The sequence below is a fragment of the Hemicordylus capensis genome, chromosome 4 (genome assembly GCF_027244095.1).
Source record: "Hemicordylus capensis ecotype Gifberg chromosome 4, rHemCap1.1.pri, whole genome shotgun sequence".
NCBI classification, from domain to species: domain Eukaryota; kingdom Metazoa; phylum Chordata; class Lepidosauria; order Squamata; family Cordylidae; genus Hemicordylus; species Hemicordylus capensis.
In genome coordinates, this window is record NC_069660.1 from 305602078 (window position 1) to 305746256 (window position 144179).

Consider the following 144179-nt stretch of genomic DNA (forward strand, 5'->3'; position numbering starts at 1 on the left):
AGGCCTCATCACAGTTTTTAGGAAACAAGTAGAAGTGTGGCTCTCCAACCAGGCTTTTATATGAGAGAATGTATTTTATACAAGAGAACTGTTTTTGCTGTTGCTGCTCTGTGTTTTGTGCTTTTCTGTTTTATATGGGTTTTTAAACTTTTAAAATAGATATGTAATATATTTAAATAAATGTAATATTTGTACTTTTAATTGTGTATTGTTTTAATTGTGCATTTAAATTATACTGTAAACTGCCTTGGGATTATTTTAATGAAAAGCAGTATATAAATTAAACAATAAATGAACAAACATCTCATGTCAGTGGGTAGGGTGTTTCTGCATCACAGTACTACCATATTTTCAAACCATACTTCTTTGGTTTGATTGGCGTGTATTGCAAGAAGAGATAGCACCTCAGCACCTCAGGTGTGCTAGGGACAGCTGCTTATTAACTGCTGGTCAGACCAAGGAATGTAGCTGTGCTGTAGCTCCTGCAGAAACAAGGTCCAGATTCCTCTAATAGTTGCCAGCTTGGCAATCAGTCTTCTCTCCTGTCGTGTGGCTTTGTCATCAAACCTTAAAGTAGTTGTGATGTTCTTAAATAATCTCAGCTGCATCATGGCACAGAAATAGGGGCCCCCCAAATGTACTGCCCACAGTCCCTGCAGTGCTTTATGATTGGCATGAAACACATCCAGGACTAGCAGGCTAAGATGTGCTTTCAGTTCTGTTAGGTCAAGGTGCTTCCTTCAGAACATAGGAAGCTGCTGCCTACTAGTGATGTGCAAACAGGTTCAACATCGAATGAGTTTGATGTTGAACCAATTCGGTTCAATGGTTCGGGGTCGAACCAAACTACCCCTGTTCGGTCCGACTCCACTAGCAGTTCGGGGCGGGGGGGGGGGTTGGTTCTGTCTTGCCCAGTTTGGTTTGAGTCTGGACCAGACTCGAACCAGACCAGGCATGTTCGGTTTTGTGCAGCCCCGAACCCTCTCCCCTGATCCGGCTCAATTTCAGTGTTTTAAAAAATATTATTTTATAACTCACCGCCGGGCCCAGGGACCTTTTGCCACTGCATGCTGCCATGGCTGCGGAGTGGGGTCTCTGAAGCTCCCCCCTCCCTCCACTGGCCTCCCTCTGATTTTTTCCTGGCTGGTTCAGCCCATTTTTGGGTCTTTCTGGCCCTCTTCCAGCTCACAACCTGGGCACACAAATAGCCCATCCGCATGCACGGCAGCCTTCAAAATGGCCACTGCCAGCTGGGAGCCATTATCTCTGTACCTTCACTGGCAGGTGAGTGGGATTCAGCAGACTGTACAGTGCCTCTACTACTGCTTGCTCTCTTCACCTGGAACAAAGCTCCAACCCCCATCCCCCACTTTTGGGGCTGTATCCCACTAGGAGAAATGGGGAAAGACCACAGATGTATTGTGGATGGTTGATCCACTGACGGCAGACTTACTGAAGCTAATGTGGTTGCTGCTGTTGTGAAAATTTTGGCTTTGTTCTGATGGCTAAAATCCCTACTTCTGCAAGATCAGATGCTTTGAAATGCTTTATTTATTCCAAACATGAGGTCTGACATTGTGGGAGGGATAGGTTTCATCTGCCGTAACTCGAGAGCACAGAACTATGCAGTGCCTCAGACTAGTTTCAAGACATCATCATCTTCTCATCATCAAGAGAATCAAAATTGAAGTTTCCAAAGAGAAACGGGGTGTCCTCCCCATCCCAAAGGGCTTAATATGGGCATGGGACAGATACCACCCCACCATAGAAAGCCTGTTCATTCCTAGTGTGGTTTTTCTCCCAATTAACTCATAAAGGGAATGGGATAGGAACCACACTAGGAATGTGCAAACCAGCTTGAGGTCAATCAATCAATCAGTTTATTACAGTCATAGGCCATACAGAGAGCATACAAAGATTAAAACAAGATTAAAAACACAATATGGAAACAACAGTTGGTCCAGAATATGGCAGCCAGGCTGGTCTCTGGGTCATCTAGGAGAGACCATATTACTCCTGTATTGACGGAGTTACACTGGCTGTTGATATGTTTCCGGGCAAAATACAAGGTGTTGATCATAACCTATAAAGCCCTAAACAGCTTGGGCCCTTGGTATTTAAGAGAACGTCTTCTTTGTTATGAACCCCACTGCCCATTGAGATCATCAGGAGAGGCCTGTCTGCATTTGCCACCACCTCGTCTGGTGGCTACTCAGGGACGGGCCTTCTCCATTGCTGCCCAAAGGCTTCGGAATATGCTCCCTAGTGAAATAAGAGCCTCCCCATCTCTGACATCTTTTTTAAAGTCCTTAAAGATGCATTTCTTCACCCAGACTTTTAACTGATATTGTTTTGATTGTTTTAATGTTGTTTTTTAGAATATTGTTTTAAAATGTTAAATTGTGTTTTAAATTTCTTGCTTTTAAATTTTTTTTGTTTTTGTTTTTGTTTTTTAATTAATGTTTTACTTTTTAATCTTGTAAATCGCCCAGAGACGTAAGTTTTGGGCAGTGTAAAAATATGATAAATAAATAAATAAATAATATGCCAACAGTAATATAATACATAATATTCATGACAAAACAATAGCTCCTATGAATCAGACCTTAAACAAGATCTTAGTCTAATAGCGATATAAAAGAATTCCGCCACCAGCTTAGTAAGCTCATTATTTTGATCTTCAAGACAGAAATTCAAATAAAAGGAGTCAGCTCTTCCTGGAAATTGCTCTAACAGAGGGAATATGAGTTCTTTCCTAGTATCATAGTAAAGGGAGCAATATAACAGTACATGTGAAACTGTTTCAGGGAGGCCTGCACCACAAGGGCATAGGCCAAAATCTGACAATCCCTTATCAAATCTTTTTTCCAAAAGGGCTGAGGGCAACACATTCATACGGACCCTAGTGAATGCTATCCTAAACTTTAAAAAGTGCAGGGAAGCTAAATATTTAGCACCTCTATTCCCCAAAGGGGGCATATACCAAAAAATAGAGGAGAGCAGGTCCTATTTCCCCAAGCAACAAGATTCTGGTGCCCAATGTCATGAAGGCGTTGTATAAGTATAACCTTTGCCTTCTCATTTCCCATGAGTAGAATTTCAGAAGGAGAGAGACCCATTTGCAATATTTGGCTTGAGGTCAAGCCAGTTCACCATTGAAACGGGCCTGTACAATGGCTCACCCTCGAGCCAAACAGGGCTCGGTTTGGTTTGGTTCAACTTCGAAGTGAACCACTGTTGTAAATCTGTTGGCACAGCTGACCTGACAGGATTTATGATCCCTTCAGCTCTATTTGTGTGAGTCAAAATAAAGTTCAGTAGCTAAGAGAAGCAGCTTAGCTGCACGAAGAATGACTCTTAAGATAAAGTATTATAAACAAAAGAGAGTCCCTTGAAACTAAACTAGGTACCCCACTCTACAATAACTGAGTAATAACTAAAATAATGGAGCAAGGAAGAACAGAACAAGGACAGGCTGAAACAGGGAAGATTGAGAAAGTACAAATACGAGCACACTGTCTGCGGAAAAAGGCAAAGTTGCTGACAGTGCTGACTTAGAAACTGAGTTGGCTTGATATAGGGCTCGAGATAACCGGCAGCCAATCAGGCTTTCCTGACTCAGCATTTCTATTGCCTCTCCTGTGAGATCTTGCACCTGCGTGTCTCCCACTGAGCCTTTCTCTTGAGACGTCTTCTAAACACAGGTAAAATTCCAGCTTCCTCCTGATCAGACTCCTCAGCCCTCATCTCTGTCAGCTGTCCAGATTCCCCTGTCTGTTGCTGATCCCGCTCAGCTTCAACATTTATTCTCACAGCCAAATCCTCCTGCTATGCTTCTGAGCCTGTTCTCCCAACCAAGTCCTCCCATTCCTCCTTTGACACTTCTGACTCAGAGGTCTGAGCCATGACAACCACCCAGGCTAGCTCAGGGGTTCTATAATTTACTCATTTTTTAAATTTAAAACTTATGGCCGGATCCAGCGGCCTCCGGGTGGTGCTGCTGCATTCCCCTCCCCCTGCTAGCTTCTACCCGGGTCTTCTTCAAGTTGGTTTTGCCCATTTTCAGGCCTTATTGGCCCTCTCCCAGCTTGTGGCAGCCATTTTGATGGTTGCCATGCATGTGCACTGGCTATTTGTGTGTCAATGGTCCAAACTGGCCTGAAGAAGACCAGGAAGAGGCTGGTAGGGTGAGGGGAAACCTTCAGAGACTCCCCACAGCTGCAGCACACCCCTGGAGGCAGCCGGACCCATCCGTCAGTTTAAAATAAATGTTTTTACTTATCGACCCTCTCCCACTTTGAACCAGGCCTGAATCAGTTCAGCCTCGAGCTGAACTTGGTCGTGGTTCAAGATGCACGGAATCAAACTTCCCAGTTCCATGTACACCCCTAATCACACCACCATAGGGATTCTATTCATTTTGTGGGTAGTTTTCCATGTCATATTTTTATTCAACTGTGTCATATTTTTAATTAATAACATAGATAGCATAACTGGTGAGGAGCTATTCTTGTGGATATATTGTATACTAGAGTGCAGGTAAGAATTTGACAACAGAAGCATAGCTGGGAATGCTGTGATTTGTTTGTTTACACACCTTTAAGCAGCTGGGGGTGGAAATCCACCCCAAAATCCAGATGAGGGTTAACAGGAAAGAACTAGGGGAAAATATCATATAGGATTCAGATAAATACAGTATCCTGGAGAGTTCCTTTTATTACAGGCAGGGGATGGTTCATATGAATCACTTTTCTAACCATGGCCCAAATACTAGTTTAAACCAGGAGGTTGGGACACTGGGATGATACGTGGACTTCCATCAAAGATGCCAAGATCTCCGTATGTCCCCTTTTACCACATAGATTGGAAAATATCGTCAAAACTGGCCCAATGTAAGTGAGAAGTTACCACTCATTCTGAAAAACAAATGCCATTGACTTAGATATTGCCCTGCCAATGAAAGAACAGGGCAAGTGTGCTGGTTTGGTAACTATGGAAAGCTTGGTGACGTTTCTTACAAGCTTGCAGAGTGCCGTGGCTTCTAAGAATCACGTTCAACGAGTTCTTTCACACAATCAAAGGAAGAAAACCTGGGTAGAAGTGATTGAAGCTATTCCCACGATCAATAGAAAGAGGGCTAAGGGAGCCTAGTCCGCTTTCTACTGATCGTGGAAACCACCAGGCTCGTGGGCAAGCCCAGTGGTTCCAAGGCAGCTAGCCCGCCTAAATCCCCCTCCCTTTAAATGAGGTTAACAGAGTGGGTGGCAAGGGTGAGCAATTTCTGATTCTCCACCACCAACCTCTCTGTTGCACGTCTGCACATCTCTGACACCTTGGTGCAGAATTTTTATCTTATTTAGCATGGAGTAAGAAACTGAATAGCAATAACATATTTCACTAAACTGGGTGTTAAAGACACCAAATATTTTATTTTCAATGGGATTTCCACCCAAGGGGAGGGGGTGGGGGTCAGATGAATTGCAGCCATAGCAAAAGTACCTGATGATTTAAAATTCTGGTCTAAATGCCTGCTATTACATTGCAACTGGATTCTATCTTTAACAGCCATCAGGGAATGAGATGTAACAAATTTGATTTGCAATTTGGGCTGAAGTCCGGTAATTGTCCATATAAACTCTCTATAGTGCTACTGCTGTCTCTTTTTTATATAACCATTTATAAAGACTTGGTAATGTACAGTGAGTCTACAGGGAGTTGCAAATCCTTATGGCCCCCCTTCAATTATTCATAAGCTTTTCATTCTTTGAAGAAATCAGTGGGTGTATATCCTTGTTCTTGCCTATGCCATTTGTTTTCGTCTGAGACAGTTAGCGCAATGAAAATAACAGCCCAGAACACAGAGGAGATTTCCTGTTATCATTAGGGGTAGTGTCGAAACAAGAATATCCTTTTAAAAGGAGCAAATCAAGCCAATACTAGTTAGAATTCCATATGCATTCGGAAAGGACTGTTGGCAAAATGAGGTAATATGTAATAGGCGTGTGCAGTTGGAATTTCCCATTCTGATGATACCCTCCGTGGAGATGGGTGCACCTAGTGCAGCCAGTGCCAGAAGCAATTCTTTTTCTGGCATGAAGTGGGGGCACATTTTCCTAGAACCAAAAGCTGCACATGAGAGGCCAGAAGGTTGTGAGGACATTGGGAGGGTGCACACAGGAGGCTGAGAAGGTGCACACAAGATGCTACAAAAATGCACAGGGAAATCAGGTACTCTAGTTCCTCCCAGTGCTCCCCTGTGGGGGCAAATACAGTCTAGGGCTGGCCATGTCAGGAGGATCTGCCTATGCGCAGCATAGGCAATGTACTGCATTTGTATCAGACTACACAGGCCTCATTCCAACTGCATGAGCCTAATATATAATGCTTCAATAGAAATTTAGCAAGAGGATATTCAAGGTGTGGGCTGGAAGGCAAAAAGAAGAAGCAATAAGATTGTGGCTGCTGCACTGAGGAAGGGGCATTAACCCTTACAAGCCTATTGTTTTACTGACTCAACTCCACCCACGCCTTCCAACAGGTAACAAAGCTGTAATTTGCCTTATGGCAAAAAACAATATCAAACACAAACCACACAGCTATCAATATGGGGAGACAAAGGAAAACTAACATCCCATGCTCCCCAGTTATCTATATTCCCAGCTATCCATATGGGGAGACAGAGGAAAATGTTCATCCCGTGCTCCCCAGATATCATTTCCTGCAGAGGGGCATGGGATTGCGATTTCCCCTTCCTCCTCGCTGAGGAAAAGGCATCCACTGGCAGCACTGGGTTTCTTGGCTGTGTCAGGCTGCTTTAGCCTGGGACAGGGGCAGCTGCAAGCACCTCATTCCCAGAACCAGACTGAAGCTGTGGATGCATATATCTGAATTAAGAACTGGAGCAGGGTGAAGCTATAATTGAACAAGGTGGGACAAATGTCCCTGGGGCCACGCGGGGGGGGGAGGTCACTGGCTGGGCAGCGGCTCATCCTTTGCTGTCCCCCCCACTTAACCTCCCTGACTCACTGGCACACTATTGGCTCCTGATCAGAGGACTCATCTCAGCTTCAAGTGAGACAAGTCCTCTAAGGAGGGTGCAAGTGTGTGGAAGGGTCTGCATGCACGGGGCGTGTGTAATATTATTTCCACTGGAGTGAGAGAAAGGGTGTGCCGAGAATGTTTTGTTTTTCACCATATCCTCACAGTTCTTCTGCATGAGGGGAGGAGAAGAAGACAGGAGGCTCAGAGGGGCAGGGGACCATCTTCTCTCCTTGTCTCTGGGCCCTCTCCAACTTTGCTGTGTTCCAGAGCTGGAGGTCTTGAACGGAGAGCTGAAGAAGCTGGAGAATGAAAAAAGCTGGGTCGACTGCTCTGTACTGGGCAAATGCAGAAGGCCTGGCTCCTGATATCTCTATCTCAGGCCTCGCTAGTTCAGAAGCTTCATCCTGCCTGCCAATCATCCTTCAGAATTAAAGAAGCCCAACTGGTTTGTAACCCCTATCAGTGGAGTGAGAATCCTTGCAGGGACAAACATGTTCTTCTTTGATGTAATTGCTCAGATTGATGTTTTCTCACTTCCTCATTCAAATGAGCACATTGCTCTCCGGTCCCCAAGGAAGTCTGCCAACTGCTCGGCTTCTCATAACTTTCTGCAGATATGAAACTGTAAACGCCCTCTTGGAAAGCCTTGCAGGGAAACCCTGCCTTCTTCTAGGGTTCAGTTGCTACCCTGGATGTATAAGTTAATGGCATTTTGGCTTCTTCTACTGTCTAAGCCAGCTGTCTAAACATCTCATTAGTGACAGCCATCTTACAGATGTGTGTTTCAGCTTTCTCTAGCTTTCAACACCATCAGATTCTAGAAGCTCATTTAACACCCTTTAGTTAGGGTAGAGGGAGACCTTTGAACTCTGTCTCCACCTCCATTATCAACACGCTGAAATTTCCCACTGTTAAATAAACTCAGTTATCACTGTGACCCCACTGGAGTTTACGGAGTGAGTTCCTTTTTAAACTAGGGGCCCATTTGCCTCCTCACAACCTGCAAGTCCTAAATGGGTCCAGTGCTTCTTTTCCAGGCTGACGAGAAACCTGAACAGGAAGAGTGGAAGAGCATCTGCTTTGCATGTGGAAGGCCCCAGGTTCAATTCCTAGTATTTCCAGGTAGGGCTGGAAAATACCCATCTGAAACTCTGGACAACAGACTCCTGGCAAGCGTGACATCTGAACTGCCCAAGTTGGGTTCCTGGGTCAGGTTCCCAAGATTCCCCCAACATTCTCCCAAGATCCTGACTCAGTATATGGCTGCCTCCTATGTTCCTATCCTTCACTCAACTTCAAATCTAGGAAACAAGTGGGTGGAGGCTCTTGGAAGGATGTTGGAGAATCTCAGGTCTCTGGTGTAGGGAGCCAGGCATGGGTAGGTTCAGACATCACACCCACCGGGAGAGAGAGTTGTCAGTTCCTGACAATTCCCCAATGTTTCCCCCTTCCTAACTTTGGATACTTCATGTGAAGCTGCTGCCCACTGACTGGCAGCAGCTGCCCAGGGTTTCAGATGGATATTCTGCCCAGATTGTGTGAAGAAGCCACCTGCATTTATTTGAATCCAAGTCTAGGTTTTTTCCAAGTTCTTTGATGTTAGGAATCAGGAGGTCATCTTAAATCCAGATTCCTCTTCCTTTTGGGTAAATTAAGGAAATTCAGAGTCATCTTGTATTCGAGTAAATCCAATAATACTAAGATACATGGACCAATGGTCTGACTGAATAAGACAATCCTGTTAGGGGATGGGGTATATATATACACAGCAATATTTTGTTGCAGGTCCCTGCTTGTCTTATTGTAGCTTAGTGCAAGCCCCAGACTCCAGCATGGCTGCTGTTTTTATTATTATTCTGTTCTATTGCTTTGCCTTTTTAAAAAAAAGGATCCAATTTTCTTTAGTTGTCCTTCAAAACTTCATTGGTGGCAGGCTTCATCTTAATGTCCTTGGGGCACAAGAAATCGGCACATGCTTTTATTTTACTCCTTTCTTTCTTCACAAAGCCATATGACCCAGAACAGGAAACACGTCTAATGAAGGAATGTCTTCCGCTTTCACAGGAAATTATTTTAATTTTGTGCCATTTTCTGTTACTTTTTATGGAGATGGAGCTGACCTCCTGTGCTCTTGGCTAATCTTTCAGCAGCAAGGACAGCAAAGTGGAAGGGTTCTCTCGGTCAGGGAGATGCCAGTACATTAGGCACATAACGAGGAACAGATCATTTTGACCACAAGCAGCCTTGTTTCACAATGGTGGACAATGTCACTGGTAGGCATGAGAAATAACATATTTCTAGTGGCTGGCAATAATAATAATAATAATAATAATAATAATAATAATAATAATAATACCACCAGGGGATAGCAGAATAGAAGAAAAAGAAATAGAAAAAATCACCAAATACAAAGATCTACAAATTGAAATTGAAAGGCTGTGGCAGAAAAAGACCAAAATAATCCCAGTGGTAATTGGCGCCCTGGGTGCAGTTCCAAAAGACCTTGAAGAGCACCTCAGTACCATAGGGGCCACAGAAATCACCATCAGCCAATTACAAAAAGCAGCTTTACTAGGAACAGCCTATATTCTGTGACGATATCTATAACAACAACAACATTGACAATAAAATTCTGGCATCCCAGGTCCTTGGGAAGGACTCGATGTCTGGATAAAACAAAGCAGTCAATAACACCTGTCTGACTGTGTAAACAAGAAATAATAATAGCTATTGTTGTTGTTGTTGTTATTGTTATTATTATTAACAACTTTATTTGTTAGCTGCCTCATAATAAATTGTTCTCTGGGTGGCTCACAACACAGCATTAAAACATCAAGTACACACACATAACACATAAAATCACAACACACACACAAAACAAAAACAAAATACAATACAAAATAATTTAAAAACTTTTGAAAAGTCAGCTTTAAAAATCTGTACTTGTGTTCAACATAATATGTGAATAACTGCATGCATGTACAAATCTGAACCAGTGTACACTGTGCACAGATTAGGGTTGTCCAAAAAACCACCTGGCCTGGTTTGGTTCAAGTTCAAACAGAACCCGAACTGCACCAGGCCAGTTTGGTTTTGGCCCCCTTCGACTTCCCACCCCCATTTGGTTCAGTTTTGGGTGGGGGGTTGTTGAACATTTTTTAAAAAAAATTCTTTTTCTTTTAACTTACCCCTCTGGGGGGGCTTCTCCAAGATGTTGGTGGGGTCTGCAGAGGTTACCTCTCCCCCACTGGCCTTCCTTTTTCCAAAACTTGCCTGGTTCAACTGTTTCCAGGTCTATTCCTTGACACAGTGGCCATTTTGGAGGACCCGGCCATACAAGGTCTCATTGCGCAGGCGCAGCAGCCTCCAAAATGGCCACCACACCAGGGACTAGGCCTGGAAAGGGCCGAAGACGCCCGAACCGGACAATTTTTGGGAAAAGGAAGGCCAGCAGTGGGAGGGGGGACCTCCATGGAAACCTCACCACCACCTTGGAGATGCCTCCCAAAGGGGGTAAGTTGAAAAAAAAAGATTTTATTATTTTTTTTAAAAAAAAGTTCAATCAACCCCAGAACTGGATGTGTGTGTTTGGTCGGGTTTGAGCCGAACTGGGGGTGGTTTGGCTTGACCCCAAACCTTCAAACTGAACCAGTTCAATATAAAATCAGTTTGGATTCAAACCTGTTTGCACACCCCTAGCACAGGTTGTGCATGCACGGATTGAACACACATGACGAAAAGAGCTTAGATGTACTTTAATTGCACCAGTACTTGTGTGCTCTTGGATGTCTTCGTAAACATTTGTCTGTCGTGGCATTAAATTGAATTATTAAATTCTCGACCCATGCATAATCGGTTCCCTTCATCTTCTTCCTGACCGTTGAACTGCAGATTTGGGTGAGTCAAGTTTTGTCCCTCCCTTGCCACTGAGAATGTAGGCCAGTGCGTCCCTTCTGCCATATTTCCTACTCTATGGTTCTGTTTTGTCCCTCCTACCACATCACCTGATTCACATCTGCTTTATTCCGTGCAGTGCTGAAGGGCATTCCCTTCCCTCCCATCCATGTACCTGACCGTAGGCACAGAGAATGAACACAACCCTCTGGAACATTGTTCCTCAGGCACAGTCAGGGGCAGCCCTTCAATGAAGCAAGGAGAGGCAGTCACCTCAGGCACCAGATTATTTGGGTGCTAGTGAGGCAGCTAGATGCCCTCCTGCCTCCCACTTCACAAAGCAGGGAGGAGAGTGCACACAAGGGGAGAAGTATTTGGCACCCTGCTTCAGGTACACAGAAGTCTTGAGCTACCACTGGCTGTCGTAATGTAAAGTGGCATCTTGTTTGGGACTAAAATTAACAGCAGTGTTGGGCATTGGGTGAGGCATCCAGTTAATCAAATGGGCACTGTAAAAAGACCATCTGTTGTCAGAAGGACCCTCCAGCCCATTTGTCTAATCCTTTGCCTCACCCATCATCCAGAGCAGAGCTGATCTTGTGGCAGCAAGTATGCATTGTCCCCTTTGCTTATCAGGGCCTGCTTTGGTTTGCATTTGGGTGGGTGACTACATGTGAGGGTTGTAAAATATTCTCCTTAGGGGAAGGATCCATGGCTCTTTGACAGAGCATCTGCCTGTATGCAGAAGGGTCCAAGTTCTGTCCCTGGAAGCATCTCTAGGAGAGACTCCTGTCTGAAATCTTGGAGAGCTGCTGCCAATCAGGGAAGACAATCTTGTCTTCCAATGGTGTGACTCAGAATAAGGCAGCTTCCTTTGTTCCTAACCAGTAGCACAGATTTTCTTGTTGCAACAATAGGGCATAGGGGGTTCACAGCAAACATTTGGGAACCCCTGTAAGGAGAGTATAACGAGATCAGATTTCCAAAAAGGAAATGGCTTGACCTCCAGAAGCAAATCTGATCTGGAGTCATGGAAAAATTACACATATGCCATTGTTAGTTTATTATGGAACTTGACTGTGATCGGGAGAAGGCTATCGAATGTCCTGGGCTGAGCGAGATCAAAGAGGCAACTACAGCCTAATAAAAACAGTGATCATGATTGACCTCAACCAACCTGCAAATAAACTGCTCTGTCAACTCCCCAGGTAAAGGTTTCAGTTTACTAACACTCTTCACCCTCCATGCCACACACCCAAAAAGTTATTGCTTCTAGGAACAACGATTAATCTACTGCATCCATTCTGGCTACTGGTAAATGGTTCGTTCCAGCAATTAATACATTATTTCTAACAGCTGCACATCCTAGACAGCTATATTGAGATGGTTTTTGGCCTGGAGAGCTAAGACTCGCACATGATGAAATGATTAAAACACAGCTTTTGCGAGCTAGAAAGACCGGCTGACCCCACCCCCCAGTTCTTTCCAAAATTCATTATGTGACTTTATGTGAATGATACGTGACCTTTTGCCCTTTGTGAAACATGGATAATACCCAAGCCGTGGGATCATTGCAGAGTTCCCTTGGAATGTGAATATAACAAGCTTTGAGGTGTTTCACGGGAAATGGCCACGGAGGTCTAAAAGATGGCCATGGTTCCTGTTTCACCATGCTCAGTGGACCTGCAGGAGGACACTATCCTTCAGCAGATGTTCTTTTCAGTTGGTACCTTTGTCTCCCGTTTGGCTGAGGAAATATATCATTTGATATAAATACACACCCCATGACTGAGACTGAAGAGAATGGAGCCCACGGTTATTGTCTTCATGGATGATTTAATTTGCTCTAGCAGGAAGAGAATGTCTTCTGAGTGCCCGTGGCAGAGGGGAGCTAAAGTGACTTCTCATGGCAGTATCAGGAGCCTCAGGGAGAGCTGCTTAAGCTTACCATCATGATGGCATGTGGAAGGGAAGGACTGCGAATTCCATTCAGCATCCTAACCCCCTGTGGGAAGAATACTAGAAATGATGGTGAGAACTGAGCTCCCCATTATGAATGGCTTCAGATGTCTGCTAGTTTTTTATTCCCATAGACAAAGGGGCCATTTGTTGCTAAACAGTACTATTTCCTACATGACTTCTTGTCAAGCCATGATGTCAGCCCCACAGGCTATTGCCTTCTTTTTTCAAACTGAAATCTAGCATCTTAACTGAGATCTTTCCCTAATGTGCTCCAAATAGGCCAGGCCTCCTGCACAACTTCTGGCCCCCCAACCTAAGTACTCACCTTCCCTCCATTGCTGAATTCTTGCATTCCCATTAGGAGTAGGATAGACCAGCCTGGGAAGTACCAAGATCTTATTAATTACTGAAATATTCCTATTAAAATAGCTGAGTTGGCTTTCAATTATCCCTGGAAGTTTGATTCCAATTCTGAGGTACTCTCGGTGAATCTGGAGGTGTTGGCAACCCTACTGGGAGTCTACATTCTTGAGCAAAGGGAGCTGGATGGGGAGAAGATGCTGAACCCTTTCCCCCTTGGACTGTTTTCCCACTGAGAATCTAAGCTGACAGCTCATTTTCCCTCTCCGGGTGGAAGAGTTGCTAGGGGAAGTTATTTTGAACAGAAAAAAAGCCAACATGGAAAGGGTTATGCACCTCCTTCCTACCCACCCGTTCTCTGCTCCAGACTGTGGCCTCCCATGACCCCAAAAAGATGGAGGAAAGTTTCACAGAATTCTGCATGGTAGCCCTAAGGTGGTGACCATCACTGCATTCTGTGGCAATGGATTCCATAACTTAATTAGACATCGTGCATTCTGAATGTATTGCCTATCCATTTCACTGAATGAATGGTATGGATGAGGATATAAATCTCAGTGCTTTGTTTCCTCTTAGGGGCAGATTAAGTCAAATTGAGGTCCTAAGCTATGTCAAACCTAAAAGGTCCCATAGCATTACCAAATCGAGATAGATAGATAGATAGATAGATAGAGTGTGTACACTAACAAAATGGACAAATAAAATAGATATAATATTTATATTTAAATATATACCTGGCAAAGTTTCAACAAAAAAAACTAGCAATCTAACAAAAACCAGTTATCTTGCAATAAGATAATATCTTGCAATTTCTATTTGCACTAGAAATAACAGAAAAAATGAAAAAAAAGTTATGGTTTCTTACTTTTCATTTATGAAAACCTTTAATGTACAGAAACACAACAGCAGTTACACAGTTCAGCATTACTGAGCTGAAGAAGCAATGCAACCTGTGTTATGCCTCTTTGAATATCACATAACATTTAAAACATTTTCATTCTCAATTATTTTTTAATCAATTATGTAAACATGACGAACTGAAATTTAGGCATCTCAGAACCATCTTGAGGTATGTCAGGCTGGGTTGCTAATAATGGCCCAGGACATTCATAATGCAGAACCACAGGACCAATAGACCCACATTTCCATGCCCCCCTCTCCCATATACATTCATATGTTCAGGAGAGGAGCCTCTCTGCAGTCAGCAATACTGCAGCTGTGTGGGCTTCCTTCTTTCCTGGAGGACAGCCTGCACAGCCAAAAGGAGCCAGAGGGAGGGAGCCTTCTTCAACTCTGGTTTTGGAGAAGTGCCAGCATTCCAACATTCAGCTGGCACAGGCAAACCAGAGACCAAGAGGGTGAAACTTAGAGAGAACTGAAGGTGACAACGCATAGTTATGGGGAGGGAAACCATGGGTCCATTTCCCCCCCTTTTTTTTTGGTAACTCCCCGGTTCAGGTTCAGGAACTGGAGGTGAAGGAACTTCCAGTTTCCCTTACATATGAACCTGGCCAATGTATGATGCCGTCCATTCTCCCAAAAATCACTCTTTCATGAACATGGCAGGCCATAGAGACATGCATGCAGGCTGGAGGGTTTTCGCTGCCCAGCCTGGTTGTTAGATATATGCAAGCCCAGGGGAAAGGTACCACACCCACACCTTTCAGGTCACAGCAACTGTTGGACAGCAGGAGTGAAAATGCTCACTCTGGCAGTCTGGTCATCCCTTGGCACATATGCATGGTAATTTTTGCCCAGTATGGCAACCCGGATTGCCAGGGTCCACTGAAAATAGGGGCTCCCCTCACCTGCGGATCTTCATAGCAGCTGATCTGTATATACCACGATGCTAGTCCCAGCCTGGATGTGTGCTAGGAGCCATCCCCAATCTTCCCAGACTGGATGGCAGACTGTGTGGCCTGAGATATGGAGCAGCCCAGACACCTTGGGAATCTGTAATGTAATAATAATAATAATAATCTGCAGGGATTGAGTATTGAAGGCAAGGCAAGGAGCATGAGTTCAATTTTAAAACCGATATAATTTGATGGCCTCACTCATGAGGGCTCAGTCCTATAGAGACCCAAAGCTCACGGAGCCTCTGGTCCTCCCCTATGGACTGGCGATCTCATGAGAGGGCTAATCCCCAGCCAGCAAGCCAACACTGGGGCAGGAGCATGTTGGGGGGTTCCTGGACTGGTTTGACTGGCTCTGCCATCTCAAGAGCATCCTTTGTCACCATGGACCAGACCCCAGGATCCTTTGTCTGCCCTCATAAACATATCCCCTCCCAGGAAGGCTGCATGATCCCTTCCTGAAGTAACAGGAAATTAGTGCCCCTCTCCATCCCCCCATCACCAGTAATCATGTTTGTGCAAGACTGCTTGTCCGCAGAGTTCTTGCGAGGACAGCAGCATAAGTGTTGTGAGGAGAAGCGTTTAAATGTCCTTTCCCTGCCGAGGACTGGCGGCTGATGCCCAAAAGCCACAATCGCTCTGGGCACACCCCCTTGAAGATCATGGCCAGTGGCTGCGACCCTGCTGACATGCTGACTCCTTGTTCACTGTCTGGCCACATGAGCGCTACGGAGCTAGCTGGGAAGCGGCCTCAGCAGACCCTAGGGAGGAAGGGGCTGCTCTGCCCCAAAACTGGAGGATGCCTGACCTGGGTTGGAAGATCATCTGTGAGATGATTCCCGGGTTTAAGGATTAACAACAAGTTTGTCAACCCACAGTTTGGCATTGTGTGCGAAGGCAGCCACAGTGTATTATGTGGAGTAGGGGGTGTGCATTTTGGAATTTCCTTGTTTTGATTTGTATCCAAATCGAAACATCCCCTTTTTGTTTTGTAGCCAAATTTTCTGAATCCGAATCAGCCCTGTTTTGTTTTGTAGCCAAATTTTCCGAATCCGAATCTGAATCGATTTGGATTTTTAAAAAGTGTCCCAGGGCAAAAAGAGTGGGTGGTGGTGGTAGTGTCCAATGGGTGGAAGCTACCACCGAAATTTCAAAGGAATTAGGCAAAGGGCTGATTTTTGTGTGTGAATTTTTTTTAAAGTTTACACATCTTAAAGAATTTTCCCATAGGGAATAATGGGGATTCCAACAAATGTATCGCTTCAAATCAAGGGGAAAGGGATGACCCAGAGCAGAGTGTGGTGGGTGGTAGTGCCCAATGGGGGCAAGGAAACTTCCAGAATTATTTCAAAGGAATTGGGCAAAGGGCTGATCTTTTGTGATTTGTTGAAGTTTACGTGTCTTTAAGATTTCTCCCATGGGGAATAATGGAGGTTTCAGCAGCTCCATAATTCCACTTGGGGAGCACTGGGGTTGCCAGAGCGAGGGGTTGTGTAGTGCACATAGGGTGCCAACCAGCCCCACACCCACAAGCCTGTGGGGTACTGGGTTTTGTTGTTTCTGAGGTGTTCATTGTAGATTCTCTGGTAGCATATCAAATTTTCAGTGAAAAACAAGAATCCACTCTCATATGCTACCAGAGAATCTACACTCAGAACACCACAGAAACAGCAGAACCCAGCACCCCATGGGTTAGCAACCCTTCCCCTGGCCCATGTGGGGTCAGTAAAGAGTGGGAAGAAGCAAAAGAGCCAATGGGGAACAAGGAGGGAATTGTCAGCAGGTCAGCCCATGATTTAGGTCACTGATCAGAAGGCTGGAAGGGTGGGAAATTCAAAGAGATGTCAAACACAAAATGGAGACTGACTCAGAGATCACCACAAAATGGAGGTCCGAAACAACAAAACATTTTGTAGCCAAAACAGGGACATTTTGTTTTGTATACAAAACTTTTGGATCTGGAAAATGGGTGTTTTGTTTTGTCTACAAAACACCCGAAACAGGCTGTTTTGGGTACAAAACGTTTTGTATTCTAAACGTTTCGCACATCCCTAATGTGGAGAGTGGGGAGAACCTCTCTGTTTGGATTCAAGGCAACAAGTGAAGAGCAAACAAGCCAACACTGTGCCTCCACCGGCAAGTCAGTACACAGATTTATTTATTTATTTAGATTTATATGTCACCCTAATCCCATAGGACTCAGGGCGGCTTACAAGCAATAACATACAAAACAACACAGTTCTATAAAATACAAGGTACATAACATCATAACCACAACCCCATACAGTACTCATTATAATAACTATGGATTATCAGATCACTCTACGACCAGCTATCTCAGCGACCGAACACCTGACGGAACATTTCCGCATGCCTTACGGAAAGCCAACTAATCATGGAGAACTCTGATATTATCCGGGAGACCGTTCCATAGAGCCGGGGCCTGGCTCTCGTTGATTGCACTTCAACATCCCTAGGGCCCAGGATCACCAAGGCATTACTTGTGGCCGATCTCAGGACCCGGCGAGCGACATATCGAAAAAGGCATGCATTCAAATGGAGAAGCATGCCCCGTTCAAATAACAGAGACATTGGGGCTATTCCCCCGATCAGGCAAAATCAGGCTAGGGGAGCCTAACCTGATTTTTCATGATTGTGGGAGCCACCGGGCTTGCAGGTTTTGTGGAGCGAGCACTCTGCAAGCCCGGTTTTCCAGATTGTGAGTAGCCGTGGCGTGGCTCTGAGCCACAGCTACTCATGAGTAGACCCCTGAAGGGAAGGCAAAAAGCGCCTCCCGGCTCCGGGGGTCCCCGCAGTATGCCCTGTGCGCTCGCGCAGGGCATACTGGAGCTTCCAGGGACCACATGGCCCCCCACCCCCCCACCTCCCACCGGCTCCATCACGGAGCCAGCAATCATGTGGGCAGTCAATCTGGCCACCCAGGGCTCCAGCCCTGATCGTCTGCAGGGAGAGCAGGCTTAGTCCGCTCTCCGCTCTTCCCTTCCAAAACCGGGTCTCACTGATCGTGAGACCCGGCTCATTGTCTATGGAAAAATCCTAATGTTTCTAACCCAGTTGGGTTTTTTATTTCTGGTTTTTCTGAAACCAGTGTATCTGTGGGTTACCTGTCCCTGAGTCTGTTGGTACTTCCGCCTCTGGTTATATAGCCATAAGGATCATAACATTTCCAGCTCTTTCAGAAATAGGTATGATTCCAGCTTTATGATCTCCTTTTTGAAACTTGCACACAACATTCCAAATGCAACCACATTATAGATGCTTATTATTGCAGTATGATACTGGCCATTTTGTTTTCAATCCCTTTCCTAATCATCCCTAATATGGATTTTGCCCTTTTCACTGTTGCTTCACACTGTCACACTATTTTTTGCCATGACCCCAAGAGCTCATTCCCCTTGTCTTCACCTGCAACTATGCTCATGGAAATTATGAAGCAATCCTGTGCACATTTAAAATGCTTAAAGGCGTTTAAGCAGTCTAAATGTGCACAGGATCGCACCATAATGGGATTTAACAATGGGATTTAAAGGTGGCTCTTAAACACGGGAGAACTGGAGCCATAAGGTTTTCTTTAAAATGTATTTTATAATTTAATGTGCTTATGATATAAACCATGGAGAGAAACGAATTGTTCACTGTACAACATCTTTCTCTGTGAAGTCATTTTCCTAGTGCATTTGCTCTGTGAAACACTTTGAGTTGTTCTCTAAATATTTAATTACCTCTTCTGGTTTACGAGCAAGCTCTGAACAACCCCCAGGGGTACCCCTTGACATTTTCCTGCCAATCTCTCCAGCTTCAGGTGTTCCAGACATTGTGTTTCAAAAATAAATCTGGAATCAATTTATTTAAACCATTAGGAGACCTCACGTAACATCACTGCCTTCTCCTCCTTTAGATCCTGACTTTGAAATTTTTTCTTTTATGTGATGCCTATCAAAAAGTAGACTTGTGTGGTAGGGATTATCCTGTTACCACTTATGCAACTGTGTGACATTTCTATCTTCCCAGGATCAAGAAATCCAAGTGGGTTTGCACTAGCTTGTTTCCCAGAAAATATGTGAGATTAGTGGGGTGCATCATGCACTGAATCCTGGTGGAGTCATGATTTAGAGCTTCACTTCAGAGTTGCTTGTGTGGAAACTCAGTTTCTTGTTAAAACAGAACTGAGCACCTCTTTGGATGTAGCCACTTCTCTGCGGAAGCAGAATCCACCCTGGTTTCATATGAATGGGAGACTTGATGTGTGAGCACTGTAAGATGTTCCCCACTGGTGATAGAGATGCTCTGGGAAGAGCAGAAGGTTTCAAATTCCCTCCCTAGCTTCTACAAGATAGGGCTGAGAGAGATTCTTGCCTGAAACCTTGGAGAAACCACTGCCAGTCTGTGAAGACAATACTGGGCTACATAGACCAATGGTCTGACTCAGTATATGGGAGTTTCCTGCATTCTATGTTCCTATAACCTGTCCCCTTAGCTAAGCAGGGTCCTTCCTGGTTGCATATGAATGAGAGACAACGTGTGTGAACACAGTAAGATATTCCCCTCAGGGGATGGAGCCGCTCTGGGGAGAGCATCTAGCTTCCAAGTTCCCACCCTGGCATCTCCAAGATAGGGGTGAGATGAATACCTGCCTACAGTCCCTGTAGACAATACTGAGCTAGATAAACCAACGGTCTGACTCAGTATATGGCAGCTTCCTATGGCCCTATGTAACTTAGGAAGCTGCCCTTAGCGGAATTCACCATTTGCCTGCAACTGATCTAAATTAAAGCTTGAACCAAAATTACACAGAAAAAAATAGTTAGTGATTTATAGAGCTTTGAAACTCTCTCACTCTCATTCACACTCGCTCCCCCCTCCCTCCCTCCCTCCCCCCCAGGTATTCTGGATGGGTGTTTTCAACATTTACCTTGCATGACCTCACTTCTCTTGGGTCATTCAAGGTGTACTTAATTAAGCAGCACATCAGGATTGATTGTGCATGTTGTGGGATGTTTTTTTTTTTAGTGCTTTCAGAGGAGCGCCAAACATCCGCCACAAGGAATGCTGTGCGGTGTAATGACTTGACCTGATTATGAAGGAATGCCTTTGATGTACCAGAATTGCTTCAAGAAAGGCAAGCTTTGATAACATCCCTCTCAGTAACAATGGTGTCCACAGTCAAAACCAGCACTGACAAAGCATCACCCAAATGCTTGCAGCGGGTGGGATGGCATTGTCTAACTGCTGTGACTAGTTCTTACATTATTTCCTAACATGCAAAGCTGGCTCAGAATGTAGCGCATCACTGGAGGAAAAGAGCAATAGAGCTGGAGATAAAACATCAGGCATGTCTTTTTCTTTCTCTTTTTGTATATGTATTTTTACTCCCCAAAATTATCCACAGAGTTCTTCTCTCCAAATTTGATCCCAGTTATTTACTGGATCATCTCTGAACATTCACTAGGGTCATGGCAAAAAACTGCTGTGTGATGAACTTGCATGCTCGTTTACTCATCTTCCGAGTCCCGCAGGCTTGCGCCTTTTCCCCCAGCGGGATCTCACCTACTGCTCAAATGGTCAGCAGGGACCTCACACGATTTCTGCAGTGCCACCTGCTGGCCAGCTCTTACTTTCCAAGAATATATCACCCCTTTTCCATTCACCAGAAAAGTACTAATGAAAAGGCTTTCCTGTTAAAACTCTCATGGCGGCTTGAAATATATGAACCTGTACTGCATTGTGCCAGTTGGTCCATCTGGCTTTGTATTGCCTACACTGACTGGCAGTGGCTTTCTGCAGTTGCAGGCAAGAGTTTTCCCCAGCACTTTCTGGAGATGCTTGGGACTGAACTTCAGGCCTTAAAAGCATGACTTCAACCATTGGGCTATGGCCTCTCCCCAACAGTTTAGAACGTAATGAAACAATTAAAACTGGTCACAAAAATAAAACAGATACAACAGCAGGTGAAACAACTATCAGGGAGATAAAAACTTTTGCAAGTCAGGAACCAAATATCTACATAAATATTTAAATATCAAAATAAATATTCAAATATCTAAATAAACATAAATATTCAAATATCTAAATTAAAAAAGTCACTTTCTGATCAATGATCAAAATAAACCATTTGTTTTTTCATACCAAAAAAGGAAAAGTCTTAGTATAATGATGGAAAGTTTGGACAACAAGGCTTCCTTCCCTAGGAAGGAAGTTCCACAGTCTTGTGCCATCAAAAAGAAGACTTTCTCCCCTTTCCTGCCAAATATAACACCAATGTTGGCAGGATGCATCCGAGAGCCAGAAATGGGCAGCCCAAACACAACTCCATTGGTGCCTGAGCAACAAGGTTTCAGAAGCAGGAGACCAGGAAGGATCAGCCACCTCATATGACCAAATGGAACATATGAAGCTGCTTTATATAGAACCAGACCAGTGGTCCATCTAGCCCAGGACTGTCTTCTCTGAGTGGCATCAGCTCTTCATGGTTCCCAGCACCTGGTTCCTGAACCCTTTTAAAACTGGAGATTCAACCTGGAGTTTTCCATATGCAAGGCCCATGCCCTGCTACTGACCTATGGCCCCTCCTCAAACTCTCTTGGCTTTTTGTGTCACCTGACCCTGCTGAGCTGGTAGCTACAATTCCAGCCTCTGGCCATGTGCAAATGTGGTGCTTCAGCACAGCAGCTCCGCCCATTGGCAAGCTACTACGGGAGTGCAGAAAGTTAGGCATCCTGTTGCTAGACTCTGTGGCTGACATATAGAGCAAGAATGCACCCATGCAGCAAGAAAACAGCTTAACAGCACCAGCACAGAAGGGAAATGGCAATTTTTGAAACTCTCCTTCCCCTGAAAGCCCTCTGTGCCTCCTAAAAATATGTCCCCAAGGACTCAGCAACGATCAGGGACATATTTTCGGGAGGCACAGAGGGCTTCCTGGGGAAGGAGAGGGTGTCAAAAAGCTCCACTTTCCTGCTGCACTGGGACAGTTAGTAAGGAAATTCTGTTAGGCTGCTCTCTCATTCAGTGGTGCATCCTTGCTCCGTATGTTGGCCTGTGGTTCAAGATTACTGGTGCCTTACACGTATTTAAACCTGATTGATTTCAATGGGAGAGATTTAAGGTCATGTTGAGCACTCCCATTAAAGGCCTTAGTTTGGGCCTTTTAAAAATCTCTTCCTCTAAACATTTGGTGCAACAAAATCATGCTTTCCTCCTTGTCTTAAATGTAAATGTTACCTAGAGTGAACTTGTTAGCCTAACGTTATCTGTAAACAATTATAAACAAGTCTGCTCTACTTCAGACAAGATGGAATTCAGAATGTTGTGGCTATTTTTCTATGTGCTTCAGGCAGGTTGGTTATATCTGGCTTGATGAATGTGTTGCCTTTGCACAGCCTGTTTGAGCTATCAAAGGAATTATTAATATGGGGCAGCACTACTTAATACAAAACTCTTGCTTATTCCGAGCAATCTCTGGAAACACTAAGGCCTTGTTCAGAAGTCATGTGAAGCCATCAAGATGTCCCCTAGCCTCAGGGGCACATAGTCCCCTTCACCTTTGAAAGAATTTTACATTTGATTCTGGCTTAGAAGAAACTGGGATCTCTCTTTATGTCTGAAATGGGCAATTCTGGCACATTCCCACCAGGGTTCAAAAATAAACCAGGATCTGAAGCTGACTGTATCCCAGAATAAGACAGGATTGCCCAGTTTGGACATAACAAAAGATCCTATCTTTTTCTAAGCCAATATAGTTGAATTTGAATTGAATTTTCAGACTAGATTCAAATTCGATTCAAATTCAAAGTAATTTCCTATATGTTCTTATGGGTTTAGACAATTTCATGAAGGACAGGTCTATCAGTTGCTACAAATCTGGTGGCTATAGGCCACCTCCAGCCTCAGAGGCACAATACTGCTCAATACCAGTTGCAGGGGAGCAACAGCAAATATTTGAATTTGAATCAAATTTTCAGACTAGATTCAAATTCATTTCAAATTCAAAATGAATTTTTGGAATTGGATTTGAATTCAAAACAAATTTAAAATTTTGTTTTGTGCACATCTCTAGAGTTTGGTAAGCAATCAAGTTACAACCAAACATCAAAATTCAAACCAAGCAGCAACAGAAATGAAACAATCAATAGAACAAGAATCAAATTATGATGAGAATTCAATTCACTGATATCTAATAACTTTATAATGACATTAAATACAACATTTAATATTAACATTTAATATCAACATTAAATAACAATAAAATTCACCACCCCAAATACATAACAATAAATTACACAGATAGCATCACAGGAGGAACCAATACTATTTCAGATCAATTAAAATGTCTGTTTACTAGGTCTTATCAGTCTACCCATAGTGAGGGTTTTCAGACTACAGTGTATCATTTTAGCAAACTGCCCTTAACCCAGGTTGCCTTGCTCTCTGCTAGGGAAAACTAATGCTACCCATTCCCTGCTCACTGGGGCATCCTAAGATTTTACCCACGGTCCATCCCTTCCCAGGCAAAATGGTTTTGTACCTTTTTCTTGTAACCCTGAAAGTGCAACACCCAAAGGAATGGGCCATCTGCCCAGGACAGGGGGAGAGGAAAAGTATATAGCTGGCTAGAAGAACAGCTAAACAAAATCCAGGGAATAAAGTGATGGTCACCCAAGGCCAACTTGCACATGATGGAAGCAGCCATGTTTATTGTCCACATGCTTGTCCCATTCATATAGAATGAGATAGTATTTTAGCTCTCAGAATACTGACCCCAAAGTTCTTTTATAAGAACTTTTGCTGAACTTTATTATACTATTTCCACTCTTCTAATACATTTTCTCTTGATGTGTTATTTCATTTCATTTTCCCACTGCTTATTAGTGCTTCTTGGCAGCCCTGGAAGTAGTATACTGAAAGGTGGGGTAGACATTTCTGAAAGATTTCTATTTCTGAAAGAAATAGAAGAAAACAACCAGGTAACTGGCAGAGGACACTTCAGGAGGAACTCTGAAAATGTCCTTTTCTGGGATAGTCAGATCCTCCAGGTCACAGGACAGAGCTCATAATCAGATGATAAAATACAGCTATTCACATGATACAAGTTGCCTGGCAGACAGCTCGTGTGGTCTGGAGCACCTCCGGTCTCGGCTGCTCCAGACCTGGGTAGCCCAGCTCCTGCACCCAGGTCTTTACCAAGATAGAACAAACCTACCATTCATTCTACCTTGGTAGGCGATCATGTGTACAATCATCCCAGGTAGCTGGGCTCCCAACCCACCCACCACCATTTTAAGCAGCGTCAGGGGTGGGGGGGGAGGGGATGTGCAGAGCAAAGTGGCTGCAGTACTGAAAACAGCCGCTTCGCTGCTTGCGCAGTGCACCTTGGGCTTCCGGAGGAGACAGTGTGAGTCCCCCACCCTTCACTGTGGACGCACAAGCAGCACAATTTTTGTGGAACATCCTGCTCGTCTGCAGCAAGGCAGGGAGGAGCCTGCCTCCCCACCAGCCCTCCCCAGCACAAGGGTAAGTGGGGCCTCCCTCCAGCCCTCCCCAGTGTGAGGGTAAGTGGGTAGTGTGAATTGCCTTAGTGTGTGTCCAACATGTGTCCCGGCATACCACTGAAGGTGTGATGGGATCCTGGAAGCACACTTGGGTCTCCTTTTGCAACCGTTATGCCTCCTTAGGAAAACCGATCTCACTTTCTGAGAATCATCACTCCAAGTATATTCAGAATAGGGGCAGTTTTCCAAAACCAGCAATGAGGATGCCAAGAGTGGTAAGAGTGGTTAGTATGATGTGGCCTTCTCTCCCTGCTTCTCTGAAAGGACCTGCTCTTTCTGGATTCCTAGGATTCTTGGAAACACCACCATTTTTCAAAACGGTTGTGGCAATGCAAACCCCAAGGAATTCTATACATCAGTAACGTACCTTCAGAAATTCAGGCTGTTATTTGCTTGCATGGCAGAAAAGCGAAGAGGTGACTATATTTTGAGGTTACATTGCTCAGAGCTCTGAAAAGCTATGCCATGCCTTGATTTGAAGCGGGAAGGGGAGCCATCATGGAAAGATCAAGAATGGGATGGAGAGGAGATCAGGCGCTGCACTGAAGCTTACAGTCATTTTTGCCCTCTTCTCCTGCAAAACCCTGGTACGGATAGGCTGCTTGAAATTTACTTAAGTCTATAAGGATTGCATTTCTGGATCAGAGCAAGAACAAGAAGCCATGTATTCCAGCATTCTGTTTTTGCAACAACAGCCAGCCTGATGCCCCAAAGCAGGGCATAAGTATGATGGCCTTCCCTTGTTGGTTGTTTACAGCATCCAGAGGTACATTGCTCTTGTATGTGGATGCTCCATTTAGGTATTAGGCTGATGGCTTTTGACAGACCAATCCTCCAGGAATATGCCCAGCCCTTTTCAAAACCATCTGAGCAAATGGCCATAACTATATCTTGTGGCAGTTAGTTCCACAGGTTGACTTGCTTGTGGAAAACGTCTTTGCTTTTGTTGCTTCTGAAACCATTGCCAGTGTCAGCCACATGCTCTAGTATTGTATTTGACAGAGAGAAAATTCATTTTGGCACTGTATCCCACTCAATCCAAGTAGTGTATGCAGGAACCGCCAACACCACTTGGACAGGAGTCCAGTCAATGCAGAGAGAGACCCAGAGGAGGTGGAAACAGGTGCCAGAGAACCCTCTCCTTTCTATGACCAAGGCTCTTGAAGAAAAGGGGGCAGTTGGGAACAGCCTGCTCAGTAGGCAGGGCACAGCAGGATTCTTTTTCCTCCCTAAGAGGGTGGGGCCAGATAACAGCATACCAGCTCCTTGAAGTCTCTTCTACCCTGATCAACTGTTCTAAGTGCCTGTGGAAGAGAACTCCGTCCCTTATTGAAGATCTGAAGGAGCCCTAGGTTGCATCCAAACTAGCATTGTCTGCAGGGGGTTCTCTACATGGGGTTCTCCCCATTCTCTACATGGGGTTCCAAACTAGCATTGTCTACATGGGGTTCTCAAACCTGGGTCCCCAGATGTTGCTGGGCTACAATTTCCATTGTCCCCAGCCACAATGGCCAAAGACCAACTCCCATCCCTATGATGGGGGCTGTAGTCCAACATTTGGGGAACCATGTTTGAGAACGTGCCTGCTCTAGGAGTTTATAATATGTCTCTGTGTTGTATTGTGGCACCGCTGCTTTTTGTATGCTGTCTTCTGCAGCCTTTGAGTCTGAAAAGCAGGATAGAAGTCTCTGAAATAAATAAATCACACGCCTGCTGGTCGGGGGCAATCTGGAGCAGGAAATCCCAGCCTCGGGTCCACAAATAATGTTGGACTACAACTCCCATCACACAGAGCCAAAGAACATTATGGCTGAGGATAATGGGAGTAGTAGTCCAATAACATCTGGGGACTAAATTTTGAGAGCCCCTGGTCTGTACTGACCAGCAGTGGTTCTCCAGGGTTTCAAACAGAGGCTTTCCTCAGCCTTACCTGGAGATGCCAGGGATTGAACCTAGGACCTTCTGCATGGAAAGCAGGTGCTCTAACAAAGAGTGGCAGCCCTCTCTGTGTGTGTGTGTACCTCCGGGATCGGGCCGAATCCCAGCGGCACCTTGGCAGCAAACCTGCCTCTGCAGCCACCCTGCAAAACAAGGTTAGGAGAACGAGTGCTCTCCTAACCCCATTTCTCTGATCAACTGTGGGGATCCCGGTCAGCTCCAGGGAGGAGAGGGGGATCCCCATAATGCACAGTGCACTCGCACAGTGCATTATGGATGCTCCGGGGGTGGGGCGATGTGGGGCGATGCATCTAGGCAACCCAACCCACCCACCCCAAGCTACCGGCCACAGTCGGTAACTATCTGGACGGGTGCTCCGCCCGCCAAAGATCAAGCCCTTGATCTTCTGTGGGGAGGTAAACCTTTTAAGGCTTCGTCCTCACTAACCCTCTTGCCCTTTCTTACTGCTTGTAAAAAAGGGCTCAACATGTCCTTCAGCGGATGTGCTACTGAGCCTTAGTAGCTGCAGGCTGAGGAATACAACACACTCTGGTTCTACCTTTGCCAACTACACTCGCCAGAAGAGGTATTTCTTGTACTGGCACAAGAGAGAAAATGTCTCCTGAGAATGGCATTTGAAAATGTTCCTTTGAATTGCCGTTGTGCCATAAAGATGACAGGCTTAAACCAAGGCAGCTGAAAAATTATAGATATGAAAAATTACAGAGATATGATCTTTCCGCGCTGGTGCATAAAGATTTAATCTCCTGGGTTAAGTGCCCAGAACACAGCAATTGTGTCAGGATAATAGATAGAAGGATTCTCTGAACAGTGAGGGGAAAAGGCCTCGCAGTTATTTCTCACAGCTTGCTTGCCATGGTCTCTGAAGGAAATGCTGTATGGAGAATACAGGTGCAACCTTTTGGGTAACATCTGTCATGACAAGTGCGGGGAAAGGGACCTTCTTGTGGGAAGGTGTTTTGTGAGGAAGGAAGAATGACGGAAATCAACAGGCCACAGAAGGGTTTGACCACAAGTAATCTCTTCTATGCTGCATCTCCCTCTGTACTGGGAAATTGTTGCCTGCAACCAAAAAAGCTGTTGAGAAACTGGCATGTTCTTCACAAATAGCATTGAATCAAGTGGGAGTCACTCCATAGTACAATTGCATGGGGACAGGGTTTTAGCTCAGTGCTAAAGCATCTGCTTCACATGCTGAAGGCCCCAGGTTCAATCCTCGAGATCTCCAGATAAGGCTGAGAGAGACTCCTGCCTGAAACCTTGGAGAGTCAATGCCAGTCAGTGTAGACAATACTGAGCTAGGTGAACCAAGGGTCTGACTCAGTAGAAGGCGGCTTCCTAGGTTCTCTCCCATTCTCTCAGGTTCTCTAGGTTCTCTCCCATTCATTTCAATGGAGCATCCACAGGAGGCCTTCCTAGTGCACTTGTGCACCTAGGTTTATGAGGGAAGATTTTGTTTGATGGATCAAATGTGCACAGTAAACAAGACTTCACTTCCCCATCCTAGGTTGTGATGGGAACATTGGAATATTCTCCCTACTGAGGGGGACCATCTAGCTCAATCCTGTCTACTCTGACTAGAATCAGCTCCCCAGGGCGCTTTCCCAGCCCTACCTGAAGATGCTGCCAGGGACCGAAACTGGGGCTTTCTGCAAGCTAAGCGGATGCTTTACCACTGAGCTACTGACCCATCCCAGACACCTCCCACTAAAGCTCAGAACTGGACAAGGAAAAAAAGATATATTCTCCCCAGCTGCACATCAGAAAATAGTTAGTGAAGATTTTCTCCCGTCGTGAGAACCACCGGGCTCAGCTGTGAGCCCGGTGGTCCTTCAGCGGGTCACCCGCTTAAATAACCCTCCCCTAAGCCCAGGTTAGCAGAGCAAGCACTCCGCTAACCCAGGCTTTACGATCGAGAGTTGCCACGGCGCGGCTCAGCACTGTGGCAACTCACAAGTAGACCCCTGACTGGAAGGCTTAAAAGCAGCCTTCCGGCTCAGGGGTCTCTCCAGCATGCCCTGCGCACTCACGCAGGGCATGCTGGAGCTTCCAAGGGCCACGCGGCCCCTGATCCCCCACCAGCCCCTGCCGGCTCCATAACGGAGCTGGCCGTCATGTGCATGGCCGGTTTGGCTGCCTGGAGCAGACTGCTGGGACGTCTGTGGGGAGAGCAGGCTAAGCCCTAACCCTCACCTTGCCAAGGTGGTTCCCACTGATCGTGGGAACTGCCTCAGTGTTTTTCTGAACCCAGTTCTGAGTTGCCATGCTACATCATGGAATTGGTAGTGTGAGAGAATCCAATCCTTCTTGCACCTCAAGGAAATGTCCAGTGCCCTTCAGGCTCCCAGCTTTCTCTCCCCAAGCCCCTCTCCCACTCTCTTTAGCAGCAGGAGCATGGAGGAATGCTCCCCCAGTGCTCAGCAATTGCAGAGCTGCATGGCAGCTCAAATTAAAGTCAAAGCCAGAGAAGAACTTTGGGTCATAATATATTACACAGATTGGAAATGGGCATATCACACTTCCCGGGGCCAGGGTGGGCTCCCAGCCCTTCTTGAACTCCAGAATGACATACAAAAAGTGGGGGTCTGCCTCAGCCAAGGGAGGAAGTTAGCTTGTCAGCTGAGTCCTCCTCCTGGCTTGCTGCACTCAGCCAGTTCCCTCTCCTGGAGAACTCCAGGCTCCCATACTCAGAAGCAGCCCCTCATCATCATCTGCCTTGTCTTTAAATACCCCAGTGCAGAGCGGACAGGGCTTAAAGCCCATTTCCAGGCCCGCCCCCTTCCTGACCTTGCTTCCTGTTTCCTGCCACACCCAACCAACCTTCTCCCTGGAGCCATTTCCTGGAGTTCTCGCTGACTTGCCCTCTCAAACCCAATGGACCTGACCAGCCTGAACCCTTCTCATCCCTACAGCCCCCTGAAGGGAACGAAAGCCCCACAGGAGGGATGCCATGCCCTTCTCCAGACTCCACAGGGCAACCCAAGCGCAACCAGGTAACATGGCATCCCAACAGGGCATGATAAACCACATACCTGATTCTACTTACGAATTGTGCGCATCTACTGTTTATCACCATCACTTGTAATAAGAACATAAGAATTTACATAATAACATACCTAAAAACATAAGAACAGCCCTGCTGGATCAGGCCCAAGGCCCATCTAGTTCCGCATCCTGCTTCACACAGTGGCCCATCAGATACCCCCGGGAAGCCCACAGGCAAGATCTGAGGGCATGCCCTCTCTCCTACTGCTACTCCCCTGCAACTGGCATCTTTGCCTCTGAGACTGGAGGTAGCTTATAGCCCTCAGACTAGTAGACAATGATAGACCTTTCCTCTATGAATGTATCTAAACCCCTCTTAAAGCCATCCAGGCTGTTGGCTGTCACCACATCTTGTGGCAGAGAATTCCATAGGTTGATTATATATTGTATTAAAAAATACTTCCTTTTGTTGGCCGTGAATGTCTTGACCTTCCCGGGACCAGTGTTCCCTCTAACAGGGACTCCCAGATGTTGGGAATCCAGATGTCCGTGCTAAGCCCGCTCTCCCCGCAGAGCCTGGTTGGGCTCTACACATGGATCATGTGTAGAGCCTCACTGTATCTGAGCATGGAGTACTTGCACATTCACTGTGCAATCCACCTACAGTGCAGAGGATGTAAGTGGCTCACCCAGAGGGATGGCATATGCTGGCACATGGGCCAGAATCCCAGGAGCTGATTGGAGTGGAAACCCTTCTGGAACATGGCTAGGACCTGCCAAAAGAGACTTGGGCCCATCCTTATCGGAACATTCTCAAACCATGTGCCAGATGTCTGCCTTGCATGTCTGAAGACCTCGGACCTATTGAGGGGGGATTTAAGACATTGACCCCTTGCTGTACTAAAGTCCAACAAACAGTCACAGAGAGTCTTATGACTGTGGGATCCACATTCCACAATTTAATCTGAGGAGCTGCTGGATAGAATCACTTGGCCCTTTGACAAAACACAGCGTGAACCCAAGTGATTCCATTCACCCCTACTCTGCAGTAAATGTCTAATGTGCAGTTGACTAGCTCACAAATATCGCTTTGGGACAGATTCGAAAGACAACCACGTTATTCACATATTAATGAGAACAGTTGCCACATGGCAGCCTGGACACCTGGTGATTCCTTCACAAGATGACTCTCCAGAAGATTGGTATCTACAGCTTCTAAGAGCAGTCACTAGCTAAAAGAGCTGTTAGCAGGAAACTGGGAGGCCTTGGGCAAGATCTGTCATAAATTGATCCTTTTGGATGGTGTAGGAGCCAAGAGGTTCATAAATCAGCACAGTTATTTATGTGCACTCCTTTGTCCCACCACCCACCCAATTCTTTCTCTTCCTTCACTGCCTTGCACTTCCTTTGCCACGGGATGTGGTAAAGGTCACCAGCTTGGATAACTTTAAAAGGGGCTTAGACATGGAGGACAGGTCTATCCATGTTTTAAATCCTTGTTTTATATTGTTTTAATGTTTTAACCTTGTTTTATTCAGTCTCATTTTATTACTGCCCAGAGACATGAGTTTTGGGTGATATACAAAGATGCTTAGCAAACAAACAAGCAAACAAACACTCATTTTGATGGCTATAGGTTACCTCCAGGTTCAGATATATAATGCCTCTGAATACCAGCTGCAGGAGAGTGACAGCAGGAGGGAGGGCATGAATGCCCCTATACAAGAACAGGGACAAGACAAGACTTATGCAGTAAATTCCAATAGTTCTTATGTTCTTCCTCCATATCCCTGGTCCCAGTTGCCAGAGCCCACCACATTATAAGTTATATTATTCACATGCCCAGCAAATGGTGCACCAGTGCATCTAAACTGCATATAAAATGTAAATGTAAAATATGATAAATAAATAAATCATCATCATAATCATCATCTGGTGAGCCACTGTGGGAAACAGGATGCTGGAGTAGGTAGGCCTTGATCCAGAGGGGCTGTTCTAGTTGCAGAGAAATTACTTATCATCTATAAGTAATTGTACAGGAAGCAACTTTAAGTGAGAAACAAGAGTTTGGTATTTATTACTAACTGAAACATAGGCTAAGAAAACAATAAACAAACTAAGACCCAGTTCAAATCTAATACAGAACCGTGGTCCCAATGGACCCGTGGTTCTGAACACACCACCACCACCGCTCTCCCATCCACATTCAGATTTTGGGGAGATGGGGGAGCTGGCTGTGCAGGCTTCCTTCTTTCCTGACGGACAGCCCGCACAGCCAATAGCCACCAGAGTGAGGGAGGAGCTTCCTCCCTCAACTCTGGCTTGGGAGAAGGCTACCAGCCATGCCCCATTCAAACATACCACTGCCACAGGCAAACCGGAGATTTGGACAACAGAACGTAAAGATAACCAAAGGTGACAATAGAGTTTGGGGAGGCAAACCACAGGTCCATCTTTTCCTTTAACTGGAGTTCCCCAGGTTTGGATGCTTGGTTAGCAAAACCGGGGATGAAATGGATCTCTGGTTTTGTATTTCATCTGAACCTGGCCTAATAGCCTCTTATGCAATGAGAGGGAGAACCTCTCAGTTTGAATTCAGGACAGCAAGAAGCTAGCAGGAGGGAGGAGCTTAGTCTCCACTCCCAAACATAGACACAAACATATACAGACAAGAATGCCCCTAGACAAGAGCAGGGACAAGACTTATGCAGTAAATTTGAACAGTTCTTAGGTTCTTCCTCCATATTCCTGGTCCCATTTGCTAGAGCCCACCACATTATGAGATATATTATTCACATGCCCAGCAAATGGTGCACCAGTATATCTAAGCCTTCATGGGGCCAGGGACAACCCTGCCCCACCTGACACCATACTCCTGACACCAGGGGTAGGAGCAATTTTAGCTGCAGAAGAAAAAAACTTATCAGCCCAATTCTTGTGCCCATAAGTTTCCCCCTGCACAGTAAATAGCAGCTTCAGGAAATGTGTGCGCGATTGAAATTGGTCATAGCCCAGTATAGGTCTGATCCCACAGCTGCTTTTAGAAGAGGAAAATTAGGTGGGGAGTTCCAATCACGGAGCTCCAACATTATTTTTAGTTTAGCCCTCAGAGGGCATTTGAACCTGTATGGTTATTATTTTAGGCAGGATGCTTAAATGCTGGAAAGGGTTCCTTTAACTGTCTAAAGTCTGGATAAGCATACTCTTAAGAGATGGCAGGAAGGCAGCTTTTTGAAAATGATTGGTCTCCCTTTATGCTCTTCAATTTTCCATCCTGGCATTTTGCTTGGATTTTTTCCCCTTATTGTTTGTTCACAGGTTAGGTTCCAGGAAAATCACCTCCCTGTCCCAGATGATACATTTTCTCAGTTTTGTTATCCTGGCTACTTCAATTCATAATTGATTCCCATATATCACCATTTGAGACAGCACTGAGAAGATTACCAGGAGGAGATACAAACAGGGGAGGTTATAAATTACAGTAACAGATTTAGTAGCAACCGGAGTCTTGTAAGCATGGAAAGGAGGATCAGGCTCCCTTTCCTACTCCCTTTTTTTTAAAGTAGTAACCCTCATGACTGTATGGATGAGATGTAACCACCCATAAAAAGAGGAGGGTGAAAAGAATGCTGTAGAGGTACTCTAGCAGGACAGCTATGGGGGAAAGCACAGAATACAATGAGGCTATTCACACGATTGCAGAAAATCAGGCTAGCCTCCGCTAGCCTGATTTTCTGCAATCATGAGAACCACCGGGCTTGGCTGCAAGCCTGGTTGTTTCTAGAGCGGGTAATCTGCTCAAGTAGCCCGCCCCTAAAACTGGGTTTGTGGAGCGAGCGCTCCACAAACCCAGTCTTTTTAATCATGAGTAGCTGTGGTGTGGCTCCGCGCCATGGCTACTCACAAGGAGACCTCTGGAGGGGAGGCAAAAAGCTGCCTCTCAGCTCCGGGGGTCTCACCAGCATGCCCTGCACACTCACACAGGGCATGCTGGAGCTTCCGGGGGCTGATTGGCCCCCACTCCCCCCCAGCCCCCGCCGGCTCCATCATGGAGCCAGCAATCGTGTGGGCGGCCGATCTGGCCACCCAGGGCTCCCGCCCTGCTCCTGTGCGAGGAGAGCAGGCTTAGCCCGCTCTCCCTGCTTACTCTTGCAAACTGGGTCTCACTGATCGTGAGACCCGGCTCAATGTTTTGCAAGCAAATGTTCTAAACAGTTGAGAAGATATGCAAGTTCTCCAATTCACAATCTTCAATTCGCCATCGGCTAACTGTGAGGAAGGAGGGTTAACCTTACCTTCCCCACAAACAATCAGAGGGGGCTCCCTGCATAGGCAGACGGCAGTGCAGATGAGTGGTGGCTCTCCTGCCATCCGCCCATGCCTCGCCTGACAGCTCCAAGGGTCAGGTGAAGGGAAGTGTCTCCATGCAGTGCTCCGCCCCCTGGAGCCCATGCGAGTGTACGGTGCATTCCTGGGGTCCCCTCTCCCCAAGTTTGTCCGCTGTGGCTGCAAGCAGCCATGGCAGACACACCACACACAAAAAAACAGGGTTAAAAGAGTGCTTGCTCCGCTAACCTTGTTTAAGAGGGAGGGCATTTAGGCGGGCTAGCCACCAGGAGCTGCGCGTCTCCTGATGCAGCACATGAGCAGCAGAAACTGGGCTGGGCTCCCTTAGCCCGTGAGAATCACCTCATTATATGATTGGGGAACATTTATTCCATTGTGATGGATGTACTTGGTTTAGCATTGTCTGGCTCAGAGTGGGTCACCTACTTCAATTGTCTAGAGAACACAAGACAGGCAGCGGAAGTGGCTTTCAGCAAGGAGAGTTGGCTGATTCTCCTGGCAGCTAGGGAGAGTAACAATGCCAGGAACATGGCACCCTGTTGTAAAACCCTACTTCCAGCTGTGACAAAAACGATGTGTGAGCTGCTCACCTTAAGTGATCTGATTAACCACTTAAATCTCGAAGCTGGTTGAACTGTATGGAGGAGAAACAGATGAAACTGGAGAAAGATGCCAAGAAACTGAAACCATGGTTCCCTCTAATCTGGCAAAAAGAGCTAGCCAGAAGCTGCAACTTTCCCCCATCATTATCCCACCCAGGGATGTCATAAATCACCCCTACCACTGGGAAAAGCCAGGAGATGCATTTGCCAGCTTTCTCCTGTATGGCCACCATAGAACATTCAAGCAGAGGAAGTCGGAGGAGCCAGAACAGCAGCAGTTTTGACACTAGAGGCCTGGGGAGTGGACTTTTTGACACCATTTAGGTTTTTATGATGTCTGTTATGGTTTGTGCTGGCCACCAACCCCCCACCACCTACCAAGCCAGACAGAGAGGTCTCAGCAGTGGCAGGCACTTTTACAAGTGGGCCCAGCATGGCTTACTTCACCATGGGTGGCCCTGAGTTGAGCCACCAAGTCGCACCCATCTATGGCAGCCAGACTAGGAGTGAGGGCCTTCTTGGTAGTAACTCCATGACTCTGGACTGGAATGGTTTAAAGGAGGGTTGACCAACCTGAAGTTCTCCAGATGTTGTTGGACTGCAATGCCCAGCATTCTCAGTCACAATAAATTGTGGCTGGGGATTGTGGGGATTGTAGTTCAACAACATCTGGAGAGTCTTAGGTTGGCCACCCCTGCTCTAAAGGACTGTATCAGGCCTGCACAACTTGAGACCATCATGACAGACAGAGTGCACTGGCATTTTTGTTGCCCCCAAAAGGGCCTCAGTAAACCAACTATTTTTATCAACTCTCAAGGGAAATTGGAAGAACCAAGTGGCAGGATAAAAATGAATGTGCATACTCCTTCCTCATGTATTTTAAGATGGACCATCGGAGAGCCATTCAAAGTAGCCCATGGTCCCACTACAGAAAAGGCTCTTTCACACATCACTGCCAACCATACTTCAATAATTTTCCATCATGCCCTCTTATGAACCTCTCTGGCTCATCTATGACTACAACTGCATATACTTATATATGGCTTTTCAACAAAAGTTCTCAAAGTGGTTTACACACAAAAAAAAATAGCAAATAAAGTAGCTTCCTTGTACTCAAAGGGCTCACAATCTTAAAAGAAACACAAAGTAGATGCCAGTCACTTCTCTCTCAGCCTAACCTACTTCACAGGGTTGTTGTGAGGAGAAACCTAAGTATGTAGTACACTGCTCTGGGCTCCTTGGAGGAAGAGCGAGATATAAAAATGTAAAAATAAATAAATAAATAAATGGTCCAGCATCCTGTTTTGCACAGTGGCCCACCAGATGCCGCTGGAAGCCACAGGCAGGAGTTGGGGGCATGCCCTCTCTCCTGCTGTTACTCCCCTGCAACTGGTACTCAGAGGCATCCTGCCTTTGAGGCTGGAGGTGGCCTGTAGCCCTCCGACTAGTAGCCAATGATAGAACTCTCCTCCATGAAGTTATCCAAACCCCTTTTGAAGCCATCCAGGTTGTTGGCTGTCACCACATCTCGTGGCAGAGAATTCCACAAGTTGGAATTCTCACTGTCTTTGTTCAAGTTGGAATCCCACTGTCTTTGTTCAGTTAGCTGGGGTGATCAATCACTATTTGAGACTGAGAGATGCTCTGACCTACTAGCATGGCTGTTCTTAACATCTTATGAATATTGGCTGACACGAGGCGCAATCCTAATGGTAACAGTGGGACTTGCCCCCTGACTTCTGAAAAGGCAGAAAGATTAGTGGCATCAGGACAGGCAGGGCGAAGGGAGGCTTACTTATTGGTGAGCCTGGCCCTAAGTAACTGATAGGAACATACACGGTCTGCTTCTAAGTTTAGAAACAAAATTCAAGTAGCTGTATGGATATAGGACTTTTAAGGAAGGAGAAAAATCTTCCTACAAGGCTTTGCATTTAGGGGAATTTCTCCCCCCACAAACAGGCTAACTTGAGTCAACATCCATCTGACTTCATTTAGTCATTGTGGTAGTCTTCTTTGAAGCGGTTTCGTCCCACTCTGGCTCATCTCTTATAAACCATATGCCAATGGTATGAGCTCCCACCCACGGATTCCCCGCTCATTAACTCGGAGGTAAGCAAGGCCCAGCTGGGAGCAGTCTCGGCTTGGGAAAGAACAGCAGCCGTCAGCTGGGCGTGAGTGGCAAAGTTGCTGACTCATATCTTTGGCCTCTTTGGTTTTTCAGGAATCCATGGGTTTCTGAAAACTAGATTGATGGTATGGGCGGAGCTTGGGGAAATAATGAAAACAGCCTCCACGCTGATTAGAAAAAGAGGCTGGAATTGGTTTCTTTTGTATATGACACTTTGGATGATGAAAATATTATAGAAAGTTGTGAGTGAAGTGACGTGGCTATGTAGTCATTAGTATAGCTTTAGAACATGTTGTGGTTTCTTTAGAACCACGTCTATGACTCCCACCTATACCTTCATGGCTTTCCAGCCAATCTCCATGATATTTCCAGGAACTGACAGACCTCTCCAAGAGATCATGTCTGCCAAATTCCAAAAATAAATCCCCAAGGAAATCTGGTATACAAACAATTGAAACAAGCCTGTGTAAGTCTTGGTCTGACACATTTGGGGGGGATTTGCTAATGGAATAAATCTCCAAATAGTAGTCCCCCCAATAAGTATGAAAGAAAATGAAATATTAATTTTGAGGGTAGGAAAGTGTGTTCTTGTTTTTTACACAAAAGGTTCCAAGGCAAACAGCATAAATAAGGATACCCAGCGTGGTGTATTAGTTAAAGCTGGGGTTCCCAACCTGCAGTCCTCCAGATGTTGCTGAACTACAACTCCCATAATCTCCAATTACAATTTATTATGGCAGATGAATTTGGCAGTTGTAGTTCAGCAACATCTGGAGGACCATGGGTTTGGAAACCCTGAGTTACGGTGTTGGACTAGGACTGGGAGACCCCGAGTCCAAATATGTTGGAGCTAGGACCCTGGAAGAGTCAGCTCAGCTGCAATGTCTCATAGTGACTACTGGGGGTGGTGGTGTTGGAGTCTTGGAAAAAAGTGCTGGACTCCTCCCCTCTTTATTCTTCCAGTGTTAGTCTCCATTTTGTCTCTCCAGAGATGGCTAGTTTTTTGTCTCTTCAGCCATGAGCTACAGCTGAAATTAAGCTGCAAGCATTTTCACATTTGTTTGTAACCTTTTCTTTAAATAAATTCTTGTAGTTCTTCAATACTAAAGAAATGTCTCAAGACCTCTTGCTTTGCTGCTTTCTCACCAAACTGGTTTTCCTTTCCTATTTGGGGACTGAATGAACTGCCATTCTTCCCCTACAAAATCCTCATTCAGCCATGCAACTCATTGGGTGACTTTGGGCTCATCACTTATCTCTTTGCCTAACTGACCTCACAAGGTTGTTGTGAAGATAAACATAATGATGTACACTGCTCTGGGATCCTTGGAGGAAGAGTGAGATATAAATGTAAAAATAAAGAAGCAGTTTTGGTAAGAACTAATTTGCCTACTTTCCTTTCACTATCCTAGAACTGGACTAAATTAGGTCCAAATCTGTTAGGCAGTTCACATGTTAGCCCATTTGCACCTCAAATGTTCATGCGTCCACCATCTTGAATTGGCTGGATGACATGATCATAAACTATGCTGTTGAAGTGTCCCTTTCTGTCCCTACAGCTGTAACAAATTTGGTTCAATTTATAAGGCAGTTCACAAGTTAGCCCACTTGTACCTTCATGCATCCACCATCTTGAATTGGGGTGGATGACATCATCACAGACTACACCGTTGTGGTGTTCCTATATGTCACTCACTGCAACTGTGGCAAATTTGGTGCAAATCAGTTAGACAGTCCACAAGTTAGTCCACTTGCATCTCAAATGTTTATGCACCCACCATCTTGAATTGGACTGGATTACATCATCACAAACTACACCATTGAGGTGCCCCTATGAGTCCTTACAGCTTTAGGAAATTTGTTTCAGATCGGTTAGGCAGTTCACAGGAAATCCCACTTGCACCTCAAATGTTTACACATCCACAATCTTGAATCTGGGTTGATGACATCATCACAAACTATGTCATTGAGGCATCCCCATGTGTCACTCATTACAACTGTACCAAATTTGGTTCAAATTGATTAGATGGTCTACAAGCTAGCCCACTTGCACCTCAAACATTCACACATCCACCATCTTGAACTGGGGTGGATGACATCATCACAAATTATGCCATTGAGGTGTCCCTCTGTGCCACTCACTACAACTATAGCAAGTTTGGTTCAAATCAGTTAGACGGCCCACAAGTAAGTCCACTTGTGACTCAAATGTTCATGTGACTGCCATCTTGAATTGGGGGGGTGGATGACTTCATTACAAACCATGCCACTGAGGCATCCCTATCTGTCCCTAAATCTGTAGCAAATTTGGTTCAAATTGGTTAGGCGGTTCACAATTTAGCCCACTTGCTCCTCAAATGTTTAGACATCCACCATCTTGAATCTGGGTGGATGGCATCATCACAAACTACACCATTAAGGTGTCTCTATATGTCCCAACAACTGTACCCAGTTTGGTTCCTATTGGTCCAGGCATTGTGAATTGATAGGGGACACACACATGGACACACACACACACACACACACACACACACAATGCCAGGTGATCTCATAAACTTACTTTCCTTAAGCTTTGGCTGATATGCCAACTGCGTCCATTTCTTGAGATAAATGACCTCAGAACAGTGGTACATATGCTGGTAACCTCCAGACTGGATTACTGCAATGCACTCTATGTGAGGCTCCCTTTGTATGTAGTCTGGAAACTAGAGTTGGTTCAGAATATGGCAGCCAGGTTGGTCTCCGGGTCATCTCAGAGAGACCATATTACTCCCTTACTGAAAGAGCTACTACACTGGCTGCTGATAAGTTTCCGGGGGAAATACATGGTGCTGGTTATAACCTATAAAGCCCTAAATGGCTTGGGCCCTGGGTATTTAAGAGAACATCTTCTTCATCATGAACCTCACCACCCATTGAGATCATTAGGAGAGGTCCATCTGCACTTGCCACTGGCTTGTCTGGTGGCTATTTGGGGATAGGCCTTCTCTGCTGCCCCAAAGCTTGGATTGGGGTAGATGACATCATCACATGCTCCCTGCCAAAATAAGAGCCTTCCCATCTCTGACAATTTTTCTAAAAAATCTTTAAAGACACATCTGTTCACCCAGGCTTTTAATTAAATACTGTTTTCATAGTTTTAACACTGTTTTAAAATATTGTTTTAAAATTTATTGTTGTAATGTTTTAACTTTTTGTTGTCATTTATTTTAACCAGTGCTTTATTTTTTGTTGTTGTCATTTATTTGTTTTAACTAATGTTTTAACTTTTCAGTTATTTTTTGTTGTAAACCACCCATAGACATAAGTTTTGGGCGGTATAAAAATATGTTAAACAAACAAACAATAAAGTACACACAAGCCCTCAATATTCTGGGAAAGGCAGAAAGAATTGGGGCGGGGATTGGGGAAAGATCAGTGGGAACCGCTTCATGAACTGTTTAATAGAAAGCCAAGATAAGACACACACACCCCAAAACACACACACACACAATAAGTAAGCTCCCAACATGCTGGAGAAAATATATGTATCAGGATTGTGCTTCAGCACACCAAAACCTGAAAAATCCCCAAACCTGGCCCCAAATCAGCACGTGGCATCGGGGATTGCAGCACCCTGGACAGCTCCTAGTGAGCACCAAGGTGGAAGGAAGTCTCTCTTGAATACCTCCCTGATCATACTACAGCTCCCAGGCTCCTTCTTCCTGCCAGATACAGCAGATAGATTTAAAGGGACAGTCCATTGGCCTGGAGTCTGGCATTTTCCCTGTGCTCCATCAAACTGTTTCTCACCCATTGCCAGTGCCTTTTTGTGTGCTTGGGGGAGTCCATATATGTGATGTGGAAGAGGCTGGATCATTGTGGGGCTTGGGCCAGGCTGTGTGTGCCAGTTCCAGGGACTCTGCTTCCAGGGTCTCCTCAGTGACAGGATCAGGCTCTAGTCTGGTGTCGAGGCCTGCAGCTCGGACTGAACCTTGGGGCTGACTCCTCTAGCCCAACTGAATTCCTTTCCTTAGGATCAGACTCCATGATATTGCTTAGGTTGAGGTAATGAAAGTTCCAGTCACACAACTTCCATGTCGCATCTAGACTGGCCCAGAGTCATATGGGACATTCTTGGACAAGGAAAGGGAAAGCTCCTTATCCAAGTACATGCAAAGCCCAGGAAAAGTTGGATTCCCCACTGATGAGACAGCCCAAAGACACACCAGTCTTGAGATCTGCTGAATCCAGGATGGGTGGCACAGCCAGGTCTCCCAGAAGAACCCATAGTTCCTCCCTGGCTGGTGCTGGCATAATCTCTTTCCTGTACAACTTGTTCTGTGTCACAGCTTACTTATGGACAGCTGCTCTTTTTGCAGTTGCAGCCTGGCTCCTGTGCTATCCTGCCATCTTAGCCAGACAGCATCCTCATCTCACCTTATCACAGCAGCCCCACCCCCATGCCCCCACCAAGACCTCCTGAGCTGGAAGGAAAGCCCAGTTGCCAGCTCTTGAAATAAGCAATTATCGGCCACCCACACAGTTGCTGGCTCCATGATGGAGCCGGTGGGGGCTGGGGGGGAGTGGGGGCCAATCGGCCCCCGGAAGCTCCAGCATGCCCTGTGTGAGTGTGCAGGGCATGCTGGTGAGACCCCCGGAGCTGAGAGGCAGCTTTTTGCCTCCCCTCCAGAGGTCTCCTTGTGAGTAGCCGTGACGCGGAGCCATGCCATGGCTACTCACAAGCAGATAGCCCAGGTTTGTGGAGCTCCACAAACCCGGGCTAAGGGACAGGCTACTTGAGCGGGTTAGCCACTCAAGAACCACCGGGCTCGTTTGTGAGCCCGGTGGTTCTTACGATTAACAAAAGTTGGGCTAGGCTCTCCTAGCCCAATTTTTGTTAATCATGAGAATAGTCCCTTGGTCTGTCAGGAATGTTGGGCCAGGTCAGATTTCTGTAGAAACAGCTCGGTTCACAGCAGACCAGTTCTATCGAGGACTGGTTCAGTACACTCCTAATATACAGCTAAACAGTTCAAAGGAGAAATCCAGCAACCTTTCCCTTTGCTTTTCTAACAAGGGTCCAGAAAGCAACAAACACCTGACCTGGTGAGGGTTGTTTCATTTTCTGGTCATTTGGCAGCCCTAGATATACTTATCTTCAACTGGGTGAGTGAGTCTTAACCACTTTTTCATGCCCAAATGAATTACAGCCAAGGCCTGCTTGCCAGCTCAATTATTCTTTGTTTTTCTGTGCCACTCAACCCTGAATTGACAACAGGAAAAGGTCACACAGGTTATGCTCAGCTAGTTGCAAATGCCACAGTACATTATCTGAGACACAGAATATAATTATCTTTTCACAAGTGGCAATTAGTGGGAATACCTCCCATCACTTCTGTTTAGAATTCAACATTGCTAATGTACTGGAAGGTGACGGATTATACCCAGGAAGCTCTAGATAACCCATGCAAGGCTTTTGTCTGATGCCAGATCTCCCTGCTTTCCTTATTTAAGGTTATTGAAATATCCAAATGGTCTAGGAATGCAAAGTGATTCCAAATGGCAAGCTGAACCTTGACAAAGCATTTGAAATGGCCTACACCAACAATGCCCATTTCTTCTATTGTTGACATTAAATAACACCACACCCCAATTTGTATCTTAGAAATGATTCTGTCCTATCAGTTCTGTTTTACAGTATGCAGGAAAGGGAAGAGAGTTTCAGAACTGGAAGGCTCTTTTCTAAGGCAAAGACATCCAGCTCTCCCCCCATAGCCGCTTCCCCCTCTTTTTGTGGAGGAAGATTTGGAGCTTAATCATCCCCTACCTATTTTTGGATCTCACCTCTTCCTTCCTTTATGGGGGAGTAGCCTTTCCAGGCAGCCAGGAGACTTCTACCATGACCTATACAGATTCCTGTATTGCAACAAAGCTACACAACCAGCCTGCCCTTTATGGGTCTTCTGGAGATAGGGGAATCCAGGACATGGAAGTGGGGCTATTCAGTGCAAAGGGATGGAGTGACGGGCAAAGCTGAATCTCCAGAAATGCAATTTGCCCTGTCAGGACTGAGCCTCAGGAAGGAGTCACTAGATGGTGCAGTGGTAGAAACTGGGACCAGAAAGGCCAAGCAACCAGTCAGGGTTCAGAGGCTAAAACCACTAGTCGAAGCTCAGGAACACACCAGAGGTCACACCGAGGAGACAGCTCAAGGGATCAAGCAAGAACACCAGCAACAAGGAGGACTCTGAAACCAAAACTAAAGTAAGGTCTGCTTCATACAGGAAGCCCCTTATGCTCTTCCTGTCTGCAGGGAAGCCAATAAATGCCCTCACAGGGCAAGGCCAATGCAGGCCTTGGAGACTCAAGAGCTGCTGCAATGCAGTACGTTACCACAAGGGGCAGTGGTAAGCAGCCTCAGGGAACTCTTGACATGCCCTTTCCGTGCCCCCTAATATGTCTTCCCCGCCCCTTGTGTTGCCCCTGAGGATGCTGCCCAGGGGATTTTCCAGCCTAATCCAATACCTGGAAACATGCACACTTTGTCTTGGGAAAAAATATTCATGTATTTAGGTGCAGGTGCACAGACTAATTGATAGCCTCCCCTCTCCCTACCAAACTGTTGGCCAACCAGATGTGGAGGGAGGGTGAGAAGACATGTAACCATGCTCCTTTCCTCCTCCCACACCAGGATCTACGATCTAATGGAAATCTACATCTTTCAGCCCTGATATTTCTACCAACTGGCACAGCAAACATAAGAACATAAGAACAGCCCTTTAGGCCCAAGACTCATCCAGTCTAGCCTCCTGTTTCTCATAGTGGCCCACCAGATGATGCCTCTGGGAAGCCCACAGGCAAGAGATGAGGGCATGCCCTCTCTCTTGCTGTTGCTCCCCTGCAACTGGCATTTAGAGGCATCTTGTCTCTGAGGCTGAAGGTGCAAAGATCTTGGCTGACCCATAAATATTTTCTCTTCTTCGTTTCTCTTTATTCCATAGGTTTATTTTAATGCATATCCACCCCACCCCACCCCCACAAAGTGGCCTTACTTAATGGTCTCTGGTTACAATTGTGAGTGCAAAATACCCTTGAAGTGGAAAGGCCTTGGGGTTGATCAGCTGGGATTATGCTATGCTTCAGTGGTCTGATCATATCCAGACAGGAAAATTTCAGCATATTTCTTTCACATGGTATCTGGTGAGGGTTGTTTCCCCCCACACACACACACACACACACACTTCCACCCTGTTTTCTGTCTTGGAGCTACAAGTGCCCTTTTGATGGATTGCGAGTGAAAGATTGGCTGTCACTCTGCTGTGCTATTTTTACAATGAAGCAAAACTTGTTGAGTTTGTCTGCCTCATACACAAGGTGGGGGTGGGGGTGTCTGATCCCATTTTGAATGAGTGGGGAAAGAAAATCTGGAAGGATGATGATGGCAGATTCACAAGCTGATTCTCAAAGGGAGTGAAAAGTGTGTGGAGAAATACTTCCAGGGTGCTATCCTGCAATTTTAATAACGCCTCTTAGGGCTTTGTGAAGCTTCAGCAGCTTATTTGGGTCCAGCTCACTTTAACCCTCTTTGACCCCCATTGGCCCAAAGCAAAGCACCTTTTGAGGATCTGGAGTCACAGCAAAGCAAACCTGGCAAAACCCTTTGGTTCCTTCACTTTGGCCGCCCCACCTTTCAAATTAATTCCCAGGACTAGCTGAGGTATGGAGAAAAGGCTCTAGCCTTTCTCTATCTTCTCCACCACATGAGAACAGGCAGCTGCTTAACTTTTAAAAGGACAGGTGTTTACCTTTTCCCATGGAGTCCTGGGAAATAGCATGGGTGCTTTTGGGATTTGTAGTCTTTTCTGAGGCTGCCTCAGAAAAGACTACATATCCCAGGCGCACCCATGCCATTTCCCAGGACTCCATGGGAAAAGGTAAACACCTGTCCTTTTTAAAGTCAAGATGTGAAAAGCAGCTGCCTGCTCCCTTGAAGTGAAAAGCAAAGCGAGGGTAGGAGGTTAGCCACTGTGGTCTCAGTCTTGCTGTCTCTCTGTGTGTGCTATATACATTAAATCAAGCAAGTTCACCAGGGCCAGTAACATGATGGAAGTAATAGCTAGTGTGATCCTAGAAAGCATATTTGGAGAAATTTAGGAAAATCTAGAGCAACTTTTTAAAGCTATATGTTGCTTGAGAAGGGATCCTGATGCAGCAAAATCTCTTTGGGACATGTAGTTTGATGCTCACAATATGAGGCTTATTTCATTGTATGTTTATGGGCTTTGCTTCCCTTTCTCTTTCTTTTCCTTAGCTACAGTTGAATGTGCTTTAACATACGGATGTGTGAACTGGTTTGCCTCAAGCCGGGCTTGACATCGAGCCGGGCTTGACATCGAGCCAGTCTGCTTCAGGCTGCCTGAATTTGAACCAGACCAGCCTCCCCAAGGGAGCTGCAGGTCCAGGTTTGAACTGTACCAGCTCCAGGTTTGAAGAACCGACTCGCGGACCAGCTCGGTTATACTTGTAAAGGGGAATCCTTGACACTCAGAGGCCCAAACCGAATTCTTCACATGCCCGAATCCTTTACACACATGAATCCTTAACACACAGAGGCTGGAACTGGGCTGAGACAGCCCACGCTATCATTTGGGAGGCTGGAAGGGGGCTTGGAGGAGCCACCACTGCCGCCAACTCCTCTACAGGTACAGAGGCCAACAAGCTTTCTTTAGCTACCCCTGCCACTCATGCCAGCTTTACCTTTAGGATTAGGGATGCCCTTTACTTGGAAAGGGGAACCCTCAAGGATTCCATTCACATGCATACCTGAGCTGGCCTGCACAGTAGCTCAGTCCGGTTCAATGGCCGAACTGGACAGGGCCTGGTTCAGCTGAGCCAACTCGCACATCCCTATCATAACCTAAGAAAGGAAGGGGCAGGGGTTAATGGGCAGGGGAGCATTTATTGTTATTCTGCCATGAATAAAAATGTTCATCCATATAATATTAGTAGGCTTATGCTGGTTCCAACAATATGTCTGACTGTGTGCTCACCAAGTGACTAGGACCCATGAGTGCCTGAGTCATTTCCTAGTCACTTAGGAAGCATCCTGCTCCTCCTCCTGGCATCCAATTCTGTGGCATGCTACATAAAATTATATAGAAAAGCAGTTCACCCAATCTACCCTTCATACATTGTCTGAATACTCCTAATTAATATTAGTAATTAATTAATACAAAATTAATATTAGTAATTAATACAAATTAGTATTAGTAATTAATACAAATTTATTAGGATTAATTAATTAGCTTTAATTAGTGTTCACAGTAATTAGGCTTCCCAGTTTATTTTGCAGCTGAAGCTTCGGTGGTGAAATTCGGCCAAATCTCCTCCAAATCAAATCAGCCACTTCAACTTTGCACAGCCCTATTAGTTAATTAATTAATACGGAGCTTTGATTTGTAGGGTGTTTAAAGCAAATAACAAAACAAAAAAAAAACACCCTCACCATGCAATCTTAATTGCCAGACAGCAGAATAGTGTTTAATGACCCCCCACCCCCATATGATTATGAAAAGTGGTATTGGGCAGCAGGTGGAGGGGAGGAGGAGGTATGCATTTGTATCCCTAATTCTGTGCTGGGCAGGATGGTCAGATGTGTTGTCCAAACCATCCCAATAACCCAGAAACAGATACACTCAGAGAGTGGCCTTTTCATATGAGGGCTCCCCAAATCTCTTCAATGGAGGAAGAGCTCCATGCACACAAAAAGTGTTCCATTGAAATGAATGGAACAGTTGTGCAAGTAAGATAGTTTGCTCTGTACATCAAAGCCCCTGCAGCCAAAGGGGGTGGTTAGATGGAAAGGCTGTCATAGCTTTCCCTACCAAATGTGAATTATAGATATTCAAATGGAGTTTTCTCTGGATGTACCAAATTAAAACTCACCTGCCAATATAATCATCTGTAATTACGTAAAACGTAAAGTGTTTGATTTGATTTTATTGTATCATCTCACTATGCAGCCTTAATTGCTGAATGGCTTAATGGTGTTTAGTGAAACATAAATACAACACGAAATGCTCCATGCGAAGGAAGAAAGCTTTAAATAGCAGTTTAATAGCAGACTGGAATTCTTTGAGCTTATATTCAAGATCGCTTCATGTGGATTAAGGCTGGATCAGTGTGGTAGCCACCATGGGACAAGGGTCTGGGGCAAATGTCCCTGGGCCATAGGGGACTCTGTGGGCTGCCAGAACACCCACTTGCCCCTTCAAGGCACCACCACACACCCTGACACAACCCAGCGAATGAAGCACTTGTCAGCTGTGAGAGTCTGACCGGTGGTGCTTTGGGCCCAATGCCAACCATGCCCCCTCTACATCAACCTGCTTCCGAAATTCATGCAGGGGGTGTGGCTAGTGTCGGGGCTGCCTCCAAGGCAGACAGTGGGAGGGGCCACCCACGGTCTCCCTGTGCCCTTGAACTGTATGCTCCCCTCCCCTGACCTTGGTGGGAGTTAGGCTGGACACTGCAATAAATAGAGTGGCACACCCTCCTCTTTCTCTCCCTCCTCTCTTTTCCAAATTAAGCATGCATGTGAGAAGAAGGAAGTCCTGGTGACTGGGTACAGCATGGCTTTCTGTCGCTGCTGCCACTGTCATAGTCACTGCCACCACTGGGCTCGAGAGTGCTCTTTCCCAAGCCTGCCACTTCCCCAAGGTTTTTGTGGTGGGCTCACCCAGGTAGGAGGGAGGGCCCTGGAGGGCATCTTACCAGGGGTGATTCTGGTGATATGGCTGCTGTAAAACTCAGAGCCAGCCCTGCCTGGTCTGTTCATTTCATATAGACTTCTTTTGTGATGAAGCATTTAAAAAATCCCCCCCTTTCTTGCATTCTCAAATGGTAGTGTCCAGGAACATTTTGCCAGGAGGTAAGTTAGTGTTAAGGTTAGGGTTAAATGTACATCATTCATTCATTCATTATTTTTCAAATTTATAGACCTCCCCAATCTCTCTTGAGCAGCTTGGAGAATGTAATACATGAATTAAAATTAATCCCCAAATCAAAACCTGGTTTCCTACTAGTGGCACACATGGGAGCTCTTCTCGTGATCAGTGAGAAGAGCTCCAGGGCAGTTTGTGGGAAGAGCGGGTTACACTCACCTCACCCTCCCGGGAGACAATCCTCTCCTTCCCTGGGCAGGCAGATTGCCCTCCCAAATGAGCGGCAGTTCCCTCTGCAACCCCGAGGGTCAGGGTGCAGGGAAGCAATGCTGTGCATTGCCCCGCCCCCCAGAGCTCCTGTGATGCACCGTACTAGTGCATGGTGCATTATTGGGATCCCCCTCCCCCCCCCCAAGTGTGCCAGCCACGGCTGACGCACAAGCAGAAAAATGAGGTTAAGGGAGTGCTCACTCCCTTAATGCACAAGCAGCCGGCCTGGCCTGTCATTCAGGAGGCTAGCTGGGAGCTCGGAGGAGCTCCCATTGCTACCCACTACCACCTCCAATGTTAGTTTCACTCCCCGCTCCTTATGTTGAGGAATCCCCCTCTACTTGTAAAGGGGAATCCTCACCGATTGCCCTTTACAAGTATATCCCTGAACCGGCCTGTGAACCGATTTGGCCTGGTTTGATGGCCAGTCCAATCCGGACCTGGTTTGTCTGAGCTCAAGGCCAGACTGGGCCAAGTTGGTTCGGATTCGGTCCAGATTTGAACCAAACCGGCCAAACTGGTTCTGTGCACATCCCTAGCTACAGCCTTAACAGCAGCACAGGCTGGGAGCATGAGTCACAGAAGGGACAGAGAGCTAGGATGGATGAACCAGAGACTCACAGTTGGGGCAGACAGTTTGTCAGACAGTTTCTCCACATCCCTAGCCTGAGATGGAGCTCGAGGCCCAGACCACCCTCCTCTGTGTGTCCCAAATTCCAATCTGTCTCGTCTTCATGCGTATCCACACTAACTGCAGAAAGATCACCCAGCAGCACTTGCTGCTGGGAAGAGCCCATCCACATCGCTCTAATTAAAAGAAAACATATGATCAAATCAGAGGCTTAAGACTGAAGAGCAAGAACATGGATATGATTTTCCCATTCTCTTTTTGAAGCTTGTGGTGGGGGTTGTCATAGCAAGCTCTACAGCAATCAGCAAAAAGCTGCAGTGTCAATTTGACATCCCAGAGCTGACCCCGCCTCCGCTATCCCATTCCCAAAGGCTTAATGGCATTTTCACATGGGATTCCAGAGAGACCATCGGAGAGGAAAAAAGTGATTGCATCTGGCAAAAGGAGTAAAACTGACATTTTGTTTGACAAGTCCCGTAAGTGCATTTCTCCCAGGAGTGTTATAACAGAGACAAGATTGAGCAGGTGGCAATAATTGGCATTACATGTGTTCAAGCATTTTCTATAATATGGATTACTGTGGAATTCCACCCACCCCCCCGTCTCAAGAGAGACCAGCATGGCTTGTAAGCCTTTTCAGACCCCTTTGATAAGCCTTTCTATCAGCAGTTTCTCAGCCCAAGTGAACCTGTTCTCTCTCTTAAAAAAATAATAATAATAATGAGAAGGAAGTGGTGGAAATATGGTTGTCCCACGCATGCAGCAGAAACAAGAGGATTCGTGGGTTCCTGGTGGGCTACCCTGCTGTACATGGCTGCTGAGATTATTTCCAATTGGCAGGTCCCAAGCCTGTCTATCTGGTCTACGTAGCCTGTCTATCTGGTCACCTATCCAGCTATCTATCTATTGAACTATTTATCAGAAGCAGAAATATGCCAAAGACCACCTTAGAAAAAACAAAACCTGTCTTTATACCAGTAACCTAAAAAGCAACCACATCCCAACCCATAGAAATCAATTGTATCTACTAGCAGAGCCACCATTGGGTGAGGGTGTGCACCACACATGGGCTTATGGGTGCCTGTGGGCCACACTGTCCACGTTGCTCATCTCCACAGTCATAGCCCCCTGCCGCCGCCACCATGCTGCTGCCGCCTGTGATAACAAGGTGGAGGGGTGGAGAACATGCCCCAGCTGCTGCTCTCCTATCTTGCCACATGCCAGCAGCTTCGCTGTCACTCTCTTCTGGCCCCTTCCCGGCTGTAATTGAGCTGTGCAGGCTGGGTGTTCACCAGCTGGGCACTGAAGTCCCTGATCATGAAAGTTCAGCATTTCACTGCCCAACCAGGTGAATGACCCACCTGGACAGCTCAATTACAAACAGGCTGGGGCTAGAAGAAACTGAGATCAAGGCTGCAGGGGTGTGGTGAGTCAGGAAAGCAGCAGTTGGGGCTTGTTCTCCGCCCCCTACATTGTTAGCATGGGTTGCTCCTGGGTCTGGCCCAGGGGGTGGGCAGGCTGTGAGCAGCAGGTGAGCCAATGGGGTGGGACGCTGGGCTGCTGGTGCCCCTGGGCTGCTGCAGAGCTGGAATGCAGCCCTGATGCAAGCAAGAACCGGGGGTTGTGTGAGCAGTGCTTCCACAGTTTCCCCCATGGTCCTAAATGGGGAGACCTGCAGAAAAGCTGCTAGCACAACTGCCCATTCTTGCCAGTGTTGGGGCTACTTCCCCACTCCACAGTGGTCTCAGGGCACAGCAGGGCAGAGCTGCACATCATGTTGGCAGGAATTTGCTGAAATTCCAATTTCAAAAAAACTGAAATTCCTGCTGTCAGTGGTGCACCTGGGCATTTTGAGAGCCCAGACCTAAAGGGCTTTGGACCCCTCCATCTGTGAGCCCCCCCCACCATTATAGGGAAATCTGTGGGGGGAAATGGTGGCGAGAAACCTGCATTTCGCATGGTGTACACACCCCACTCTCCTGTCCCCAGGGGCCTCCCGCTGTCCTGGGAGGCCTCTCTAGCAGTCCCCTGCTGTGCCCCCTACTGCAATGCCGATCTTTCCCATTTTTGCCACCTTGTGCACACCTAGGGGGTGGGGGGTGAGAGCCAAGTGGGCCTCCCCCGTGGTGGTGGCTGGTGGGCCTGTCCGGGCCTGAGCACAGGTGAGATGCTCAGACCTCACAGACTTGCAACACTCAAGACTGCAGGACAGGCCCACCAGCCACTGCCGCCACGGGAGAGACCCACTTGGATCTCACCACCCAACTCCCCCGGCCATGCATATGGTGGTGAAAATAGGAAAGATTGGTGTGGCAGCAGTGTGGGTGCACTGGGGGGGGGCTGTTGTGGAGCTCCCCCAGGACATTTGGAGGCTCCCTCCCAGTGCTGAGGACTGAACTTTGTCCCGGAAGTCCGGTCCAAAAAGCGCTGTTGCCTGCTCTGAGCAAAAGGCTGCACTAGAAGGTTTCCAGGATCTCTTTCAACTCTAAAACTCCATGATTTAGTGAGATCCCTGAAATTTGGGCCTGAAATTTCAAGGGGGGCTCTGCACATCCCTACAGTTGATCTGAACAGATGGGATAATGTGGAAGGGGACAGTCCTTTGGTTTCCTTGGTCGTAAGCTATTTAGGACTTTAAAAGTAATACCAAGCACTTTGAATTGAGCCCAAAAGTACAGCAGAAGCCAGGGTAGCTGGTAGAAAAGCAATGGAGGGTCCTCATTTGGGGCAGAAGGGGTGTTGCCCTTCTTGCCAACCCCACATTCTTGCCAAACATATAACCTCTTCCTCTCTGTCTTTCTCTCTCTCTGTGTCTCTCTTGCACGAACGTCGTTCTTGTGTTTATGCTGATTGCCCGTAGATGGCACTGGCTCTTGGCCTTTTTTCTACATTCCTTCATAAAGCCACTTTCTCCCTCTTAGGGTTTTCAGTGGGATACATTGCCCCCACATGAAGTAATTACCATACTTAGTCACTACCCAAATTGCATATTTAGTGCCCCAGCACCAATCAGGTCTGCCTTTCTTTGCTCCCCCACCCAAGGGTGGGCAAGGGCTAGCCCTGTCTTCAACCAATCAAAAGTCAGAATAGCTTACAGGCACCTCTTCTGACCAATAGCTAGGAAACAAAGGCATCCCAGTAATCTGGTTTCCCAGGGTCCTTCTAGGCAGGCTGAGCAGACGTTTTGGAGAACTTTGTGTAAAATGGAAGCACCCAGTCTGCGAGCAAATGGAGTTCAGAACAGGTAGGAGCTCTGGCTACCTTTCTCCAGATGGTGTTGTGAGCAGGCTGCAACATGCTCCCTGCAAGGGAGAGAGGGAGCACACAGCCCCTCCCAACTTAGCCAACAGAGGCTATTCCTGGTTCAGTTCTGAGATAATGGACAGTTCGGAATGCAGGAAGGGAAGGGACGTCACACACGACTGTAGTTTCATACATTTTATTACGGCAAATGGTTACATCTAAGCAATTAAGCACGCAAGCAAAATCAATCAATTGGTTTTCTTCCCCAGTGTAGTATAATGTTTTCAATAGCAGTTAAATTCATTTTTCTCTCTCACTAGCAATGAACTCTGTGTGTGTTATATCACAGCTGTTCTTTAGCTAAGATACATTACAGCTTCGGTTTTAAGCAGAGAGAAGGAAAAAGGAAAACAAAGATTCAAGCGTGGGGGGAAAAGGGGGGTGGATGGGTGAAGAGGGAAGAGCAGAGGAGGGAGAAGGTGCCCATTCTGGCCTCAGGCCGACAGTACAGAGTGAATGAGATGAGAACAGAGAAAGGGGAGGACTGATGGGGGAGAGTGGGCTGAAGTGAGTAAGCTGACTCACTGAAAGCTGACAGGCACAGGCTAAGGAAGAGACAGAGACTGGGCAGAAGGTGGAGAGAAAGAGATCCATAGGACAAGGGGGTGGGGAGAGTTGGGCAAGGATGTTAGTTTAGAAGATGCTGGGCTGAAGGCAACGTCTGCAACGATATTTACCGGATCCTGCAGGCCAGCATTAGGCTGTGAGACTCAGGAATTGAGATCTTGAGTGTGCAGAGAGGCTTCCACCTGTCCAGGTGGCTTGGCAGAGTAATCGAATATACAGGGATGTAAGTCCCTCCAATCTTTGAGACTGGACCAACTTCAGCAATCTGTTAGGCATGAGTTGCCTTCACAGGATAGGGGCTACATACTACTCCTCCCATGGAGTGAGAGCACGCCTTCCCTTGTTCTCCCTTTCTGGATGCTGGCAGGCGGGTTGAGTGGAGAGACTCCCCCTACTTCATCTCTTCCTCCCTGTCCGACCCCGTGTGTGTGTGTGTGTGTGTGTGTGTGTGTGTGTGTGTGTGTGCGCGCACGCACGTACTCGTGCTCTTTATACCTTTTTTCAGGCCTGTTATCCATATCTTATATCAGAAATAGTCATATCATTTCTCTCTGTGTCTCCAGTCTGATATCAGCCACTCTGGTTCCCCCGGAACTCTCTTACCATATTTGGTGAAGGAGTCTGCCATTTTGGGCGCGGGTCATATCCAGCACTTGTCTACTGAATCAGATGGAGCTGTATCCCTTTTTGATGTTTTCAAAACATTCCTGTCTCTGCCCAGATTGACAGGTTTGTGGTCAGCTCAAAGCAGAGTTGGTGCCTTTTAGTCTCAAAAAATGTGTTAAGAGAGAACATGCAAAGGGTTTCAGCAATTAATTGTGTATGCACCCTTATGCACCCTTAAAATATGTAGGTACTGATATCTATGTGTTGCTTCCTAAGACATTCTAAATATGATTACTCTCAACATTAGCAAATTTCAAGCTGCGTCCCTTGATTACCCTTGGCATAGCACAATGCATAAACAAGTTTCAGAGCAGGGAGGGGGTGAGTCTTTTCCCCTTTTCTCAGGCCTTGAGTATAGAATAAACAATTCCATTCAGTTACTTTGGCTCAGCAGTGCCAAAGTTCACACTCCAGTTTTTTTGCAAAATGACAATCCCACATCAGGGATCGACAGATTAGGGAATGACAATCCCAAAGGCCTAAGCTTAGACCTTTGGGACCTCAGTGTTGGCCCCAATTCAACCAGGGTGTTCATCGCATAGTAAGCTAGCCCTTCTCCCCACACCCAGCACCCCAAACAAACCCTCAGGAGACATTGGATTTTGCCAGATTTTGCTGGGAGCTCTCTTCTTTTCCTTTCTTCTTTCTTCCTCTTTTTAAAATGCCACTGGCAAATCTTGGTAACATGCAGAGATCTAGAGAATGAAAGGGAAAGTGGGAGATATGGTTGACTGGCACTTCCTGTGGGTAGTTCTTTTACTAACAGGCAAACAAGCAAGCAGCCCCGGCCTTCCCTCTTGTTCTGGGATTTTAAGCAAAGCCTCTTGCTACCTCCCTTATCATTCTCTTACTTTCTCACCTCTCTAGAGGGTGAAAAAGAGGGAGGGGTTATGGCTTCCAAATAAAACAAGCAATTTAACTGAAATTACGAATTGGACAACTTCAAACTCATTGAGGTGATTCTCACGATCGCCAAAAAGTGGGCTAAGAGAGCCTAGCCCAATTTTTGGCAATCGTGTGCAGCAACAGGAACCGCGCAACTCCCAGCAGCAAACCAGGGGCGTAACTATAATAGGGCAAGGGAAGACAGTTTTTCTGGGGGCTCACTGGCCTGGGGGGCCCCCCAGAGGCAAGTCACATGACTGACTCCCCCAGCTGCACACCCACCCAGGCTTCATTCAGTTGTATTCATCCTCCAAAATTGATGTGAGTGTTAAAACCTGGAGTTACCAGAACAGCATGTCTTTCTCTAGTACCTTTACATGACTTGCATCGTCCACAATTTACAAAGCCTTTATATATATATATGCACACACACATACATATAATTTTTTTACTATGTTTTTTGTTACCACTATTCAGCCTCCTTTAAGATTTCTTCAGTTCATGAGCTGAGCTTCAGTGGGGAGGGGGGCATTTTAAAATCTTGTCTCTGGGCCCACTCCAACATTGCTACGCCCCTGCAGCAAACATCGGTAATTCCCCCTCCTCTTAGAGAAGGTTAATGGAGCGAGTGCTCCGTTAACCTCACCATTTTGCTTGTGTGTTGTTGCGGCGCGCAGCAACACACAAGTAGATCCAAGACTGGGAGGCTGCAAGCAGCCTCCCAGCTCAGGGGTCTCTCCAGGATGCCCCGTGCACTTGCACGGGGCATCCTGGAACTTCTGGGGCTGTGTGGCCCCCAATCCCTGCAGGCCCCGCTGGCTCCATGACAGAGCCGGCAGTTGTGTGGGTGGCTGATCCCGCCGCCCAGGGCTGCCTGGCGATTGTCTGCGGGGAGAGCGAGTTAAGCCCGCTCTCCCCACTAACCTCCTTATGGCGAGTCTCTCTGATCATGAGACTCACCTCCTTGTGTTGAAATGTGTGAGTCATTTAAGCAGTGGTTGTGTAGCAGTGGTGAAGGCTGCTCCAAGCCCCTCGCCAGCCTCCTAAATGACCGTCTGGGCCATTTTCAAGCCGTGTGAAACATGTCTATGCAGGTGCTACCTGAAAATAGGCACTCAAAGCTCACCCCCCCCACACACACCTCAGTTGATCTTCTTAGCCTCATCCTGAATGGGGTGAGGAGGAGAGAGCCGAGATTGCAAGGAGGGGGGAAAGTTGAGGCAATGCTGATAGAAGAAGGGATGGCGCTACTGAGTGGAAGAGGAGGCATGGGGACCTTAGAGAGAGTGGAGGAGGGCATTGCTACTTTCCACACGGACACCTACCCTAACTCTAACCACTCTAATGGCAGGATTCCTTTACTCACAGCTAACAAAGTGGTGGTGTTGGGGATTTAGCACTAAATCAGCACTGATCTTTCAGTTGTTGTGAATGATGGAGATTTTGATTGAGACAAGTTTACAACTTTTTAGATGGCAAAAACCATGGGCTGGTGATTCACTTTTTTAAAAACCTAGGGTCAGACCTGCCTAATATTAGCCCTGCCTATAGTTACCCTGGCTCCCTCCCTTCCCCTCTATAGGGATGTGCAGACAGGTTCGGGGGTTTGAGGTTCATGGTTTTGGTTCGGGGGTTTGATGGTTCAACCCCTGGACCAAACACCATCCAGCTCGATAGCCCCCAGAACCAAAACCACCCGTATGGTTCGGGGGGGGGGTAGTTTCACAAATTTTAAATACTTAAACAAATTCTTACCTTTGAAATGATTGTCGAGGCAGGGGGGCTTGTACGGAGCGAGGTGGCCATTTTTGTTTTGGTGGCCATTTTAAAACAATTAAAATGGCCACCGTGCATGCACAAATGGCCGCTGCGAGGCCATGGGTCATGCCAGGCCTCACAGAGGCCTTTTGCGCATGCATGGTGGCAGCCATTTTAGCCTCTACATCATTTTTAGCAAGGCCTGAAAAAGCCCGAGGGGTGCATTTTGAAGGCCGGCGGGGGGAGGCCCGGCACCCCCACCCAGACCAGACCAGACTAGGGGTGGGGGTCAAGGGGTGCCGTCCGAACTGGCCTGGTTCCATTCGAGTCCGGTCCAGCCTCGAACCGAACCGGGCCAGGCAGTTCCGTGCACATCCCTACCCCTCTGCTCCCCTAGCCGCAAGAGGCAGCCGCCACCTCCATATAAAAGGGAAGTCACATGTTATTGGAAACTTTGCATACCTACTGAAAATATTTATAGCCCACCTCTGAATCCCAAGTGTTCTTGAGACAGCTACAATCACATTTTTAAAAAGTAGAGAATGAAGAGATTTAAAAATCAACAAATTTATGTCAGCAACATATATTGAAAATGACAATATGTGTCATTTTAAATAATCCCTAAAAATCTACAGAACCTGATTGCTGGGTAAAAGGAGTGATGCCATGGTCACATCCGTTAAAAGAACTAAATTCCCACAGCCCCGTGTGCCAGATCCAACCCAACTCACAGCTATAATAGCCATGGTAGGAGGAAGGTAGTGCCAATATTTATTTATTTATTTATTTATTTATTTATTTATTTATTAAAACATTTTTATACTGCCCAAAACTTACATCTCTGGGCAGTGTACAACAGAATAAAAACAAAGTAAAACATTCGTTAAGACAAAAATGGGGGGGAGAAACACACATTACAACAATTTTAAAATTTTAAAATAATATTTTAAAACAGCATTAAAACCATTAAAACAACATTAATTAAAAGCCTGGGTGAAGAGATGTGTTTTTAAAGACTTTTAAAAAGCTGTCAGAGATGGGGAGGCTCTTATTTCACTAGGAAGCTCATTCCAAAGCCTTGGGGCAGCAGCAGAGAAGGCCTGTCCCTGAGTGGCCACCAGACGAGCCGGTGGCAGCAATATGGGGCCTGATGACATGCTTGCAGGTGTTTGGGGAGGATGAGAACCCTTGAAACTGCTTTGGAATTGGGTGAAGAAACTAGGATCCAAATTGGTTCCAGATTACTGTAATCATGGACCTGCCTTATACTGAATTGGACCGTCAGTCTACTCTGACACCGGCTCTCCAGGGTTTTGGACATGGGTCTTTCCCAGCTTTATCTAGAGGTACCAGGGATCAAAGCATACAGTATGCTGTACCTCTGAGTTACAGTCTCATCTCCCAATACAGGCCCTTTATAAGCCCAAACAATTTGTACTCATTCAACCAAATATAACCAACCAGGTATGCATTGTGGTTCTGCTAAGTGCTTGGCAATACCCTTAGTACTCAAGACCAGCCCATCCACTAGGCAGACCTAGGCAGTTGCCTAGAGCACCAATTTGGGGGGACCCTGCAGCTCCCTGGGCTGTAGGCCACCTCCAGCCTCAGAGGCAAGATGCCTCTAAATACCAGTTGCAGGGGAGCAACATGCCCTCACCTCTTGCCTGTGGGCTTTTCAGAGGCATCTGGTGGGCCACTCTGTGAAACAGTATGCTGGACTAGATGGGCCTTGGGCCTGATCCAGCACAGCCTTTTTTTGTGTTTATATGGGCGATGATGAGTGGGCAGGACCCACGAATATGACAAATATTTATATACTGCTTTTCAACAAAAGTTCCCAAAGCAGTTTGCATAGATATGAATAGACCACCTCCTAGCTGGTCTCCAGCTTCCTTTCCTCCTCCTTCCCCCTCATCGTGCTCTGTCCCCACCCCCTCCCTGTCTCCCTCTGCTCTGTTACTGCTGCAGCTGCTCAGGTGGGAGTTTCCATTCTGGTTTTTCTTGTGCCCAGACCCAAAACAGGAAGTGTGTAGTACACATGATAGTTGGCTTGGCTGCATTTGGACCTGGTTGTTCATGGAGAGAAGCTCCTTGCAGCACTGCTAAAAGCTGCCTCTCAAGGAGACAGAGAGGTTGGCTGGCCTTGAGGATCACAAGGCATGGACTGTTGAGGGTAGAGAGGCAGTGGCAATAGAAGAAGAGCGAGCATTGGGTGGGATCTCCTCAATTCTTTTCCATCTCCCACTGTATTCCAAACCAAGATGAGCTAGTCGTTCACTTGTTATCTGAACAGGCTGGTCTTGTGACCCAGCAAATGAGCAGACTGCAAGGTAAAGCTGAGCTGTAATGATGTGCCTTGGCCAACTGCCTCCCAGCAGCTGTGAAAAACCATTCTTTTCAGAAGGGAAGGGAGAGTTGACAGACGGGAATGATGAGTAGTCACAAGCGTTGCCAGAAGTCAACACCGGGAATTACACAGGATCAGGGGTAAACACGAATTGGGGTCAGATACCAACAAACAGGTCCAGATTTCTAGGTCAAGGTTGCTCACGGTAGGGCAACCACAGACCCAGCTTTCAGGCTGCTCTAAATAGGCAATGTGGTGGGAGCCCCGCCCATCACTGCAGCTGGGCCTTGTCAGGGAGGTGCAGATGGGCCTGAGCTGGGGCACCAGTTCCTTCTGGCCTACGGCGTTCCTCCCTCTGAGCCTGTATTCTGGCCAAATGTTGCTGTTGGGGATCTGCAGCAGGGACCTCGACTTCAGTGGCCTCAGAGGCTTCATCAGGATAAGGGAGGGAAGGAGGCAGAGGGGCCTGCAAGTTTGTCAGCTCTGGCTCTGCTGAGTCGACCGGAGTTTCAGCCTGCTCCCCCTGCTATGGGTCTTCATCTGAGGAATCCTCCTCCACGACCCCCATGGGAGTCATCACATGAGCCTCCACACTTCTAAGCTGGGAGAGGGGCACCAAAGTCAAACTACACCTAGGGCACCAAAAACCCTAAGGCTGGCCCTGCTAGTACTGCAGTTCCAAGAAGACAACTAAGCGGGTGGTAGCCCATCATACATAGCTGATAGAATGCATTTGGCTAGGTAGATAAGTCCTGCAATTTTCAGGACAAAAGAAGTGGACCATTAGAGTTGCCTGTCCCTCTACCAATCATATTCCATTGAAAAGTTCAATTCTTTTTGACTGGCATTTAAGCTGGTCAGTCGCTAAAATAGAACTGTCACTGGATGCGATATGAAGCAGATTTAAAACATTCTCCAAAGGGATTAATTGCATGGTGAGCCTCTCCTTTTCCTCCAGCAAGGCATGTGAGCAGCAGCAGCAGCAAACCCAGCCATTTCCGCTGGGATTAGTAATTAGGTTTGCCTTGCTCCAAGGAGATTAATTTCTCCACCGAACAAACAATTACAGCGCAAGACCTGTATCCACGGACAAACTCAGTCCACGGATGGATTTCAATTAGAGAAGTTAAGCTTTACTGACTTAGTCCATGTACAAGGAGAAGAAGAAGAGAGATAACAAACAGGATTATTAAATTAATCTCACAATCACAGGAACATCACAAAAGATTCTCAGTTCGATTTTCCCCAGGGGAAACAATTCAGCAGATTGGTTCTATTATTTTACTGTTATAAACTGAAAGGGAGGAAAGATTTAGGATGTGCCTGTTTAGCTTCTATGTTGTGCATCTTCCTTCCTTCCTTCCTCCCTTCCTTCTTCTTCTTCTTCTTCTTGGTCTCCTCCTCCTCCCTTCCTTCCTTCCTTCCTTCCAGGCGCAGGCCGTGAACGCGCATCCAGGGGGGGCGGCGGCCAGCGTCTTTAACTGGAAACGGAGCCGGCGCTCTGTGCCGCCCAGCAGCCCCCGCGGCGGGGAATCGCCTCCGCCACTTACCTGGCTCCTGTGGAGACGAGCCCCCGCCAGTGGCCAGGTAAGTGGCGGAGGAGATTCCCCGGTGCGGGGGCTGCTGGGTGGCATGGAGCACTGGCTCCGTTTCCAGTTAAAGACGCTGGCCGCCACCCCCCTGGAGGCACGTTCACGGCCCACGCCTGCTTCCTTCTCTCTTTCTGTCCTTCTTCCTTTTCTTCTCCTCCTCCTCCCTCCCTCCCTCCCTCCCTCCCTCCTTCCTTCTCTCTTTCTGTCCTTCCTTTTCTTCTTCTCCTCTTCCCTCCCTCCCTCCCTCGCTCCTTCCGTCCTTCCTCCCTTCCTCTCTCACGCCTTCCGTCCTTCCTTCCTTCCTTCCTCACTTCCTTCCTCCCTTCCTTCTGCTAACCCAGTCAGCCTTAAAGACGTATTGTAAGGTCTTTGGGTCTTTACAATAAATGCAAGGCTGCCACCTAAAATCGCAGCCCCGTGGCAAGATCGTTCCCTCCACAACACATAGTGTAATTTACCTGAATCCTAACATAGTCACAATTGACCTTTCTCTGTCCTTGTTACTGGCAGCCAGTGATGTGGAATAGGAGAGGGGAATCAGATATGTGCATGATGACATCAGGACATGGGTAAGTTTCACAACGCATTATAGAAAGATTGCAAAGGACTTGACACAGGACTATTCTTTTCAGCAGCAATTCTGTAGCTCTTCAACTAGGCTCAAGACAGCTGACAACGCCTTTATCATTATGATCTAAAAAATATAATTTGTAAATACTTTACAAATCTGTTCTTTTAAAAAAACCATCACTGGCAATTATTCTGTCTGCAAAAATGGTTTCATTTGTTCAAAAAAACCTGGATTCACCGTGCCTTAGGGCCCATCTTCTCCCACCTGCAAGTGAGGTTTGCGCCACTGTTTTATGCCAGGGGAAACTTCACCTGCTACGTTTCTGCATATTAGGCTGCTGTTAAAAGGCACAGGACCAGCTCCATTCCCCTATTCAGATATATGGCTCCACCCCATAAGGGGAATATTTTATAGGGGTGTGCACAAAACCGGTTTTTGTGGTTCAGTTTGAGTTTGAACCGGACTCAAACCAGGGCCCCCAGTTCAAGTACCTGCCTGCTGATCCGGCTCGAATTTGAACTGGGGTTGAACCGGTTCAAAGTGGTTCTGCCATAGGGAACAATGGGAATTTAAACCAGACCATTATTCCCTATTTTGCCTAGGGACACCAACATGGGTTGGGCTGTATGTCATGATGGGTGCTACCTACCACCCAACCTGCAAAGCAATCAGGCAATCGGGCTATTTTTAATTATTATTTTTTTAATGTTGGGGGTCACCAGTAGGTCAACCCTTGACCTATTGACCCTGGGGGGAAACCCCCAAAATTCATTTAAAATAGCCAGATTTCCCTGTTGCTTTGCAGGTTGGGTAGTAGATAGCACCCAGTGGCCAGAGTGGTCTGGAGCTCACCCATCAACTTCTCCAGGAGAAGAGCAGTGAGCACAGCCTGGCTCAGAGCTGCTGCCTCCACACAGAAGCTACTTGTCCCAAAGGGGAATGGCTCGAGTGTCAAGAACAGCTCAGAAATGAGCTTCCAGTCTGCAGTGGACTGGTTGCACACTCCCAAGTTCCTCACCAGTGCCTCCTGCTCCTGCAGACACTTGAGCAAGAGAAAAGTGAAATTCCACCTCATCAAAACATCCCCAGGGATGGTGTGATAAGGTAGACCAAGCTCACACTGCCTCTCCCAGTTGGTGTGCCCTTCTTGCTGCGGTGGAAATAGGCTGCTATCTTGCAGCACCTCACAAGAGCAGCCATGGCAGCAGCATCCCATAAAGGAGGGAGCCCCTACATTCTCTCACCCTTGCCTTTTTGATGCCAAGTGCATCCACCACAAAGAGGTGCAGAGTGCGTGCCATACAGCATACGGACACAAATTGCAACTGGCATGCTGCCCTCAGCACATGGGCACCATTGTCAGTTATCATGAAGCCCCTGCAGAGGTTTGGCTGCCCAGACAGCCATTTCTCCACTTGGTGCCCACTAACCACTGACAGCTCATCTGCGGTGTGGTCGGTGTCCGGAGGCTCCACATGCAAAGAAGCCCACCTGGGCTTTGTTTCCTGGGAGGATATGATGGCCATATTATCCCCTCTCTCTCTCTGGCGCCCACCAGTGTGCAGTGAGGGGCAAGAAAGAAGTCTTCACTCCACTACAGCTGGTCCACACATCTGTAGTGAAGTGTACAACTGGTTTTGGGCCCTGCTAACTCCAGCAGCCCCAACACAGCCTCCTTGCATGCCCAGTACAAGGATGGCTCGACTCTCCTCCTGAAGGTGGTGCATGAGGGGATGTGGTACTTGGGGACAAGTAGCTGGAGCAGCCAGCAGAAGCTGGCGTTCTCCACCATCTGAAATGGCTTATTGTCCAGAGCCACCATCTCTCCAATGGCCCAAGTTATGAGATATGCCTCTGGGAGACCAGACTGCTTGCCCACCAGACACACCCATTATATGACAGGCAACACGCCTTGCTTGAGAGCAGGAGCATGTCCCTTGCCACTGCTAGTCAAGGGCACAGCAGGTAGTCTAGTACCACCAGCGGGAGTGAGGATGCCTGGATGGCACTGTTTGGTGTGCCTCCACATCAATGATGTCCCCAAATGCTTGGTGTCCTTTCCTCTGCTGACCTGTGCTCTGCAGTGGACTCAGACAGCACATGTGGGCTCACTTTGGTAGTGCTCAAAGTGATCCCACATAGTGTTGCCAGCGGTCATGGATTGCTTGGGTGCTGGTGGCACTACTGGGCTTGATGGTTGGCTGCCACCAGCACCCACCAGCACCCCACCGCCCTCCATTGTCAGTGGTTGTGAAGGTTCTAGGGCAACAGGAATGACATCCTCCTGCTCCAGCTCCTCCTCAGTCTCAGACTGGGTGGGGGTCACAGTGAGGGGGGGGGTCAGTGGGGGGAAAGGGTGGGATCTGGCCCCGGGCTAGCAGCCACCACCTCCTCCTCCACCCCCACTTCCCTGACTGGACTCCCCACTACTACCACAACCTCAGCTGTCATCAGCGGCTGGGCTGCAGGAGCAGGAGTCAATTTAACAAGAAAAGCCAAGAAACACCAAAACACCTAAGCACAAAACTGAACTAGATCCTAACTAACAACCAAAGAAAACCACTAAAACCTAATCAATCCAACAACAGAATAACAACATCACTACAACACCAGAAACCTAAGCATAGAAAAACACAGAAGCACCCACAACCTAAAAGAACCAAACAACAAAACTAACTTACTAGCGCTAACCAAGAAGTAGAAAGAAATTTAAAATGGGAGAGTGGGGGGAGGGCTCAATCTGACAATGACTGGGCAGTCAATCCACACTGTTGGATCAGGAACTTGGGGGTAATTTTAAAAAGAAAAGAAAAAAGAAAGGCAGATAATCCAAGGTAATAAATCCAAATAAAGAGGTAATCCAAGGCAGTTGGGGGTCAGGTGGCAGCAGCAAAGCAGTTGGGGGTCAGGTGGCAGTGGCAAGGCAGGCAGAGGTCAGGCAGTGGCAAGGCAGGCAGGGGTCATGCAGCTAGGCAGGCACAGGTCAGATGTTGGCAAGGCAAGTGGGGGTCTAAACTTCAGACCCCCCACATGCTGCTGCTGCTGCCTTCAGACTCTGAAGGTGGCAGCAGCATGTGGGGGCCCTGAAGCAGTGTTCCCTCTAACAGGAATTTGCAGATGGTGTTGACTACAATTCCCATAATCCCCAGCTAAAGACCATTGCAGCTGCGGATGCTGAGAGTTGAAGTGAACAGCATCTGGGAATCCCTATTAGAGGGAACACTGGTCTGAAGGCAGTGGCAAGGCAGGCATGGGTCCGAAGGCAGTAGTGGCAAGGCAGGTGGGGGTCCAAGAGTCAGCGGCAGGTGGGGGTCCAAAGGAGACCAACAGGTGGGGGTTCAAGGGTGGTAAGCAAGGCTGCCAGAACCCAAGGGGTATACTCGTGGGTCAAGTGGGCCGTAACCCAGAATTTGGCTTAAAATAAGCCAAATTGGCAAGATGGGCAGGAGTTAGCAGGCAGGGATCAGCTCAGCAGATCAGGGTGGGCATACGGGGTCCAAAGAATCCACAACAGCAGCACAGGGAAAGCAGCAGCAATCACAGAGCAAAGAAATACAAAACCAAGCAGATGGAGCACAGCCAGAGCTCTTCTTGGGAAGCAGAAGAATAAAGCCAGGCAGTGCCTGTCTGGCTTTAAATAGTTTTCAAACTCCCTCCTTTTTGTTCCCCCCCCCTTCCCCCAAGCCAATGGGGGCAGAGTTGCCCTGGCAACACTGATTTAAACTACAACAAGCCTACCAGAGCAAAGGAGATCGCTAGCCAATCGGAAAGGTAGTGGCCGAAAACCAATCAGGAGAACAGAAAAAATGTAAGCGCAGCTCTGTAATGGCATTCACCACATTTGAACCACTGAACCATTTCGAACCATTTCGATTTGAACTGGGCTCCGCTTGGTTCAAACTCACACCAACCCCCTCTTTTGCAGGGCTGGGCTAGTTCAAACTCGAACCGATCAAACTGGGCTGGTTCGAGTCCAACCCGATTCAAATTGAACCAGTTTTGCATGCCCCTAATATTTTGCAGCAAACAGCACTCACCATGCAGTCACCCATCCAAATGCAACACAGGGCAGACCCTGATCAGCAAAGGGACAATTCATGCTCTCTACCACAAGACCAGATCTCCTTCTTGAGCTCTTGCACTTGCTCAAGTTTTCTCCTCTCAAGTGCAGGAGAGGAGAAGTAAACACACTTGGCAACCTTAAGTTTGCACACAGGGATGGCCTTATGGGTTTTTTAAACTGATAGCTTTCGTTTTAGTTCAGATGGTGGGTGAAGTTTGAGGTCACTTCTAATTTTTTTCCAGACCACTTCTCCTAACCCTGATGTCAACTCAAGTGAGAAAGCAGCAACATTCACACACATGTTCCAATGAATATTTGATGCTCACCCTGCTAGAGACAGCACATTTCAATGTGTTCACCATTCAGTCACAAGCAACTATATGCTTTTAGAATCACATGGGGCACCTCATTGTTGCCACGTTTAGCAAAACAACGAAATAGAAACCAAAAAAATATTTCCTTACAATGAATCAAATCTTTGGGGAATGATTTTAATATTAACGATAGGAAGTAAAATTGCATATGATATGTCTCTACAGTTATATATATATATTCATACATTTTTGTAGGACAGACAAAGCAGCCAACATACTGAAGGAAAGCAACCAGATGTGTGTGATGACCTATGATGTTCTCAATAAGCTTTTAAAATGGTCCTTCTGTCTGGGATGGAAAATAACGGAGCAGCCATTAATAAAAAAATACATATTTGGTCGATTCACATTCAGCTTGGAGAGTCACAAACTGTGCAGACCTGCCAGAAAAACTGAGATTTTAAGGATGCTGGATTCCATAGAAAACATCTGTACCTGTGCAGTGAACTTGTGAATTTATAAGATGCACACATGCCTAGATGTGCCAAGATTCTACGATTTTACATGATCACTCTAATACAGGGTTTGGAGTTGCTTTCACAATAGGTTATTTTATTTACTCTATTTACCCACATAGAAGACAACTCTGTATTTAAGATTACCCCCTTAAAAAACAGAAGTTAAATACCAGTTATACCAGTTATACCAGCATTTACCCCAAAGGAAGAGGACTTTGAATTTAAGATGATCCCCCCCAGTTTCTAACATCAAAGAATATGGGGGGAAACAAAGTCTTGGATTCAGATAAATACGGTATTTATTTGTTGATTATATTTCTGTACCTCAAATTTATACCTCATATTTCTATATCTCAAAATATCTTTAGGCAGTTTACCAAAAAAAAACATTAAAACCAATAGTTAAAAACAAAATTAAAACAGTTAGAACAAAACAATCAAGCCCCAAATTCCTGATTTAAAGGTGTGTCTTCAAGGCCCATTCAAAATTGGCAGAGATGTCAAACCATGCATCTCTGCAGAGAATACATTCTGAGCTCGGGCAGCAACCAAAGTCCCAACTCTGGTCGGCACCAGATAAGCTAGCAATAGCAAAGCACTTACATTTATATACCGCTCTATAGCCAGAGCTCTCTAAGCGGTTTACAATGATTTCAGCATATTGCCCCCAACATTCTGGGTACTCATTTTACCGACCTCGGAAGGATGGAAGGCTGAGTCAACCTTGAGCCCCTGGTCAGGATTGAACTTGTAACCTTCTGGTTACAGGGCGGCAGTTTTACCACTGCACCACCAGGGGCTAGTAGCAATTGCAAGTGGACTTCCTCAGATTTTCTGCAGTCTTTCAGAGTTGCAGAAGCATTGCATTTCTGCAATCATTTGGAAGCAGAATCAAAATGGAGGTTCCACACAGCACCTAATATAGTGTTACATTATCTAGCAATGCCCTTATCCCTGAACAAGAGCTGTAGTGTGTCCTCACAAGTGAAGCATTCAACAAAGGTCCCTCACAACATTAATTAGCAGTATCCTCTTAGCAGGTTCTGCACCTTTATTATTTCCTGCTCAGGGCAACGGGGGTATTAGTGTTATTGCCCTGAATTGCCCCTTAATTAGTCCACCAGAGGGGAGGCGTTAATTACTGGTCTTCTTTCATTTTTTGTTCATTTCTTTTTAATAGTGCTCGTTCACTATAAAAGAGAATAATAACAAAAAGGAAACTTTCATTTATCAACCCTCTCCCCAGGAACAGAAGTTGAAGAATTATGGGGCAATTAAAGGGCAATTTTTCACTAATTCCCCAGCTGTGCGGAACAGGAGGCAATAACATGTGCATAACCTCTGAAGAGAAAGCTTTTTTAAAAAATGAAAAGCAGAGGGGATGCATAAAGACCCCAATAGCACTTTCTCTGTCCATACTGAACATATGGAGCAGCAACTATATTCTGTTCATTAGCAGCTGGCGAATTGGTTCTCTAGATGAAATTGCTGCCTGCTTCTGTCATAGATCAAGGGGGAGAGGAGAAGGATTCCAGCCTTTAGCTTCAGGCCCTTGGAGAAGGTAGGGACTGTGCACCAGCATCATACAAGTGCACAGTTGCTGAATCGATGGTTGCTGTTGCTGCTGTCAGCAGTCCATATTGGAATGACTCTCTACTCAGGAACTATGGGCTTGTGCAGCGTTAGCTGCAGCACCCTCTCTTCTGCCACCTCCCATCACCGGATAGCAAAGGCAGGAATACCTTTCTCCATAACGGACACATCAGCAGAAGGTGGAAAGTTTGCCTTGCAACTCAGCGCAACAGGGTGCTTTCCAGATTGCACACTAAGTGTTTGCGAAGTATGCTTCCGTACTGCCTGTGTTTCGACATTACAGCCCCTGCGCTGTCAGCAAGGCGCCGTTCACATTTCCGATGCCTTCTTTGGGGTTTTATCTTTGCATTTCAGTGCTGCAATGCTGCATGTGCGTTGCAGGAAAATAGCTGTATTTTCCCAATGGAGGAGGGCTTAGGAAGTTTGCACAAGCTATAAAAAACTGCTCCCCCCTGCTGGTGGCTTTGTGCAACAAACGGCTTCCACCCTTTATGTTTCCAGTACAATCCTGCCAAGCTGAAGCAATTCACTGCTGTAGAGCTCACAGTCTCGAGCCAATCTGGAAAGCGGCCAGTTGCTACTGGCTTTTTTGCAAAAAGAAAAGGGAAGGGAAAGAAGAAGGAAGGAGCGCCTTCTCCAATAGGTTCCTGCCCACACTGGTGCGACAAATAGCTACAGGGAGGGAGCCTTCTAGGCAGTGGACTCCTGCCTGTGAAATTCACTCCCTAGGGAGATCTGCCTGGTGACCTCTCTGTGTACATTCAGGTAGGGACATAGCGAGGGGAAGGTGGGCTCAGGTTCACATATGAATGGCCTCCCGACTCACGTGCCCCCTCACTTGCTGGCGGTGGCAGCTGCAGGTTGCCAGTGGTGACAGGAGCTCCAGCCAGGGGAAGCAGGGAGCTCAGCAGCTCCTGGACTCAGAGTACAATGGGTTCTTTGCACCCGTTTGCCCTCTTAAGGCTCTCCCCGTGTATTCAGGCACCAGGTTAATGCCTTCCGGTTCTGACAAGCTTTTGGTTCATAATTTGCTGTTTATGCTGTCTCTGTGTCAGCCTTACTGGTTGTTGCATTGCTTTAGAGCTGTCCCTTTTCATTTGTATTCTTGTTTTAGGTCTGGTTTTAATTGTTAGAAGTACCTTTTAAGGAAACTGCTACCACTCTGAGGACTATGATCATACACATGTAATAAAATTAATTGATAAACACAGGAACCAATAAGTAAATAAAATCTCACAAATTAGGTCTGAAAACAAGAAGAGGAGGCTACACAAAAAATTCTCATATGCACCAATCTGGCAGCGATGTTGTTGAGATTTTCATAAAAGGTGAGTAAGCAGAGGATGATGATTCCAGAGAGGGGGGCTAGAGCAGAAGGAACCTTTGTGTGGTGAAGAAATGACGATCAAAAAGCAAAAAGAACCCAATGGAATTGCTTGGGCTGTCCCTCCGCTCGCCTCCCTTTCCATTCCCCATGTAACAGAGAATCTACTTTTTGTAAGTGCAGGGAGCAGTATGAAGACGATGAACTAATTTAGGGACTGGGTGGAGTGAAAACCACAATGGAAGAAAGTGAAAACAGATGAAAGTTTGTTCTTGGGGTTTTTCAAGGAAAGGGCCCTAAAGAGCTGGTATCTCTGTAATGGCCAGATCTGGACCTATGAACACAGAGGAGTTTACTTGTCAAACAAAGCCCAGTTAAAAGTAGGGTAGGCCAAACCAAACATCCACATTAAACAGTGTGTTTGGCCATATTTCAGCACAGGCAGAAGAGAGAGAAAATGATGCCAAAACGTTTGCATCAGATTCACATTTTGAGCAGGAGGAAATGAACTGACTTGAGCCAGCTGTGACATCAAAGGAGCTTGGTCCTGAAATGAATTGTGGGAAAGGGTTCCCTCTTTAGTAAGGTTTGTAAAGTTCAGCCAAACTTTCAGAAAGAGACCACTTTCCAAACAAGTAAGATGAGAATACACATACATATGTAACTGAATCTAGCATAAGAAGAGTGGGGCTGCTTGCAGTTATCAGTGAAGGGGGGCTTTCATTGTATTTTTAGAGGGGGAAGAGGGTGCAAAATTTGGACTGGCACCAAAGGACTTGGATGATGAATGCCTTCTTTATGCAGAAGTATCCGAAGCATTTGGAGGAAGAGATATGATGGACGGACAATCCAGCTGTGGAAACAGGATGGAGAGAGAGAGAGAGAGAGAGAGCATTATCTGCGCATACACACATACATTATCTATCTATCTATCCATCTGCAAATTTTATTAATGGGGTTGCCATTTGACCAGGTTTAAGCTAACCTGAAGTTGCTTTTGACTCTCAGCCGTGTGTAGGCTTGTTCTCACAACCACCAGCAGGGTAGGAGAAGTGCCCGGCCAGGTCGTCTGCCTGCAAAAACCTAGGAGGAGGGAGGTGTGTTTGGGTGTGGGGCAGCCTCTGGGTAGGATGAGCATGCCCTACTCAGATTCTGTCCTCAGCATTTTACTGAGGGAAAGCCATCCAACCCAGCTGGCGCCTCACACATGATCACACTTCCCTATGCTAACTGAGCAAAGGCACCTTTTAAAAGTGGCAATTCTCTTGATTGAGCAGGGGGAGAGCAACTGGTCCTATCCATCCCCAGCACAGCATCCCTCCAGCGGCTGTTACTGGTATCTATCTTATGTGTCTTTTTAAAATCGTAATCCCTTTGGGGACAGGGAACCATTCTCTCTCTCTCTCTCTCTCTCTCTCTCTCTCTCTCTCTCTCTCTCTCTCAACTGCTTTGGGAACTTTTCTTTAAAAGCGGTATATAAATATCTGTCATGTGCATATTCATAAATATGCAAGCAGCTTGCTGCTGGCAGACTAGCACTCTCAAGAGAGGGCCAATCTACCAGGGAGGACCACTGGGATGAGCAACCTAGGTCTTCCATTGGATTGCATGCTCATGAATTGAGCAAACCCAACAAAGGGCCCCCCACTTGCATGGGGCCCCCACTCTCTCTCATTAAAGATAGAACTTTTGCACTGCAACCTCCTTCCATAGAAAGTCTTGCACAGACCCAAAGGAGATCATGACGCTCCATGGGTCAGAGTCTAGCTGTGTGTGCAGACAGGGGGAACACTATGTGTGGGGGTAGATCTTTACTCCTTTCAAAATTCCCAGGTGTGGGCCATCATTGCACTGTATGCAGATCTGCTGCTATGGGGAATCATGGGATTGGGGAGCCTCGATTTCCAGAGAGCCCAAGAAAGAGGGGTCACCATTTCAGGGCACCAGCAAAGGTGCAGGTGTCCACATGGTCGGACTGGCTGGCAGGGGCCATGCTTTGTCAGCTACCTGGTGGCAACCACCAAGACAGGGAGAGCATTTGCCAGGGTACCCTTCCCCACAGTTTTCCTACACAGAGCAACCTGGTTCAATATAGAGCCCCCATGGTCTGACACACTCGTGAGAAAGCTATATGTGGGAGAAGGGGTTGTTTTGCCATCAGGCATTATTCAATATTCTGCCCAACACCCCAGTCCCAACAAACGGTTCTTCTCATGAGTTGGGGGGGTGTTTCCATGGCCTACACACTCATGAATGAGCAGTCTGCTCAGGATCAGCACCCATCCTTATCACATATGAGGAATCTCCCCTCTCTGTTTTGGCAGTGCTGATCCTGCTGCCTGGTCCTTTTAATAAGTAAACCAAGGGAGGACAAACATCCCCAAAAGAGAAAGGGCTGGGCCCCTTCTCCCCGTACTTATTTGTGAAAAATATAGAAATGGGCTGTCCAAGGATCCCTGGTTGGAGCTGCCTTTTAAACCTAACTCCGGAAATCCCCCCCCTCCACCAAATTTATTATTATTTTATTGATTGATTTGATTTGTATACCGCCCTTCCAAAATGGCTCAGGGCGGTTTCCAATTAAAACAAACCACTAAAACGGTAAAGCACTAAAACAAATTTAAAAAACAATATAACAATTAACAATTTAAAAACATTTTAAAACAACCATTAAACAAATGTTCCCATCCTGGTGCTGTAATGGGGTGCCCTGCTTATTTTGCCACCTGGACTGTTCGTGCTTGTGAACACACATGTTACGGCACCATCTGTGTTTGGATATAACACTTCAGTGGCCAAACCTCTGGTCCCGGTGGCAAACATTACTGCAAACTGAAGGTTTGAACTGGAGGAGAGCTGGTCTTGTGGTAGCAAGCATGATTTGTCCCCTTTGCTAAGCAGGGTCCACCCTGGTTGCATATGCATGGGAAACTACATGTCTTAGCACTATAAGATATTCCTCTTAAGGATTGGAGCAGCTCTGGGGAAAGCATCTGCATGCAGAAGGTTCCAAGTTCCCTTCCTGGCATCTCCAAGATAGGGCTGAGAGACTCCTGCCTCAAAGCTTGGAGAAGCCGCTGCCAGTCTGTGTAGGCAATACTGAACCAGATGGACACAGCTTCCTGTGTGCCTATTTTCCTATGATTCTGGTGAGGCAAACTGCAGGTCACTTTTGCTGCAAAACCATGGTTGAACGAATTTGGATGCAATGGAGTTCCAACCTCTGCCCCATTTAACTCCAGTTTCACAGTATGTCCGAATTTGGCCAGCATGAATTCATGCTAAGGAAGAAGCCCAAAGACAGTGCTGGTGTGTGGAGGGTGAGTACACTTGCGCTTGGATCTTGCACCGAAGCTCACAGAATGCTTCTTATTGCCATCTGGCAATAAGAAATATTGTATATTGTGATTTCCATGTAGTGTGTGTGTGTGTGTGTGTGTGTGTGTGTGTGTGTGTGTGTGTGCGCCACTCTGGATGGCACAGGAGTTTCAATAAAAACAGCAAAAGAAAAAGCAGCACAGAAATTTTAATAATAAATAGTAAAAGAGAAATATTCATTCACAATACAGCTGAGCATTATAAGTTAGAGAAATTCACATTCCAAACAAATCATGAACTTCAGCAACATCTCTGCTTTCATATAAGGTAGCTTAGGATACTCTACCTTAGGAAACTATTGTAAAAACGTGGGGCAAAATATGAGGGAGGGAGGAAAAATACACAGTGGCTGATATTCTATTTCTGTTAGAAGGGGATGGACAGGGAACCAGTGAAGAGATCTGAAGAGAAGTGTCACATGGTCTGTGTTATGGGAGAGGTGGGAGATTGTGGCAGCAGAAGGTTGAGTAGATGGGTGTGACAAAACGGGGGTTATTCTATGCTTTCCTGGGGTCTACCGCCAACAAAGAGATTTGCTAATCCCTAATCTAGGAGCACACCACTCTTTTGAGGTAGGTTGCCACCAGTAGGAAACTGATCTAAAGTCACTGACCAGGCTTAGACACGGCTTCAACAACCTAGAACTGTCTGGCTTGGGACTTACTGGCACCGTACAGCCGGAGTCCACACAACCCAGCTCTAGACAACAATATATTATTCAGAAAACAACTCAATAGTAGCAAAGGACTCTTTGAGGCACATGGGGAAGAGTTTTGTCAGTAACCCCCCAGAATCTTAAACCAGACTGAAACCATTTCTAAGTATATGGACTTTATTTGCACACAGAAAAAGGAATTGGGGGAAATAGGAGGAACTGGCACACAGGAATTCAAAAGAAAATACAAAAACATTAACTAACTAACTAGCGCTGAGTTTTACCTTAGTCTAGCAGTAGGCAGGTGCTTACCTGAGAGAGCATTAATCTCTACATTTTCTTCCCTGGAACACCCATTAGCAGATGGGAAATGGTGGACGATGGCCAGACCCTTGCCCTCTATTTTTATAGCCCTTACGTGGCGGGTGGGGGGGAGAAGCCTTGCTGAGTCCAGGTGACTGTGGGTCTCGCACATATCTGTAGTTCAAAGAGTATTCCAATTACCACCCCCACCCGCCCGGAGGTGAGAAACAAAATGTCCCTATCTCCTGTGTCAGATAAGATTAGGGAATTGGTGAAGGGTGCATCTGTGGATGGGATGCTTTTGCTTCAAGATGATGGAGGTCTGCATTTCATCACAATGCGACAGGACTGTGGTGTGAATGAGGAACGCCAAAGAGAAGGGTTGCAGTAATCTAGGCGATAGATGATCAGAGCATGAACAGAGTTTTAAGTGAGGGGACAGAGAAATAGGTTGTTTCTTTACAGTATCATATTGAGACAATCTTTCTATGTGTAAAAACATTCTTCATCCATGGTACTTGCACAGCCTCACACTATTCTTCCAGAGCCCCGATGTTCCAAAACTAAGGGATTAACCCAGGGCGGGGATCAGCACACGACACCGTTTCACAGCACCCCCCAAAGGTCCCACCAATGCTCTTGTCTCCTCAGAAGAATTTGGCTTAGCAGCCACCAGCTGAAATGAGACCTCTCCTCTTACATAGAAACATCAGAAGCCGCCTTATACCGAGTCAAACCATTGGTCCATCTAGCTCAGTTTTGCCTACACAGACTGGTAGGGGCTTCATCAAGGTTGCAGGAAGGAGTCTTTTTTTTTTTTTTTTTTGGCCCTATCTGGAGATGCCAGTGAGGGAACGTGGAACCTTCTGCATGAAAGCATGCAGATGCTCTTCCCAGAGCAGCCTCATCCCCTAAGAGGAATATCTTACAGTGCTCACACATGTACTCTCTCGTTCAAATCCAACCATGGTAGACCCTGCTTAGTAAAGGGGGCAATTCATGCTTGCCTTAGTTGCAGCTGAAGTAGTGGACCCAGGAGAAGAACAGAAACTCATATATGCGGCCACACCCATTGTCAAGGAAAGGGGAAGAGGACCCAGCAAGGTAGGAGGGGCCCACAGAGGGCACCTTGACAAGGACCTCCTCCAATCTGGCTCTGGCTTTGGGTCTTCCTGAAAGGGTAATTCTGTGTAAGATATTCTGCCTTAGCCCCAATTCATGCAATGAAAGAATATCTGCAGCAGTGAAACTCATTAAGGTCTCTGCATTTAAAAGCCTTGCGGCTCCTTTTCCAGGATAAATGCTCAATTCTCTTTTAGCGAGTTAAAACCATTCTCCTGTTCTTTGAATTGTAAATTCTGCTAAGGGGTATTTGTCATTGCCCTGTAACTGCCTAATGAAATCATTGGTTGGTTCTGTTTAACAGAGATGAAGATTGCGGTGTGTTCCCCAAGCACTTTTCAATACTCTGGAGGTCTATAAACCGTTATACCTCATCAAGTCATTCTAATTGCCAGTTGTGGTATTAAAGTAGAGGAGAGCAGAATTCAGAAAATTCAGGGACCTAATGAAGAAAAAAGACAACAAAACAGCACCCAAGCAATCTCCATTTCAGCTGCAGAGTAGCTTCCTCAGGTTGGGGCATCAGAGCCAAACTTTTCTCCTTCCTTTTTTGAAAGGTTGCTTCCTGTCAGGTAAACTGATTAGAAGCCATTTAGGAGACTAATGCAGAACCAACCTAATTAGTGAGAGGAGGGAGTGATGGGGAGAACTCCCCCAGCTAGGCTCAGCATTAAGCTTCGAAGAACTTATTTCCCAGAAATGCAGAAAAATAGGTTGTATTGAAGTGAGCATTAAGAGCTCATTAGGATTCATATCCAATTCAGGAAATGTAAATTTCAGTGCCACCAGGAAGGGAAGAAGGAAAGCCCTTTACCAACACACACACACACACACACCAACAACAAAGCTAGTACGATGGAGCAGTTAGAGTGTTGGACTAGGACCTGGAAGACATGAGTTCAAATCCCCTTTTAGCCATGGCACTTGAAGCCAGTCACTTCTCTCTGAGTCTAACCTACCTCACAGGGTCGTTGTTAGGATACACATAACCATGTACACCACTCTGGGCTAGGGATGTGCACAAAACCGGTTTGGCCTGTTTGATTCAAATTTGAAACCAATTCAAACCAGGGTGCGTAGGTTCAGTTTTGGTTTTGCTCAACCTTCCCCCCTGGTCCAGTTCAAATTCAAACCCAACTCAAACCAGTTCTAAAAGGTGCTACAAAGGGTATAAGGGGGACTCAAACTGGCCCATTATTCCCTATGAAGAGCACCTAGGGGCACAAAATTGTGGTGGGTGGTAGGCACCTAGGAGTGCCTACCACCCACCGAACCACAAGGCTATTGGACACTCCTGCAATATTTAATGATGTTTTGAAGATATATTTTTTTTGCATTTTCCCTACAGGGTATAATGGGGACCCATACCAGCCCATTATTCCCTATGCAGAACACCTAGGGGCACAAAACCAGGATGGGTGGTAGGCACCCCTGGGTGACCTTAATTACAACTCTGAGTTCACAAAGAGTTCACAACAATTAAGGAAGTTCAGGTCACACACTGTTCTTTTTCTGAATGGGGGAGGGATTCCTCTTCATTGCCTTGAAACAGGCTAAAATCATTTTTAAAAAAACAAAACCATGAACCCCACCCACTTGGGGCTCTCAGGGGGAGTTGTGGCCATACCTGCATTGCACTCAAGCCCACTTTGGTGCTCAGGCATCCCCCCCCCCCCGGAAGGCAGTTGGGGCATCTGCAAATCCCCATTATTCCCTATGCGGGAAAAATCATCTAAAATCGCAGGATTGCCTGATTGCTTTAAGATTTGGTGGGTGGTAGGCACTCCTGTGTGCCTATCACACACCCCAGCTTTGTGCCCCTAGGTGCTCTGCATAGGGAACAATGGGCCTGTCTGATTTCCCATTATACCCTATGGGAAAAATTTAAAACATTAAAAAGTCTTCAAAAATCAATAAATATTGCAGGAGTGTCCAGTTGCTTTGGGGTTTGAGTGGTAGTTGGCACCATGGGTGCCTACCACCCCAACCCAGTTTTGGAGGCTCAAACGTTTGAACCGGTTTGAATTTCTTCAAACAGAGCCAGGCTCTGTTTGGTTCGAATTCAGACTGGCATTGCCAATTCAATACCCTGTTTGGTGCAAGTTTGAACCTTCAAACTGAACCGGTTCAAATTCAGACCTGTTTTCACACCCCTACTCTGGGCTCTTTGGAGGAAGAGCAGAATATAAATATAAATAAAATAAAATAAAGTGCAAAGCTTCTAGTTTTACAGTCACGTTTTAATGATATTGCTGTGTGCTTCTCACTTACCTGACTTGGAAGAAGTTCCAGGGGCAGTGCTGCATGATTTACTTTCAGGTGCTGCACCCAGTTTTGTTCAGCCATTATGGTTTTTTGGGATGAAAGATGTCCTTTCAAGGGGTCTGAAATGACTTTCCCCCCAATAATGTGAATGTTTGTCTTTCTTGCATTCCTTTGGCTGTCATTCTTTCTCCCTCTGCTGCTGCTTTGCTGGATCTTCTTCCTGAGAATAATCAGATAGATGATCCAGTCAGTTGGGGATCACATAGTCAGTGTCATGATGTCATGATGCTACATAGACTGTCACAAACCAGTAGAGGATTCTGCAACCTATTCCAGATAGGGTTGCATTCCCCCTGCAGCTTCCTTGGTCTGGTGCTTTCTCTGGTTACCCAAGTAGTGGCAGTGGAGGTTAAAAGGAAACTTTTATCAGTTTCAGTGCCAATGAGATGTTTTTTCCCTTGGCAAATCATATACTAGAGGAAGGGCATGGGCAAAAGAGTTAAACTCCTCCCCAATCTCCTCTTGTTGCTGTCCCGGTTTTATTACACTCATTTTACAAAAAAATATTTTACCAATTTTACCAAAAAAATCCCAGATTGGTCGGACAGATTTTACACTTGTTTTCCTCTGAGTGATCAGAACTCCTTGATTTCTGAAAAGGTGGACATGTTTCTTGAAGTTGCTTGTGTCTGTTGCAGCCTTTTGGTTAAGTAATTTAACAACTGTACACTTGTTTTTTTAAGGTTAGGTTAAATACGGTTTGGTGGTTCTATTAATTATTGTGATTAGTACTTGTATCTATATGTGTGTGTTTTCTTTGACTATTATGATGCCATATGATCGCTTTTATGTGTTGCTGATGTGATGTCATTTGATGTCATGCCATGTGATGTGTTGTTGATGTCATGTGTGTTGTTATGTCATATGATCGCTTCTGTGTTTTGGTCTATGGCCATAACAACAAACTTACTGTAAACTTACGAGTCGGTGTCAACTCCTGGCAACCACAGAGCCCTGTGGTTGTCTTTGGTAGCATACAGGAGGGGTTTACCATTGTTTCCTCCCGCACAGTCTGAGATGATGCCTTTCAGCATCTTCCTGTATTGCTGCTGCCCAATATAGGTGTTTCCCATATTCTGGGAAAGATACCAGCGGGGATTCGAACCAGCAGCCTCTGGCTTGCTATTCAAGTCATTTCCTCACTGTGCCATTAGGTGACTTGTAAACTTACTGACTACTCCTGTAATCTCTGGGAAGCTAGTCTGGTGTTTATTTACAGTTTAAACAAAAATCAGGCACTTTCAGAACCCAGACTTAAAGTACCATGTAATCTTGCCTCACAGTTTTTTGGGACCAAAGAACAAGCTGCAATCTGGAACACGGTTGGGAGGGTTTGTCCCCTAATTCCAGTGACCTTAATATTGGGTCCAGGGGCAGAACTACCATTGGGAGGCCATGTGTAGTGAACACAGGCTGCCCATGGGGCTGGGGACAAGGTGCCACCCAATGGGATCGGGGATGAGACATGGGGCCATACACCACTTGCCCCCCCTTCCTCCCCTGTCAGCACTGACAAAGAGCATTCATGGGGCCAGGGCCCTCATTATATTATCCCTGATTGGCCATGGAGGGGCAGGAGGCGGGACCAGCCCTACTGAGCGTATTGCAAGCAAAGGACCATAACGTGTGCTTTGCAGAGTGGCACATTCACAGATGCTAGCCCCTGTAGCCACAGCACTCTATTACAGCACCTGATCAACCTTCTCTCTCTCTCTCTCTCTCTCTCTCTCTCTCTCTCTCTCTCTCTCTCTCTCTCTCTCCCCTTATCGGTGTTGGCAAAGCCAATGAGGGTGGAGAGAGAGAGGAGGGCTTCATGAGTGCTGGTTCTTTGGCAGCGCTGACGAGGGAACAAGATGGGCAGGCAGCTGTGGAAGCCAGTGGCAGCAGTGGTGGGAGCCACCCAAAGACCTAGTCACAAGTCACCACCCATGTTGCTGCACTACTGCTTGGCTCCTCAGATATTGTTGGTCTACAACTCCTATCATCCCCAGCCACAGTGACCAAAGAGGATGATGAGAGCTGTAGACCAACAGGATCTGAAAGTTTAAAAAGCCCTACCCTAACCCGTAGATTCCAGGAGAGGGGTGCTGGTTTAATCCCATCCCTATACTAAGAATATTCCTGGCTACATTTCCCCAGGGGTTCCCACAACATAAGAACAGCCCTGCTAGATCAGGCCCGAGGCCTATCTAGTCTAGCCTCCTGTTTCTGACAGTGGCCCACTAGATGCCTCTGAGAAGCCCACAGGCAAGAGCCAAGTGCATGCCCTTTCTCCTGCTGTTGCTCTCCTGGAACTGGTATTTAGAGGCATCTTGCCTCTGAGACATATAGGCCCTCCCGCCATATATGCTCTGACAAATGGCCTTTTCCTAGTGTTCAAAATATGACAATTCATTTTCTCCATCTCTCTGTATTATTACATTCATTTCCCTGTATCTGTTCACCCACCTGCATGTAACTGGCTAAATACTGATGCAAGCTGTCACATCAGTATCCTATGCCCAATCACTGTAGAATCGTAGGAGGACATTATAGCGAACAGAGTAATTTCTGTATTTTAGCATCATAAACCACAGAATTGTTAAATAGCAGAATGATGGTGACCCACATAGGAGTAGTGCCAGACGGTCTCATATGAGTGGAAACTAAATTATTGATGCAACAGTGGCAGCACTAGCTGTGTGCATAGCAGCGGTGTAGGAAGAGGCTCCATTAACCATTTATGCCCTTCTACTGGTTGACCTCTTCACAAGAATATAAGAACAGCCCTGCTGGATCAGGCTCAAGCCCTATCTAGTCCAGTATCCTGTTTCATACAGTAGCCCACCAGATGCCTCTGAGAAACCCACAGGAAAGAGGCGAGGCAGAGATATGAAAGATTTTAATTTATCAAAGTCCCCCACAATTTGTGTGACTTCTTGGATCTCCAAAGGACAGAAATCAGCAAAAGATGGCGGCGGGGGGGGGGGGGGATCTGGGCCTTCTGAATTTCTCTTCCTTTGGGAGAAGGGGATTTTGATATATTAAAATCTTACAAGGGCAAGCCCTCTCTCCTGCTTTTGCTCCCCTGCAACTGGTATTTAGAGGCATCTTGCCTATGAGGCTGGAGATGGCCTATAGCCACCAGATTAGTAGCCATTGATAGACCTGTCCTCCATGAATTTGTCTAAGCCCCTTTTAAAGCCATTCAAGCTAGTGGCTATCACCACATCCCCATGGCAGAGAATTCCATAGATTAATTATGTGCTGTGTGAAAAGGTACTTCCTTTAGTCAGTCCTAAATTTCCCGGCATTCGGTTTCATAGGATGGCCCCTCATTCTAGTGTTGTGAGAGAGGAAATTGTTTTTATCTCTATCCACGATCTCTAATCCATGCATAATTTTATATACCTCTATCATGTCTCCCCGGAGTTGCCTCTTTCCCAAACTTCCTCCTCCCAGCTTCTCCAGAGAGAGTGTTGGATTTTTGTTTGCTTGTTTTATTTCTTTTCAAGTACATTTTTATAGTCAGAGTCTTTGGGCTGAAAGCATGGATGAATTCATCAGTTTGTTTTGCAGGCAAATGCATTACAGACAAATTAAGACAATAAATTGTTTTGCAGGTTTTAACCGGACCTGAAACCTGGAAAACAGCATTTCAGTTATGTTTGTTATTAGAAATTGTTGCTGTTTTAACACTAGATTTTTTTGAAACACAACTCAAATCAACAAAATTAGAACAAAACAAAAAATATATTTTCACTAAAGCTGTTCATGGGCTGAATTATTGGCCTGGTCCCAAACCTAATCCTGGCCATTCTTGCATCATGCAACTGATGCAGAGTGTGGTCAAGATCTCATAATAATTATCAGCTCAATGCTTGGGATTACGGGGTTGGGGGTAGAGTTGGAGCTTACCTTATACAAAAAGTTGGCCTCTATGAAGAAAGTGGCTGTCCTACATAAGAACATAAACATGAAGAAAGGTCCTGCTGGATCAGGCCAAGCCCATCCTGTCCAGTATCCTGCCTCACACAGCAGCCAACCAGGTGCACTTAGGAAGCCCAAAGGTGGGGGGAAAGAGGGCAACCACCCTTTCCCTAGTCCTCCCTAGCACCTAGTGTTCAGGGTCATGCCACTTCTGATCCTGGTGGAAGTATATAGCTACCAAGGCTAGTAGCCATTGTTAGCCCTATCCATGCATGTGTCTAATCCCCTTTTAAAGCTATCTGGAATGGTGGCCATCACCACATCCAGATCCGGCAGCCATGAATTCCAGAGTTTAATTACACATTGTGTAAAGTGCTTCCTTTTGTCTGTCCTGACTCTCCCAGCATTTTCCTTAAATGGATGTTCCTGGGTTCTGATATTATGAGAGAGGGAGAATATTTTATAAACTCTATCACTTTATCCATGCCTTGCCTAATTTTATACTCCTCTATCATTTCCCCACTTACCTGCCTTCTTTCTAAACTAGAAAGACCCCAATATTATAGTCTTTCCTCATAGTGGAGTCGTTCCAACACCCTGATCATTTTGCTTGCCTTCCGGCATCTGCAGCGGTATAAGGATGCACACGGAACTGGTTGTCCCAGTTCGTACCCTTGAGTGGGCATATTGCTTTTTAGCTTTTTCAAAAAGCAGTCATGGTAAAATTTTGCATCAGGGCTGTGGTGTAGGAGGAGGGGGTCTAACTCTTTGAAAAACGAAGTTGGGAAACTAGTGCAGTGGTTAAACACCCCTTCCTGTCACCCCAGCCCTAATTACAACCAGGCTCACTTTTAAAATGAACAGTCATTCACACAAAAACATGTACAAATGTACAGACACCTCAACGCTCGTACAGCATAATGTCTGAACTTGGCTCATGTCATGTCTAGATTGGTCTCAAGATGGTGCCTCCTATGACTAGAAAACAAAGGATGGTTTTGCTTCAGCACTATTGCTCTGCTTGTATGCAACTACAATCAATCAATTGACTAAAAGTCATACAGTCACTTGACTGATAATATTTCTGTGTCCCTCTGTGTGTGATAGATATAGACATTTATGAATCTTTCTTCACACACACACACGGTGTTTTCTCTTTGTTACAGTGTGGCATTACCAAGAAACAGAATCAGGGCAGGTTTCTGGATATAAAGGAGCAGATCCAGATGCTGGATCCATGTTCAATGGTGTCCGTGAGTAAACCTACTGGAGTTTAGGATACAGTGGGCCTGTTCAGAAAACCATTCACTGGATAGGACAAGCATCTTACCCAGGCTCAGGAGCTGTGTGCACTCCCCATTTTTGGTCATGTGCAAGTAAAAAGCCAGGTAGGAGGCAGGGAACATGATTGTCTGCTAAGCATGAGCTAGGCAGGATGAGCATTACCAATCCAGATTCCATCCCTAGCTTTTGGATGCGGTAGGAGGGGAAACCACCTTACCCGGATAGTGCTTAGCAGATGATCATGCTCCCCACCTCTTACCTGACTTCTGACTCACATGGGACTGATGATGAGGAGAGCGCATAGCTCCTTTAGCTGAGTGGACACTGGTCCTACCCAGTAAATGATTGTCTGAACAAGTGGCCTGACTAATGCTGAGTTTCTGGAACAAAAACCATTTTGCAAATGCAATATTGCATAGCTGCTCTAAAAGAATGAAAACATATGAAACATACTACAGATTGTGCAACTGTTGAGCAAGGGTATACATGGACAACACTAGTCTAGAATGCTAGCTTCAGACTTGGTGGAATTAGCTAGTGCAGCAGCCTTGTGCAGCATCATTCTACAAGCGCACCGTTGGGATATTGGCCAGGGCTCCCCCTGGCCAATATCCTTACTTCATGCCCCAAACCCTGGGGATCATGAGCATGTAGGCTAGGGGTTTTACCTTTCTCAATTGTGCTCCACGGGTCAGTCTATTAGCTTGCCCGTGACCCACAATCATTGTGATTGCAAGTGAGCTATCAAGGGAAAGTTGGCTCTGGGAAGCAGACTCTGCCTTTGTAGGGATGTGCATGGAATGCCATTTGCATTTCTTTCTGAGCTCAGAATGGAATACAAATGCCCAGAACATTCTGTCAGAACAACCAGTCAGTCATGCTGATTGTTCCAACAGAACAAGCACAGAATGAGCTCAGAACACTCAAAACATTCCGATTGCCATTTTGGATTCCAAAATGGCATTTGTGTGGTGGTGCTGACCATGAATATGGCTGTTGTGCATGTGAAGAGGCCAGAAGAGCACAATTTTGGAGTCCAAAATGGCGACCAGAACACTTGGAACATTCTGACCTGGAACAGGGTCATTCCATTCCAAGCTTGAAATAGGCCCTTCATTTGAAGGACGTTCTGTTCCGAGCTCGGAACACTCCAAAGGGCCCATTCTGAGCTTGGAACATACTGCATAGCCCAATGCCTTTGCCACTGTGGGGCTTTTAAACATTATTTATTATTTATTTTATCATATTTTTATACTGTCTGATATGTAAATCTCTAGGTGGTGTACAAATTTTAATATTAAAGATCACAAGTTAAAACACAATAAACACAATATAACAAATTATTAGAGTTATCAAAATTCTCCTTGAAAGCTTGCAAGAACAGGAAAGTCTTGAGGTTCTTCCTGAAAACAAACAGAGAAGGAGATGCTCTTATTCCAGCAGGGAGCATATTCCAAAGCCCTGGGGCAGCCACAGAGAAAGCGCAGGGAGCCATCTTATTTATTTATTTCTCTATGCAAAACCACTTTGGAAACTTTTCTTGAAAAGCAGTATATAAATATTTGTTGTTGTAGGAGGAGGAGAATGCATTCATGCTTCCTATCTCACTTGCCAATCATGTGGGTGAGTGGGCTGCCAGCAGCAGTCTTACCCATAGTGCGGGGGGAAGGGGTGGCCTGACAGCAGGGAGGTATCCCAGTGCACCACACTGCTCGTGCAGTGCACTGTGGGATACCTGATGGCCCAGCTTTCTCCCCCCTGCTCCCAATTGCTGCCAGGCTCACCACAGTGCTGATCATGGGGATGTGTGGCACAGTGGAGCTCAGAAGTGGAAAAAATTGTGTGGGGAAAGGTAGATAGGTTCTTACCTTTCCCCCAGCCCTTCCCAGACCCAGTGGTGATGGTCATGTGAACAGCCTTTTTCTCTTTGGTGCTTGGGATCTGCTTTTCCGCCAATATCCCTGGCAATGGGTAATATTTAAGCCACCCAGCCACATGGGCAGAAGTTGATCGCACAGGTCTTGCTAATGGAATTAGCATTCTTTATTAAAGAATACACTTTGGTATCAAATCAAGCACTTAATGTGTGGACATAATCAACTGTTTAGTGTGCAGCAACTTTCTTTGTTCCCGCAATCATGTTCAAGGCACTCCTAGCTGATATGAAAACCCAGCTCTATTGCCTGCTGTTCTTCCCTACTGGGCCAGTTCTATCTTTCGTCTTGTGGTCACGGCGAGTTTGTATCTGTTTCAAAGATCAGATAATTATGAAGTGTTCCCTGAGAATAGTTTTACAAGAAAAACAGCAAAGAGCCTTGGGTTTTATTGAGGGGGAGTCCAGAATGCGATGGGGAGAGAAGCATGACGGAGGAGATTAGGAAGGATACATTCTCACATCTGATACCAGAGGTCTTGAAGGAAACAGCTGTTCCATAACAGATTAGTCACTTAACATAGATTGTATTGTGGATGCCACTTCTACCACCTCGACTTCGCAGCGAATGCTGTGATCCTATTATTCTCCCACTAGAACCACTGTGCAGAAATCAGAGCATGAAAAGAAGCTATTTATTTACTGACGCAACTCCCTGTAACATCAAATCAAACGCCATTCTGCACAGCACATAAAATCACCGAGTCAGAGGATGGAAGAAAGCAATTAAGTCCTCTCTCCCATTTCCTCTGAGAGAGTGGAAGGATGCCAGCTGTTGGCATACTGTATGTGTGTGCTTGTGTGGTCTTGTGGACAGAGCACTGAGGACAGATTGTAGAAGCATGGGTTCAGATCCCTATGCAGGCATTAACTCACGGGGTGGCCTTGAGCAAAACCTTCTCTCATAGCCTCAACTTGCTTTCTGTAAAATGGGAACAATAGAGATCGACAGGATTCTCAAGAACTAGTATGCTGTAGAGCAGGGTTTCTTAACTTGGGCCCCTAGATGTTGTTGGACTCCAACTCCCAGAATCCCCAAACATGGCCTTTGTGGCTGGGGATTCTGGGAGAGGTAGTCCAACAACATCTGGAGGTCCAAGGTTAAGAAACCCTGCTGTAGAGTACAGTATAATTACTGAAATTATACTGTGCTAAGTACATGTGACTGAACTGAATGCATATTCTTTCCTCGTTTATCCTCTCCTGCTGTCCATTTTTAGGCTGTAAGCTGTGTGGGGCAGGGACCAGCCCTTTTGCTACTTTGCAAAGCACCATGCACAAAACAGGCACTTAAGAATGATGCTCAGAATTACGAAAAATAGCATTTGGGAAATGCCAACTAGTTTCCACTTTACAACTGTGCTTCAACTTTACAACACTCACAGCGGAAGGGGATGCTCCACAAGACAGCTGCTGGCATATGTGCTAGAGGAAGGGGAGGCGACAATGGTGGCTCAGGCTCACATTGTCATTGGCAGTCCTGGTGGCAGCAGCAGCAGCTGCATCTGAGACTGTGGAAGGATTGGTGACTCACCTGCCTAAGATGCTCCCGCTGCTGCTGCTGTCATCACCACCGCTGCTGTTTCCACTCCTACTCCACCCTGAGGCTTAGCGGCTGTGCTGTGATGGTAGGAGGAAAAGAGTCCAGGTCGTTCCCAGCCCACGCACCACTTCCTGCCTGCCAACCTGCCTCCCCTGTCTAAATGCTGCCCAGGAGGAGGAGATGAAAGAGAGCCTCCCAGTTACCTCACTTTCCTTCCATGGAGATGTGAGAAAGAGCCAGGAAGAGACTGAGAAGGGAGTAGGTGGCAAAGGTGAGCAACTTCTGATTCTCCCCCAGTCTGCATGTTGGTGACTGACAGCAGCAGGAGGGGGACGGGGAAGAATAGGGTATCCACTCTTGGTTCAGGAACCAAACCTCCATTTACAATGTTGTTTTCCTATTGGAAAATAGGTTCTGAGTTAGAATGTTATGACTTAAAACACAGCTTTCAGGAACTAATTGTACTGTAGGTCAAATGACTTCCTGCATTATCTGAGGGGCTCCTCAAGGTTTCAGGTGATATCCTGAAGATACTGGCTGAGATCAATTGACAAGATATTGACTGAGATATTGACAAGATATTGACTGAGGGGCTCCTCAAGGTTTCAGGTGGGAGTCTTTCCTAGCCCTACCTGGTGAAGCCAGGGATTGAACCTGGGACCTTCAGCATGCAAAGCAGATGCTCAACCAATGAGCTATGGCCCCATCCCCATCTTCATCCGCATCCCCGTCAACTATCTTGATGATGAGAATAATCTGAGAGGTTTCTTGCCTCTGCCACAAACACACTAACTGGCTTTAGGGAAGCCACTTTTCTTTCAGTCTCAGCCCTTCCATCTCCGGTATGGGGTCATGCAGTATGCAGACCTACCTTACAGGTCTGCAGTTAATGATCACTCAGGATCAATCCCCCAAGTAGCCAGGCACAACTGGGAAATACTTGGCCAGAAACACTGGAAAGTTGCTTCCGGTTAGGATGTTATTATTACCATTACTGAGCAATTACCATATAGCTCAATACCATCTATCCAGTGACTGATTCACTAGAAGGCAGTTCCTTCCTTCCTTCCTCTTTCTACTGCCCTTTGTCCCAAGACAGTAAGTTGAACAACTATAAAACATCAAATAAAAACATCCTCAAATTAAAACAGAAACAGCTACAACCCTAAAAGATATTTGAATTCCACATGAAGTGCTTCAAAGGCTTGAAAGTACAATGTAAATGTTACATATTAATATTGAGGATACATGGGATTAGGATATGTGGTTACCTTCCCTTTGGAATAGCCATCTCCAAAACTGTAGCTGAAATTAAAGGAACAGGTTGGGATGGCTCTTTTCTCCTTGCTAACTTGCTTGACAAGAAAGATGATTCAAACTAGGCTTTGCTTCAGACCTCCCCTGTCCCTTGCCCACTTGCTGACATTACATCCGATGCCATGAACATTCTAATGGCTGAAATCCCATCACCAATAGACTGATGATCTTCCTGTCTCCACTCCAGTACCATTGGGTGACTTGTTATGACATCACGAGGCTCATTCACACAACTGCCTGCTGGGTAGGATTACTGGGCATACTAGTCCCAATCAGCATGCATGCATTCACTCACTCATTCATTCATTCATTTTATACAGGTGAAACTCGGAAAATTAGAATATCGTGCAAAAGTCCATTAATTTCAGTAATGCAAATTAAAAGGTGAAACTGATATATGAGACAGACGCATTACATGCAAAGCGAGATAAGTCAAGCCTTAATTTGTTATAATTGTGATGATCATGGCGTACAGCTCATGAAAACCCCAAATCCACAATCTCAGAAAATTAGAATATTACATGGAACCAAGAAGACAAGGATTGAAGAATAGAACAATATCGGACCTCTGAAAAGTATACAGTGTACTGTGCTTGATTGGCCAGCAAACTCGCCTGACCTGACCCCATAGAGAATCTATGGGGCATTGCCAAGAGAAGGATGAGAGACATGAGACCAAACAATGCAGAATTGCTGAAGGCCGCTAATGAAGCATCCTGGTCTTCCATAATACCTCATCAGTGCCACAGGCTGATAGCATCCATGCCACGCCGCATTGAGGCAGTAATTGCTGCAAAAGGGGCCCAAACCAAGTACTGAATACATATGCATGCTTATACTTTTCAGAGGTCCGATATTGTTCTATTCTACAATCCTTGTCTTCTTGGTTCCATGTAATATTCTAATTTTCTGAGATTGTGGATTTGGGGTTTTCATGAGCTGTACGCCATGATCATCACAATTATAACAAATTAAGGCTTGACTTATCTCGCTTTGCATGTAATGCGTCTGTCTCATATATCAGTTTCACCTTTTAATTTGCATTACTGAAATTAATGGACTTTTGCACGATATTCTAATTTTCCAAGTTTCACCTGTATACCGCCTGACTCCAAGGCTCTAGGTGGTTCACAATAAATAATACAAAATAAAACAAACTGCTAAAACAACAATAATTTTAAACAATTAAAAACATGAAAAGATTACTAAAAGCCAGGCTTTTTAAAAAAGTGTCTTAAGGGCTCTTTTAAAACCTGATAAAGATGTTAAGTCACAAATGTCTATAGGGGTCCCATTACACAGCCCAGGAGTGACTACAGAAAAGGCCCACTCCCAAGTCACCACCAGATGAGCTGGTGGAATCCCTCCCTTGATGACCTTAATGTGCAGTGGGGATCATGCAGAAGAAGGTGCTCTCCCAGGTAATCCTTGTGAGAACTCCAAAGATTAAGGTAAGAGGTGGAGGGTGTGATTGTGTGCGAGGCGGCAGCTAGACAGGATGGCTTTTCCTCCTACCTCACTCAAATGCTGGGGGCAGAATCTGGGTAGGGTGTGCTCATCCAACCCAGCTGCTCCCTCACACAATCACACTCCTTACCTCCTACCTTAATCTTTGGAGTTCTCATGACTTCCAATCAGGAGCATGCCTGGCTCTCCTACCCTAGCCATGTTCTCCTCCTACCTTGCTGGGGGGTCATGTGAATGAGCCTATGGAATATTCATAAACATTCTGACTGGTGAAGGAGAAGGGCCTTTCCCAGACAGCAGGCTTTACTGCGGGATTAAGAGGGGTGAAGTACTGCAAGTTATGAGGCATATCAGATATTTCAAATTTGTCACTGATGCAAAAAGTGGAATTTTTTTTACCCCTGACATAAATCGGGCAAAGCTCCAATGTGCAATGAAAAATCTGAATCAAGTATGGAGTGCTCCCAAACAGCTCGCAGGACTTCAACGTAAATCTGGACGATATGTGAACACACATCTTCCCTTCCCATGGTAAAGAAAAGTGAAATAGCTGTCTGGGAATAGCCCAGGTGATCTCAGCAGAATATTGAGAAACTAGGAGCTGATTTGGATTCTACCCCACAACTCTAGCTATCACACCACACTGCCTTCAGGACAAAATGGAATTAAAATATCCCTACAAATAAATTAATTAGATTGAATTCTGAGCCACAATCACATGGGTGTGAAACTTTACAAAAGAGTGGCACATTGGGGTCGTCATCAGCTGGCCTGAGTATTGACTTCTCAGGTGACACTGCTAAAGCAGCTGGCATGAAGATCAGGTATCTCCTCTGAAATTAATGAATATCTTCCCTTTGCTAGAAAACATTGTTGCTTTTTAAAGTGAGCCAATATGCTGTAATGCGAAGTGGCGCGTTTCCTAATGAAATAAGATAATTGCACTAATGGCATGACCAGGGATGCTAAGTTCACGATGTACGACTTGTAATGAGGCTTCTCGGTCGATATGTCTCTCTTCGCCTAGTCACACTGGGCATACCGGGTTATAATGTGTTTGAGAAGATTAAAGCCTCCGGGGAGATGTTGGAAATTAACCCCAGAAATGCTGGAATGATCCTCCCTAAAAATCAAACTATTTATCTTGCTAGATTAGGCGGTGGGGGGCACAGCTTACTGTGGAAGAAGGAGCTAAGGAAATGCAAAATGCACTGGGCCATCTACCTGGCAAGCTTGCTTTGCTTTGGTGCTCAGAGGAGGCACCTGAAACCCATTCTCTGTGATGCATCCACTCCACTGACCCCATAGCTTTGCTAAGGGTGATGTGTTTTCTGTCTGTCTGCAATCACTCCCTTCTGCAAATATGGGCTTTGGTTGACACTAGGAATTTCAGCCTTTTGTGACAGAAATGGGGAGTTGGCTGAACTTTCAAGAGAGTTGGTCTTTTGGTAGCAAGCATGAATTGTCCCCTTTGCTAAGCAGGGTCTGCTTTGGTTTGAATTTGGATGGGTGACTACATGCGAGCGCTGTAAGATATTCCCCTTAGGGGATGAGGCCATAGTTCAGTGAAAGAACATCTGCATTATTGCATGCAGAAGGTCCTTGCATCACACCCTGGCATCTCTAGGTAGAGGTGGGAGATATTCATGTCTAAAACCTTGGAGAAGCTGCTGCTGATTAGGGAATGTACATGAATCAATTTTTGAATTTTCATTCTACATTGAATTGAATCATAAAAATTCAAATCAATTCATCAAGCCTGCCAGTCATTGCCAGCCGATTCAATGAATGAAATCAAAAATTCACCACCCAAAAAATGTGACCCATAGGGAATAACTGGGAACATGAAATACGATCTTATGGGGTTACGGGTAAAAAAAAAATTAAAAATATCCCACTTGCCCATTTCTTTTGCAGATTGGGTGGTAGGAAGCAGGCATCACGCCATGCCAAGTTCCCCATTGTTCCCTATGAGCAAAACAAGCAGAGCACACAAGTTCTGCAACCCTGCCTTGAAAAATACTGTAGAACAGAAGCACACACAGTCCCTCCCAACAAAGAACACACTTTGCCAAACACAGTCCAAAGATGTCCAAAAAAGAATCACTGACCCAGAATCCACTGCCAGCCACAGTGCCTGCGCTACAGTAACATCATTGGCACAAGTTGCTCTTTCTTACACACAGTTATGACTCCTTGCTTTCTAGCATTGCAACAGCTGCCCCAACAGCAACCTTGGCAGCAAGCATAGCCATACGCTCAAATAGAGCAACTTCGGCCACATTTTGACTAAATACACTTTGCAATACAGATTGCAGAGCAGACCAGAGTAGTGTGAGTGAAGTACAAGCTGGTCACAAGGCCAGACCAGGAGCTCATCACAGCAATCACCAAGAAATATTACTGAGAGAGTGAAAGTGCTGCCCCTGTCCATTTCTCACCACAACAGTATCTCACAACAAACCAAACCACAACTAAAGGAAAGAAGGCACCCAAATTCTGCCTTTGTCAATCTGAGATCCAGCAAAACCAGATAGTTGTATCAGCGATTGGTGGCACAGCATTATACTCAGTGCTGAGGGGCAAAAACCCCACAAAATTAAACCTTCCATGATTCCCACTTCCTCTCCTGATGTAAGGGCTCTCTCTGCCTCCCAGTCCCATTGAATACATTTAGAAATTCCCTCCTTTTTTGTTCCCCCCTTTTCAATCTGAGATCCAGCAAAACTGTTATAGCAGCAATAGCACAGCATATACTCAGTGCTGAGAAAAGAAAACCACATAAGCAAACCTTCCTTCCTCCTGTCCTGATGTATCCTCTTCTTCATAAGGGCTCTCTCTCTCTGGCTCCCAGTCAATATATTTTGAAATTCCCTCCAAAAGTTGAAATTTCAATATATTTTGAAATTCCCTCCCAGCCAATATATTTTGAAATTCCCTCCAAAAGTGTTCTTCCTCGCTCCTCGCTCCTCCCTCCCCCCAGCCCAGTTGCCCATGCCAAAACTTGATTTGTGTGACAAGCCAACCAAGAAACAAGGAGATCTCAAGCCAATCAGAAGCCAGTGCCAATGAGCAAGGGGAAACGATTCAGCAAGGCGAAAAAGCCCTCCAAAATGGACACTCGAATCATGTAATCGATTCATGCCAGTGGATGGTTTGATTCAACCTCGAATCGGCCCCTTCATTTAAGGGATGATTTGACTAAGAGTCAAATCCATGAATTGTCCCCAATTCAGTCAATCAAATTGCAGGTGCATACTGCCGGTCCATGTAGACAATACTGGTCTAGATGGACCAATGGTCTGATTCTGTGAAAGACAGCTCCCTGTGTTCCTATGTTCATCAAGGCAGTTCTCAACTAACCCTCTCAGAATTCAGGCTTCATGGAACATCAAGTCAACCAAACAGAGACTGATTATTTATGTATGGATATAGTATCACCACTGTGCATGGAGGTTCAGGCTTAGTAGGGCATCTCAGTTGAAGCCAAGCTCCATGCGACCTCCCTCAGCCCTAGGAGCATGTGTCCCCCACCCATCCCTGCGTGCGCCTCTACGTCCTTTCTAAGCTAGGATAAACCACGATTGGTTGTAATGTCTGAACCCACCAATCTCAGTTTAGCCTTTGGTACTTTCTTCAGAGAACCCAAGATCTGAACCCAAGGGTTAAAGATCGTTTCAGATCTTGGGTTATCTGAAGAAAATACCTAAGAATAAGAATAAGCCAAGATTGGTGGGTTTGGATGTTGTTACCAATCTCAGCTTATCCTAAATGAGAAAGAAAGTAGAAGCTCATGCAAGGATGGAAGTGGGGAGTTAAGGAACGTCATACAGAGCTCAGCTTCAGCTAAGACTCCTCAGTAAGTCTGCACCCACCCATAGAACCCAGAGGGGGCCCTCATTACATCTGGACTAGTGTTGTGTGGGCATAATGTGAGAAGATGCACACCTCTAGGTGGTCTGTGGTGCAATGCCATGTTGTGCAAGCGCTAGCAGAAGACCTTCTCCAGGATATATATGAGACTGTAAAGGAAGTGGTGCAACGTGTTGTACAAGAGGGTGTGCCAGCATGTCAGCATCTTCCACTAGTGCAAAAACTAGTCTGGATGGAACAAAGGTTCCTTTCTTTACATCAACATTACATCACCAATGATACAGCATCATTATGCTATATCTTTATGCTAGTGCAATGGGATTGCGCTAGCACAACCTTTGTCTGGATGCAGGTTAGTTCTTGGTCCCAACAGCTCGCAATCCTAAAAACAGACACAACAAAGGGAAGGGGAGGGAAGGAGGGAGGGAGGGGAGGCAGGGATAAGCAGAGAAAGACTGTGTAATGATTGTTTTTAAGTATATGAGATTCTGGGCAAGGAGCCTACAAACATAGCTGAATGGTTCAGAACATGGTTTAATTGAGAGACTGATATCTTCAAGAGAGAGACCGAGAGGTGTAATGTACACTTCCAAACTGATCTTACTAGTGAGTTTGCTAGTGGCCTCTCAGTTGACCAGTGTTACAACTGCTCAACGCAGCATGTGTCCATAAGAAGTCTGGTTAAAACATAGAAAGCTGCCATATACTGAGTCAGACCATTAGTCTACCTCAGGGTTTCTTAACCTTGTGCCCCAAGATGTTTTTGGACTACAACTCCCATCATTCTCAGCCACTGGGGATATCTGGGGGTGCTGGGAGTTGTAGTCCAACAACATCTGAGGGGCCAAGGTTAAGAAACCCTGGTCTATTTAGCTCAGTATTGTCTTCATAGACTGGCAGTGGCTTCTCCAAGGTTGCAGTTAGGATTCTCTTTCAGCCCTATCTTGGAGAAGCCAGGGAGGGAACTTGCAACCTTCTGCTCTTCCCAGAGCGGCTCCATCCCCTGAGGGGTAATATCTTATAGTGCTCACACTTACACTGATGGGGTCCAAGCTGTTAGGCTTGTGCATTTTGTTTTGTTTTTCTGTTTTGTTTTTGGCCTGAATCCGAAACACTCCCATTTTGTTCTTTGTTCAAAATCAGCCAATCCGAAACACCCCAATTTTGTTCTTTGTTCGAAATTGCAAAATCAGAATCTGAAATGTTTTGGATTTTAAAAATGGCCCTGGTGCCAAACTTGTGGTTGGGGGTGGTAGTGGCCAATGGGTAGAAGCTACCACCCAAATTTCAGAGGAATTGGGCAAAGGGCTGATTTTTGGTGAATTTTTGAAGTTTAAGTTTTTCCCATAGGGAAGAATGGAGGTTTCAGCAAAAATATAACTTCATGTTGGGGGGAAAGGGGTGGCCAAGAGCAGAGCAGGGTGGGTGGTAGTGCCCAGTGGAGGCAAGGAAGCTGCCAGAATTCTTGCAAAGGAATTGGGCAGAGGGCTGATTTTTAAAGATTTAATGGAGTTTACGCATCTTTAAAGTTCTTCCCCATAGGGAATGATAGAGGTTTCAGCAGCCCCATAACTGAATTTGTGGGGCACAGGGGTGGCCCAGAGCGGGTGGTGGTGTAGAGCACATAGGGTGCCAACCACCCCCATGGGTTACTAACCCATGAGGTACTGGGTTCTGTTGTTTCTGAGATGTTTTGAGTATAGATACTCTGGTAGCATATGGGAGTGGATTCATGGTTTGTCATTGAAAATATCACATGCTACCAGAAAATCTACACTCAGAACACCTCAAAAACAACAGAAACCAGCAACCCATGGGGGTGGTTGGCACCCTATGTGCACTACACCACCACTCGCTCCCAGCCACCCCAGTGCCCCCCAGGTGGAGTTATGGGTCTGCTGAAACCTCCATTATTCCCGGGGGGGGAACCTTAAAGATGCATAAACCAACAATTCCTAAGAAATCAGCCTTTTGCCCTATTCCTTTGGAATCTGGGTTGTGGCAGACACCCCTTTGGACACTGCCACCCAACCCACTATTTTGCCCCTCAGGCCCTCTTTCTGCCCCAAATCTGCCCCAATGACATGTAAACTTCAGAAATTCTTTAAAAATCAGCCCTTTCCCCGATTCCTTTGGAATCTGGGTGGCAGCAGGTACCCATTGGGGCACTACCACCTGACCAACTCTTCTGCCTCCAAAGCCCCTTTTCTGCCCTGAATCCATCTCAAATAACAGCAACATCACACATCAACAACAATAGCAGAGCTTTGCAAAGAACCAGGCAGATTTCCAAAGGTCATGCGCATGCACCCCCTCCCCCAGAAATGCAATTGATCTACACACAACAGTGTGAAACAACAACAATGAAATGCATACTGCCCCACGCAGTGTCCACACTGCCCCACTGGCCAATGAGGGTACATTTTACCCTCAAATTTCCTTAAAACAAATAAGGATGCAATTGCCAGCAGATCAGCCCATGCTTTCACTGCCCAGTCTGCAGGCTGGAAGGGCCAGAAATTCAAACAGATGTCAAAACTCAAAATGGAGACTGAAGGAGAAAGACTTTTCATGATTGCAAAATGGAATTCCAAAACAGCCGAAACAACAAAACCTACAAAATTTGGGCTACAAAATTTTCTGTTTTGAGCTTTGGGTGTTTTGTTTCGACTGCAAAACAGCCAAAACAGCCTGTTTGGGGCACAAAACATTTTGTATATGAAATGAAATGTACACCCTTACAAGCTGTCAGTGACTGACCAGGGGAGGGATCTTGGAATTGTGGCAGACAGCTCATTGAAAGTGTTGATTCAGTGTGCAGCAGCTTTGAAAAAGGGAAATCCTATGTCTGTGATCATTTGGAAGGGGGTTGAGAACAAAACTGCTAATATTAAAATGCCATTATACAGATCTATGGTGCAGCCATGTTTGGAGTACCATGTGCTGTTCCAGACTCCAGATCTCAAGAAGCACATTATAAAACTGGAGAAGATGCAGAAGATGCTAGCCAAGAGGATCAGAGGCCTGGAGCACCTTCCTTATGAGGCAAGGCTACAGCACCTGGTGCTTTTTAGTTTGGAAAAAACTAAAACTTGGTTTAAAAACTTGGTTTAAAAACTAAAACTTGGAGGCAACTGCAGGGAGACACGATAGAGGTCTTTAAAATTATGCATGGTGTGTAAGAGAATGGATAGAGAGAAATTCTTCTCCCTTTCTCACAACACTAGAACCAGGGGTCATCCCTAAAACTGATTGCCAGTGTCAGAGGCACTTCTTTCTGCTTAGGAAACCAAACTGCCTCTTCCCTTTGTCTGAGGTCTATGTTCCAGAGAGTCATGTGTGCGAATCCAAAGCATGCATGTTCGCCATAGTTCAGTGTTAACTGTAAGTCATCATCTCTGAAAGGGAATTGAGAGGAGTTATTCTGTAAGAGCCAATTCTGCTGTATCAGCTGAAGTCACAGAGCCCTTCTAGTTACTTCAAAACATCTTCAGCGATGCCATCCTTGGGACTAGCAATGGACATAGCAAAATGCTATTTTTCCAGGCCCACTGACATCCTCCCCAGAGCAGGCTGATGCACCCACAGTTTATTTTGTTTGTTTGTTTGTTTATTACATTTTTATACCATCCCATCCAGAGGTGCACCTAGGTAATTTTGGAGCCTGGACCTAAAGGCCTTTGGAGACCACTCCCCCCCACTTCTTTGGAGCCCCCCGCACACACGCGCACACACACACACACACACACGTAGTATTTTTAACATGAGGGTTCTAGAGGGCACAAACACCAAGAATGTAAGAATATAAAACAGGCATATTTGTGCAAATCTGCATTAGCAGAAACATTTCAACACACAACTTAACATAGCCCCACCCCACATATTTCTTTCCCCACTCCCCCCCAGCGCCATCTAGGAAAGACTAAGGAGAATTTGGAGGCCCCCAGGGTGTGTGGAGGCCCTGAACTTTGGCCCTGAAGTCCAGGGGTAAGAGTGCCTCTGGTCCCATCCAAAGGCCCTGGGCAGTGCTCAACAACAAAACAAAACCCCGCAAACAATCATTTAAAACCATCAGCTTGAAACGATACAAAAATTAAAAACCATTTGAAACCATTAAAACAAAAACATTTAAAAGCAATTCTAAAACCCTGGAAGGCCAGACCAAACAAATAGGTTTTAATGGGTTCTCTTGAAGGGCAGCAATGTTTAATTCCAAACCACAAATTTCTGCCAGGATTCAGGAGTGCCCAGGAGCAGCTGCAGAGAAGGCCTGGTTCCGAGTCACCGGCAGACGTACCGGTGGGAAATGGAGATGAACCTCCTCAGATGACCTTAACATGTGGTGGGGATCAGACAGAAGAAGCAGGGGCGTAGCAAGGTTGGAGTGGGCCCAGAGACAAGATTTTAAAATGGGCCCAACCCTCACTGAAGCTCAGCTCATGAAGTAAAGAAATCTTAAATGAGGCTGAATAGTGGTAACAAAAAGCATAGTAAACTGTCATGTAATGGTGTTCGAGGAAGACATGCTACATGCTGTTCTGGTAGCTCCAGGTCTTAACACTCACATCAGTTTCGGAGGATGAATACAACTGAAGGAAGCCCGGGCGGGTGCGCGGCTGGGGGAGTCAGTCATGTGACTTGCCTCTGGGGGGGCCCCCAAGGCAGTCGGGCCCCAGACAACTGTCTCCCCTTGCCCTATTATAGTTACGCCCCTGAGAAGAAGGCACTCTCTAAGCTAACCTGGACCTAAGTCATTCAGAGCTTTAAAGGTGATAACCAGCATGTCTGAAACTTGTGTTTATCAATGGTCTTTGGTCATAGAGCTCTGTATCATAAGCCAATTTCACCCGAGACTAATGGTGTTAACTTAAATAGTGGCTTGTCAGTTTCCCTTGACATCTGTCCTTTGGCCATTTGCTGTTCTGACATCCACAAAACAAAGTTTTGATTTCTGCAAAATCCCTCGTGAAGCTCTATTTCATAGAAGGTGATGATTAGTTAGCTCCCCCTGGCTTGCCTCGGAACGTGTTTGCTTCCTTCAAAGCTTTTTTTCGAGAGCACTCAGGAACAAAACAAACATAAGAGGACATCATTACCAGTGCTTTCTGCCAGGTCTCCCCTTTTGAAGCAGGTTTTACTCTTGTAAAGAGGGCTCACTGGAGACAGGTTAAATGGGCTGGATGTTCTTGATCATGCTCAGAAGCATCACTTCCTGCAAGGGTGCATGGGATTTATAGTTTCCCATGCCTCCTGATCCAAAAATTTGGTCAGGAAGCAAAGAAAACTACATGCCTCCTGCACCTCAACAGGAAATTATAGTAGGAACATAGGAGGCTGCCTTATACCGCGAATCAGAACATGGGTTTATCTAGTTCAGTATTGTCTACACAATAAAAGCTTAGTTTCTCCCCAAACTATCACTTCTCCTCTGCATTGTGCTCCTCCAGAAGAATTTCACAAATGCATACTTGTTGCAGCAGGGATGAAAACAACCAGGGAAGGAGAGATGCAGGAGAGAAGTGGCAGGTGTGTGTTGGGGGGGGGGGTTAAGCATTCCTCCCTCATCCACCACATTTCCCCTGAAATCACACACTCCAGCCACCAGTTTTAGAAGTACAGCGAAGACTGGAGAAGAGAGCTGGTCTTACGGTAGCAAGCATGAATTGCCCCCCTTTGCTAAGTGAGGTCTGTCTTGGTTTTTATTTGGATGGGAGGCTACACATGAGTGCTGTAAGATATTGCCCTTAGGGGATGGGGCCATAGCTCAGTGGAAGAGCATCTTTTTGCAGGCAGAAGGTCCCAGGTTCATTCCCTGGCATCTATAGGTAGGGCTGGGAGGTAGGGATGTGCACAGAACTGGTTCATAGGCCCTTTGTGGGACTCCGAACCGGTTCGAATGGCGGCTGGTTCCACCAGTTTGGTTCGAAAGTGAGAGGGGTGCTTCTTTAAGGACGGAGGAGGGTACACTTACCCCTCCCACCACTCTTCCTCCACCAGCACTCCAGTTTTCTAAAGTCCATTGGTGTGGCAGCGTACCTCCCTGCCACCCCATTGTCCCCATTTACCGGAACTATCCGGAAGTAGCTGGCACACTTGTACACCTTCCCCTGCCCTTAAAGCAGCACACATACCCGCCTCCAAACCACCCCTGCCCGGTCCCGTGCACATCCCTGCTGGGCGGCACTCCTTCCTGAGACCTTGGAGAGCTGCTTCCAATCCATGTGGACAGTAACGACTGATGGTCTGACTCGGTATACAGCAGCTTCTTATGTTCCTAAGCCTAGCCTCTAATTTGGCCATCAGTAATGATCAAGAAAGCAACGCTGGAGAATGTGGCATGCCACCTCCCTCCAGCTTCACTCTTCCTGACTCAGCCCTTCAAACTGACTTGTCAGTCTATAATAATTCTCCTGCAATTATTTATGAAAAGTAAACACTGTCATGCCCAAAGCAAGGCAATCCATTGCTTTTTTTTAAAATCATAGCACTAAATTAATCATAATCCACTATGCCTAAACGTAGTTGGAGCGTTATTTGGTGTGTACATAATGATTGCATAAATGATTGTATTGGTTCTATAAACCAATCTTTAATTATCTCTTTATTGCTGGCAGGAGACAATAGCTCTGCTATTGACAGCATGTTGTCTATACATGGATTTTCTTTCGGTGTGGTTAGAAAAAATCAATCCCAATTTATTAGACTTGTTTCCTTTCATTTGTGATCCTGGTTTGTAACAGAGAGCTACCATGCAAGCACCGTAAAAGCATCAGTCAGGTTTAAAACTGTGCCGCCTTGTTTAAATTCTCTCTCCTAAATGGTGGTGGTAAGTGATTTTTTCCCCTTCAAAAGTACTTAGTCGTCCCTCCCCGCTGCCTGTCTTTTGAGCCTTTGCCAGTTAAATAGATTAATGTTCCTGATAGCTCAAATCAAGGAGCTGAGCAAACATCCTCTCCTACGATGCTTTCAGTTGGACCCACTCTGATTGGCTACTGAAATCTACTGCTTCTATCCCCATGGTAACCAAAAAGGTTGCACCAGGCAGATGCTTTTGCTGAGAACAACCCGGAGACAGACTGGTTACAATTCAGCAAGTCTAATCTGCTGCCAATGTTTTATACGCAGAAGGATCAGTCAATACTTCCAGGCTTTGCTTATCAAGATTTGGAAGCTTTAGCTGATTGTCTCAGGATGAACACACCTTTTAAAATCCACACAGGCCTGGAACTAGATGTGACAGAGTAGTGTAGCTGCCACCAGTAAAAAGCAGGCATGCATATCTTTCCTCTTCCTTAGGAATGTGAAAGAATGCCTGCTGGCATACCAAATTAAGATCAATGCTAAGATCAACTTTAGAGGTGCTTCTCCAGGGGCCCTTGGCATCAGAGATAAGGCAGGTGGTGAACAGAGAGAGGTCAGTTTCACTTGTGGTGCTCTGCTTTTGGAACTGGTTTTGGAACTTATTGTAGTTAAACCAGCCTGCTCCTTTGGTCCTCCTGCAGAAGTTGGCCTATAACGCCCATAATCCCTGGCTATTGGCCACTATGGCTCGGGATTATGGGAGTTGTAGTCCAAAAACCACTGGGGGGCCAAAGCTGAGCAGGCCTAAGTTAAACTATGGAATTTTCTGCCATCAGATGCGGCTATTAGCATTGACACCAGTATATTTTCTTCAGGATCAGAGGGAGCATGCCCCTGAACACCAGGTGACAGGGAACACAAACAGGAGAGGGTGTCGCCCTGTTCCCCCCACTTGCAGGCTCCCCAGATACATCTGGTTGGCCAATGCATGAAGCAGGGTGCTGGACAAGATAGTCCCCCAGCCTGATCCAGCAGGGCTTTCCTTATCTTCTTAGGCTCTTCTGACTGCTTCCCTAGAGTTGCTCATGTGGCAATGAGTGGCCCAAACTATTGCCTGAGGCAAAGTGCCAAATGCCACCCTACAAAAGCGACCCTTGCAAGTTTCGAAAGTGGTGTGGGGGGCAGAGAGATGGGCAGGCGGCCAGCAGTCTCCTCTTCCCTGCTCATGCTTCTTGGAAGCTTTGCAACTCTTTGCAAAGCTTGCAAAGGTTAGATCAATCTCAAAGAGCTGCTTGGATGGCAGTGTGGCTGGGGATGATGGGAGTTGTAGTCCCACAATTACAATCTGGGGGCCCAAGTTTGAGAATCCCGGACCCTGCTATAGACTCATTATGTCTTATATCCCCTGCTCTTGTCATTTTTAGCCTGCTTTCCAGTAGGCTTGTGAGATCACCCGGCATTCCGTTTGTGTGTCCGTGTGTGTGTGTGCCCCCACCCGCCATCAGCTTTGCGATACCAGGACAATATGAACCAAATCGGGTACAGTTGTAGGGACACATAGGAACAACTCAACAGCATAGTTTGTGAAGATGTCGTCTGCCCCAATTCAAGAAGGCGGATGAGTAAACTTTTAAGGTGAAAGTGGGCTAACCTGTGAACCACGTAACTGATTTGAACCAAATTTACCACAGCCATATGGATACATAGAGATGCCCCAATGGTATAGTTTGTGATGATGTCATCTACCCTGATCCAAGATGGTGGACGTGTGGACTTTTGAGGTACAAGTGCACTAACTTGAGGACCGTCTAACCTATTTGAACTAAATTTGGTACAGTTGTAGTGATTGACTCACAGGGACACCTCAATGGTGTAGTTTGTAATGATGTCAACCACCCCGATCCAAGATGGTGAATGTGTGAACATTTGAGGCACAAGAGATCTAACTTGTGGACCTCAATTCGAACCATATTAGTCCAATTGAAGAGATAGTGAAAGGAAAGTAGGCAGATTAGTTCATACTAGAAAAACTTGTTTCTAAACTAAAAAGCCCCGAAGACTCGAGTCCTTCCTCAGAGGGAAGGTGCTCCAACCCCCGAAAACTTTGGTTTTCCTTTTCTGCTCCTCTGCCAGCTCTGTGGTGTCCTTTTTGAGATCCTTTCACTGACAGAAAGGAGGATGTGGCACTGTTTCCTCAATCCTCAGGCACCCGCACAGAGTGAGAAGATGACTCAGGCACCCACCACCAGTCCCCTGTCACATGCCACCAACAAGGGAAGAGAGCAATCTCAATCCTTTCACTTCATGCAGGGGTGTCTGGGAAGAGAGGAAGTGAGCAGACTTTCCCTTCTTGGGTCCCAAGCATGCAACTGAAGGATTTATTCTGTGGGATCCTTTGTTTGTCCTCTCCTCAAGAGGAGGGGAGGAGGGTGAAGCAGTAGCAAGCCTTTCCACAGCAGCCAGGGCAACTGCCTCTGGCTGGAGCTGTCCGTGGTGAGGCTCAAAAGAGGATGTTTTCCCTTCGACCCAGAGAAACGCAGAGGTTACATTAGGAATCTACCTTATTGAGCCAGATCATTGATCCATATAGCTCAGTATTGTTTACAGTACACTGACCGGCAGCAGCTCTCCAAGGTTTCAGTTGGGTCTTTCCAAGTACTACTTGGAGATGCCAGGGACTGAACCCATGCAAAGGGAGTGCTCTTCCATCAAGCTATGGTCCTCCCTCTTAATACAATCTTGTTCAAAAATAACTAAGACAGTATGCTGTGCAATCCTCTGTGTGTTTACTCAGAAGCAGCACCCAAGCATAATCATTCCTCTCAACCTGGTATAAACTTGTAAGCCGGGTCCGTCCCCCTCAGTCTTACAAAAGGCTTTGTCTGTTTTGGAACAATATTGTTGTTTATGTTCTTCAGCTTCCTCTCTTTAATCTCCTTATGTCTCTGGCTGCCTGATCTGTATCTATAGCCAGACATGCAGTAGGGTGTGTGTATGTATGATACAAGTATATAAACATTTTATTTATTTATTTATTTATTTATTTATTTATTTATTTATTTATTCAATTTTTATATCGCCTTTCCAAAATTGGCTCAGGGAGGTTTACAAATAAAACAAAGACAGTTACAATCAATTAAAATACAACAATTAAAATATAAAATACCATAAAACAATTAAACAATAAAACAGTTTTTTAAAAACCCCATAGATTAAAACAATGTTAAAAACACATTAAAATTTAAAACTCGAATCTGAGTCGAAGGCCTGGGAAAACAAGTACGTCTTCAGGCTCCTCCTAAAAGCAAGCAGAGAAGGAGATGCTCTTATTTCAGCAGGGAGCGCATTCCAAATACATATACTTACACATACCCACATACATAATAATTTTGCATGAATGCACTGATAAATGCCCTCTTGACACCACTCCTTGCCCCTGGGATCTAGTGGAAGTTTCTTTATGCACTAAGATCAGCGGGTTCTCCATCTTGAGTTCGACAACTAGTCCTTGACTAGTCTAACAATATCTGGGGATCCAAGGTTAAGAACCTTTGACTCAGAAGATCAGAGACCTAGCTTATTTTCTTAGGTTCTACACATGATAAGAACATAGGAAGTTTCCTTATACCGAGTCAGACCCTTAGTCCATCTAGTTCAGCATTGCGTACTCTGACTGGCAGCAGTTCTCCACAGATTCAGGCAAGAGACTTTCCCAGTCCTACCTGGAGATGCTGCCAGGGATTGAACTTGGGACCTTCTGCATGCAAAGCAGATGCTCTGTCACTGAACTACGGCCCTCCCCTATTGGCAACAATAGTACACACCATCCCTGGGATCTCAATGTCCCTGGTTTGTATGTCCCTTCCTCCTGGTGCCATGTCAGTGCCATACTATTGGCTCCTCCTGACCTGTGCATAGGAAACACCATCAAGAACCCTGGGCCTAGCCCCAGTCACACTGCTCTTTGGCTCTAAGTGCAATTCTCAGCATGCCATTTCTCTCACTCCTATGCAAATAATATCACAGAGAGAGAGAGAGAGAGAGAGAGAGAGAGCCCTGCATCCCCTGGGGTTAGAAATATACATTTTAACCTATATACCTCCTTCCTACGTATATACCTCCTGAAGATGCTTTGTTCTCGTATGTTTGTTTTGCTGCTTGATCTGCTGGTTTTGTTGAAGCTGAGATGAGTCCTCTGATCGGGAGCCAACAGTGTTAACAGTGAGCCGGGGAGTTGGGAGGGGGAGAGTGAGAAGTAAGCTGTCGCCCCGCCAGTGAGGCCCCCTCCCTCAGGAGCCCAGGGATATTTGCCTCGCTTGCTCGATTATAGCTACGCTCCTGCTGTACAGCAGCTAGCTCACCCTTCCAAATGTTGCTCGTTCTGTCATCTCACATAATCATAAAAAACTGGATACCCCATATAGAGACAGGGACCCAAGTTTGCATAATCATATTCAGGCATGATCTACAGCCTAAGTGTTTTCCTTCATAGCAATGGGCTTGCAATCTAGGTAAGGCCTCCTTGGACCTTCTTCAGACCTGCATAAAGGGTCCTCTTTCCTTCTCCAGCCGCACTTGGGACCTGAGCAGCAGTAAATCCTACAGAGTTCAGTAGCATTTACTCCCATATTTGTTTTGGATTGCAGTTTGCATTAGGATTGCATTAGTTTAGGATTGCATTAGCCCCTGGCCTCCTATCCCAGCCACCAGGTGGCTGCAACGAGAACTCGGGAAGGGGAAAGAAGCTTAAAACTACAGTTTGTCAGAAATGTTAGAAGTAGTGGTTTGTTACTAAGGTGAGTTTGGGGCGATCTCCTGTTTTAGATGCACAAGCACAAGATATCTTATAACAATGCCAACATTAATGGATTCTCATAGAAGCATTTCAGCTGCCAAAACTCCAGCAAGTGAAATTGGTCCTGTGATGGTGTCTGCATACAAAATTGAGTCAAATGAAAATTAAAATATCTAAGTCTTGTTGATGCAGCTGTCACACCAATCTCAAGCACTGGATGAGAAGAACTGAGGTTTTCTTTTCTTTTCTTTTTTCTTTTGCAAAAAAAAAAGAAGAAGAAGAAGAAGGCGCAACCAGGAGTATGAAAATAGAAAACAGGACCAAGTTAGGATCTTGTTTGGGATAGTTTTATGTATTTTATGTATTTTATTGTTGTTGTTGTTGTTGTTTATTTTTCTTGTATTTATGCTGGCCTTGGGCCAAAATAAGCAAATACACACACATGAACTTGTTTTAGGATAGTCAAAACAGCTATTGATCAAATTGCCAACGAGCAACACACACACACAAGCACAAAGTGAAGGGGAGGAGAGCTGGTCTCGTGGTAGCAAGCATGAACTGTCTCTTTTGCTAAGCAAGGTCTGCCTTGGTTTGCATTTGGATGGGAGACTACATGTGAGCACTGTAAAATATTCCCCTTAGGGGATAGGGCCATAGTTTAGTGGTAGAGCATCTGGTTTGCATTCAGAAGGTCCCAGGTTCACTCCCTGCCATCTCCAGGTAGGACTGAGAGAGACTCCTGCTGGCAACCTCGGGGAGCTGTTGCCAGTCAGTGTAGACAATACTGAGGTAGAAGAACCAATGGTCTGACTCAGTACAAGGCCTCCTGTGTTCCTCTGTAATTCATTCAGTGTTTATCACAGAGGTCTGGCAATGATAAAACATCTGTATGTACTGGAAGCCCAGCCATCACCATTTTGTTGAACATACAGTAATTTAATCACAACTCTGAGCAATTTATCTGCAACAAGGACGGCTTCTGTTTCTCCATAATGAGCTGATTATATCTCGTCAGAGGAGCCTTAAACCCATCAGATCTCAAATGAATTATACCAAACATATTATTTTCATAGCAGCTGGAGATGACTAACGAGCGAAGCAGAGCTCTCTATTGTCATATTTCATTGAGAATGATAACATACAGCCTGTTAAAAGGGAAGCATATGACACCAATTCACACAGGTCACCAGTTTCATAAACATGGCCTTGATCATTTTCTCAGGAGGCAGGGGGCATTCTTCTCTATAATGCTCCACGTCACAGAAAATATCTTCCCAGTTCTTGTCTAACTCTCACTTCATCTAGTTCTCATAGATAGCAGAAGAAGTGGTAAATCTATGTCTGGGCTGTACAGCTTCAGATTACTGGCAGGAAATTGCCTGGCTGAAATGCTTCTCTGTTTTAAAAAAACCAAATCCCTTGCCTATGGAAAACTAGCACATCAGGGAGAAAGCTAGGCTAGAACCCTCCTCCTTGTCATCTAGTTTTCTATGTTCGGGGAGATTTTTGTGTAGAAGTATCATATACAAGGACACAATGCAGTTTGAAGCAGTACAACCCAGAAATAGGTTTCTGACCCCAACTACTGTTTGCAAAAACTCAGCCTTACTAGTTTATTATGGTTTTTTTAAAAAAATTAAAAACAGAACAAAACACCATTCCTACTAAACAGCTAAACGCCATTTATTTAACATGGACACATGAAGGCAGTTCACATTATTACCTTTATATATAATTCTCATAAAAGTACCTGTCGCTAATCCCATGTGTGGCAGCTCTCATGAGAGTTCGCAAGCAGCTGCCAGATAGGACAGTGACGGGGAAGAAAATAGGGATGCTGGCTGGCACCCGGAGAAGGAAGCAGTGGTGGGCTGTGAAGTAGGTTAGGCTGAGAGAGAAGTGACTGGCCCAGAGTCACCCAGCAAGTATCATGGCTGAATGGGGATTTGAACTCGGGCCTCCCCGGTCCTAGTCCAGCACTCTAGCCACTACACCACGCTGGCTCTGTTAACAATATAGTAACATAAATGTACACAGTAGTATACATGATAGGTCCCTACCCACAGGTAGATAGGAAAACGCACGCCTGGCATCATTGCTACATCCCCAGATGGTCCATAATCTTGAAGGTTATAGAGCAGGGGTACAGGGATGTCGCTAGGGGAGGCGGGGCCTGTGTTAACTCCTCTCCCTGGTGGATCCCTGGAGTAAGGGAGAAAATGGAGGAAATAAGGAGGGGTGGAGCTGGTGGGCCCTCAGGAGCTGGAGGGGCTCGGGTTCTTTGAACCCTTTCGCTCAATTATAGCTACTCCCTTGCAGGGGTAGGACAAGTCTCTTACCCTGGTTCAGGAGGGAAACCACAAGGCTGGAGGGGGAGGAAGTGATCATGTTGGAGAGAGGAGTTGAGTAGGACATTGTCCTAGCCAGCTCTTGTACCCAACACTTAACCAAGACAGGAGGAAATGCCATTCAATCCAGCTCCTCTCTCCCAGATGATGACTTCTTCCCCCTCTGATCTTGCTCTTTTCCTCACACATGATCACATCGCCCAAACTAGGGATGTGCACGGAACCAGTTTGGTGCTCCCTTCCTGGAGCACTGAACTGATTCGGTCCACCAGTGTCTGAGCCCATTCAAAGGCCAGTGGGGTTGCTTTAATGGACAAGGAAGGCCCTGCCTACCTGTCATCCCTGCCCCGCTGCTTTCCCCTCGCCAGCACTCTCCAAAAAAGTGGGGGATGCTGGGCTGAATCATTCCTGCTTGCAGCCCCGATCCGTGTCTCCACACTCGTGGCTGACGCATGTGCACGTGCCTGCCGCAGCCTGCCCTCCCAGGAGTGCACAAACTAGTTCATGCACATCCCTATCCCAAACTAGGATAGAACACTTGCAGTGTTATCTCTAACAGGGATTCCCAGATGTTGTTGACTACAACTCCCAGAATCCCCAGCCAAAGGCAACTGCTGTGTTTTCCTATTTAGATTATAAATGATCTGTGGGTAGCGACCTATCATGTAAAGCAGTAAGGTTGTTCACACAACCATTTTTGGGCTAGGGAATGTGGGCAGGGGGGAAGGCAGTGCATAACCTACTTTCCCCGTAGATGATCCACCAGAGTCCTGAACTCTGCCGCACACCACATGCTGTTCTGGAGGCTGGCCTGGCCTCCAGAGATCCCACAATGCACCACACAATGATCACAGAGCATTGGGGGAAACTCCTGTGAGACTCTGTGTTCACCCGGGCTGCTTGCATATAGTTTGGCAACCTCGAACCTAGGATTCAGACCTCGAGCTGGCAACCTCTGGCTTGATAATCAAGTCATTTCCCAGTGCCCCATTAGGTGGCTTACATTTATGGTACTATATTGCTAATGAGTTGATTTCATGATAAATCTTTCTCAAGTAGTAAGAGGCTACCTGTTTAGCTCCACACACTCCTCCTAGGCAACGAGGATTATTCCCCAGAATTGTATGTATTAATAGACCCATTTCAAACTGGCTTTAGGCAGGGCTATGAGGTTGAGATGACCTTAGTCGGCCTGATAGATTACCTTCACCAGGGAATTGACAAAGAGAGTGTGACTCTCCTGATTCTTTTGAATATCTCAGCAGCTTTCGATACCATCGACCATGATATCCTTCTGCATCGCCTGAGGGATTTAGGGATAGGAGGCAATGTTTTACAGTGGTTCTGCTTCAATGTCTCGGTTGATTTCAGATGGTGGCGCTTGGTGACAGTTGCTCTTCAAAACAGGAGCTATTATATGGAGTCCCTCAGGGCTCCATTCTGTCACCAATGCTTTTTCACATCTACATGAAACCTCTGGGTGAGGTCATCAGGGGATTTGGTGCTGGGTGTTCTCAATAGGCTGATGACACCCAAATCTATTTCTCTTTGTCATCGATATCAGGAAATGGCATTAGCCATCCAAGCAAGATGGAGGTGCTCATTGTTGAGGGTCATAAACTGCAAGATGGGATAGGACAAGATTACACTCCCCCAGAACAAACAGATCTGTAGCTTGGGAGTGCTCTTGGACCCAGGTCTCACCCTGGTGTCTCAGGTTGAGCCTGTGGCCAGGAGCGCTTTTAACCAGCTGCAACTAACAACTCCACCCATTCCTTGAGGAGAATGACCTGAAAACAGTGGTATACCAGCTGGTAACCTCCGGCTTGGACTACTGCAATGGGCTCTATGTAGGGCTGGCTTTGTATGTAGTTCGGAAAGTTCAGTTATTCCAAAATGCGGCAGCCAGATTGGTATCTGGGGTATCTCAGAGAAACCACATTATGCCTCTTCTTAAACAGTTGCACTGGCTGCCAATATGTTTCCAGACAAAGTACAAAGTGCTGGTTATTACCTTTAAAGTCCTGAATGGCTTCAGTCCAGGTTACTTGATAGAGCACCTTTCTCTACAAGATCTCCGCTGCTCATTAAGATAATCAGGAGTGGTCTGTCTTCAGGTGCCACCAGTTCATTTGGTAGTGACCTGGGATTGGGCCTTCTCAGTTGTCGCCCCTGGGTTGTGGAACACACTCCCTGTGGATATAAGAGGATTCTCTTCCTTGGAGACTTTCAAGAAAGCCTTCAAGACCCATCATTTTAGCTTGACTTTTTAATGATATCTAGCTTTAATTTTAATTTTCATCTGGTTTAAATGTTTTTTAAAATTCTTTTATTATTTTTTTTTAATTGTAAACTGCCCTGACCCACTTTAGGAAGAGTGGTATATCAATTGAATAAATAAAAAATGAGAGAGAGAGAGAGAGAGAGAGAGAGAGAGAGAGATCATTTTTAAAGCTGCAAACAGAATTGCATGAAATATGTATGGATATGGATATGGATATAGATATAGATATAGATATAGATATAGATATAGATATAGATAGTTTCTGCCTTTCTAAAAAATCTATGGGCAACACCCAAATTTACTTAGTCAGCACATACTTATGTGGAATACTTTTGAGAAAGTCCAACATTGTCATGTTGGATTTCAGAAGATGTTTTTCACAAAAATGAGGGGATTGACAAAAAAGAAATGGAAAGAGAAAGTCAAGAGGGTCAAGTCTCTCCAGAGTGCTTGAGCATGATTCAAAACCACAATAATAGAAACTCAGCTAGAATGTATGCCTCAGATCAGAAAATATACCATCAAGTCCAAGAGCATGCCAGCATAGTTAATTATCAAGGTCAAAGAAGCTATTAAAAGCATGAAGGCTTCCTTCAGAAAATGGAAAGCTTACCTAAATGAGCGTGGATTGTGGAAGTGGCCATTGTTTTCCTCCTTTTCCCCAGGAAACTCTCTGTGCTACTGAAAATATGTCCCCAAGGGCTGCATAACCCTCAGAGACATTTTTTGACATTGCCACTTCCCTGCTGCATTGGAGCAGTTAGTTGGGAAATTCTGTTATACTGCTCTCTCACTGAACTGGTGCATCCTTTCTCTATATGTCAGCCACTTTGTACTATTTACAACAGTTAGACTCTCTACTGAAGATAGAGAGAAACTGTATCTAGGGAGCAACTGACCTTGTTGCTAGGTCATGCTGACAGAGCTTTACTGTCTGGGCTTATGAACTGACGAACTTACAGAAATTTATATTGGCCTGGGGAATTGAAAACTCTGATTAGGATTGGCTGAACTTAAAAATTCAGATGTCTGCTATTGGTCAGCGGTGTCAAGCCAATAAAGTTAAGGCTGGAAAATGTCAGTGTCAGATTGGTCACAGAGTCCAAGGGAGCTCTGGGCTGGGTGTTTAAAAAGCCCAGCTAAGAGATGTACATTGATTTGTGGGTGGATATAAGTGATTCTAATAGGTCAGTTTGTGCGATTTGACCTCGAATTAGCCTCAATGGCACTTTTTGAGGTCGAAGCAAATTGATACGGATTTGAATCAAATCAATTCAATGATTTGAGTCACCATTTTGTTTGCCTGTCATGTCAAATTCTGATTGGTTTTTCTGATTTCCGATTGCCTGCCAATCTTCTTGCTTCTTGCTTGGCTATTTAAGATTCAAATCAATTGTTGGCACGGGCAGCTGTATCCCCATTGGCCGGGGGGAGAGATGAGGGAGTGGGGAGGCAGAAGAAAGGAGTTTCAAAATATATACAAGGGGTCTCTCAGAGGCTGCCTCATATTGCCTATTCTGCCTTTGGAAGAGGACTGTTGTTGTTGCTTGCTCTTGCTCCCCCCCACCAAATAAAGCTTGCTCATTATTTGGGGGGATTTGGTTTTTTTAGTTGCTGTGTGTGTGTACTACAGTGCTAGAGCACTGTGTGTGTGGCACACACAGCATAAATATAGACCACCCCCTGATCCCACACCACTTTATTAAATAAATAGCTTTCCCCCACCCCCATTACAGTTAGAGCTCCAATTAATACACCAAAGTTGTTTGAGAGGTGTGTGAAGAAGATCTAGGAGCAGACTGTTGGGGAGAGGAAGAGGTGATGCTGGTCGTGGTGGTGGGCAGCTGCTCCCCAAGTAACCTCCACCCCTTATTTTTCAGCTGTGTGTAGACTCACCTTCTTGGATGAACCAACAGCACAGCTGATGGTTTGGGCCAAGCAGGAATTGCAGGGAAGTCCTCCCTTGTCAGGGAAGATGCTCTTTTCATGGCAGCTGTGGAGGAGGTGCAGACTGCTTTGAACCAGCAGTCCCACCACCACAAAGCATCCACGGGATGGAGAGCATAGTGGCAAAATGGTGTGGGATCATTTAGAGCTCTGCCTTGGTGACCCTACACATGCTATCTGCACCCACTGCAGGGCACAGGTCAGCAGAGGACATGACACCAAGCATCTTAGGATGACAGTAATGCTGTTCCACCTGTGATGATGTCACCCAGGGGTCCTTGCTCCTGCTGGCAGCAATAGGCCTGGCATGCCCTCAGTAGCAACAGCAAGGCAGCTGCTCCTGCTCCTGAGTGATGGGTGCAGTTGTGGGGCAAGCAGTCTAATCACTCGAAAGCACATCTCATAACCTGGGCCATTGAGGAGATGATGGCGTTGGACGATCAGCCATCCCAGATGGTGGAGAATGTCTGTTTCTGCCGGCTGCTCCAGCTGCTGCCCCCAACTACAAGATCCTCTCTCACACACCTTCTGCACCACCTTCTGCTTTCCTGTCCCTCACTGTGCACTGGTGGGGCAGCAGAGAGAGGGGACATCTGTCGCCGGTGGTGTGGACAGGGCCTCCCATGCAGCAAAGCCCTGGTGGGTTGTCTGGAGGCAGTATACACAGACCACACGTCCGGTGAGCTGTCAGCAGCCATGGACCGACAGGTGGATGCTTGCCTTTCTGGGGAGCCAACCCTCCAGCAAGGCTTCGTGGTCACTGACAATTCAGCAACTATAGCCAGGGTTGCCAAGCAGATTCAATTTGTGCACATCCGCTGTGTTGCACACACTTTGAACCTGGCTGTGCAGGGTGAGCTTGGCCTCAAGGAGGCGAAGGCAAGGCACGATAGGGGGCTCCCCCACAAAGGCCCAAATTGCAAAATCCAGCTCAGGCACACCCCTAAAATGTAGTGAGAGGATTCATCATGAGAAAAACACCATGCAGCACCCCACCCTCCTCAGGGCCCTGATAATGCACCCCACAAATGTGCGGTGCATTATTGGGAGCCACCTCCCCCCCAAGTGTGCCCACCATGGCTGCAAGCAGCCGCAGCTGACACAATCAAATAAACAAGCATAAGGGAGTGCTTGCTCCCTCAATCTCATTTAACAAGGAGGCTACATAGGTGGGGTTGTCGCCGTGTGGCCACTGGGACCTACTTCGATCCTGGTGGTTCTCACAGGCATGCAAAAGTGGGCTGGGCTGCCTTAGCCCAGTTTTCCACACTCGTGAGTATCGCCTCATTGTCTCAGTTCTTTACATGGGGAATGCTTATCTGTCTTCGAATGTCGCTATGTACTGGCTTGGGGGTGGAGTCGCAGTTCGTTAGTCTGCTCTCTTCACTTCCTGTCTTCAATTTCCAATGGAGAGGTTCCCCCTCTCAGCAGAAGAGACTGTTAGTTTGTTGTTTTCCTAACCTATGTTAAATTTGTTATAAATAACAAACTTGTTTCTCAGTTAAGAACATAAGAACAGCCCTGCTGGATCAGGCCCAAGGCCCATCTAGTCCAGCATCCTGTTTTGCACAGTGGCCCACCAGATGCCGCTGGGAGCCTACAGGCAGGAGTTGAGGGCATGCCCTCCCTCCTGCTATCACTCCCCTGCAACTGGTACTCAGGCATCCTGGCTTTGAGGCTGGAGGTGGCCCACAGCCCTCCGACTAGTAGCTGCTGATAGATCTCTCCTCCATGAAGTTAATAAAAACATAACAGTTAAAGTTGCTTCCATAGCAACACACGAGGAGACCCCCCATTGGGGGGCTGCAAGCAGGCAGTCAGGTCTCTCCAGCATGCACTTGCGTGGGACATCCTGGAACTTCTAGGGCCCATGCGGCCCCCGATCCCAACAGGTTCCATCGGCTCCATGTTGGAGCCGGAAGTCATGTGAGCAGCCGAGCCAGCTGCCCAGGCCTGTTGCCTTGATCATCTGTGGGGAGAGTGGGCTAAGCCCGCTTTCCCCACTAAACGCGTTCAGGCTCTTCATAATGATCATGTAACAAGCCTTGCTGACTTCTTCTTTTCAGAAATAAGGCAATGCAACCAAGCCTGCAACCACATGCAAGTTAGACGACTTCTTCTTCTTCTTCTTCTTCTTCTTCTTCTTCTTCTTCTTCTTCTTCTTCTTCTTCTTCTTTGCATTATTTGAATAGACTTACTCTGAATTCACACCCACAAAGGCAGCAAGTTGGACTAACCATAAACCAGATGCTGCGACCCTGTTCTCACCATCTATAAACAGTCTGAGGGCAGTTGCCATGGAATGTTTCCCACAACTTCACACTTGCACTCTCATCTGGATTGCATAACAATGTGCTGATGGAGCAAAGAGCAACTATTTCTCTGGGTGTGTGTGTGGTTGGCTTTAATTGGATGCACAAGAGCAAAGACAGTTGGAAAGAGAAGGGCCCATGCGGAGCCAAACCAGGATGGCAAGGACAGTCTTCGCAGACATCCAGGGCATGAGGAAATGCCATGGGGTGGAGGAGACTGTCTTGCAGAATTTGTGATAAAATGCAAGACTACATGAGCCTCAGCTGAGTCTCATTAGAGTCGTTCAACTGCAGAAAGGGTGGGGGGAGTCATCCGCTACTGTGAGCTGGAATGAATAGTCTTCTCTCCTTTGACAGAAGGGAATACGAATATGATGAATATTTATATACCACTTTTAAACAAAAGTAGGGATGTGCGAATTGATTCAGGTACAAAATGATTTGTACCCAAATCTACCTGTTTGGGGCGATTTGTGGACAAAACAATTTGTACCTGAATCTACCTGTTTTGGAAGATTTGTGGACAAAACAAATCACCCCTGTGCCAGATGGCCAGATTCAGACCCAAAACAAATTGGGGGTGATTCGATTCGGGTACAAATCGAATCAAAAAAATCAATTCATGCACATCCCTAAACAAAAGCTCCCAAAGTGGTTTACATAGATATAAATATACAGATAAAATGGCTCCCTGTTCCCAAAGAGCTCACAGTCTAAAAAAGAAACATGGGCGAGACCGGCAGCAGCCACTGGAGGGATGCTGTGCTGGGGGTGGATAGGGCCAGTTGCTCTCCCCCTGCTAAATAAAGAGAATCGCCACTTTTAAAAGGCCCCCTTTGCTCAGTTAGCAGGGAAATGCTTTGCCTTCTCCCCTCAACCTGTCATTCAGCCCCAGGTTTTCTGGTGATCAGGCAGATTAGCATCAATAATAAGGCTCTAAACATTCTGGCTGACATCCAGACCAAGGCTGCACTAGCACAAGGAACAAAATGCAGAAAAAGGTACCGTAGCTGTGGCAATGCTCAAAGTTGCTCAGTTTCTTGCACTCTTCGTCCACTTGTGCAAGTGTTTTGCTTGCAGAATAAGGACAGCAGATCTCTTTGCACCATTCCCTGTGACATATATGGACTGAGGAAGAGGTTTCACAGGAGGAACATTACACCAAGTCCGTTCATTGGTCCATCTAGCTCACTACTGTCTACATGGACCAGCAGTGGCTCTCCATGGTTCCAGGCAGGAATCTCTCCCAGCCCTACCTGAAGATGCCAGGGATTAAAACCTGGGATCTTTGGCTTCCAAGCAGATGCTGTGAGCTAGGGCCCTATCCCAAAGCACACCCTGTTGCACTGGCACAACACTCATCTGGCATGTGAGTTCCCAACGTAGCTGAACGAGCTAGTGTAACATCCTTGCACAAATGTAACATGTTTGTGTGCATGCTTGCATACAGTGTTAGCCTGGATGTCAGCCTCTGCATCCAGTGTCCACCTTACCCAAAGTACCACATCTTCCCTATGACCTACCCATAGTTTAAAATCTTGCTTGGAGCCTGCTCTAGATCCTCTTGCCATTTGAAATAGAGAGTGTGGAGGGGAGAGGGATACACCCAGGAAAATCCTTTCCAACTCTGGCTCCAGCGACCAATCTGGACATGACATGGGAGGGTGTGATTGGTCTATCTTTTTCAAAAGGCAGCAACAGTGGATGAGGGGTTAGGATTAGGGTTGTGGAGGAAGTGGATCTGTCCCTCCCCGCCACCACAACCATCACACACAAAGTGGTACTGATCCAAATTGCCTCAAAGGCTCTATTATGCACAGAAGGAAAAGTGTACAGGCATAAACTTGCCCTGCATGTACAGCTGCTCCTACACCGAGGAATGGATCATGCCCTTAAATCTCAACATTTCCTTTTACGGTTTCTGCTACATTGAATACATTGACACCTTTCGAGAATCTGGGAGGAAATAACTTAGCATTTTTACAAGGAGATTCAAAAAAAGAGAATTTTACACCTGACCATTTGTCAGCATTCCAAAAAGAAAAAAAAGATACTTCCTCTTTGTTGCAGCCATTTAAGACCCCCTGCTGGCATCTGTTTTCATCTGCTTGCTAGCTACTGCAGAACTAATCTTACGTGATCCTTTTTTAAATAGAACCTCGTAAGTCTTTCGTTTACAGATGGGGCTTTTATATTTCATGCATCTTATACATGTGCAGTTGATAATTTGAGAACAATTGAATTCATAATATTATGAATACAATATTATGGCTGCTTTGCTGGATGGACTGACAGAATTCTCATGTCAAAGTGTAGTGATTTTTTTTTTGTTCGACTGGTTATAGTGTGCTTCATAGATTATTATTTTTTAAAAAAATCTGTGTGTTTAGGGCTGCAGTCATAAACACACTGACCAAAGAGGAAGACCAATTGAGCTCAATCTGTTTGCTTCTGAGTAAACATACCTCGGGGCTGCACTCATTGTGACATGCACAGCTGGTTTTCTGAGTACTCCAGAGTATGCCCCAGTTTAAACACTAATAAGATTACTCTGAAAATATATCATGCATCTATAACTGAATTCAGGGTGCTCAGCCTGGTACAAGATCTTGTGGCCGACACATGGCTGCCCCCTGACATCACCTCTATTATTTCCAATGGGCTTACTTTCATGTAACGTCAGTTGCACAAATATCACATTTGCACAACTTCCATAACTGGTGTCCATACAACATTACAAGGCTGACATACTGTTGTGCAGTAAGTCAGCCAGGTGGATCTGGGTAAAGAGGTCATGGGGGAAAGCAAGCAAGAAAGAGATGCTTGCTCAGCAACTCCTCAAGCATTGGCAACCACCTCAAGTTGCAGAAGAATGTGGCTAACTTTCTGTTGTGTCTGGATTGGGAAGATTAAGGGGGAGACTCTAAAGCAATTAGGTTGAAGGAGCAAAGGGCAGCAAAGAACATTATTGGGGAGCAAGGATTTTGCTATACACTAAATACTTGTAGAGGTAAGGTAATCAGTTAGTTTATTTACCTTATTAATGAAACTTGATTGAGATTTCAAATGTATTCAAAAAAAAATGGGCCAGTTTCCTCTTAGAAAACACTGTGTTTTTTTAGTCTGCTTTCCAGGCTAGTTTCCTTTTCCTATCCAAGACCATATGTCAGGAAAGACCCGAGTGTGGAGATTACCATTACCTGGCCAGCTGAAATCTTCAGGGGAGATTATTTTGTACCTGACCCTGCACACATGGGCCACCTTTGGAACATGAAACCTTGTGTTACGCATATAAGCCCAACCTTTGTCTCAAAGCAAGCCCACATGGGGGAAAGAAAAATGCTGAATCATCCTCTCTCTTGCTTTTACCCACAAAGGCTATGGGTAAACAGCCTTAAACCATTCCTTTAGTAGCTCAGTTGCTGCCTCCATGCCCACTTTTTAACAGTTTAATCCCGCCCCCTCAATGTGGGTGAAATTCCAGGGAACTCTTTTTCTCTTTACTATTGGGAAAGTACACAAAAACCTCCATGTGCAAGCCTACACGTGAAGGGAACACTTGGTAGTGTTGCTGAGCAATTACATTTTGAGACGTGTGTTGCACCAGAGTAAAACCCCTTCTCCTGAGTTAAAAATCCACTCAGAGGCAGTTAAAATACAAAGAACACAAAGAGAAAACTTTATTTAAAATACTACAGACTGCTTCTGTCTGAGGCTTTCTCAGCTTTTAGTTACAGGTAAAAGAAACACTCAGTAGTTGCAAGAATATTTCAGAAAGCACCCTCAGATGATATTGGGGCAGCACATTTTAAAAATCATGGTTACCCAGTTGCAAAGAACATAAATGTAAGAAAATACAAAAAGCACCTTTGAGAGTTTACCAAGGCCTTTGCAAAACTCTAGTTGCATTACTGATAGACAAACTTAGAACAATATCCAGGATGCCCAATGCACACAAAAGAAAGTTAAATTTCTAATGCCACAGCTGATTAAACTGTTCCCTAGTCTAAACTCTCCTGCAAGCCAAAAGCCCTGGCTCCCTTTGCCTCCAAGTCACCAAAACCATGGTAGAGGATTCAAATTTCCTCCCCACCCCGACTTCCTCAGATTTGCAGAGAGATTTTCCTGCAGCCAGACCTCATGGCCACATCTTCTTGAGAGAAATCTCCAGGCTAGCTTTTGACCATGAGGGAACAAAATTCCATTGCTCCTCACTAAGCCGTTTTGCCCATGCTTCCCTCACCTCTCACCTAGTTCCTTCTGAACAAAGACACATTTCTCTTTCTGCCTCATGGCCCTCTAGGTCCCACCCACCATGTGCTGAGTGGCTGATCCCTAGCCTGTCAGTCAGAACAGGGTAAACCTCCAGTTCACTCTTTACAGGAAAGGAAAGGCTGTTACTGCCTGATCATTACACCTCAGGTAGACAAATTTTGGTTAATCTGTGAGCCCATTGAATTGCTTATGGCTTGTGGGTGGAGGGGCCCCTCCCTCTTCCTGGTTGGCCAAGGCCACATCCCAACAAGTTCCACAGCTCCTGTGAATCACACAGACACACACACACACACCTGCTTTTTGAAAGAGAAAAAGATGTTTGGCGTGCCATCATGGAGTTCCTACATGACATTAGTTTGGCCATTGCAAGTTGCTGTTCTCCAGGGGTGCAGTGGAGCTTTTTCCCAGAGAGCAAATGAAAACTCCACAGATTGGAAGTGCCCCAAAAGAAAAAACTGACCTGTTAAAAAAAGTCAAAATGCACAAATAAACAACACACACTGATAAATAACACCCATGACAGGGAACAACATTCTGATACATTCAATGTAATACCATTGTACTGGGGTTCCCAACCTCCAATGGGTCTCTAATGAGATATCTATCTGAGAATCATGGGAGTTGTAGTCCAATGACATCTGGGGACCTAAGGCTGGGAATCGCTGCCATATTATTCCATAATAAACCGAGTGCAACATAAAATCTCCAGATATTTAGACATAGTCCAGTCCTACTCTCGAGATCCTAGATCTGGAGATGCTAGGATTGAACTAAAGGGAGATGTGCTTTACTGCTGAGCTGTGTCCCCCTACTACAAATGAAACCTGTTTTATTGGTTTTATTGTAATATTGGGATTGTTTTTAATGAAAGGTGGTATATAAATTTAACAATAAAAATAAACTTAACAATAAATAAATATTGGTGTTTTGTTTTTTTAAAAAAATGATTTTATTGTGAGGATATTTGTAAGCCACTTTGCATGTCTCCAGGGGCCACAAAGTTGGATATAATGTTTTAAATAAATAAAGAGAACAGGGTGGTGTTTTCTCATTTCCTTGTATTGCCCTGTGTTTGGAGGAGGAAGACATTGCCTTTGTGGCTAAACAAGTCCCTCTCATCTGTCTTTGCCTCTTCTAAAGCCCACTTTGATTCCTTTCCTGCCCACCCGATGCCTGATTCACCCATACCCTGAACTTGCTCCAGAGTGTCTGCCCTTTCTTCTCACCAGGATCTGCAAAAATCTCAAGAAGAGCTATTGCCAACAGCTGGTGCTTGTAAAGTCTATTATCCCTCCTGCTCTGCCATAATGAATGAATTTAAATCCCACCCATTCTGGAACCCATATAACTTGTGCACTTGTGTGCCCATAAAAGGCATTAAAACGGAAGAGGCTGAAATAAAAATGAGTGTAATTGCACCTGTTCTTCGATGCCTTCCCCATTCTGCCGTTCCATTTCATTTTTAGTGTCGTGTAAAATGGTACAGTGTTTAATTGATAAGCCTGGAATTGCCGTCTACCACTGGAATGCAGCTTCTCAGCAGGGAACATCCTTTGTGAAATGATTTGCCAAGGTCCATGTTAGGTTCAACGGCACAGAATTTGCCCACCTCTAAAACCAGAGGGAGAAAACGGGCAACGAAGGTGAAAATGACCATTGTTGCTTCAGACCAAAATTGCATCTTGTCCAGCATTATTTTCCAACACAGTGGCTGGCCAGGGGTCCCTAGATGCTCAAGAACAGGGCATGCGGATGAATGGCTTTTGCCCATTTTGGGTCGCCAGCAGCTGGTACTCTGTCTGGAAGCAGACATTATGGCAGAAGGTGCAGTATTTCTCAAACATTTGTTTTTTATTTATTGCAATTAGTGAAAGTGGCCAGAATTCTTAGGATAGAAGTGCAAATCCCCATCCCAGCATGTGAAAAGTTCCCCCTCTCGTTACATTGCACTCACCCCACCAAACCTAATTACCCATATATTTAATCCCCAAAGCATGTTCCTTCCCCCACCAAAAAAAGAAAGAAAAAGAAGGAAAAAGTGAAGGCTCAGTTTCCCCCCTGCTATTAGGGACCAGTTTTAAGGTCCATTTGGTGTTGTACAGCCCTGCCTTGCAACAGGACCATGATTTCACATGTGGCATGTAAATAGGTGTGTCTGACTAGGAATCATTTCAAATGACATCCTATGTAAAAATGTATATAGAGAATTGGTTTGCGAGCTGGCTCAGGGGTATATTTGTAAAGGGGAATCCAGCAAGGATTCCCCTTTACAAGTAAAGTGCGATTCTCTAGCCTAAGGAGGCAGGTGAGTGAAAGGGGAATTTCTACCTTTAATTTCCAGGCAGCAGTGACAATGGGGATGGAAGAGGCTGTGGTGGTGGCCACAGCGGCAGAGATATCAGCGGTGAGGGCACCTCCAACCCCTCCCCCTGACAGCCTCTGAAATGACATCCCAGGCCATCTGTGGCCCAGTTCAGGCCTCTGTGAATGCACGGAGGCCATTTTCATGGCCTCTGTACATGCACAGAGGCCATTTGCATCACCATGCATGGTGAGGCAAATGACCTCTGTGCATGTGCGGGCTGTCATTTGGGAGGCCAGCAGGGGCTCCTCTTACTCGATGCTTATGTCTCCACTGCTGCCGTGGTCAACATGGCCACCTCCACCACGTCCTCCACTGTCCCTGCCACATGGAAATTAAAGGTGGAAATTCCCCTTTTGCTCTCTCCCCCCCCACCCACACTTAGTCTTGGGAATCCCCCTTTACTTGCAAAGAGGAATCCTTGCCAGATTCCCCTTTACAAGTGTATCCCCGCACTGGCCCATCAACCATTTCTTAGAACCGGACCCAGTCCGGTTCAAACTTGAAACACCGGAACTGGGCCAGTTCTATGTCGCGTCCAGCTCGAATCGAGCTGGTTCCCACATTCCTAATAGAGAAGGCTTTCCAAACAGCTATCCCATTATGAAATCCGCCATGGTAGATTCATTTGAGAGGACTGTATGACATTCGAGAACCGAAGAAGGTCCCTCCTGGATCAGGCTAAAGGGCCAGCTAGTCTGGTATCCTGTCTCCTTGACCAGCCAGATGCTCCTGGAAGCCCTCGGGCAGGACTTTTTGTAGCTTTTCAGAATGCCTTGTCTCTTGAAGCTTTCTGTAAGTTGATGCCATATTGGAAAATATACCCTGGGGTGGGGAGGATCATGGAAACTTCATTTTGCAGGGTTGGTGATACACTTGAAACTATAACTCCCTTTTCCCACTGAGGTCATGAGGCTCTAGTGCAAGCCTACTCAACTTAGGCCCCCCAGCTGTGCTTGAACTACAACTCCCATAATCCCCAGCCACAGTGGCCAATAGCCAGGGATTATGGGAATTGTAGGTCGACATCTATAGGAGGGCCGAAATTGAGCAGCCCTGCTCTAGTGGCTGAACGATTCCCTCCCATCTGTTTTTGCCTCTTCTAATGCTTTTTATATCTCTCTGAAAATGTGCCTGCCTCGTGTCATTTAACAGCAGCATGAATCTCTCATGATAAAAGAGCTCCTGATTTCTCAATGGCACACTGCACGTTTCTGTGCCACTTATTGGCTTGAATTACCTTGGCTCCTTGCTCTTCAAGACGTAGACCTAGTGCTTCCTTAACGGGTGTCATTATTCTCTCCTAAGGAAATCTCTTAAGCCCCACATTCCCTTGTCATCTTAATTAGACATAGGCAAATCACGTACATCCCTGTTCAGTTTAATGGTTTCATGAGGATCTGTGATGTCTTTGCAGATTGTGATGGATTATTGTTTAACACAATCATCAACAGTACTTAGCCAAGCAGCAGGAGGAAGAAGTGGATGCGTTTTCCCCAAACTGCTGATCACTGAAATGCACTTTCTTTTTTCCTGAATTAAAGAACTGGAAGCACACTGAAAACTGGAGAAAGTTTACTTCTAGAGCATCTAAGAATTTACCCTCCACGTTTCCCCATGAGCCACTCATCTGGCTTCTGATTGGAAGGGGGCAAGTCCAGAACAGTGATGCAGAGCAGCAGTGGGCAGACTTAAGGTTGAACTTAAGGGCAGACTGATAAGCATGCACTTATGACTTATAGTATTGATAAATCTTGTACCATAGCATGCAGAATGTATCACAAACTAGCAAAGGCTCCACCCATTTCATAGACTGATGTAATTAGAGATACATAATGAATACATTTATGGTCATAGTTATCTTTTCTGGGTTTGACTGTAAGTGTTATATATTGGCTGCATTTGCACGTAACATGGAGCTACAGGTTGAATGGACCTGCGGTTCCGCACCCCACCCAACCCGCTCTCCTGTTAGCATTTGGACATAATGGAGAGAAAGCTCTCTGTAGTCAGGGGGACTGCAGAGCGGAGGCGCATGCATGAAGGACAGCCCACACAGCCAACCACAGCCAGAGAGAGGCTTCCTTCTTCAACTCCAGTTTCGAACAGCTCGGCCTGCAGTTCCACATTCGGACATACTTCAGGTGGCTGTTAATCTTGGGTATGAGTGGCAAAATTCACTGCAACCTGAGAGTTCAATTTGCAGTTTGGAGAGCAAAACTTCGGGTCTCTCTCTGTGTGGGACCAGAGTTTGGATGTACAGGTTTGGCAACCATAGGCCCCTTCAACTTTAGTTTCCCATTACATGCAAATGGGCCCATTGTATTGTATTTTATTCTGGTCATAGACTGTGATAATAAAGGATGAATGAAGCACACATTCCCTTTGCCCATGTCCACACAAACACCTACTTCCAAATTACCTTAAAATGAACCAAGATTGGTCATGCCATCCAAACCAACTGATCTTGATTTATTCTAGCTGGCTTCCTTGAAATAAACTGCAATTTGAAACCAAGGTTCAAAACAAGTTACAGGTTTATTTCAAAGGAATTGATTAGAATTAACCAAGCTCAATTGGTTCAGATGTCGTGACCGATCTTAGTTTCTTTTAACCTAATGGGAAATAGATGCTCACACAGACAAGGAGGGGAAGCACATACTCCTGGGGCAGAAGGACTTCATATGGAGTCAGCTTTAACTGAGGTACCAAGTGACGTCTGAACCAGAACACCTATGAAGCATTGGAAGGTGTGTAATTAATATTTATTTTTCATTGTATACTGGAAGGACACTCATTGCAGAAGGCACAAAGCAGAATCATGTGGTGCTTATACTTAGGTGGTTCCACATCAGAACATGGGTGGAACAATCTCCCCTCTTGGAAAAAACAGCTCCCTGCCTAGAGGAAAACTAAAAATTCTAGGCAAGCCTTCTCCGAGACATGCTAGTTTTCTTTGTGCCAGGGAGTGTATTCAAACATGTGATTCCCTTACCAACCATCTTTAATGATGGAGTCCAGCAAGAGCAATGACATCTGATGCTGCTGCCTGTTTAGTATTTGACTTATCTAGGAAGAGTCTCAGACCATTTTGTGCAACCCACAGAACCCATTTTGTGCAACCCATTTTGTGCAACCCACAGAAGCAGCTGTCCCCGTGCCATTTCAGCCTGCAGGAATCTCGGGTTTGAATGTGTCCCTATTACAGAAAAAAATGTCCAGTTCATAAACTACTAGCAGCCCGGCGGGCGGGGGGTGGGAAGAATTGTAGTCTAGCCTTGTGCCTGGCAATGCAATTTCCCTCCTTGTGTTGAGGTTTGGTCCATGGGGACTACTCAGAGATGCTAGCTTTCACCTGCAATCTGACATTTAGTGCTGTGCAAAGAATTGGCATTGAAGGGTCAAAGCCAAATCATTTGGACCTTGCCCATCCCATTACTTATCTTTCCACTCTGTGCAGTGCCAGGGATGGCCATTAAAGAGACTCACAGCAGTGGGAGGCTGCAGTGATGTCATGGAAGTGGTGCGCACGGAATGCTGGGAAATAGGTCCTTCCGAGTACTATCCCCATAGAACACCTGCATGTTTGAAAACTTGTAGTCATCTAATGGCAGAAACAAGGCCTTTGGTGACCTAGGGCTGCTCATTTCAGTCCAGGCAAGTTCCATTCTAAACGAATGCCACAAGCAATATGGCCATGCAATATTTTGCATCTGTAGTTGGGGGTCGTCCCTGGTGAGTCAGCGCCATGTGATGGATTCGAAATAAAAAATGATTTTTTATGAAAATACCAATAATAGTAATTGCTGCATTTTGGAGCTATCGTTTTCAGCTGTCAGCAGATAATTTGGCTCTACAGCAGTTCACAAACAGTAATAATTATGTAAATGCTTGTGTACTGAATGAACAACTGACATTGGTGATAACGTTCCGTCAAGTTATGAGCTCAGCAAACCTGATTCAGCATTTTTATTTGAAATTGGAGCAGGGCAATTTCAGCCACAGTCCCCGTTTTCCCTTTTATTAAAAGGATTTAAATCTGACAAGGGCTGCCGTTCACCAAGCTGTTAAACTGGTACATTTTAGAGCAAGCCTCAACATGCACCCCAATCGTAGTGATAAAGATAGCCATGGCATGCCCATAGATGGGGGGACAGGGTGCAGAGCCCACACTCTCCAATAGTGTACCCTGTAACAGGGATTCCCAGAGTTTCTTGACTACATCTCCCATCATCCCCTGCCAAAGGCCATTGCAGCAGGGGATTATGGGAGCTGTAGTTAATAACATCTGGGAATCTCTGTTACAGAGAACACTGCTTGCCACTCAAAGGCACAAGGGCCACCTCGCCGTATTGGTAAGCTGCCCCTGTCAAGGTGTGAATGGGAGGAGAGAAACCGCCATGCCTCCTGTTCCTCCAGCACTTTCAAACTCCCACAATGCAAGCTCGAAATGAGGGTGCATCATCAGGCTTGGGGTATCCTTAGCAGTGCACTCATAAAACAAAATAAGCAGTGCACCATGGCCAAAGCTTCCGTGCGAGCCTGCTCATTTGTATCCATTTTCTACAGAGTACTTAGCACAAAACGACACTTACTTTGACATCCTTGCAGAACACAACGAAGGCAGTTCAATTCCTATTTATTTTAATAATAATGGAAAGATCTTTACTGCCCTTTGAATTCTCCCCCCGCCCCCGCTTGTAATTGCAAAGTTTGTTTGGTTTTTATTGGATGAATGATTTGTAACACACAATAATATGCAACCCTTTTTACTGGTATTATCTTGAGAGCAAGGCAGGGCCTTAATGATGTTTACGCTTATAAAATAAAGCATCATAAAAATGCAAGCAGTTGCACAGGGTGATATCTCCTTCCTTACAAATCACTTCCAATGAAAACCGTTCTCCTGGCCTAAATGGAGCCCTCTGTCAAAAGCCCCCTTGTAATTCACCTGTGGCAGAGGTTTTCAACTTTGGTCCCTAGAGGTTGGACACAGCACCCAACATCCTCACCGGCCTTTGACCATCGTGGCCGTGGGCAGGAAGATAGGAAACTGCTTCATACAGAGTCAGACCATTGATCCATCTAGCTCTGTATTGCCCACACTGACTGGCAGTAGCTCTCCAAGGTTTCAGGCAGGAGTCTCTCCCAGCCCTGCCTGGAGATCCTGCCAGGGAGTGAACCTGGGACCTTCTGCCTGCAAGCATGAAGATGCTCTTCCATTGAGCTATGACCCCCATCCCCTAAGGGGGATGTCTTACAGTGCTCACATCACAAGTAGCTACCCATCCAAATACAAACCAAGGGGCACCCTGCTTAGCAAAAGGGGCCACATCATGCTTGCTACCACAAAACCAGTTCTCCTTCCCCAGACCAGCTCTCCTACCCAAATCCAACAGTACAACTTCCATCATCCCCAGGCATGATGGCCAAAGGCCAGTGCGGATGATGGAAATTGTAGTCCAACAACATAGACCCAACCCTTGGAATCCCTAGTTAATGAAACATGCTGCCACAAGATGTATTGATGGCCATGGACTTAGATGGCTTTATAAGGGATTAAACAAAATCATGGAAGTGGGATGGTCTGACAATGACTGTTAGCCCATGACTGCTCCATGGAGTACCTCCTTCAGAGGTACTCAGATCCTAAATATCAGTCACTGGGAGAAATATAATGGGGGGAGAACTGATGCCTTCATGCTGCCTCTTTGCTTCCTCAAAGTATCTGATTGGCCACTGTTGGAAACAGGATCTTGGGCTAAAATGGCCCCTTGGACCAATCCAGCAATGCTCTTCTTGTGTTCTTAAAATATATTTGCTTTCCCCCACCCAGTATCAGTGTAGTTTAATTACCTAGAGGGGGAAAACTATCACTCAGTGGGGAGCATCTGCTTTGCATAAAGAAGGTTCAATTCTCAGCACCCCCTGGTAAAGGTAAAGTGTGCCATCAAGTCAATTTTGACTCCTGGTGACCACAGAGCCCTGTGGTTGTCTTTGGTAGAATACAGGAGGGGGTTACCATTGCCTCGCACAGTATGAGGTGATGCCTTTCAGCATCGTCCTATATCATTGCTGCCCGATATAGGTGTTTCCCATAGTCTGAGAAACATACCAGCAGGGATTCGAACCATCAACCTTCTGCTGGTTAGTCAAGCATATCTCCTAGTAGGACTGGGAAATACCAGAAGCAAGCATGAATTGTCCCCTTTGCTAGGCATAGTCTGCTCTGATTTTCATTTGGATGGGTGACTTCACATTTTCACTGTCTGCTGTAAGATATTCCCCTTAGGGGACAGGGTTGTAGCTCAGAGGTAGATTATCTGCTTGCATGTAGAAGGTGCCAGGTTCCACCCCTGGCATCTCCAGGTAGGACTGGGAAATACCTGTATGAAACCTCAGAGCTGCTGCCAGTCAGTGAAGACAATACTGAACTAGATGGACCAATGGTCTGACTCGGTATAAGGCAGCTTCCTATGTTATCAATGTAAACAGCATGAACCACTGTGGTCTGTTGCATTCCTGGGTATGCATCATTAGGAAACTGCACCTATCAGCTGAGGTACTGAGGGTTTGGACAGCAGGTTTTAAGTACCCACACACACACTCATGGTGTGTATGTGTTTGTTTGTTTGTGTGTGTGTGTATTTGTTTGTTTGATATGATATGACTCATAGTTTCCTTGCTGCACCGTCCTCTGGAACCCTTTCCTTTATGCCACCCCCTCTTTAAGAATCTAGAAAATCGTCGGGTTGAAAAGACAATATGATTATTCACACAATTATTAAAATGAAGGTAGGAGGTATGCAGCCCAAGTTTGCAAGCTTGTGAGAACCCATGCAACATCACCACCCAACACCACCACGACCACCACAACCCAGCTCACTCAAATGTGGGTAGCCCAGATCCTTTGCCTTGTTCTTTCCAATGTAGGAGCTCTTCTGTCTTGGTGTGTTGATTACATGGGTGCATTTACTATTTCTAGGAGTCCCTGGGAGTGAGCAGCCATGTTTGTAATAGAGAGCTGTGGCTACAGGGGCTGCAATCTGTGAATGTGCCGCTCTGAACAGAGCTCTATGGTCTTTGGTTTTGCTATCAATGTCTTCGGTAGGGCTGGTCCCGCCTCCTGCCCCTTCATGGCCTATCAAGAGATGGCTGGTGATGCAATGAAGGTTGCCCATGCCCTGGCAGTGCAAAGCATGATGGGAAGATTTTTCCAATCTTTGGATGAATGCCCACCACCACCACCAGCAGCCCCCATTTGCAGGAACTGAGACTGCAGCTGCCATGATTGTCTGGGTGCTGAGATTGCAGACCCAAACAGAAGGCCTGCTTGTCTGTAGGAAATAATGCAAGGGCTCTTAACCCCCCACCCCACCCCCCGTCAAACCACCCCCAGTGATTGTATGCAATGCCAGCCACTCCTACCCTGATTTGGGGTGTGTGAACAGGCTACATCAAACACTTGAGAGAACCATCGTGTTCGAGCTGGGATGCTATATGCAAGCCTAACTGTCCTGTGTACAAAGTGGAAAAGAGGTATAACTGTGTAAAAGTGTACAAAGCTATTGTTATACATGGTTCAAACATTGGCCCTGTTATACATGGTTCAAACACGTTGAATCTCTGGGGGATTCCACTTGCCACTTTGCACACAAGTGCCCCTATCTCCAAAGGCAGGCCAACACAATTCCTTTTTTCAGAGATCTTTTGCTCATTCCTTTTCCATGCACCATTTCTTTTCTTCCTTCCTTCCTTCTTCATTCCTTGCACAATTTTTTTTCTCAGGGATCCTTTGCTCATTCCTTCCCCAGGTTCATGAACCAAGTCAAGGGGGCTCCATCTCTTGTTTTCAGTGAGGCTACTTTGGATACGAAAAGGGCAGCCAGGTTGATCTCCCAGCCTCATACTTTAGCCGTAGGAATTCCAGACAGGTGCCCTTTTCAGAGCGTTCTGGTTTTTTGAAAAATACATCTTGGCGGAGTGGGGGGGGAATAAGTGTGGACATATGGCCTTTATAGCCCCAGAGGCTTACATATCAGTATTACAAGAATCCTGGAACATTAACGTGACCTGTCATCCCTTTTGCCATCTGGAACATGGCTAGGTTTTGTGTTTCCAGAGAGAGGCTCTCCAATTCCTTCTCTCTCTCAGCATGGCTCAGCATAACCTGAGATCAGGGCTGGCCTTAGAGGAGGGCAAGCTGAATGGTCATCCAGAGCACCTACCTGAAGAGGGCATAGGAATATAGGAAGCTGCCATATACTGAGTCAGACCATTGGTCCATCTAGCTCAGTATTGTCTTCACAGACTGGCAGCGGCTTCTCCAAGGTTGCAGGCAGGAATCTCTCTCAACCCTATCTTGGAGATGCTGCCAGGGGAGCTTGGAACCTTCTGCTCTTCCTCAGAGCAGCTCCATTCCCTGAGGGGAATCTCTTCCAGTGCTCACACTTCTAGTCCCCCATTCATATGCAACCAGGGTGGTCCCTGCTTAGCTAAGGAGACAAGTCATGCTTACTACCACAAGACCAGCTCTCCTCTGCACTGAGCTTACTTTGGTGAATTGCTGTGTGTTTAGTGTACTGGGTGCAGTAAAGCTGCAGAAGGCCTGTGAGACTTCAGGGACACAGGGGTGTCCTCCAAGAGCCCTGGCGGGATGTGGGGTCTGGGACAAAAAAGTCAGTGCAAGGCCCCCTTTCAGTGAATGTTAATGCGAGCAACAAGAGCAGGGCCCAGGTGGTTAACCTGCTTCCGCAACCCAAGGACTGTGAGAAGTGAGAATTCTCAAGCACTGCTCGTGGCGCTGCAGTAACCTCTCCTGGCCATTAGAGGCATGATGGGATGTTAATAGGTCTCTCTTGGTCATTTAGACTCAGAACTGTTTAGTTGTTGTTGAAGGCTAGGGCCTGTTTGGGAATGTTGTTCAGTGTCTCTCTTGACAATGTGATGTTTTAGTTTCTTACTAAATTGTTATTTGTTTTTTGAACTCAACCTGGGGAAATGACTCAACTAGCAAGCCAGAGGCTGCTGGTTCAAATCCCCGCTGGTATGTTTCCCAGTCTATGGGAAACACTTATATCGGGCAGCAGCGATCTAGGAAGATGCTGAAAGGCATCATCTCATACTGTGCGGGAAATGGCAATGGGAAACCCCTCCTGTACTCTACCAAAGACAAGCACAGAGCTCTGTGGTCACTAGGAGTCGATATCGACTCGATGGCACACTTTACTTTACTGTCTCCAGATAATCTCTTGCGCTGAACTTCTTTCCCACTAGAGCATATTCTGTGATGGGAGGATTTTAACTTTTCTCCCCATACCCCTCAACAAGGATAGCCCTGCAGAGAGGTCCCCGAAGTGGAGCAGGGCAGCCCTGGCAGCCAAGCAGCAGATTCTTGAGAGGAAGATTCTCTGGGTCCTTTTCATGGGCATTGCTGGGATTGGTTGGGGACAATAGCAGAGCCACCGAGTTCTGCCAACCTGCACAAACAGCGCAGCTAGGCCACACTTTGTCTTGTGGTAGCATGCATGACTTGTCCCCTTTGCTAAGCAGCATCCTCCTTGGTTTGCATTTGAATGGGAGACTACATGTGAGCACTTTAAGATATTTCCCCTTAGGGGATGGGGCCACTCTGGGAAGAGCATTTGCATGCTTGCATGCAGAAGATTCCAAGTCCCTTCCCTGGCATCTCCAAGACAGGGCTGTGAGAGACTCCTGCCTGCAGCCTTGGAGCAGCCGCTGCCAGTCTGGGTAGACAATACTGAGCGAGAAGGCAGTTTCCTATGTTCCTAAGGAACCAAGAGAGGTGTCCAAGGCCCTCTTGTCCCAAGGTGCTATTTATCCTAGGACCAGCCCTGCCTGAGTTCTTTTGCACAAGGTATCACCAGCAAGTCTTCAAGGGCTTCCTCCATCTGAAGGCTGCAACCCTAAGCTTTCCTCCCAGCAATGGCATACTCCATGCAGCATGCCACTGGGGGTGTGCAGTGTGTGCAGGGAGAAGGAGAACCCCGTTGCTGGAGCCTTCCACTTCCCTGGCACTTTCCTCAGGTTGCTCTCTCTCTTACACACACGCACGCACACACCCAGCACAGCAGCCCCAGGAGTAATTAGTCAGTGGGTGAGGGGAAGGGAGGGAGGTGGCCTTGGAGGCAGGAGGATACAGCTCCATGTGCCCTATTATTGTTGGAAGTTAAAGGGTGTTTGCGCTGTCTCTTGTCTCAGACAGTGGAGGACAGACTAGTGAGTCAGAGGGCTAGAGGGTCAAGACATTGGTCATCCCTTCTCCACTGCTCTGACACTATCCCTTGGAAATGTAGATTGCTACTCTTAGGGATTAACTTCCTTCCTCTCCTCTCTTCCCTGCCTGCCCTTCTACCTTGCAGCATGGCAAGCTCCTCTCCCTGCACCATGTGTGCAGAGAGGATGCAGAATCCATCTGCATCCAGCTAGATAGATAGATTAGAGATCCTAACTCCTCGCTTTCCTATCTAGAATGGAGTTCCTTAATAAATGCCTTATATATTGATTTGAAACTATGAATTGGCTCCAAGTTACTTTACTCTCAGCATACACGCATGCCTAACTAAATCCGCTGTGTTGTGCCTCTGTGCACTCTGCTATAATGAGAAAGGGATTCTCTCACCGCAGAGAATTTCCAACAATTATAGGTCCCCCTCTGATACAGTCAGTGGCCTGTGCAACCAGACATAGTGTGAGAGATCTATAACTGGCTTTGGATTGGGGCTGAGGTGCAATGGGAGGAAGGGTCAATCCCTCCCCCTTCCCTCCCCCCCCCCCACAACCATCCAGCTACCAGCTTAGGTCTCCCTTTCTCCAAAGCTGCTGTTAGGAATAATGTGAGTGTCTGTCTGTTTTCTTCCCCTTCAAAGATAATTGTTTGGAAGATTTGGGACTGGGACTGCGGCATGAGGGGAAAGGGTGTATTCGCCCTCCTAAGCTGCTTTTAACCAGAGAAAAGGACGATGGATCTCCCACCTTATGTCTAGCCTGGTCTTTTCTGCAAAATGTGCATCTCAACCCAGCTTCTTGCTATAATACATCTGTTGGAGGAATGCTACGTATTTCTGAAATATTGCCAACGCTGATTATCACTGCTCTGACATTGCTGGGTGCTTCAGCACTGAAAAAGGCAAATGCCTTGTTAGGAAATATTAGGCAAGGGACTGAGAAGAAAGTGGCGAGCATTACTAGTAAATCACGAAGCCTATTTCCAGACAGCAATAAACAGTGCAATGCAAAAAGCTTGCATGCAAGTCCTAAGGCCAGTGTACTCACCTTCCATATACTCCTGCTGGAAACCAAATGTGTCGTCTGATGCCATTGGAAAGCCTTGCATTGTTGCAGCTGATGTGAGAAGACTGCCGTTCTCATCTGTGATATGAACAGCGATGGCCTGTTCCCATGCAGACCATCATTTGATCTTGCTGCCATCGAGCAATGAGCATGCAATGCACTGATCAATCCTGAGTTGTTCCCGCAGTCCTGAGATTCTCTCCAGGCTGGCCGCTAGGGGCCAAGGTGGCGTGTCGCCCCGCCTCCCTCATTGGCCCTGCCCCTTTGCCCGGGGCCAGGACTGAGGTCACCCCCACCCTACCAACAACCCAGACCCTGCCCTTCTCCCCTCCACCCATGCCAGCACTACATTCTGGCACGCTCTGCTCTGTGGATGGTCCGTGCCACTTCCTACAGGTCCCGCTTGCAGAGGTGGCAGCATCCTGCTGGCCAGTTGGCATTTTCACAGCTGCTCCAGCACCAGGGTTCACTCTCCCTCCTGCCATCACTTCAGCCCCAAGTGGCCAGCAAGAGGGGGAAAGTAGAGATATGGAGACATGGGCGGGGGGGGGACCTGGGGGAAACGATTTTTCTCTTTCTCCTCCCTAGTTTTTTTTTGGGGGGAGGGGGTTCCCCACACCTTCATATCTCTAAGGAAAACACTCAAGGGAGATGCCATGGGGTGGCAAATAAGGTGGGACAGCAGCAGACCAGTGGGGTGGGGTGGGGTGGGGTGCCCTCACTGCCTTAGGCCATCCTCTCACCCGGCCTCATGAGGGAGCTGATCCTGGATGCGCTTATAGTTTGAACTGCACACAATCAAAAGAGTCGAACCGAACAGAACTGAGAGAGGCTTTATATGCTCATCTTCCTCCCCGACACACATCCTATTTATTTACACCTTCAGTTCTCTATTGTCACCCATTTGAAACCTCCCAAAATTAACTGTGATGAGATCCTTTATTGCAATTTACCAACTATGGGGTCGGAGCAATAAATCTAAGTGTCCCTCCTGTTAATTAACTTGAGATTTATTAATTTATCAAGACTCCTGAAACAGGCACATTTAATTGCCCTCTTTATTAATTCTTTCTATGAAAGCTTTAGCATTTTACTGGCATTTAAATGAGAGTTTCAACAAGATGTGGTATCAATTAATGGTCTTGTTAAAAGTCAGACAGTATTTTTACAATGCCAGCCCCAACTTCCTCAACCCCCCCCCCCCCCACCACCACCGAATCATCTTGGAGATGCATTTTATACACCAGAAGGAGATAGAAAGTGTGGCGCTTGTGTCTGGAAAGAGATACATGACTGGGATGTTCTGCCAGTACTTTGACAACAAACTCCCACCAACCCCCCCCCCCCACTTCTAAGGTCCAAGCTACATGTGACGCTTGTTCACATGTAGTTTTCCCCTGCTTATGGCTTGAAGTTTTGTTTGGTTTTTTAAACGTATCCATGGAAACTGCAAACCACAGTGGAAGAAGGGTGCAGGGAGAGGAGAAGAGAGGAGTCCTTAAAATCTTTTCCCTCTGGCGGTTTTTTCTGCTATAAATCACACACAGAGCTCATGTTTGGTCCTGCCATGAAAAACTAATGGGGTGGGGGTGACGTTTGGTGGGCAAATCGCTGATGGAGGAAAGGTTAAGAAGTCACTTCCCACATTGATCTGGTGGAGGTTTGCCCTGAGCAGGGAGACGTTGGACTAGAAGACTTCCAAGGTCCGTTCCATAGCAACCCTGAAGATGCAATGATTCTGCCACAGACGGCAGCCTCCACACAACTGCATTTTGTAAAAGACAAACACACTGGGTGGGGAACAACATGAAACACAGCCCTTGTGACTCTCTGTTTTCCCAGGGGAGGTGGGCAGGACTGGTGATAGGAAGCTGCCTTTTACTGAGCCCGTCCATTGCTCCAGCTCGCTCAGTATTGTCTACCCAGACAGGCAGCAGCTTCTCCAAGGTTGTAGACAGGAGTCTCTCTCAGCCCTATCCAGGGACGGATTAAGCTTTTTGCCGCCCATAGGCAAAAAGGCTTTTGCTGCCCTTTTACCTTTTTTTAAAAAATAATAATAATTTGCCCTTTTAAAAATAAGGTAAAAGGTGGGGGTGCTTTCTCCTCACCCACTCCACCCTTGCTGCAGCAGCCACTGCCCACAAAGAGGGGCGACAAAATTTGATGAGGGGCATAATTTGCTGCTCCTCAAATTTTGCCACCGTAGGCAAATGCCTACTCTGCCTTTCTATTAATCCACCACTGACCCTATCAGGAGATGCTGCCAGGGAGGGAACTTGGAACCTTCTGCATGCAGCAGGCAGATGTTCATCCCAGAGCAGCTCCATCCCCTAAGGCAGGATTTCTTCACCTGGGGGCCCCTGGGGCCCCCAGATGTTGTTGGACTACAACTTCCATCATCCCCAGACACAGCCTTTGTGGCTGAGGATGATGGGAGCTGTAGTCCAACAACATCTGGGGGCCCAAAGTTAAGAAACCCTGCCCTAAGGGGAATATCTTACAGTGTTCACACCTGTAATCTCCCATTTTAATGCAAACCAGGGCAAACCCTGCTTAGCAAAGGGGGCAATTCATGCTTGCTAGCACAAGGCCAGCTCTCCTCCCCTACACTGACTGACAGTAGCTCTCCAGTGTTTCAGACAGGAGTCTAGTCTGACCTAGAGATGCCAGGGTTTCAGCTGCTCCGCTGCCACTGACCTACACACCCATCCCTGACGCCAGGTGTTGGCCAAGGACCCAAGACCAGCAAAGGGCCCTCTGCCTCATCCTCACCCCCATCCTGACTTTGCCCAGGGCACTGGAAAAGGTCAGGTGCAACATAAGAGAGTTTTTCATTTGCACATTCTGCACCTCGAGGGTTGAGGGCTTAGTCAGAGAGCAGGTGCTTTGCATGCAGAAGGTCCCAGGTTCAATCCCAGCCACTCCTAGCTTTAAAAGAATTAGGTAACAGCTGATGGGGGAGGGAAACTCTTCCCTAGTTAATGGGGAGCTGCGGCCACCCCAGCAGTGGGCAGACGATAGATCAGGAGATGACTGCCAGGTTCATGGGTGGTGTGCAAGGGTCTGGCTCCTGGCTGTTTCAGTCTCTGAATTAGACTTAGGAACACAGGAACATAGGAAACTGCCATATACTGAGTCAGACCATTGGTCTATCTAGCTCCGTATTGTCTTCACAGACTGGCAGCGGCTTCTCCAAGGTGGCAGGCAGGAGTCTCTTTCAGCCCTATCTTGGAGAAGCCAGGGAGGGAACTTGGAACCTCACTGCTAAGTCAAAGAACACGTTAGGGGAAACCAAGAGTGAATGTTTGCATGGAAGAACTGTGATCTCAGAAAAGAAAAGAAAGAATCCTTATGCATATGTCTGCTTCCCTGCCAGGAGTCACTGTTTTGCATCTGACTCCAGCTGGCATGTGGGGTGAGCTGGAGAGTCCCTGGTGCAAATCTGGACTCTGCCGCAAGCTTACTAAATGGCCTTTGGACAGACACGATTACTCAGCCTCAGAGCCCACCCCCACCTGCCCACCATCTTCTGAACGGGAGAATGAGTACGGACCCAACTTTCAGGGTTCTTGTAAGGATTCCTGACACGATGACAGTTCACGTAATGTCTCTGAATGTTCAAAAGCACATCATTTATATTGAAGCGGTTCAAACCACCGAAAACTGGGTAGGATAAGTGTCCTGCCCAGGTTTGGAAGCACTTGTGCAAACTCCCAATTTTAAGTTGGGTGGGAGCAAACAACTAGGTGGGGGAGGGAGAGGTGATGGTGTGGGAGACAGGAGCTGGAATGTCTCTCTCAGCCTAACCTACCTTGCAGGGTTGTTGTGAGGATAAAAATAACCATGTACACTGCTCTGAACTCCTCGGAGTAAGAGCGGGATATAAGTGTAAATAATAAATAAATAAATATAAATTTTATATATGCTGGGTATGAACGTTAGGTAGGACGGTGCTATCCTACCCAGCTACTGTCTCTCATATGATCACTTCTCCACATAACTTGTCCCTCTAGCTAAGCAGGGTCCACCATGGTTGCTTATGAACGGGAGACTAGAAGTGCGAGCACTGTAAGATATTCTCCTTAGAGGATGGAGCCGATCTGGGAAGAGCAGAAGGTTCCAAGTTCCCTCCCTGGCAGCATCTCCAAGATAGGGCTGAGGGAGACTCCTGCTTGAAACCTTGGAGAAGCCACTGCCAGTCTGTGAAGACAATACTGAGCTAGATAGACCAATGGTCTGACTCAGTATATGGCAGCTTCCAACGTTCCTATGTTTCTAGATTCTTGCCTGCAACCTAGGAGAAGCTGCTGCCAGTCTGTGTGGACAATAGTGAGCTAGATGGACCTATGGTCTGACTCAGTATATGGCAGCTTCCTATGTTCCGATGATCTGTTCCTGAGAGCTGCACGACCCTCAGAAACACACTTATGCAAGTGCAAAGGGCGTTTGGAGGGGGAGTAGAGATGCCGACATCGTTCTCCCCCTATGCCTGGTCTGCTGTGCAAAGTTGCCTTCTAAGCAAGGATGCTAAAGGCTGAGTGTGGACCTGAAGTCCTCCATCCGTCACTGAAGGGCTGCAGAACATGTTGTCCCATAAAAATATTTATATCCTGCTGAAAGCAGTTTGCCTAGCAAATCAAAAACAAAACCAGAAGATGGTTCCCTGTCCCAAAAAGGCACAAACAAATAATCTAAAAATAGAAGCACAAAGGAGGCCCCAGCCACTGGCAGGGATGCATAGAATCGGTTGCTCTCCCCATGTTGAGAGAATCCTGGAGCCAACCACTTTGGATGGTGCCTCTTTGCCCAGTTAGCAGAGGTCATGATGACTGTATAGAACCTTCCGCTTCAGAAGCGGTATGCCACTAAATGCCAGCTGTTGGGGAGCACCAGTGGGAGAGGACTGTTTGCTTGTATGCCCTGATTGTGGAAGACCAAGAGGCATTGGACTGGCCACTGTGGGGAACAGGGTGGATCAGGGAAGAAGATGGAACTATGCCTCTCCAGCTGTTGTTGCCCTACTGTTGGAAAGTTAAAGGACTTTGCACTGTCTCTTGCCTCAGACAGTGGAGGACAGACTAGTAAGTCAGAGGGCTAGAGGGTCAAGATATTTGTCATCCCTTCTTCACTGCTCTGATGCTATCCCTTTGAAATGTAGATTGCTAATCTCAGGGGATTCAACTTCCTTCCTCCTTCTCTCTCTTGCTACCTGCCCGCCTACCTTGCAACATGGCAAGTTCCTCTCCCTGCACCAAATGTGCAGAGAGGATGCAGAATCCATCTGCATCCAGCTAGATAGATAGATTAGAGATCCTAACTCCTCACTTTCCTATCTAGAATGGAGTTCCTTAATAAATGCCTTTTATATTGATTTGAAACTATGAATTGGCTCCAAGTTACTTTACTCTCAGCACACACGCATGCCTAACTAATCTACCGCTGTGTTGTGCCTCTGTGCACTCTGCTATATTGAGAAAGGGATTCTCTCACCACAGAGAATTTCCAACACCTACAGCCCCCATCATCCCAAGTCACAAGGGTAAGTAGCCAAGGATGATGGGAGTTGTAGGCCAACATCTGTAGAAGGGCCACAGTTTGAGAACCCTGAGTTAGATGTAGAGCTGGTCTTGTGGTATGACTTGTATGACAAGCATGACTTGTCCCCTTAGCTAACCAGGGTCCACCCTTGTTGCATATGAATGGGAGACTAGAAGTGTGAGCACTGGAAGATATCTACACACACACACACACACACACCCAGGAGATGGAGCTACTGCTCTGGGAAGAGCAGAAGATTTCAAGTTCCCTCCCTGGCTTCTCCAAGATAGGGCTGAGAGAAAGTCCTGCCTGCAACCTTGGAGAAGCTGCTGCCAGGCTGTGAAGACAATGCCAGCTAGATAGACCAATGGTCTGACTCAGTATATGGCAGCTTCCTATGTTCCTATGGACCCCTGCTCTGATCCTGTAGAATGGTTATGACCCAAAGTTACAGAGCAAATATGCCTGCAGACTCTGATAAAAGACAAAGAACCACTTCATTAAGAAATGCAAAGGGTTGCTAAAGCAGGTGGCGTGTCTGTTATGCCACAAGCTTCTATCTGGTTGGATCAGTGAAGGCAAGCTCTTCCTCTTCCATCTTCCCCTCTCTGCCACCCAGCTCATTTTCCTGCTTCAGAAATCCCCTCACACATTCAGGCTGCAATCGTGCTTTTATGGTCTCACTCACAACACAGTCTCTTGCCAGAAGTCAGGCTGTCCTGACTCTTAGCTGAGATCTCCGACTCCCACCAGCAAGCTCTATTTCACGGTGCCTGTGGTCAGCTTGAACTCAGTGAGCTCTCCTCTCTGAGCCAAAGAAGCAGAGCAGAGTGGAGAAGCAATCATGAGCTGCATGCCTTAAGGAACTGCCGAGCAAATTAGAAGGGAGAGAAGAAAGTGCAGCCTTTTTGATGAACCTGTCCATTTGGGACCACAGAACCAAGACCCGCTGCATGAATGGCAGCCATTAGCAATGCAGCTGGCCACCCTCTCCCTTCAGCTAGACTGGCCCACGATAGTACTCACTTTCACTTTATATTTCACAATTGAAAAGAGGGACACACTAGCAACATTCTTATTCTCATAGTAAGGAACAATGCCCAGGATCACTCTGGTGGTGGCCCAAAACCTCCATGCATCTGAGAAAGGTTGCCAGATTCCCCCAGCCCAATGCATTTATCCTCCTTCCTCTCTTTCCCTGTTTTTAAGCAACGGGGGCTCAATTTTCTCTGTGCACACACACACACACAACTACACACTCTTCTTCCCCTTCTTTGTGATGGCAGTAGCAGCCACAAAATGTACGTGCCCTTCTCTGCTTCCTCTCTCCTGCACCATGGGACTGATAAGGAAAAGGGGGAGGGAGTGGAAGAAGACATCAGCCAAGGGAAGTAGAGTACCAAAGACACTCTCTAGAGTACTCTGCTGCACATTCCTCATTTTCTCTCGCACTTGCTTCCCCTTTTCATAACCAGCCCAGTGATGCAGGAGGGAGGAGACAGAAAGTGGTCAAAAGCAAGAGAAGAGGGAGCGGGAGAAGGGGAAGAGAGAGTAGCAGCTCTTTCTTGAGTGGTGGATAGATGAACTGTTCAAACGGCTGGGGTGGTATCTTGCCACTCTACTGGTGCCCCAATAAGTGGCCCCTGGAACAACCATCTCACCATGCCTCAGGGAAAAGACTGCCCCCGTGCCTCCCCCTTACTTCCACCATTTCCTCTTGCTGAAGGTTCTACATATCTGGCTGATCAAAATCAACCTCCACAGCTGCAGCGCGTGAAAAGGTTCTGCACTGCATGCCACCTTAATGTTCATGTGCATGCATTTATATGCATGCACACTATAGACAAGATGCCTCCATTCCCCAGGCTGAGATTTGGCTTCTTGAAACCTTGGGAAGGGAACTGAACCCTAATGAACAAAACCTCTAGCAACTCAGACACACCAAATTTGAACAAGGCATCCCCAACAGGCAAAGACAGTAGCTAAGTAGGGACAATTTCCCAGGGACAAAGACTAGAAAACAGGATTCTCTCTCTCTCTCTCTCTCTCTCTCTCTCTCAGGGCCAGTTTAAGTACATGACAGTGTTACTGGTGGTGAGGGAGCAAGATCAGAGAAGTACTCAAGCACAGCTTCGAGAGGTTTCAAAATCAAAGTGTTTCTCCTACATTATCTCAGTAATCTTTACAACCATGAAAGCAGATAAATCAGGATTATTATCCCTACATTGCAAGGGAGTGGATCTGATTCTGAGACTGTATTTACTTCCGTTGAGATATCTCTACATTACAGGCAATGCCTGGGGACTGCCCAAAGCAACCCTCTGCACCCTTCTCCCATTCATCTCTCTCCAACTTAGTAAGACAAAAATATATCATTGTGAGGTCATATGGTTGCAAGTTTTCCTGTCCTTGTTCCACTTTCACCGACAACACTAGCAGAAGTCATGACATGATGGTATTAACATCACTCATTTTGCCTTATTAAACAGACAACATGTACCCATGTACCTATGTACTTGGCCCATTAATTTCAATGGGACTATTCATGAGTAATTTGGTCTGGATGCTGGCCATTGGCTGCAATGCATATTTCTGGCCTGAGAGATAGTTGTTTGTTTAAGCCTTAGACTCTAAAAGGTCTTGTACTAAATTCATGGCAGAAGTGAACTTGCAAAGATTTTCTAATTCAAAGTTCAGCCTCTGATTGATTGATTGATTGATTGATTGATTATTTAGTGTATATACTGCCTTTCATAAAACCTATCCCAAGGGGGTTTACAAAAGTTAATAAAATTCCATAAAATCACATTAAAATATTAAAATCAATCAAGACTATAAAACACATAACACCAAAAAGCAACAGCCATAAAGCCATCTTAGACACAAAGCACTAGTAAAAGGAACATAGGAAACTGCCTTATATCATAGGAACATAGGAAGCTGCCATATACTGGGTCAGACCATAGGTCCATCTCGCTCAGTATTGTCTACACAGACTGGCAGCGGCTTCTCCAAGTTTGCAGTCAGGATTCTCTCTCAGCCTTATCTTGGAGATGCCAGGGAGGGAACTTGGAGCCTAGATGCTCTTTCCAGAGCGGTTCCATCCCTTAAGGAGAATATCTTACAGCGCTCACACTTCTAGTCTCCCTTTTGTATGCAACCAGGGTGGATCCTGCTTAGCTTAAGGGGACAAGTCATGCTTGCTACCACAAGACCAGCTCTCTTCCCTGGTCTTGTGGTAGCAAGCATGTCACACCATCAAGTCACACCATTGGTCCATCTAGCTCAGCATTGTCTACAGTGGCTGGCAGCAGCTTTTCAAGGTTTCAGACTTAACCAGCCAGGTCAGGGTTCGAACCCGGAACCTTCTGCATGCAAGCAGATGATCTACCACTGAACTATTGCTCCATCCCCCAAAGCAGGGATTCGCCACCTTGGGTCCCCAGACGTTGTTGGACTACAACTCCCATCATCCCCACCTCTGGCCATTGTGGGCAGGGATGATGGGAGGTGTAGTCCAACAACATCCGAGAACCTCTGCCCTAAAGGCAACCTCTGCCCTTAAGACATTTTTTTTTAGCCTGGCTTTTAATAATTCTTGGACATTTTAAATTGTTTTACTCGTGGTTGTTTTAATAGTTTGTTCTACTGTGTTTGTTTATGGTTTGTGAACCACCTAGAGCCTTCGGAGTCAGGCAGTATATTACATAAATAAATACATGAATGAATGATATCTTACAGCAGACAGCACTCACGTGTAGTCACGCATCCAAATGGAAACCAATGTGAACCCTGTTTAGAGAAGGGAGCAATTCATGCACACTATTGCAACACCAGCTCTGCACCCTGAATAACTCTTGGCCAGCGGGGTGGGCTATACCAAATGCATCTGAATGTGCAAACCAGCTCTTAGACAGCAGTCAGAGCAGTAACGTTGATGTCCCTATCCCACCTCCTCCTCCTCCTCGTTTGTTCCTTCTCTGATTATATGTTTGCCAGATCAATAGCCCATCTGCTTTTTGGACTATTCTAGCTATCCCCACAATAAATTAAAACAGATACAATCAATCCTTAGTTAATCTTCATCAAACATACGATCTATATCCTCTCTCCTGATCCTCCATGGAGTGAATTATCTAATACTGACATGCTACCAGTCCTCTTGAGACAGTGTTAGCACTTCTAATAATGCCAAATTACCCTCTCTGTTATCAACTATCATACGTGACAAAACAGGCAATTTGTTCTTGAACTGATGGCAGACCTCGGCTGAACTTGTTTGAATTCCTCCTGCACTGGGGACGCAGTGGGGCTCTATAAAACTGCGAATCATGTGGAAAGAGGGATTTCTTTACCTCCCTCTCTTATAATTCCAGAATGCAGGGCCACTCACTGGGGCTGATTAGCAGTAGGTCCAAGAGTGACAAATTAAATTGCTCCTTCATACAACATGCAATTAACTTCTGGAACTGACTGCCCCAACAAACGGTGCTGGCAGGCACCAGCAGATGAGATGACTTTTTAAAGACTTCGGCAGATTCATGACTGATATGTTAGCTGACATCCAGACTAAATTACTCCTGAGCAGTCATGACTGGCTGGCATACTGAGCAACGTTCCATCTGCCTTGTAACACAACATATGCGCAGTTGTGCAAGAGCGCTCCTGCCCACGATGCACAAATGGCACAAACAGAGGTGTGTGATGGAAATATTGGAAATACTGGCCATCAATCGGACAACTTTCCTTGAGCCATTCTAGCATCTTGCACAAGAGCACTCTGCAAACTGTGTGCATGTTCCATTTCAGGGCAGATGAAACATTATACAGTCTGTCAGCCATTAACTTCTCCAGTTAATTTCAATGGGACTTCTCATGAATACGATAATCTAGATGTCAGCCACTGACCATATTCGCACAGTGAATTCCATTGGACCCGCAGTTGCGCCCCACTCCCACCCACTGCTCTCTGGTCCGCATTCAGATGAAACAGAGAGCACCCTCTCTGAAGGCAGAGAGGAGGGGGAACTGGCTGTATGGACTTGCTTCTTGCTTGAAGGACAGCCCACAGAGCCAATCACACAGGGAGAGAGGGAGGAGCTTCCTCCCTCAGCCTCCAGTGCTGCATACAGACGTAACGGAGGTCCCATGGAACTTCAGTTTTGAGCCACTAAACTCAGTGCTAACTGAGGGTTCAAGTTGGAATTTCCAGAGCAAAACCTCGGGTTGCGGAAGGAACAGGACTGGAGATTCATGCATTCGGACATAACAGTAGGGAAACCTCTGGCCCCTGCAGTTCTGGTTCCCTGTTACATGTGAATGCAGCCATTGTCTTTCAACAGCTATTAGTGCTGAAATCCATCTATCTGGTCCAACGCCAGCATCTTTTATAAAACTGGAAGATGGCCCTGCATCAGTGTTAATGATGCTAGTCATAAGGGTCTACTCTGCATAGAAGACAAAGATCATGTGGGGCAGGGGTGACCAACCTGAAGCTCTCCAGCTGTTGTTGGACTACATCTCCCATCATCCCCAGCAGCAGCTGTGGAGGGGTATTGGTGAGGAATAAGACCTATACAGTTTTGTTTAGCTTTGCTAGTGGTTTACACGATATCAGTATTTGTACGCCTTATTACAAGGAGATCAACATTGTTCTTACTCATGCCACTGACAAAGTGCCACTCTGCAGATGGAAACACATCAGGCTTCATTTCCTTATTTGATTGGCTCCTTCTTGGAAACCGATGTTTGCTTGATTTGGATCTTCAAGAACTTCCCTCTCATCAGGGTGGGGGGTTTGTTGTTGCATTCTTTCAATTTTGTTATTTGGAACACCTGTTCCCATGGAATGGATTATGACTTTTAAAGAAATTATTGAGCTGAGATGAGCTATCTTTTAGCATGTATTGTATATTTTAATGGTTTCTGTGACTTCCTTTGAAAGTTATACTGCATTCCAGTTTCTTCTTATTATTAGTTAGTCATTTGTTGGTTTGGATTACAGCTTCTGTTTAACATTTCTAGATCCATTCTACTTCCTCTTTTGCTCTTTCTTGGCACTCCAGATATAGGACATGTCCGCTTGATTTTTCTTATAAAGCAGGGACAGCCATTTTCATTAGCAATTAATTAGTTCAAAAAGAGTCAGACTCACATCCTGCACAACATAACACCTGTGTCGCAATGCTATGTTCACACTGTTGCACAAGAGCCCTCTTGGGCTACATAGAAGAAATGTGCAGGTGCAGTTTCACAATTGCCGGCCATTGGAAATAATGGCTGGCAATTGCATGACTGCAATTGCACAAATCCTGCATGTGGCACAAGAGCCCTTTTGCATGACTGCTCAAATGTTACATTGCTATGCATACATAATATTGGGCAGTATGTTAGCCATTGTCAATAACTGACATAACCCTAATCCTAAAACAGGGGTAGGCACCTTGGTTCTCCAGATGTTACTGAACTACAACTCCCATCACTCCCAACCACAAATTGTTGCTGGGGGTGATGGGAGTTGTAGTTCATAAACATCAGGAGATCCAAAGTGGCCTACCCCTGTCCTAAACCAGAGTTGTCTTCTGCAAACCTCATAGTCTTCCCCTGCATAGAGAGGAGAGCTGGTCTTGTGGTACAAACATTTATGTATTTATGTATGTATTTATTTATTCGATTTCTATGCTGCCCTTCCAAAAATGGCTCAGGGCGGTTTACACAAACATCAATTGTCCCCTTGGCTAAGCACCCACCCTGGTTGCATATTAATGGGAGGCTACATGTGTGAGCACTGTAAAATAGTCCTTTTAGGGGATGGAGCCGCTCTGGGAAGAGCAGAAGGTATCAAGGTCCCTCCCTGGCTTCTCCAAGATAAGGCTGAGAGAGAGTCATGCTTGCAACCTTGGAGAAGCCGCTGCCAATCTGTAAAGACAATACTGAGCTAGATAGACCAATGGTCTGACTAAGTATATGGCATCTTCCTATCTTCCTATGTTCCTGTGCTCAACTCCCTGTTATTTCATTGGCATTCTTGGTAAACTGCACCAAATGGTTCTCAGGCAGAGAAATGTGGATTATCTGCACCAGTACAAAAAAAGAGAGAAAGAAACAATTTAAAGCTGCTGTCTGAACTGTGATTGAGACACATCGCGATCAGCTTTCCCCTGGCAAACGGTCTGTGCTTCTATTATTGTTGCAAGATGAATGTTAGCTGTGAAAAGAGAAGCAGCATGAGCCCTTCTTAGTCTGATGTGTCATGTCATCGCCATTGATTTTCTTCCTCCCTTGCCTTTGGAAATTCTCCCACATCCTCCTCAGCACTTCAGCCTGTGGCAGATGACCAGGCAGCAGTGACAGGAATTCAGGAGAGGATTCTTCCTTCATAACCTATTCATTTTCACAATGGATGGGCAGTCAGGGCCATTCCTGCCATGAAAGAGGGTGAAGTGGCATCGTCTTGGCCTGGCATTGCCTTCAGGCACTGTCTTGGACTGGCCCTGTGGGCATTTCCTTGAAATGTTCCTGTTTCAGGTCCTGGTGAGCTAAAGGTTAATAAGCAATGCCCTCTGAACAGGCAATTTGTTGTTGTTGTTGTTGTTGTTGTTGAGCAAATTTAACAAATTCTTTTGGCAGAATAGAAGTTTGACCAGCTGATGTTGTTATTGTTGTTGTTGTTGTTACAACAAAGGCCCAGTCTCACTCACCATGTTAGGACTCTACGGAAAACTCCTGAGAAATTTTATTTTTCTTATAGAAACACTGTTGGCTTTTTTCAGGAATTCTCAGATGTACCTTATTGAAATGAACCCTGACATTCGCTTTGAATTTCGCTTTTTTTTAATTTGCATGTCAAGCCTACACTATAGAAGGTCCAATGATATTGTGCCTAAAGTGAATTCAAATAAAACTATGAGAGGTGCACAGGATATTGACTGTTCTATAAAAATATACAAAATCCCAACACATTTCTAGCAATACACAACCTTCAGAGGAATATTCAAAAAAGAAATAAAATATAGGATAGGATTCAAACATGTCCATATGCCTTGTGCACACATGGTGCTTCTGCCCTCCTGGAGGACAGAGACCTTGGACAACTCCAAGGGAATAGGGAGTCAGGACCTCAGACAGTTCCAAGCAAGCATCCACAAGAGCTGGGGTGAAGCAGACATGCGATGAACATTGCTCCAGCAGATGCCTGGAGCTGACTGCTGGTTATAACTGCTGCGCTCGTGAAGAGAATTGGTCCTGTCCCTTAACTGGGGAAGACTCTGTTGCTGAAAGGGACCATGCTTGATTTATTTATTTTTAAGCACTGGCCTCAGTGGTGCTGGGAGACCTCTCCTTGGGTTGACAGGTCCTTGTGGGACTCCTCTGAGTCAGATGATGAAGTCAGAGTGCTGTCCATGAATCATGTAGGGAGTATTGTTTCTCATCCCCCTGGTTCTCCTGTTGTTTGGGTCCTACAGTGTTACCCAGAGTCTGGGCCGTAGGGTCAGTATCAGTGAAGTAGCAATGACACACCACTTGGGAGACACAAAGCAACCCCCACCTTTGGAAGGTGCATGGAGCATGCATGGATGGGGCAGCTCACTGCTCAGTATGTCAGGCCATAAAAAATTTAAGCTGAACCAAAAATCTTCCTAGAAACAACTTTGATAAAACTCCAAGGTTGGTGGGGAGGAATTAAACAGCAGAAATTTCGTGGGTTTGTGAGAAATTTACAAAATGCTCCTAAAATTTCAAGGGAGGCAACTTATGGCTGTTTGGTGGTGGCAACAGCAGGGGTTTGTTTTCTTTTGAGTTTAAGCTCTGGTGCCTTTGCAGGTGGAAGGTCTGGAGGGGAGCTATTTCCCCAGCTGATGCAGTCTCAGACATGGAGGGGAGGGGATTTAATCACCTTTTCCTAAATCACCCTTGTCCTCCTTCCTCTTTTTCCTGATTCCATGACCAGTGGCAGCACCGGGGGGATGGTGAAGAGGGCACAGAAGGGGCAAAGTGCATAGCAGGGGGAGAGCAACTGGCCTTCTCCACCCCCAGCACAGTACCTCCACTGACTGTTGCTG